Below are 144,179 nucleotides of genomic sequence, written 5' to 3'. Positions count from 1 at the left end.
CTCAGATTGTCCATTGCTTATTCACTTGCCCAGAATAGTCCTCATTACCAGGCATTAGAGATGATTACCAGGCATTAGAGATGATCGCCTAAACAACCCTACAAATACAGGCAAATGTGCCTAAGTCCCCTCCTTCAAGATACGTCAGAGTCCTACGCAAGCCCACCCTCCACTTTTGTCCATTGCTACCATACCCTTTTCTCTCTCTGTAAGGCAAAATACCACAGATTTCCACAAATATTTCTTTTATGGTATGTGTGTGTGTATTGGGAAATATAAAAACTCCCATCTCACTTCACCTGACAATTTCTTTTTGGCTGTGTATCTAGTAATTTCAGTTGGCACTTAGCTTGTAGTAAATGATTGTTGAATGATAGAATGATTTAATATTTAATTTCATCTATTCTAATGCTTATTCTCATGCCTAGAACACACAGGCATTTGTTGAAATGATAAATTAATCAAATGAGTAATTACTTGGAGTTAAAATTTATGTAGCTTTAAATACCTGCTGTAGATTATCAAAATATATGAAAATTCACACAAAGAATAAAAGATACATTACATTGCTAATTTATTCTATCCTTAACATAAAATTGCTTTGGAAATAAAGTAATTCATTTAACAAATATTTAATAGCCCCAACTGTGAACCTGCCTCTGGGCTGGGGTTGGAGGCACAGGGGTGATTGATGGTAGTGAAGTGGAGGAGGTGCCAGTTAAGGCTGGTGCAGGGGCCTCCCCCAGCATGAAGCCACAGCTGTTTTTAGGAGGATGAGTGTGATGGTGAGTATGACACAGTTTGCTTTGCTCCAGTGCCAGGAACAGATCAGAAGGAAGGATGTGGATTTCAATGGACCTGTTTAGCTGTATTCACCGAAATGGTAGAAAAACCATCCTTTGCTTAGAACGATTGAGATGCATCTTTTCTGTTTTATAGTTCTGTTTCATTGCTGATAAAAGGTATTTCAGAAGTTTCTGTTACAAATCAGGAAGTGAGAAAACAGGCAATTGCAGTTATAATGCTTAATTTGTTAAGCTATTACATTTTCACTTTAGCAGTAATTTGAGATAAAATAATGTGAAACTGTCTTATGGTTTTATTATATTGACTTTCCATCTCATTATTTACAAAATTTTTATGTCAACTAATGGCACTATTTCTTTTAAAGTAATTGCTGAGACATTCCATATGTATTTTCATCATCCTCCAAGAAACTTCTGGGAAAACTTTTTTTAAATTCCTTGTAACTGTATCAGATAAAGTCATTAGGTAGCTTTGTGTTTTAGAATATGTATTATTTAAAGACTGCTATACTGCCATCTTATAGTATTAGAATGACTGTTTTCCTTGTCATACATTTGTAGTGTTGTCCTCAAATGAGTTAGCCAGTTATTGAGATTGTTATATATTTTAGTGTCCAGCTTATATAAGCATTCTTTTTGTTCTAATTATTGTTTTGTGCTTTGAAGAAAAAATGGATGCTGAGTCAAAAGAGAATGTACAAGACACAGAGGCCCAGGTTTGTCATGATGCTGCTTATTTTAATTCCTAATGCTCTTTAGGACGCATTTTATTCTACTCATTTTAGATAGAGGTTTAAATGACTGCCTTTACTCCCGACATTAAGGAAGAACACTGACTTAGGGAGATTTCAAGTAGAGTTTTCATCTCAATTCTTTTTCCATTTAAACTCCACAAAAAGTAAAGTACCCTGAGAGAGAGGTTTTCGTATATACGTTAACTGGTGGCATGATTATGTTGAAGGTGAAGGAAACAGAGAACCCTGAATTTCAAATGTTTGTTACCTCTGTTGTGTAATCTTGGGAAGAATCACTGTATTTTAAAAAGTCTTGTAGCATATGCAAAATGGGAAGAATGGTGCTATTGCTTTGGATTATTATGAGAATTAAATGAGTTAATGTATATTAAGGTGTATTGTATAGTGTAATACTTTATACAAATATTAGTCAGTTTCATCAAGTGAAGATTTACAGTTATTCAAGGACATTTCTGTTGGGAGCACAATTTTAATAAAGAAGCCATAGAACTCACACTTGATGGAAGGCAGCTGTAGCATGGATTGAAAAGAATCCAAGAACAAATTATACCATTGTTTGTATCAAGATAGCCTACAGCAATATCAGCTACATTCATTCCCATGCACCTGCAAATAAAAACAAGTGAGGGATCCTGTGCAAGCATTCTTGCAGTGGAAAGAAAATTAGATCAGAGTCTTGGTATGGTTTGAAATGATACAGATGGATTTTGCAATGCCTATGGTATGGAAGCATGTACTACCACAGGCAATAACTCTTTTAAGTAAGTAGCAATAACCTTCTTAGAATTTAAAAAATTTTAATGACAAATATATCTGTCTTCTCTAATGCTTACAATATAATTGTAAAATAGTATTGTAATTTAATTGGTGAAATTAAATTACAATATAAGAAATTAGTGTCAGATGATCAAAGACCAGCTTAATGGGAACTGATTAAATTATTTTTACTGTTTTATTTAACAAACATTAATTGAGCATTGCTTATGTGTAAAGTGTTGTACTAAGTACTGGCCTGTGAAGCCCGGGGAAGGAAGAAGGAAGATAGAGGTGCTGTGTCCTCACTGGAGAAAGGTCCCCAAGTAAAACGGGGGCAGTAAAAGAAGTCATGTAGGAGGGAGAACCCTTCAGTGTGGAAAAACCTCAAGTCTCTGATTGAAACTTGAGAGGGGTGGTATAACTCCCCATCCTGAGATCCTTGTCACAGCATAATCACGAGGACCAATCCTAACCCTTTATATATATATATAATATATAAATTGTATTACTAATTTTACTTGCTTTAGTATTTTTTATTTGAAAATTTGTTTTTAATTATTAAAAGATTATTAAATTGTTATTAAATTATTAAATCAGTAGTAACCAGTAGAATAACTCTATTGAACACATTAAGCCTTTTCTTCATTCATTTATTTGATGAATGTATACATTGTGCCACGTAATGAACATCATTTAAGATATCACAGCAAGTGGCTATCAGCTTATATACTGATGACTGGAGAAGTGTGCCTTCAGCAAACCCCATTTAGTATCATCCCTCCCATTTCTCACTGTTCTAGAGCCCATAACACACAAATGCACTTTTTCTCTGTGTTTGTTGCTGTTATTTCCATTACACTGTTTCCCTACCTCCACTCCATTGGTTCAGTCTCTTCTTTCCACCCAGTACTTCAGAATTCTTCATGATTGCCTCACGATGGCAAGAAATAAAAGAAAGAGGGAAGGAAAGGAAAGGAAGAGAGCCTGAAGTAGAAAGTAAAAGAAAAAAAAAAATAAGGTTGATTTTCTTGACTGATAAAGAAGCAGATTCTGAATATGATTCCCAAAGGAATTCTAGAAAATATGAGCAATGTAATACAGCATAATTGGAATAAGTGTAGCACCTCCCACAGTGACTACATGGGGAAATGTTGTGATTTTTTTTTTTTTTTTTTTTTTTTTGCGGTACGCGGGCCTCTCACTGTTGTGGCCTCTCCCGTTGCGGAGCACAGGCTCCAGATGCGCAGGCACGAACCCCTGTCCCCTGCATCGGCAGGCGGACTCTCAACCACTATGCCACCAGGGAAGCCCATGTTGTGATGTTTGAAAAAACCTTGTTGCAGGAATGGATCTGTATGGCCATTGTGATACACTCTGTACGCTCTTTTGAGGACCTGTGGAATTTTATAGATTTAGAATCAGGATCAGTACTCTATTATAGAACTTAGCCTTTATCTTGTTAGAACTTCTCATGTTGAGAGGAACAGAGACACACTTGATTTCCTCAGTTAATGGAAGTTTTATGGTAAAATTGCATAGAAAAGTAAGGGGGGTAATGAGAAAGAAAAAAGTCTCAACTTCTACCCAGCCCTGCTTCATGGATATCTAGAATACTAATCATCAGACTTGTAGCTGTCTGCTCTTGGCCTGTCTCTTCTGCACGTCCCCCATGGCTATCAGCTACATGACCCTTCTTATGACCTCTGCCTATTCTCTCTCTGAGTCTTTCCACTTCTGTATTGCTCTATCCTCTTCAGACATTTCGTATTCTGACTTACTGAGAGAGAATATAAATCGTTTCTCAACATTCTCTGGTATAAAGCATCCACCCTATGCCAAGGCTATTGACAGCCTTGGTGTCAAACATAGTTAGAGCTAGGCAGGCAGTTTGTGGGACAGAACATTACCATTTGCACATGGCAGACCCCCAAGATGTGGATAGAGGCAGGCCCTGTGAGACTCCTGAGAAGGGAAGCAGTATGGTGATGACTATGGCATATAAATATGCAAACCAAAGCTTTTGAACCCTTTTGGGTAACAGCGTGATGGAGAAGGTATGTAATTCAAAGGCAAGATTTCCCTTCCTTTCGGTGCCAGTCGAAGCAGAAGAATAGCTAATAACTTTAATGTCTGCCTTTACTATGGGAAAAATTTTAGAGTGAAAAAAATGGAAGAAGAATCCCAGGATTAGTTGTCTATGAGTCACTAAAGGTTTTCCCACCTTGTCAGAGTGACACTGTCACAACTATAAATTCAAAAGTGAAAACAATCATCATCTTAATAGATTTACTTTCCCCCCAATTTTCCATGTTTCCATTTACTCTTACCCATATAACCTATATCCTAGATAATACTTTGAGTTTGATATCCCCTATACTGCCAACTTCATGGCATTTTCCATGTTCCCAGGTAATCTTTACAAAGTAGACCACGACCAGGCTGGCTGTAGGTGTGATGATACAGTAAGAAAAAGAACGAAGTATTTTCTTATTAAGCAATACAGTGGAAAATTTTTCTTACACAGAAATGGGGTTGAACCCTGAATGCTAATATGAGCTCTCTCCAAGGCAGAGTCCAGGGCTCCTCTGACTTGGCAGATTCTTTACTCTACACTGAGCACAGAACTTCAGAGACAAGTCTGGGAGGGGCCAGAAAGGCAACAGGGGACCATGTCCTCTTACTTGGGTCCTTAATTGTGTATCCATTGTACTGTTTGTTTGCCAGTTTGATACCAAAATGAAAGTAACTGAAGTTAAATCTAAGACATTTTGACCAGTCTTCAAACCCAGACCATCCTTTGTGGCTTGGCCCAGCTTACTTTATAATTATTATTTTAATGGCTTCTTTATTCTATTCAGTTATGGTACCTTAATTGACTTAACTACCCTCCATTGTAGTATATCTGCAATTTTTCCAATTATTTAACTATGTTATGCTTTTGATAAATAAAAGTACAGTGAAAGTATATCAGCATATAATATTTTTCCATATAGATCATTTTCTAAGGATAAATTTTAGGAACGAAACTTTGGGCCAGGAATATTTGGGTGTGAATATTCTTACATAAAACTGCCAGATTTCATCCCAAGAGGAAGTTATACTAACTTAAATTCTTACCAGAATTAGAGATATACCAATACCACTGTATCTTCATCAGCTTTAAGTATTATCATTATTTTCATTTGCTTGCCCACTCATATTCTGTCCATCTTTTTCACATATTTAGGACGTATAAGCTAGCCAACATACTGGTAAATGGTTTATATACAGTGATTTATATATAAATAAAACTTTATTAATTCTTTATTATTCAATAAAAATGGCTTTTAGTTCCAAACTTCTAGTGCTTTTGAAATTTACCAATGTCCATGTTTAATCATCTCAATAATTCTAAAGGTTTTATTTTTACCAGAAAATAATAGTAATTAACAAAAGATAAGAGGTGATTTTTTCTCAACTTGCCTTTATGTGACAGTCCTCTGCAGGAAAAACGTAAAACATGAAAACAGGGGAAAAGGTTTGACAATAGAAAATTATCCAAGGCCAAGATGTTCATCATGGTCTGCATACTGCAAGCTCGGGAGCCATACTTTCCTAAAATTATTCAACTACAGATACGTTAGAGTTTAAATGCTATGTTGCAGTTCAACTTATGCTTGACATAAGTTTATTTCATGTTAGTTTATTATACAGGAATTATACTAGTGAACAGAAATTACACTGTCTGAGTAGTAATGATTCAGGTTTGTAAGAGTAACTTTTTCTGGTCGCTTTGCTGATTTGAAATTTCTCATGGCTAGGGTTATTTATAAATTTATATCATCCTAGTCCTCTGATTGATTGGTGTTGTGTTTCTTTATTTTTCCTCAGACAAAAGTGAAGCTGTCCTTTCCTGGGGAGATACTCTATCCTTTTTCTAGGTACCTCTCTACCACCAGCATCAGACTATAAATGTGTAATCAGATCATAAATTCCTATGGATAAAGAACTATTAAATTTAACCCTTAGCAGTATCCATTTGGTTTTGAGGTGATAGCTTAATGATCTTGTTCAAAGAAACCACAGTCCTGCATCAGGCATTGGAGATGAAATCATGCTTCACTCACACTTCTACGTAATGAATTGATGAGTAAAGCATGTGCAGTAAACCCAGTAGAAGAATGGTAGATGTGTCACACAAATCGTAGTAAGCTGTCCCTTCCCTTCTCCAAAACCCCAGGTCTTTTACAAACTCTTTTGGGAAGGTGGCAAAGTTCTGTAGGTTTCTCAATGATTAGGATTGGAGAGATAAAATTAGAAGTTTTGTGCTATAAATACAAGTTGTATTTTCACCCATCCCCCATACATGAACCTGAAGCACTTAAATAATTTCATCATAGTAAATAAAGGAACAAAACAAAAATCATATCCTCTGTAGGAAGCAAATAATAAGTTCCTTATGGTTAATTGTGGCAAGAGCAATTGCACCACTTAGTTCCTTTGGTTATTTATTTGGTTCAAAACTCTTTAGAGATCTGATGGAGAAGTAACACCAAAAAATAGGCAGAAATAGCTCTACGTATGAACTGATTTTGGGGTGTGTGTTGAGTAGGCAAGGGAGGATTGTTCTACCTTCAAAGAAGGCTGTTAATTTCTAGATGCATTATTAAGGGAAGCACTGTGGGCTCCATGGCTGGAACAGGGAACTAATCATTTTTTTGGTCTACATATCAGGTGTTAGTCTAGTCTGCTAGTAAAAAGTAGTTTTCTCACTCTGCCAAAATGAGACCTATTTTGCCTGCTTGCATATGATTCTTCTGCTTTGTCCACTGCAGCACTATCTGCACCGCTGCCATTATTGTAATTATTTTCTGGTTTTGCTCTAGGATGTGCTCTAGCATGACTTTTTCTTATCCCAACCCACACACTGATGTCAGAGTATTTTTGTTCTTTCCCCAGAGCATTGTGTTCTTCCACCAGCAGTCACTGAGCCGGGAAGACATTAGGGTATTTTGCAATAGCACTTGGAATATACATTTTTTATTTTTTAGTTGGAATTCCTAGCGTTTATATTTTGAAGGTCATGTATGATGTCACATTCTTAGTCAATGGCTATCTACGTATTGCTGGGTATGTAACTCTGCCAGGTCCATGCCTGCAGTGCTTTCCTAAAATCAGCATGAGGATGAAGAGGAGTTAGCCTTTTATGCATATAAATATGTGTGTCCAGATGGTTAAAAGCTACATCACAGCAAGCACAGAGTCTACCAGAAAATATCCTGCTTTCCATTGTTCCAGCAAGCGATCATGCAAGGAACTTTGATAATAATCAGTGTAAATAGTAAATAGAATTTTTCAGTGAATTTTAGTGATTTGATTATTTGCAAGCATTTCCCTCCACAGCAGCCTGTCTTTTCCCTTTCTTCCCCCTCCATCCCTTTCTCCCATCATTCCCCTCCCCTCTCCCACTTTCTATCCTATTTTCTCATTTTAAGATGTACACAACCCAAAAGACTATTTGACTAGTGGGAAGTGAAGGTGGAGGATTATTGATCAGGGGATTTCTAATGCTGTTTAATGCAGCATTAAACAAATGTATGCTTCATTCATCATTCAATGAGCATTTTTCTCTATACAGAGTACTATTATGGACTAGAGGTTGAGATTTTTAGAAGGGAGACACAAAAATGACTATTCTTTGGCAAACACCTAGATAACTTGCTTTCTTTGTGCTGAGCAATTAATCTTTGTAACAAGTCTATTATTAGGGACTCTCATTTTACGGATTAGAAAACCAAGGTACAAAGAGGTTAAGTACCTTGCCCAAAGTTAAACAGTGGGTAAGTGTCAGAACTGAGATTCAAAACCATGCAGCCTGACTCTAGACCCTGTGTCCTTAACCTTTGTGCTATGCTGCCTGGGATGAGAGCTCAGGACAGTAGAAGAGGGAGTATATTCAGACAGCATAATACAGAGCTCTATGTGATAACAATACAGATGAGGAAAATGAAAAGGCTTGAGAGGAGGGAGAGAATATTTCAGACAAGTGAATGGGTGGCATCTATACTAGCCTTGAGGGCTGAGGTAGATTTTGATAGTGGAGATCAGGAGTGAGAATTTGCTTTCAGTTAGAGGAAATGGCATGAGTAGAAGATGCTGGGTCTGGAAGGTAGGTTCAGAAAATAAGTAGTCTAGTTTAGTTGGAGAAAGATTGTATACAACAGTACCGGATAAGGTAGGCTACAGCCAAATTTTGCAGGCCCCGTTTCATAGGCATTTGGAATAAGGGGGATGAGGGCTTTTGAGCAATGAGGTGGCAAGAACAATGCTCTAAAGAGCTCAACTTGATGGGGTAGTAGTTTGAAGAAAGCAATGCTAGAAGCAGGAAAAATAATTCAGAAACTGTATTTGTTTTCTATTGCTGCATAACAATGTTACCACAAACTTAGCAGCTTAAAACAACCAACATTTATGATATCAGTTTCTGTGGGTCAGGAGTCTAAGCACAGCTTAGGTATGTCCTCTGCTTAGGGTCTCACAAGGCTACAATCAAAGTGTTGACTGGGGCTGTGATTTCATCTGAGGCTCAACTAGGAAAGGATTAGCTTTTGTTAGCAGAATTCAGTAACTTTTGTATCAAGGACTCAGTTTCTTGCTAGCTGTCACAAAGGCTACCCTCAGCTCCTAAAGACTTCTCTCAGTTCTTGCCATGAGCATTCCAACACTGGCATTCCGTAACGTGGCAGCTTGCTTTTTGAAAGCCAGCAAGGGAGTGAGAGACTTCAGCTAAATAGTACTGTAATTTTAATCACATGTGTCCTGTCACTTTTGCCACATTCTGTTGGTTTCTAACCAACAAGTCAAAGGTCACCCCCACACTTAAGGGGAGAGGATAACCCATCAGGAAACATGGGTCATAGAGTGTCTACTCTAGAGTCTGCCACAGACAGATACAGTTGGTGAAGCAAACCCTCAAGAGTCTGAATTAGGGTGGTATGAATGCACATAGAGAGGAAGAGTTAGATTCAAGAAATTACGTCTAGGAAATATAACTATGATTTCTTTTGAAATTCTTTGCATACATTAACTCATATATGCCTCAAAATATCTCTTTGACGTAGGTGCCAGGAAAATCCTTATTTCACAGGTGAGGATACAGGCTTTTAAAAGTTAAGTGCCTAGATCACATACATATGAGCTTCAAATCTGGGTGTCCTAACCTAGATTTGAAAGTAGGATGGCAGTCCCAGAGCTCATAGTCGTGGCCACCCTTCTTTACTTGGACCTAAAAGTATAGAGAATTTAAAGAGAGATGGATAAGAAGATATTGAAGATAACTCCAAGATTTCAACTCCATTTCAACTAAGAGAAACGTCGTGAGAAGCACTATTAAAGTAATATTTATTGTGCGTACACTACATGCCAGGCAGTGTGCTGAGCACTCAGTACGCATAATCACATTTAATGTTGCCAACAGCCTATGAAAATAGTCCTTTCCCCTGTTTTACAGATCAGAAAACAGAACTGTGCCTGTGCCCACTAAACCATCATTTCCATAAGTGCTTTAAAGGGTTATTTTGTTCATAGCTCTATCTCTAATGTCTGACCATAAAAAAGTGTTCATTATATAAATTTTTGAATGAATGAGCTTATAAGTGGTAGAGTCATGAGTTGAACTCAGAACAGCCTCACTCTGCCTCCTGGAGTAGACAATGCATTCCATTGTAGCCATAGCAGGAAATCTAGATATGGATATTCAGCAGATATATAAATTCTATTAAATGGAGCTTGAGGAAAAGGTCAAGGCTAGGTTCCCTGTCAGGGAGCATCCATGTGGAGATCAAAAGTCCCTAAAATTAGATGAGATGATTAAGGGAGAGGGTATAAGCTCCAAACCAGAACCTTAGAGAACACCTATGTTTAGAGGCTGAGGGGAGGAAGAGGCATTTTAAAAAGCAATGAAGACATATGTATCAGAGAGTTGAGATGGATATATAGATATGAATGCAAAGGGGAAAGAGAAGGAAGGATTTCAGCAATATCAACCACCACAGGGCAATCAAAGAGCCTCAGAATTAAGGCAAGATAAGTGCATTTGGGGATTAGGAGGTCATTGATTCTGGGGTGAGCAGATTCGGAAAAAAACAGGGACTGAATAAGAATCAAGAAAGTGTCTGAGTAGGTGGGGAAATGGGCTTGTGTAGGAAAGAGTGCATAGTAAGGATATAGAGCTCACTAGTATAAACTCTTTGTAATTTCAGATGAGCTAGTAGTAGTAATATGAGAGGGATGAAAGATTTTAATAGGAGTAATTTTTTGTGTTGTAAACAGAAGGGTAGGCTCAAGTAGGAACAAACTAAAGATAGCATAAAGAGAATTGACTACTGATGGAACATGACCCCAGAGGAGACAGAAGGAGAATGAGATGTAGGACCACTAATAGGAAGGGCAGACCTTAGAAAAGGACATGTTACCATTCTAGGTAGGAGAAGAATCTGAAATAAAATATAGAAAAGTAGAGGTCCAGTAGAGAAAAATTGAGCGTATTCAAATTGAAAGTCCTCAATTGTCTTAAAGATGGAGGCAAGTTCTTCACACCCAGAAAGAGAGGGAAAGATTTCATAACTAGAGGATAGCAAGAAATATTTTAATTAATTGAGGCAGCAGTTGACAAAAAGTTTATTCAATGTCTACTCTGAAATAAGCAGAAAATTCAGTAGAGAAGACAATAAAGGATAAAAATAAGCATAATTAGGAACCCAACTGAGAAGAAATAGCATGAACTTTTAATAGAATTCAGCAGCATGGGTTCATAATTTTGCCCAGCTTCTGAAAAGCTGGTATTAAAGGAAGTTAATGGTCCCACACAGGGTTGGGAACTGAAACTGTGAGAATGACAGGCAAGCATGGAGGAATGAAAGACAGATTCTAGAGGTCAGTGAAGACAGTATTGGCATCATGGTCTAAGCAGTGATGTGAATGAATACTGAGAGAAGTGTAGAATCTAAAGATTGTAATTTGGGTGTGGAACAAGCTACCAGAAATGAAGAAATAAAGTGATTGTAATCAGAAACGGAATGCTCTAAGTTTGAGAAGTAAAACAGTAAAATTTTGAAGTAAAATAGTCCCAAATCAAGCTAATTATAATGCCCTTTCCTCAGTTTCAGAGGTTAAATAAGGAACTATGAAGCCAAGGTATCAGACAGGCCAGAAGTAGACATAAATGAATGTGGCAGAGGATGAGAGGGATGGAGAAGATGACTGACCAGGCATCAAGTCAGATGGGGTGTTATGATGGAGGTCATAAACACAGCAATAAGGACAGGGCTTAGATGTCAAGGTTCAAAAATAGAGGTTGGTAGAGAGAAAACAATAGCGTAAAAAATGACAGTAAAGGTTAAGAAACTTTTTCAGGCTGATCGTGTCTTCAGGTGCAATTCAAATTTCAATTAAGGTAAAGAATTGGAAGTTCAACTTGAGAATCAGTCTAGAACAATAGACTTTGCTTCCTAGTAGAACTAGGAAGCAAAGTCAGCAGGGAGTGACTGATAGAGAAGCAAGTACACACAGCAGGAAAGTAAAGGGTTAGTTTGAATAAGAAATAAGCATTGCTCCCTGCCCAGATTCCCCTATCACCCCTTTCCAGGTGACCCTTCTAATCCCTAAAATTACCTGTTAGGCATTATACCCCATTTAACAAATGAAAAAAGTCTGGTTCTGGAATTTGAATCTTGTCCTAACTGCAAAATCTAAAGCTTTCTACCACAACCTACTTACTCTCAGTGGTTTTAAACTGTTGCTGCAGCCTTCAAGGACTAACTGGAAATCATGTCTGACATACGAAATCGGTATGAAACGCATTTTTTTTAGGTATATTTTACATATACGACATTATATTAGTTTCAGGTGTACAACACAATAATTCAATATTTGAATATATTGGGAAATCAACACAATAAGTCTAGTTAACATCTGTCATCACACATATTTACGTTTTTTTCTTATGATAACTTTTAAGATCTACTCTCTTATGCAATACAGTATTATTAACTATAGCTACCATGCCATATATTACATCTTCATGACTCATTTATTATATAACTGGAAATTTGTACCTTTTGACCCATTTTCACCTCACATTACCCCTCACCCCTGGCAACCACCAATCTGTTCTCTGTATCTATGAGCTCTTTTTTATTTTTGTTTTTTTTAAGATTACACATATAAGTGAGATCATATGGTATTTGTATTTCTTCTGATTTATTTCACTAAGCATAATGCCCTCAAGGTCCATCCATGTTGTCTCAAATGGCAAGATTTCCATCTTTTAATGGCTGAATACTATATATATACTATATATATACACCACATTTTGCTTTATCCATTCATTCATTGATGGATACTCAGGTTGTTGCCATGTCTCAGCTATTGAAAATAATGCTGCAGTGAACATGGGAGTGCAGATATTTTTTCAAGTTAGTGTTTTTGTTTACTTCTGATAAATACCCAGAAGTAGAATTGCTGGATCGTATGGTAGTTCTATTTTTAAGTTTTTGAAGAATCTCCACACTGTTTTCCATAGTGGCTGCACCAATTTACATTCACACCAACAATGCACGAGGGTTCCCTTCTCTCCTCATCCTCACCAACACTTTTTATTTCTTGTCTTTTTTTTTTTTTTTTTTTTTGCGGTACGCGGGCCTCTCACTGTTGTGGCCTCTCCCGTTGCGGAGCACAGGCTCCGGACGCGCAGGCTCAGCGGCCATGGCTCACGGGCCTAGCTGCTCCACGGCATGTGGGATCCCCGGACCGGTGCACGAACCCGTGTCCCCTGCATTGGCAGGCGGACTCTCAACCACTGCGCCCCCAGGGAAGCCGTATTTCTTGTCTTTTTGATGATAGTCATTCTAACAGATGTTAGACGATATCTCATTGTGGTTTTGATTTGCATTTACCTGATGAATAGTGATGTTGTGCACCTTTTCATGTACTTGTTGGCCATCTGTATGTCTTATTTCAAAAAATGTCTATTCAGATCCTCTGCCCATTTTTCACTCAGATTGTTTTTTTGCTGTTGAGTTGAATGCACAATGTGTTGTTCTTGAATTATATTCAGCTCTAAAAAGTTTTATGTCAGCTTACATATCTAATCCTCCTATTTAAATTTTTTTTCAAGAGAAACATGTTGGATTCTTTTCCTTAATGAGATTAAGGAACTTCCAAATACCTTCTAGATGATCACACCGAATTTCTGCAACTATACTCTAAAACCCTAAGTTTATATTTATATTGCATTATTTTTCAGGTGTGAAAATGAAACCAAATTCAAAACAGAAGAAGTATTTTGGGCTTACAATTTCTGCCCTACTCCATACTCCTGGACTGCACTTCTGGGCCTTATTTTATATCTTGTTTTCTTCGCACCTGGTAAACAAAGGCTTTGTTGTTATTATTGTTATGTTAATTAAACTGTCTCTATTTAGAGGAGAAAAACCCTTTTAAATTACTTACTACATTTACTGAAATTCATTTTGTATTTCTCAGGAATGGGACCAATGCCTTGGACTGTGAATTCTGAAATATATCCCCTTTGGGCAAGAAGTACAGGAAATGCATGTTCATCTGGAATAAACTGGATTTTCAATGTTCTGGTTTCATTGACATTTTTACACACAGCAGAGTATCTTACATACTATGGTAAGAGAATATTTTTTCCAGCTATAGTTTCATTTTTATTTTCCTACTCTATTTTTAGATATGCTATCATTTGTGATTGAAAGATTAGATGGTTATATTTTTGCTATTATAAATTCTCTATATGGCTTTCTTATTCCCCACAGTCCTTGGCAATGTTTCTGGGAAAAGATAAGAGGAACTCTCCTTTCCTAAGCAGTATTGCTTATAGCCTTCACCCACCCACCTACACTTCAGACCCAGACATCTCCCAGCTATCTCCCCAGTTGGAAATCTTCACAGCAAGGCCTTTAGTTTAATGAAAAAACATAAACAGAGAATGGTAGAAAACTGCAGGAGTCTAGGGCTAATGCTTGAAGATGTCTCATAACAGGGATGGAGTGGTATCCAAGAGTGGAAGTAGGGTTAAAGTAGCTCCCCCAAATTCTGTGCTATGAGTTATGCCTTCCGCTCTGTCGTCTGTGCTGTTCAGGCCAAAGCATTTCAGGATCCACTGAGGCCAGTGCTTACCACTGCCAAAACTATAAATGTGGCAGAAGTGTTCAAGTGAAAATGTGTGGAGACCGTAACTCGAAGAAAACAATCTAGAGAAGTGACTGAGTTAGGAAGAAACTTTGGGAAGCTACTTCAAGTTTATCTTTGCTAAAATGAAATGATTTTGGCTTTTTAGCAAGAGGATTTCTTCACTGTATGAGTTTATAGCTGTGATTGGATTCTAAATGATGAAATAGGAGGTTTTCATTCTAATCTTCTCATGAGCCTCTGTGATTGTATATTGAATGCCTATTGCTTAGTCCATTCTCTGATCCCCTCCCCTATCACCTCATCTCACCCCATCCCATGTTCTGGCTAATTATAATTCCTTTTTGTAAGAACAGGTTTATTTGTCAGCTCCCCTACCCAAGCCCTCACTACTGGACCATAAATCCCTTGAGCTTAGGCCAGATTATGCTTTGTTCACCATTATATTCCCAGTGCCCTCCAGGGCATCCTATTCACTTAATAAGCACTCAGAAGTATTTGTCAAATGAATAATTACACGGATGAACTTTTAGATGAATGGTGAATATGAGGAAACATTATAAAAGTCTATTCCTCCTGTCTTCTGAACATGCTGAATTGATATTTACTTTTATTTAAAACTATTTATCTAATGCTTTTTTTATCTTTATAAAACTCCTCTCTCTGCTGATCACCATTAGGGACATTTAGAAATATTTATTTTCTTGGAAAGGGAATGCGCTGGCATTTTAAACTGGATATATATTTAGTATATTCAGCCTTATCCCATTTGGCAATTAAAATGTTTTACATAAATTTGTAAGCTTATCTTCCTAACAGCATAAATATGAACACAATATTTATCCATATTTTCTGATTCTTGAGAACACTTAAATATATGAAGACCTAAATATAGACTAATATCTTGAGAAAGCATTTTTTAATAGAAAGTCATAGACCAAATAATAAAAGTCTATGTGGTAAGACTTTTGATAGCAAAGCACCTCTTCCTTGAATGAATTCTGTCAGAAAAACATGAGGCAACAGAAGCAAAATTTAAATATGGCATAGCCAGGCTTCTTTCAGAAATATCTCCTTGGAAGAAGCTTTTTGCTTTGCATTAAGCCAAGCTTCTATCAGGTCAGCACACTGTCCATTAGGTCCTCACTAGTGGAACAGTATCTCAGCTCAGGTTAGATTTTCCCTATTTATTGCTCTATATTTTAATCTATAGGTTACTGATTTATGTAAGGTATATGTTTATATTCCTGATTTAACAAATATGCACCATAATGATGTATTTCTCTGGAAATATTCATGTCTTCTTTTACTTCCTTTCTTATTGTTTCATAAGACCTCAAGTTATTTTTGTTTTCCAACATCTTTATTGGAGTATAATTGCTCTACAATGGTGTGTTATCTTCTGCTGTATAACAAAGTGAATCAGCCATATGTATACACATATCCCCATATCCCCTCCCTCTCACGTCTCCCTCCCATTCTCCCTATCCCAACCCTGTAGGTGATTACAAAGCACCGAGCTGATCTCCCTGTGCTATGCAGCTGCTTCCCACCAGCCATCCATTCTACATTTGGTAGTGTATATATGTCCATGCCACTCTCTCACTTCGTCCCAGCTTACCCTTCCCCCTCCCCGTGTCCTCAAGTCCATTCTCTATGTCTCTGTCTTTATTCCTGTCCTGCCCCTAGGTTCTTTAGAACCTTTTTTTTTTTTAGATTCCATATATATGTATTAGCATGCAGTATTTGTTTTTTTCTTTCTGACTTACTAAACTCTGTTTGACAGACTGTAGGTCCATCCACCTCACTACAAATAACTCAATTACGTTTCTTTTTATGGCTGAGTAATATTCCATTGTATATATGTGCCACATCTTCTTTATCCATTCATCTGTCGATGGACACTTAGGTTGCTTCCATGTCCTGGCTATTGTAAATAGTGCTGCAATGCACATTGTGGTACATGATGTTTTTTGAATTATGGTTTTCTCAGGGTATATGCCCAGTAGTGGGATTGCTGGGTCGCGTGGTAGTTCTATTTTTAGTTTTTTAAGGAACCTCCATACTGTTCTCCATAGTGGCTGTATCAATTTACATTCCCACCAACAGTACAGGAGGGTTCCCTTTTCTCCACACCCTCTCCAGCATTTATTCTTTGTGGACTTTTTGATGACGGCCATTCTGAAGACCTCAGGTTTTGATTCCTTCCTAAACTATACTGCCTAGAAAGGTCTGCCTTGGACCCCATTCAGTAATGTTTATTACTAAAAGTTATCATTAAAATGTCACCAGTATATCACTTTATTTATAACACATGTGACTAAATAGATCCCTTGATGAGCATTATTATTAAAGTTCCTGTGTTGAAGTACTGAAATTCAATCAAACATGGTCTTTAATTCCTCATTTTATATGATTCAATTAAATATTTGTTTTAATCTGAAACTTAATATAGGATTCTAATAAGATTTATTTCCTTTAGAATAAAGATGAGGAATATCTGCACTCTTTAACAATCCTGACAGGCTTGTTACATTTTTTTCATTTTCATTCCAAGGGGGCATAATTAAGAAAGTGAGTTACATAATTGACTTGCCCATTACATGGAGCAGGTCACAGCCTCCCAGGCCTGCCTACACCTCGCCTCTGTGGCTTAACCACAGGTCTCACCAGTGAAGCCCATATACGCAATTTTGGCATTTGCCTTCTTTAGATTACTCAGATTTTTATAAAAGGAATAGAATTTCCTTAATTTGGCTTTGGGAATGTGGTTCACACACAAGAAACTTCATGGCCTTTAAGAATCTTTGTAATCCATCTAATTGTTTTTGACTGTATGAATTTAGTGCTAACAGATTTGATTTGTTACTTCTAATCATGCCACTGTACCTAAATTGTGAAAGATGATGAATATTTCTCAACATTATATTTTATAAAGCCAGACTATAGACTATATTTACTCTGTTAGATATTTTAGAGTTTAGCGTCCTGATTTGGTCTAAAATGTTTTACCCTCTGCACTTATTTTTTTTCTGTATTATCAACATGATTGCCATCCTTTCTTTGCCCCTCCCCACAGAAGATTCCGTTTCTCTTCTTATGTCCACAATTTTGCTTATCTGTATTCAGAACACAGAATTTCATCTCCTATCATTTTTTTCTCAAAATTCCACATTCTCCAAGAGCTAGCTTATCAGTATCACCCTTTAGATGAAAACATTACCAATTTATTAGGCATGCTGATCTTACTAGCAACTATTCTTCCCTAGTCATTTAGTAAAACTTAATAATGCTGTCTATCACTCTTTTGAGCAACTAACATCCAAAATTCTAATAGGAATGTAGCATACATTTTTTCTATTCTTTGCAGTTTAGCCAGGCAGAATTTATTTTCCCTGTCAGATCAGGAAACAAGGTCAAGACAATTCAAGAAACTGCTCAAGGATTCAGCGCATCACTTTGTGACTTTCAGACCTACACTGTCTACAGAGACATGGTGCCTTTCTCTCACTATAACACTCAGCTATTCATTCCAGATGACCTATTATTATTTTCTGATTATCAAGTATAAGACATAAAAATATATAAACTTGTAGTAAGTGTTTAATGTAAACCAAACTGAAATGAAGTAATTTTATTTATTTATATTTGTAAATGGAATTGTACTTTTATTAAAGAAAGGATTTGATTTATGCAGGTCCCACTCCTTAAGAATTATGTAGCTTCTGATGATTTAATCTAACAAATTATGTCTTGGTTTAGTCAACCCTTTCATATTTTTCCTAATGTCTCATAGTTTACCTCTGTTTCCCTTTTATTTTCTCATGGCTCCTCATTCCAAAGAGCAGATTCTTTGGAGTGGCCAATTCAGCAGCACTTTTCCTCTCTAGTTTTCCTTGAGTCTTCCCAAGAAATGTTTCTGTGGATAGTACTGAAATGGTTACTTATAGGCCTACTAAACTACTTTATAGGCATAAAAACTACTTTAAGAAAGTAGTTTTAGTAATGTTTTTCCACATTCTGTAATGATTCAGCAGAACTGAGAAATACTATTCAGTTCTTTAATTGCTGTACTATTTAGCTTATAGCTTGACTTTCAAATATGTCTTCATGACGTCTAGTATAGCCCTTTATTTCAGATCTGCTACCCAGTGAGTTCCATCTGGCAGTCAACAAGAGAACATTCATTCTCTAAACACTCCAATGTGTCTGCACTGTACTAGGAACCCAAAGACAAGCCATAGACTCTGTCATTGAGGAGACCACTTTTGCTGGTCTCCTCAAGCGTCTCATAACCATCTTTCCTATACCAGTCCTGATTTGGGTTGTAAAACTTAACAGAATTATAATTTAAACCATAAATTTAAATAGGAGCTGAGAAATGATTTTACTTAATGAGGAAACTGAGGTCCAGGGAGGAGGTTAAATGACTGTCTAGAAGCCACATAGCAAGACTTAAGCCAGATCTTCCAACTCCCAATCTGATATCCTTTCTCCAGCTATTTGTCTTTTAAGACCAGAGATATCCAGGAATGGTGAGAGGTGGTCATCTTTGGATTGTGATTGAAGGTAGATCCAACGGGATTTTCTAACAGAGTGGGTATTGGGTGGGAGAGTAAGAGAAAATTCAAAGTTGACTTCCAGACTTTGGGCATTGACCCATGAATTCAGCAATATCGTCATTGAATGTGGTTCTGGAAATACAAGACAAATGAGAAGGAAATTTCTCCCTCAAAGTGCCTCAAGTCTAGTAGACAAGACAGACAAATATATTTACCTAATTATAATACTTCTTGGTTGTTATATACCACTTTGCCTCAGCAGAGTTTTGTGGAAACACAATTAACTCTAACCAGGGAAGTGAGGAAAGACTTCAAAGCAGAAGTTACATCTGAGCCTGGTCTGTCATTCTTCTTGAGTGTGATTACACGACTTGAGTTTAGAAAGACAAATTGCATTATATTCACAGCATTAGAACAATTAGAATAAACGAGGCTGGAAGCAATTTTTTGGTTCCAGCTCAGACCACAGTCATGCATGATTGACCCGTTAAAATCAAGTACCGTTTCCAATGTAAACCTATACATATATATTATTTCCCATTGCAGGAGCCTTCTTCCTCTATGCTGGATTCGCTGCTGTGGGTCTCCTTTTCATCTACGGCTGTCTTCCTGAGACCAAAGGGAAAAAATTAGAGGAAATTGAATCACTCTTTGACAACAGGCTATGTACATGTGGTGCTTCAGATTCTGATGAAGGGAGATATATTGAATATATTCGGGTGAAGGGAAGTAACTATCATCTTTCTGACAATGACGCTTCTGATGTGGAATAATTGTCAGCTGCTGATATATTTAGTAATTTAAACAAACTTGGGAGAGAAGAACAGCAATTGGTGACCTCACTGCCCTGCTTTTAATCTGGTTCTTTCCACAGTCTAGTTTTGAATGACTTCATATTCTAGAATATTTGATTCCAAGGAAGATACAATCACAATGACATTTTTTTTCACAAGCAGAGATGTAAAAAAAAAAATCTACAGAGATTTTAAACTAATAGTTTTTGAGCAAATGTGTATAATTCCTTCCTGAGATAGTTTAAAATGAATATTATACCCAGTGATTTCCGTGATAATCCTTTTTTCCTAAGACTATATATAATTATTAGTGGCAATTGAGTCAGTGCTAATCTAGCCAAATCATATATGTGTGATATACTTACAGCAGAGGATTCTAAAGTATGGTCCAAGGGTATTTTCTGTCAAAGCATGGCCTGTTGGCCCTAAATTCTCCTAAGGACACGGAGCTTACCTGTGATCAGCTATTAGAAAGTAAACTCCATTTAAGCTTTCATCAACAAATTCAAAAGTGCGTCCTACAGGGGCACAGCTGTCCTTATATCCTTTGGATCCCAGATTTTGGTTTGTCTCTCCAATTCATATCTGGAAAGTTCTTCAGAAGCTGACTCTGTATAGGATCATTTGAACATTATGAAAAGCAGGGCTTTTAGGGTTTATTTTCCTACATATTTTTTGCATCAGTGAGAAGTATACATTTGCACAGATTAGCTAGCAAGTTTTGATAAGTATATTTTATTGCTAGAAAGTAAGAAAGAAAAGATTTTTATGGACCTTAAAGATTTTTAACCCTGAGTTAGTCACTTAGGTGTGCAACTGTAAACACAAAATAGCACTAGATCTTCAACTGTGTTTCAGGGTCAGTTTTTGTTCATGCCAAAATCACCAGATATTCACCATGCCTTCACTCATCCACTCTGGAGTCCTAGTATTTGTGCCTTCATTTGTGTGATATAAATAACTTCTAGCAAACTAATTTTCCCCTTCTTTTAATCAAATAATTTCTGAAACAAGAAAGGAAGGAAGAAAATCAGTGGCAGAAATAATCCTGCTGTTACTGATGTTTGTTTAATTAAGTAGTGGGACTTCTATTTTTCTTAACTTTTTATTAACTCTTCCTAAGGGAATTGTCACATTTTGTTACTTACGGTACTCGTCTTTTTTTTTCCTTTAAATTCTGAGAGCATAAACTGATCTTTATTTTGCACACCCTTTCTCATTTTACCTGACATTCTATATTAAAAGATACATAGCTTTGTCTGTGGGTTTTTCCTTTGTCTCATGCTTGGCTTGGATTTTTTTCCTCGTCTAAAAATTGGGATTTTCTACTGGAACAGATTAATGGTTCTCATGTAATATGCCTTTAAGAGATGTTGACTTACTACATTTCTACAATATCTTTTCAAAGTCTTCATTGGTTTTTATGCTCATTCATCAGTGAACTCCAATTTTCACTCGTATGTTAAGAACTATATAGTATGTACAAACTCACTCACAAAATTACTTGCTAGTTCCAGTGGAAATACGAATGACTCTTCTGTGGTCAGTTAAGAGTGCGTACATTTCATGCATTTTAAAATAGCCCTAAATATCTAATAAGGTACTCTTTGGAGTGAAAAAGTGGCTCTCTGTAAATTCAGTATGTTTCTGCCAGTCTCCAAGATGGTTTGGTCTCTCTTGCTTGTTCCACAATGATCACAGCTGAGAATGTAGCTAAGGAGGTTCATTCTCTAAACCTAAAAATCCTTCAGCCGAAAAAGAGTTTTCTCCCTTTGATAATTTCATGTAACTAAAAAAAATTAGAGAGCTTCTTTCCTTGAATTAGGCACTTTGGCAATTGATTTCTAAGGGGATATTGATTTTGATTTTCCCCAGAAAAGCAGATGTGCTTTGATAGAGAAAGTTATTATTCTATCAATATTTCTTATCCCATAAGAAATTTATTATCTGTATATTTCACACAGGTAGAGTGAAGCGGAAAATGAACTATTGTGTGGTAAAATATATCAGAATATAATGTGGAGAAAAAGTATTTAGACCCATAAAATGTTCTCTTTAGAAGTTTGTTTTCCTGATTTATCCAAATAATTGCCTCAATTCTTCTCTTTATTGTATACATAGCCTTAACTATATGCTTATACTCAGCTGAGCTGAATGCACAGTAACTTTATTAAAGGAGCACCTGGGCTCATTATTTCCTAAAGCAGAACATAGCCTGTTCTCCTTGACATAAGCAAATGGTGTTTTCAACTTTATATCCATAAATGCACATAATAACAGGGAAAAATAGCCACAGTTCTTTTCCTCTATTCTCCTCAATTCCTTCTATAAGGGACTACTTGTTATTTATATAGTGATAAAGATAATATTCCATATCTTTGAGGTATAAGAGAGGTACAGTATAAGAATTATTTATAATTTTTTAATAACTACTTGAAAAGGAACCTTATACAATTAGGGTATTATTTTTAGATTCAGTGAACATTTATAGTATATTAAAAATTAAATGTTTGAATTTTGCAGGTTTTTTAGTATTATGCACCTCTTAAGTTATCAAGCATCTTTGGCTACCGCTATCAACTTGAAAACATTCCGTTTGAAATATCATCAAATATATATTTTGTAGGACAATTTATATATGGTATGATCTGACCTACCATATTAAAACACATTAAGCATCGTGCTTTTAGCTGAAATTATATGTTTCCTTCTAAACATGCTGCAAATTTAATAGAGGTATATTGTGATTTAGGAAAATATAGGGAAGACAGTCATAACCCCTACTGAGGCTTAGCTGGATGGCTGGTGAGATCTGCACTAGACTTAAGAGAATGTAACGTTTCATCTGCATCTGAACACATAGGGCTAAATGTGATGTCAGATTTTAAAGATTTGGTATTAATATTTTTCTTAAATATAAAATTTCTTATAATTTTGATTGTTTCACCTTAGTCAATAATTGCCCAAAACATGATGTTTAATGTATATGTAAAAGATCTAAATTAAAACTAGATTTAAAGGGTAATATTTCCATTTGAAATTTTGTTCCCAGTCATATGCAGTAGTTAGTTCCCAGATGGAAAATGCTATGAGAATAATGCTATCAAGTGCTTTTCATATTTTTATTTTACCACTGAACCATTTTAATATAAAAGAGTCTAAATATTATTTCTTAAGTTATTCACTCTAAAATAGGAAATCTGTTAAAGCAGAGGTAGAAATTGTTTACTATAATTTCAAAATCAGTTATATAGAGGAAGAATTAATAGGAAAAATATAAGTTGACAACTTATCCTTTTCCTTTTATATCAGAAAGTAAAACTGAAATGTACTATAATAATCCATAGATCTTGGGGGGAGAATATTCTAGAAAATACTCTTCACATGTTATCTAAGAAAGTCTCACTAGTCTCATTAGTTTAATGACACTAATATATTTTATAAATACTGTAATACAGTAAGGGGAGTGGGAAAATTGTTTTGACTTTATTTCATCAGCACAGTAATTAAGAACAATAAATAAGATGTTTTGTTATAATCAGATTCTTTTACTATTCTCTTAGTTATAATATCTCAAATTATACTAAGTACCTAACAACTGACATTTATACAGTTGTTGTATCATGTTTTAAGTTGCCAAATTCAGACATTTTCAGTAACTACGAATAAAAGAATGATATACCATGCTGGAAGCAGAGAATTCATAATATGTGCTTTATACCAAAATGTATTGAATTGTGGGTAAAATTTACAGCTCATATGTAGCTTCTGCCTGTTAAGAGACTCAGAACTGTTCTCTGCATTAGTTTTAACATCCTGTTTTCTGTCACTTTCTATCTATTTTCTTAGCCTCATGTACAGTAATGTTAAGCTAATTTGATGAAGTGATTCAGGTTGTAGCAATGTATCAGTTTTCAGTTCTTCTGGGTGAGCAATATTGCTGCTATTTTCTAGAAATAGCAATCATTTTAAAATGCCAAACAGCTTACTGCTACCAACTTTCTTAAACATCATCTCTTAGAGAAGGAGATTTTCATGTGCCAGTAATCATCAGAGAGGTATTTTGTAAGTGTTAATGATGTTCAGAAGTACATGAAAGAATTTTATCTCATAATTTGCTTGTGAGTGTAAAACAATGTAATTCTTATAAATCTTTACTTTGTATGTATAAAACACAGTCTGTTGCACTTGAGTGATTTGGTCTATGGAATGTTAAATATCTACCTTCATTTAGCAGTAATATTCATGTTTTGATTTTAGACAGTTAAGTCCATGCATTTAATTTTATCATATCTATATAAATGGGAAAAAGAAATATAGCTTACAAGTACTAAAAATTAAAAACCACCAATATTTTGTCAAGTTTTAAAATTTTAGCAAATTTAACATTATTTCATCTCATTTGAAGGTTAAAAAAATGATACTTATCTCTAGCCAAAGTTGAAATTTATATTCTACATGTCCAAACTGGTTCCTAGCAGCTTTTGGACTATATCTCACTTGATGTTATAGTATCTTTTATTTGTAATAAATGTTCAAATTTCTATTTAAAAGCTCTAATGTACATCTAGATTAAATTAAAACACAGGTTTATGCTTTTAAAATATGTTTTCAAAAGTATATTTTAATTTCTGAGAATGCATGTTATATAGTGTTTAATACTCCACATGTCTTAGCAAATCCCATATATTTATTCCTACATATGACACATGGGATATCTCTTAAAAATTATGAATACATATCATTTCCTTCAAAGTCATTGTAGCCTATAGTTGTATCAAAAGTATTGTATATTTTATGGAGATTTAGTGATGTATATGTAAATGTTTTTTAAGTTATTTTATTGAAGTTCAATCTTTACATAAAATTTAAATCTTTTTTTAAAAAAAGTGTCAGTGCCAGAACTGTAAATGAAAATAGTCAAATAAAAGTTAAGACAATTCAATACTCATTTGTCTCCCTTGTAGTTTTGTATTTTATCCAATTCTTTTCCTTGGATTTTAGGATCTAGGTTACAAAGTAAAAGCATCTACAAAGTTTACCTACCTCTATATATTTATGCAATGCTACTCATTTTAATAATATTTTACCTCTTTTTGACCATGGTTAAACTTAACTACCTTTAAAACTATTTTATAATACCTAAAAATTATTGCAAGGAGTTATTCTAAATAGTAAATATAAAACTTTGAAATGAAGTACTCAGAAATCCTTGAAATATTGTTTCTTATTGTTGTCAGAACCAGATGTTGACATGAACCATTGTGTCAGATTGACAAAAATTGTTTATGGTTGTTGCTTTGTAAATGAAAACAAAATACCTGCTGGATGACCAGTTGACAGTTCTTTTGGAATTCTGCTGCTCTTCACTGCCATTCTGCCCCAACTGTAGCTTTTATTAGTAAGCATTATATTATTGTTTGATCTGGGCAGCCATCAGACTTATCTCCATAGTTAGGGTGTACCATCCTGAGCCCAACTATAGAACTAGTCTGAGGAGATCTTCTGAAGACACTAGATCCACTTTCACTCAAAAGCTTACAATGGAGTTGCATCTTAAGCAAGGATTCTGATGTCAGCAGGTAAGGCAAAAATCCTACAGTCAAAATGACCCTTGAAAATCCCATAAGTTATGTATAAAGTGTCCACTCATCTGAATACCTGAACTGTGCAGTTCATATCTGTATCAGTGGTCAGAAAAGTCTTCATTTAATTGTCTAATCTTGTGGGGTAAATGTTGTCATCCTTTTGTGGATACTAAAACTTAAATTCAGAACATTTTGGTGATTTGCCCAAGATCACACACTAGGAAGTGTTTACAAAATTTTTCTCTGCAGTGACTACACCACACTCTTTCTCTCTTGGTCCTCATTTGGAATGTCTTCTTGTCAGATCCAGGCAGAAAGATTAAAAAATAGACATCATGTTATTGCTGTATTATAACTTAAAGGGTGTGAAGAAAAAGAATCAGATACCTCATTTTAACCTGGACTATAGACACAAATCTTGAAAACCTTTAATTTGGGGATTCTTTTCCAAATATGAAGCAGTATACAAATGGTTTCCAACTTAAAGTGGTACAACTTAATTTTTCAACTATAAGATAATGTGAAAGTGATTCATATTTAATAGAAGCTGTACTTCGAATTTTTAATTTTTATCTTTTCCTAGGCTAGCCACATGTGGTATGATAGTCTCTCTTGTGATGCTGGGCAGGGCAGCAGCCACAGCTCCCAGTCAGACATGCTGTCACCAGGGTAAACAACTGATATGCTTATAACCATCCTATACCCACACAACCATTCTGTTTTCACTTTCAAAACAGTATTCAATAAATTACATGAGATACTCAACATTTTATTGTAATATAGGCTTTGCATTAAATGATTTTGCCCAACTGCAGGTTAATGTAAGTATTCTGAGCACATTTGAGGTAGGCTGGGCTAAGCTATGGTTTCAGTAGGTTAGTATTAAGTGTATTTTCAATTTAGGATTGGTTTGTCAGGATGTAACCCCATCAGAATGAGGAAGATCTGTATAGTACATTATTTAAGAGGTCAGACTGATACAAATTATCTAGGTTTGGATCCCAGCGTTTCCACTTACTGCTTGGTAACCTAAATCACTGAGTTACTCTTTGCCTCACCTTGTTATATATAAAATGGAGATGTTACTATCTACCTCATGTAAGTGTTGCGGCAGGGAGGGGTAACATTGGTTAGTCGTGTAAAGCACTTAGAGGAATGGCAAATAGTAAGTGCTGGATAACTGTTGGCTGTTCTTAGTATCATCGTCCATATGCTATCCCTGATGCTAAGGTCATGATGTGCATAGGGACAGGAGCACATGGGTTTCTTTGACACATCATGCAGGCTGTGTGAGTGCAACAGCCAGGCTCTCTGCTGACCAGAATGGTTTGAGCTGATCTTGCTGACTATCCTGATACCCCTCTTCCTTTCTCCACCTCTTTTCCATTAGTATCCTCCTGAATGGCACAGCAGATAAGAACACAACCTTCTCATTTTCTCCTGATTAACAGGATGTAATATATAATTTCTATTTATGTGATCTCCCAGCCATGAAAAAAATAATTTAAAAAAACCCCTCAGTTAATTATCATTTAAATTCTTTTCAGCATTTAAAAAATAATTTTGAAATCCTCTCTGAATGACAATTGACATTAACCCTTTTACCAATAGACTATATTGAAATTAAGCTCGTATTATTATAGATGCTATGAATTCAACATGAAACATTGAAGGTATTTTTTACCTCCAGTATTTCATGCACTTTTCCACTACACTTACAAAACTTAATTTCAGATGATCACCATGCATGGTAAGTAAATTTTTTACATGAAAGAAAATGTTGGCATGCTTTACTTTTATCAAATAGGTATGAAACTCACAAGACAGATCTGATAGAGCAGTGTTTCTCAAAGTGTTGTCCCCAGACTAGTAGCGCTAGCATCACCTGTGAGTTTATTACAAATGCAAATCTGTGGACTTTACCCGACCTACTGAATCAGAATCTCTGGAATTGTAGCCCAGGAAACTTTTTTTTAAATATAATTGACATATATAACACTGTGTAAGTTTAAGGTATACAATGTATTGATTTGATACATTTATATATTGCAATAGAAGCACCACCATAGAGTTAGCTAATACTTCTATCATATCATATAACATTTTTGTGGTGAGAACAATTAAGATCTAGTCTCTTAGCAGCTTTGAAGTTTATAATACAATATTGTCTATAAAGCTCATCAGGCCTTATTTGTCCACTAATTCCAAGTTTGTACCCTTAATCATCTCCCCAATTCCTCTAACCCCCAGCCTCTAGTAACCACTATTCTACTCTGTTTTTACGAGTTCAGCTCTTTTAGATCAGGAAACTGTAATTTAACAAACTCTCCAGGTGATTCTTAAGCACATGATTGTGTGAGAACCATTGCATTAGAATTTTGAAATCATCACTTTCTTTCAAATGGTAATAAGCTCATCTACTGAATATTGAACTAATTGAGCGGATTTATCTTCAAGTTACTTAGGAATTCATAAAGCTAAGTCACTAACACTTCAGGGGTGTTGCACATGGTTTTACCTTTGCCTGGTATGCTCATCACCCTATTTGTGCGTCTAATTCTTTTTTGTTATTCAAATATCAGCTCAAAATCATCTCTGAGGCCTACCTTGATTATACAACTTAATTACTCCCTTCCTCTCCATGACATTATCAGGTAACCTTGTTTTATTTTCTTCCGAGTGTTTATCACTATTTGAGAATTATTTTTCTTATTTCTTGTCTGTTTCTCCCACTAGAATATATACTGCATGAGAGCAGGGAACTTGTATTATTTAACCACTGACTCTCCAGCACCTCATACAATGCCTAGCATATAATATGTGCTCAATAAATATTTGAAGAATAAATGGATGCATGCATCACAGGTGCTCCTGTGGTCCACAAAGGAACAGTGGAAGCTTTTTCTGGGCTAAAAAATGATGACAATGACACCATGGCACCAGGCCAATATCAACAAGCATGGTTTGAAAATGAACCTCTGTATAGGAAAGCTGTTTTAATCAAACAGCAAATTCCATGTGGTATATGAATGCATGTGTTTTCACATAAACACATTTGGATGATAAATTTTGTTTTTTATGATTCTTGTTAAAAGAAGGGGAAATCTGTTTATAATAACAAAATTATTAAGTATTAGGATAGCAAGCTTGGGGTGTAATTTGCATGTTTTATAATAAATTAATCTGTTTCTATGTTTTCTTTATAGACAACAACTCATATGACAGATACTTTGTATACATCATTTTATTCTATCCTCACAAAAACCCTATACAAAAAAGACTGTTATTACCACAATTTTATGAATGAGGAAATAATTGAGTCACAGGAAGTAACGTAATATGTTCAGTAGCATAACTTGTAGAGTCTGAATTTAGACCCAGGTCAGTTTCTGTCACTTTTAACCACTTCCCTTTATTGTTGTTGTTGTTTTTTACAATGAGTTTTATCATGGAAAAATTGATACCTGCCTCTACCTGAAAATTTTTGTACTATTTTCTTCCTGCAGGGTCTCTGGTTATGGATTTAGGAACTAAAACATAACTACTGGATGAAACTGACAGTATAATTTAGAGTCAAATGTGAAAGGATTAGGATTTAGTTAAAGTCAAAAATGATCAGTAATTTCTGAAAACATGCCCAAATTTACATTTATGAATTAACCCTCAGAATCCTAATAAGTTTCCTTGCTCTAAACTGTTCTCTGTCTGAAATGAATATAGCTACTCCAGCTTCTTTTAATTAGTGTTAGCTTGGTATTTCTTTCTCCATCCCTTTACTTTTTTTTTTTTTTTTTTTTTTTTTTTTTTTTTTTTTTTGCAGTACGCGGGCCTCTCACTGCTGTGACCTCTCCCGTTGCGGAGCACAGGCTCCAGACGCGCAGGCCCAGTGGCCATGGCTCACAGGCCCAGCTGCTCTGCAGCATGCGGGCTCTTCCCGGACCGGGGCACGAACCCATGTCCCCTGCATCGGCAGACGGACTCTCAACCACTGCGCCACCAGGGAAGCCCCATCCCTTTACTTTTAATCTATATGTGTCTTTATATTTAAAGTGGGTTTCTTGAAGGCAACATATTGTTGGGTCTTGTTTTTTGATCCACTGTGACAATCCACTTTTTTTTTTTTTTTTTTTGCGGTACGCGGGCCTCTCACTGTTGTGGCCTCTCCCATTGTGGAGCACAGGCTCCGGACGCGCAGGCTCAGTGGCCATGGCTCACGGGCCTAGCCACTCTGCAGCATGTGGGATCTTCCCAGACCGGGGCATGAACCCGTGTCCCCTGCATTGGCAGGCGGACCCTCAACCACTGCACCACCAGGGAAGCCCAACAATCCACTTTTTAATTGGAGTATTTAGACCATTGACATTTAAAGTGATGTAATATCTATCATATTTGTAACTCTTTTCTATTTGTTGCCTTTGTTCTGTGTTCCTATTTTTTCTACTTTTTCTGCCCTTTGTGGTTTTAATTGAACATATTATATGATCCCATTCCTCTTTGTTCTTAGCATATAAATTATAATTTTTTCCTCACTTTTTTAAAGTGGTTGCCCTAGAGTTTGTAATATGAATGTGCAACTAATATAAGTCCATTTCAAATAACACTATACTCCTTCACGGGTGGAATAAGTACCATATAATAACAAAATATTCCTAATTTCTCATTTCTTTTCCTTTTATTTCTGCTCTCATTCATTTCACTTGTACATAAGTTATACATTGAATGCTGTGTTGTTATTATTTTGAATAAACTATTTGTTCAATCAATTATGAATAAGAAATAAAAGTTTTTAATTTACCTTCACTCATTCTTTTTGTTGTTGCCAGGTTTCTGACCTACATCATTTTCTTTTTTTTTTTCTTTTTTTTTTTTGTGGTACGCGGGCCTCTCACTGCTGTGGCCTCTCCTGTTGTGGAGCACAGGCTCCGGATGCGCAGGCCCAGCGGCCACAGCTCACAGGTCCAGCCACTCCGCAGCACATGGGATCCTCCCGGCCCGGGGCACAAACCCGCATCCCCTGCATCGGCAGGCGGATTCTCAACCACTGTGCCACCAGGGAAGCCCATTTTCTTTCTCTCTGAAGAAGTTCTTTTAACATTTCTTGCAAGTCAGGTTTTATGGCAACAAATTCTCTCAATTTTCATCTGAGAAGATCTATTTCTTCTTCACTTTTGAAGGATAATTTTACAGGATCCAGAATTCAAGGTTGGTGTTTTTTGTTTTTTTTTTTTTCTCTCAACATTTTAAATATTTCACTCCACTCTCTTCCTACTTACCTGGTTTCTGAGAAATCAAATGTTATTTTAATATTTCTCCTCCATAAGTAAGGTGTTTTTTTCCTCTGGCTTCCTTCAAGATTTTTTTCTTTATTTTTGATTTTCTGCTGTTTGAATATGACATGCCTAAGTGTAGGTTTTTTGACATTTATCTGAGCTTCCTAGATCATTGATCTGTATCCGACATAAATTTGAGGAAATTCTCAGTCATTATTGCTTCAAATATTTCTTCTATTTCTTTCTTCTCCTTCTGATATTTCCATTACATGTATGTTACACCTTTTGGAATTGTCCCACAATTCTTGGATATTCTGTTCAATTTTTTAAGTCATTTTTTCTCTTTGATTTTAGTTTTGAAAGTTCCTGTTGACATATTCTCAAGTTCAGGGATTCTTTTCTGAGCTGTTTCCAGTCTATTAATGAACCCATCAAAGTCAGTCTTCATTTCTGTCAAAATGTTTTTGATCTTTAGTGTTTCTTTTATTGAAAGAATAGATTCTTTCTTAGAACTCTCACCTCTATGCTTACATTACCCCTCTGCTCTTGCATATTGTCTACTTTTTCCATTAGAGTCTTTAGCAAATTAATCATAGTTACAACAAATTCTCAGTTTGATAATTTCAACATCATTGGCATATCTGAATCTGATTCTGATGCTGTTCTGTCTCTTCAAACTGTGTTTTTTGCCTTTTAGTATGCCTTGTAATTTTTTCTTGAAAGCTGGACTTGACATACTGGATAAAAGGAACTCCAATAAATAGGCCTTTAGTGATACAGATATAGGGTGTGGGTGGAGGAGAAGTGTTCTATAGTCCTGTGATTAAGTCTCAGTATTTTAGTGAGCCTGTGCCCCTGGGCTATGAACTTCACAAGTTCTCATTTGTTTTTTGTTTTTTTTCCCTAAGGTGGAACAAGATGACTATAGGGAACTAAAGATGGGTATTTCCCTTCCTCCAGGTCAATTAGATTCTGATAAAGAACCAGTAGGTTAGGCTGTAGTAACTGAGTTTCTGTTGACCTTGTTAAGAACAGAATGCTCTGGCCTATTTCAAAATGCTTCCTTTTTCTTCCTCCTGCCAGAAGTCTGAGAGATTTTCCCCAATCTCCACTGTCAGAACCTGGTAGAGCTCTTAGAAGTAAAGCTCAAAAAACTGTATGGAAGCCTCAGTATGACTGTGACATCCTGGAATTTTTAACTCTCACACTTCCACACTGAGCTTCCATCAATTACAATTTAGTTTTCTCACCTTGACACTGCTTCCCATAGAGGTTTCTGCTCTTGACTTTTTGCTTAAGTAAGTTGTGATTCTCTGTGTCCTCCTGTCTCCAGTTTAGGGGGCAGCAATTTGCCCTGTGACCTCACTTCTCATATGGAAGAGTTGTTGATTTTCAGTTTGTTCAGCTTTTTATTTGTTATTAGGGTGGTATAACTCCCAAGCTCCTTACATGCCAGACCAGAAACTAATAAGCTTCCTCGGCTCTATAATATACAATTAGGATTACTCCAGCTGAGGTAGACACAATATCTTTTTATACACTTTAAGAGACCTTTTTCATACCAGGAGGAGCTACTGGGCAAGTGACCAGAAGACACTGAAGCCTTTTCAGAGGTTGTCACAAGCAAGGAAGTCCCTGAGCTCCAAGACAGCTGTAACTTCAGAAAACAAAAATAATATATTACCTTATTTTTGAGGTTTAATCAGGAATCTCAGATAACCTGAAGGTGTCAACAGGGAAGCCCTCAAATTGCTAGATGTTGGAGCTCATATATCAACACACTTAATAAACATAGCGTAGGTATAACTGGCAGTTACATGACCTCTTCCTCTCTCTCAAAAAAAAAGATGTCTAACTGTGGAAAGGAACCTGAGAGAGTGGCCTTTTATAAAAGAGCATCCAGCTAAGCACAGATCAGAAAACACTGTCACTCTACCATCACTCCATACCCCAAGCACTATGAAATGAATCATGTGATAAAATTCCTCTGTCCCCAGTAATACTGATTCTCCTCAGCAAAATGGAGATATAACATTCTAATCATATTCCCCAATAAGGTGATGATCAGGCCGATTGAATTCTATTGAAATGCCTGTATGTCCCCAGGATTATAGTAGGTCCTATGTAAGGTATTCTTATAAAGGGAAGGATGTGACCCATGAGAAGCTCAAAGTCCAGTTGGAATGATAGAATAAGAGAGATGTAAATCTAATGAAAATTCTAAATGCATAAGACAAATAACTTTCCAGGGAGAACTATAGAAATGAATTTTGAAAGAACTTGAAATGCTTTCTATAAATTAAAATGTTTAAGAATGTAAAGGAGCACTTTTTTTCATGAAACAACTACTCATGTTACATTAAATTTTTTAGTTCATTCAGACAACACAAATCAGATTTCCTTTTACATGGCTTTAATTTTATTATAAAAATATCATTGAATAGCTGGATTTTAAATATTATCCCTTAGTTTGGGGGAAGCAAAAAAACAAAATTTTGAAAAGAGAAAAAATAACCTTCTTAAAAAAACAAGAAAATTGTATTTTGTTAGCAGATATAGTTGTTTCAACTCCAAATCTCACTTTCTTTCTTTTTCACTATATTACTTCTACAGCAAAATAAGGGTCTCACTGATTCCATCTGGCAATTCATATTTCTAACCACAAGTTATCCTTGCAAGTGAACCCAAGATACAAACTAAATAAAACCTTAATATTTTCACTTTTGCTTGGTGAAGTGCCCCCCACAAATCAAAAAAACTAACATGCAAACAAAAAAGGACATTAAAAATTACAACATTGTTTTAGTGAAAATGAATACCTATCTCCTATTAATTTGATACAAACATTTTGGAAAGCAATATAATTCACACATATTCTAATTCCTAATTCCACTTTCACCATAGGAAATCTGCCATAGGAATTCACCATAGGAAATAAAATTGGCAGAAAACATTTGAAGAAATTCTGGCTGAAAACTTCCCTAACCTGGGAAAGAAAAAAGAGATCCAGGTCCAGGAAGCAAAGAGAGCTTTAAACAAAATGAACCCAATGAGATCCACACCAAGAAACATAATTAAAATATTGAAAATTAAAGATAAAGGAAAAATCTAAAAGCAGCAAGAGAAAAACAACCAGTTATATACAAGGGAACCACCATAAGACTATTAGCTGATTTGTCAGCAGAAACTTTGCAGGACAAAAGACAGAAAGGAAAAGAACTCCAGTCAAGAATACTCTACACATCTAGGTTGTCATACAGAGTTGAAGAAGAGATTAGAATTTCCCAGACAAGCAAAACCTAAAAGAGTTCATCACCACTAAACCAGCCTTACAAGAAATGTTAAAGGGACTTCTCTAAGCTGAAACAAAAGGTTTTAACTAGAAATTAAAAAATATATGCAAGAAAAAATCCTCAATAGTAAAGGCAAACAAACTAAAGGTAGTGGATCAACAAGTTATAAAACTAGTATGAAGGTCAAAAACCAAAATTAGTTAAATCAACTTTAACTACAATAATTAGTTAAGAAATGCACAAAATTAAAGTTGTAAAATAAGACAATGGAAACAAAATGTGGAGGAGAAGAATAAAAATATAGCGCTTTTGAAATGTGTTCTAACAACTGTCAAAATAGACTGCTCTCTCTCTCTCATATATATATATATATACACATCTCATATACACATATATATATACACATCTCATGGTAACTACAAACATATATATATATATACACATCTCATGGTAACTATAAACCAAAAACCTGTAACAGATACACACAAAAAAATAATAGGTAAGAAATCTAAACAAAGCACTAAAGTAAGTCATCAAACCACAAGGGAAGAGAACAAGAGAAGAAAGAAACACAGAAGAGCTACAAAAATAATCAGAAAACAAGGAATAAAATGGCAATAAGTACATACCTAACAACAGTTATTTTCAATGTAAATTGACTAAATGCTCCAATCAAAAGACAAAGCGTAGCTAAATGGATAAAAAAAATAAGACCCATATATATGCTGCCTATAAGAGACTCACTACAGATAAAGACTCACAGAGACTGAAATGGAAAGGATGCAAAAAGATATACCATGAAAATGGAAACCAGAAAAAAGCTGGGGTAACAGTACTAGGCAAAATACTAGGCTTATTGGGCAAAATAGGCCTTAAAATAAAGACTCTAACAATGACAGAGAACAGCATAACATAATGATAAAGAATCAGTCCAACAAGAAGAAATAACATTTGTACATATTTATGCACCCAACATAAGAGTGCCTAAATATATATAAAGCAGATATTAACACACATAAAGGGAGAAATTCACAGCAATAATAGGGGACTTTAATACTCCATTTACATCAATGGATAGGTCTTCCAGACAAAAAGTCAATAAGAAAACACTAGTCTTAAACAACACATTAAGAGCAGATGAATTTAATAGATATATAGAGAACATTCCATCTGAAAGCATAAAAATACACATTTTTTTTCCATGTGCACATGGAACATTATCCAGGATAGATCACATGTTAGGTCATAAAACAAGTCTCAATAAATTTAAGAACATTGAAATCATAGCAAGCATCTTTTCCAACCTTAGTGATATGAAAGTACAAATCAATTACAAGAAGAAAACTTGTAAAACACAAGGAAAAACACAAACACAAACAGACTAAACAACATGCTACTGAACAACAAATTGGTAACTGAAGAAATCAAATTGAGAATCAAAAATTACCTGGAGACAAATGAAAATGGAAACACAACATTCCAAAGTCTATGGAATGCACCAAAATCAGTTCTAAGAAGGGAGATTATAGCATTACAAGCCCACCTCAAAAGACAATAAAAAATTCAAACAATCTAATCTTATACTTAAAGGAACTAGAAAAAGAAGAAGAAACAAAACCCAAAATTAGTAGAAGGAAGGAAATAATAAAGATGAGTGGAAATAAATGAAATAGAGACTAAAAACTTAGAAAATATCAATGAAACTAAGAGCTGTTTTTTAAAACAATAAACAAAACTGACAAACATTTAGCCAGACTCAGCAAGAAAAAAGTGAGATGGGCCAAATAAATAAAATTGGAAATAAAAGAGGAGACATTATAACATACCACAGAAATATAAATGATTATAAGAGACTCCTATGAACAATTATACACCAACAACTTGGACAACCAGGAAGAAATATTTAAGTTCCTAGAAATATACAATCTTCCAATTCCATGAATCATGATGAAATAGAAAATCTGAATAGACAAATTACTAGTAATGAAATTGAATCAGTAATCAAAAAATTCTCAACAAACAAATATCTAGGATTAGACAGCTTCACTGGTGAATTCTACCAAATATTCAAAGGAGATTTAATTCCTATCCTTCTCAAACTATTCAAAAAAACAGTAAGAGAGAATGCTTTCAAATTCATTTTACAAAGCCAGCATCACCCTGATACCAAAATCGAAGACACCGCACACATTAAAAAAAATTACAGGCCAATATGCCTGATAAGTACAGATGCAAAAATCCTCAACAAAATATTAGCAAACTGAATTCAACAATGCATTAAAAGGATCATACACCATGAACAAGTAGGATTTATTCCAGGGCTGCAAGGATGGTTCAACATCTGCAAATCAACCAATGTATACACCACATTAACAAAATAAAGGACAAAAATCATATAATCCTTTCAATATGTGCATAAAAATCGTTTGATAAAGTTTCATATCCATTTATGATAAAAATTCTCAACATAGTGGTATATGCATCAACATAATAAATGCCATTTATGACAAACACACAGCTATCACACTCAATGGTGAAAAGCTGAAAGCTTTTCCTCTAAAATCAGGAAAAAGACAAGATGCCCACTCTCACCACTTTCATTCAACACAGGATTTGAAATTCTAACCACATAATCAGAACCATGGTCTTAAAACAAAGGCCTCCACTCCATCTCCTCCCTCAGTCAGAGGACTGCTCACTTCCCCCTCCTACCCCAACCCCAACCCTAGGCACCAAGAGGATAAAGAAGGATCAGATCTGCAAGAACAAGAAAACTCCAAACCAAACAACTATAACAAGCCTGCGTGCTATCTCCCTGTCTGCACACCCTGGGATCAATGATCTCCATGTAACATTGGATTCCCCCACTCCTCCTATGGAATAATGACAACAGATTTTAAGAAAACGTGGATTGTAGTTTTTAAAAATTAACATTTCCATCTTAATCCTATGCAAAGAAACTTGATTAGTGAGTCTGTGCTTTGATGGAGTTCCCAGGACAACACCATGTAATGATGGGTAGAAAGAATATTTTTTACCCTAAAAGAAAAGAGATAGTAAATTTGCTCAAAATGTCACCCAGATTTTTTGAGCCCAGAGAAAATTGCTCTGGTCAGTGACTGTGCCAGACAATTAAAATCTGTATTGCTGGATTCCCTGGCAAGGTTAAAAATAAGGACAAACAGCACCCCAAAAAAACAAACAAACAAACAAACAAAAAAGACATATGCTTGCAGCAAAAACAAAAAAGAAGAAAGAAAGAAAAAAAAAGATTCTAGCCACAGCAATTAGGCAAAAAAATAATAATAAATGACACCTTTTGGAAAGGAAGAAGTAAAATTGTCACTATTTGCAGATGACATGATACTATACATAAGAAACTCTAAAGACTCCATCAAAAAGCTATTAGAACAAATAAATAAATTCAGTAAAGATAAAAGACACAAAATTAACATGTTATTACTTTTCTATACACTAATAATACACTTTCAGAAAGAAAATCTAAGAAAACAATTCCATTTGCAATCACATCAAAAAAAATAAAATACCTAGGAATAAATTTAACTAAGGAGGTGAAAAATTTGTACTACGAAAACTATAAGACATTGATGAAGAAAATTGAAGAAGAAACAAATAAATAAAAACATAAACCATGTTCTTGGATTGGAAAAATTAATATTTTCAAATGCCTCTACTACCCAAAGAAATCTATGGATTCAATATAACCCTTATCAAAATACCAATGATATTTTTCACAGAACTAAAGAAAATCCTAAAATATATATAGAAACACCAAAGACCCCAAGTAGCCAAAACAAATTGAGAAATAAGAACAAATCCAGAGGAATAATGTTCCCTGATTTCAAAATATACCACAAATATAGTGATCAAAACAGTATGGTACTGGCACAAAAATAGAGATCAATAGAGCAGAATAGAGAGCTCAGAAATAAACCTATTCTTACATGGTCAACTAATCTATGACAAAGGAAGCAAGAATATGCAACAGGGAAAAGAGATTTGTTGTCTCTTCAACAATGATGTTGAGAAAAGTGGACAGCTACATGCAAAAGAATAAAGCTGGACAATTATTTTACACCATATAAAAAATTAACTCAAAATGGATTAAAGACTTGAATGTAAGACCTGGGACCATAAATTTCCTCGAAAACATAGGCAGTAACCTCCTTGACATTGATTTGAGTGATATTTTTTTGAATCTGATTCCACAGGCAAAGGCAAAAGTGAACATTAAAAATGGGATTGTATCAAACTAACAAGCTTTTACACAGTGAAGAATAAGCATCAACAAAATGAAAAGGCTGCCTACTGAATGGGAGAAGATATTTGCAAATCATATATCTGATAAGGGGCAAACATTCAAAGTATATAAGGAACTTATGCAACTCAACATAAAAAAAAAATCCAATTAAAAATGGGCAGAGCACCTGAATAGAACTTTGTCAAAAGAAGACATATAAATGGCCAACAGGCACATGAAAAGATGCTCAGCTTCACTAGTCATCAGGGAAATGAAACCAAAACCATGATGAAATATCTCCTCACACCTGTCAAAATGGCTATTATCAAAAAGATAGTAAGTGTTGGCAAGGATGTGGAGAAAAGGAAACACTTGCAAACTGTTGGTGGGAATGTAAATTCATGCAGCCACTAAGGAAAACAGTATAAAGATTCCTCCAAAAAATTAAAAATAGAGCTTCTCTGGTGGCACAGTGGTTGAGAGCCCACCTGCCAATGCAGGGAACACGGGTTTGTGCCCTGGTCCAGGAAGATCCCACATGCCATGGAGTGGCTAGGCCCATGAGCCATGGCCGCTGAGCCTGTGCTTCTGAAGCCTGTGCTCTGCAATGGGAGAGGCCACAACAGTGAGAGGCCCGCATACTGCAAAAAAAAAAAAAAAATCCCAGCAAACAAAAGTCAAGAACCTGATGGCTTCACAGGTGAATTCTATCAAACATTTAGAGACGAGGTAACACTTAACCTGCTGAAAGTGTTCCAAAAAATTTCAAAGGAAGGAAAACTTCCAAACTCATTCTATGGGGTCACTGTCATCCTGATAAAGAACCAGAAAAAGATACCACTAAAAGAGAAAATTACAGGTCAATATCACTGATGAACATAGATACAAAAATCCTCAACAAAATAGTAGCAATTCGAATCCAACAATACATTAAAAGGATCATACAACATGATCAAGTGGGATTTATCCCAGGGATGCAAGGATTTTTCAATATCGGTAAATCAATCAGAGTGATACACCACATCAACAAATTGAAGAATAAAAACCATATGAACATCTCAATAGATGCAGAAAAAAACTTTTGACAAATTTGACACCCATTTATGATAAAAACTTTCCAGAAAGTGGGCATAGAGTGAACCTACCACAACATAATAAAGGCCATGTTCAACAAACCAACAGCTAGCATTATACTCAACAGTGAAAAGATGAAAGCATTTCCTCTAAGATCAGGAACAAGACAAGGATGCCCATGCTCACCACTTTTATTCAACAAAGTTTTGGAAGTCCTAGCCATGGCAATCAGAGAAGAAAAAGAAATAAAAGGAACCCAAATTGGAAAACAAGAAGTAAAACTGTCACTTTTGCAGATGACATGATACTATACATAGAAGATCCTAAAGACGCTACCAGAAAACTACTAGAGCTCATCAATGAATTTGGTAAAATTGAAGGATACAAAATTAATACACAGAAATCTGTTGCATTGCTATACACTGACAATGAAAGATCAGAAAGAGAAGTTCAAGAAACAACCCCATTTACCATGGCATCAAAAAGAACAAAATACCTACAAATAAACCTGCCTAAGGAGACAAAAGACCTGTACTCCAGAAAATATAAGGCACTGATGAAAGAAATTGAAGACACAAACAGACGGAAATATATACATGCTCTTGGATTGGAAGAATAAATATTGTCAAAATGACTATACTACCCAAGGCAATCTATAGATTCAATCCAATCCATATCAAATTACCAATGGCATTTTTCATAGAACTAGACGAAAAAATCTTAAAATTTGTATGGGAACACCAAAGACCCTGAGTAGCCAAAGCAATCTTGAGAAAGAGAAATGGAGCTGGAGGAATCAGGCTCCCTGACTGTAGACTATACTACAAAGCTATATTCATCAAAACAGTATGGTACTGGCACAAAAATAGAACTATAGATCAATGGAACAGGATAGAAAGCCCAGAAATAAACCCACACACCTATGGTCAGTTAATCTACGACAAAGGAGACAAGACTATACAACGGTGAAAACACAGTCTCTTCAAAAAATGATGCTGGGGAAACTGGACAGCTACATGCAAAAAATGAAATTAGATCATTCTCTAACACCATACAAAAAAGCAAGCTAAAAATGGGTTAAAGACCTAAATGTGAGACCAGACACTATAAACCTCCTAGAGGAAAACATAGGCAGAACACTCTCTGACATAAATTGCAGCAATATCTTTTCTGATCTGTCTCCCAGAATAATGGAAATAAAAACAAAAATAAACAAATGGGACCTAATTAAACTCAAAAGCTTTCTCACAGCAAAGAAAACCATAAATAGAATGACAAGACCACCTACAGACTGGGAGAAAATATCTTCAAATGATGTGACCAACAAGGGATTAGACTCCAAAATTTACAAACAACTCATGTGGCTTAATATCATCAAAATAAACAACCCAATCAAAATATGGGCAGAAGACCTAAACAGACATTTTTCCAAGGAAGACATATGGATGGCCAATGAAAATGTGTTCAATATCACTAATGATTAGAGAAATGCAGATCAAAACTGCAATGAGATATCACTTCACACCAGTCAAAATGGCTAACAGCAAAAAATCCACAAAGAATAAATGCTGGAGAGGGTGTGGAGAGAAGGGAACCCTCCTACACTGTTGGTGGGAATGGAAATTGGTACAGCCACTATGGAGAACAGAGGTTCCTTAAAAAACTAAAAATAGACCTAACATATGACCCTGCAATCCCACTTCTGGGCATATATCTGGAGAAAAACATGGTCCAAAAGGGTAAATGCACCGCATTTTTCATTGTATTCATTGTTTACAATAGCCAAGATATGGAAACAACCTAAATGTCCATCAACAGAGAAATGGATAAAGATGTGGTACATATATACAATGGAATATTACTCAGCCATAAAAAGAATGAAATCCTGCCACTTGCAGCAACATGGACAGACTTAGAGATTGTCACTGAATGAAGTAAGTCAGACAGATAAAGAGAAATGTATGATATCACATATATGCAGAATCTAAAAAGAAATGATACAAATGAACATATGTTTACAAAACAGAATAAATAAATAAATAAATAGGAAAAAAAAAACAACTAAGAACATTTATTGAAATTCCAGGTCTGGCTATCATCTTCTGTCTTTGAAAGGTTTTCTTATGTACAGTGATACATCATCTTCAGTGTATGGTCTATAGAAATATAATTGCCATAACTCATTATTAATAATTAATATTTAGTTACTTTTAAGGCTCAGTGGAATCTGGTCAACACTAATATAAATAACATGGGCACCTAACTGGCAATAAATAATTAAAACATCAAAAAAAGACATATATTAAAATATATCACCTTCATGGGTATTGAACAAATAAATCATTACTCAGAGATCTTATGAAATAATTTAGGATATGTCACTTATTTTTTTTGTGGGGGTCACTTTCTGTAAAGTCAGATGAACTTATTTTCAAGTAAAAGCAGCTCAGGAAAATAATAACACTTGGATCTGATCTTATATAAAATGAAGTATTTCCCTATTATCAATTATTAAAGATAGATTAGAATTGACTAATATGAAATGTAATAAAGTTTCAGTATAATTATGTTATGATAGGAAAAGAATATTTTTGGACTCATTGTACTTTGTTTTTTCAAACGTCACTTCTTTTTTTTTTTTTTTTGTGGTACACGGGCCTCTCACTGTTGTGGCCTCTACCGTTGCGGAGCACAGGCTCCAGATGCGCAGGCTCAGCGGCCATGGCTCACGGGCCCAGCCACTCCGCGGCATGTGGGATCTTCCCGGACCGGGGCACGAACACATGTCCCCTGCATTGGCAGGCGGACTCTCAACCACTGCGCCACCAGGGAAGCCCGTCACTTCTTTTTTGATCTACCTTCTTAAATACTCTCAAATTTTATACATTTACCTTCTCTCTAACTCATAACTAACATATCAATAAAAGTCCTTAAAACAACTGATGAGTGGAAAATACTGTTCACATACATGTTCAGTGACACCAGAAGTATTATTGAGAACCAAATAATTTGTCTGAGAACCAAATGGCCAATAGCAGGTCAAAGAATTAACTATTATGGCAACATGCAAGAGAAAAGAATAGAGTTTTAATGTGAGCAAGTGATTTCACCTTAATAAAAGAAATTTTAAATAAAAATAATTTACTGGCATATCAACAAGACTTAAAGTATCTTAACTCTAAAACTGTAAAAATTTAACATCAGAAAGAATTGCTATAACTCTTCTCTATTCATTCTTTTTTTAAAAATTAATTTTATTGGAGTATAGTTGACTAAAATGTTGTATTAGTTTCTGCTGTACATCAAAGTGAATCAGTTACACATATACATTTATCCATTCTTTTTTAGATTCTTTTCCCATATAGGTCATTGTAGAGTTCCCTGTGTTATACAGTAGGTTCTTATTAGTTATCAATTTAATACATAGTAGTGTGTATATGTCAATTACAATCTCCCAATTTATCCCTTCCCCATTTCCCCCTTGGTAACCATAAGTTTGTTTTCTACATCTCTGACTGTATTTCTGTTTTGTAAATAAATTCATTTGTACCATTTTTTTACATTCCACATTTAAGCAATGTCATGTGATATTTGTCCTTCTCTGTCTGACTTACTTCACTCAGTATGACAATCTCTAGATCTATCCATGTCACTGCAAATGGCATTATTTCGTTCTTTTTTAATGATTGAGTAATAGTCCATTGAACATGACTGAGTAATATTCCGTTGAACATATGTACCATATCTTCTTTATCTATTCCTCTGTCGATGGACATTAGGTTGCTATTGGCTATTGTAAATAGTGTGGCAATAAATATTGGGGTGCATGTATATTTTTGAATTATGATTTTCACCAGATATATGCCCAGGGGTGGGATTGCTGGATCATATTGTAGCTCTATTTTTAGTTTTTTTAAGGAACCTCCATACTGTTCTCCATAGTGGCTGTACAAATTTCCATTCCCATCAACAGTATAGGAGGGTTCACTTTTCTCCACACCCTCTCCAGCATTTATTGTTTGCAGATTTTTTGATGATGGCCATTCTGACCAGTGTGAGGTGATACCTCATTGGAGTTTTGATTTGCATTTCTCTAATAATTAGTGATGTTGAGCATCTTCTCATGTACCTCTTGCCCATCTGTATGTCTTCTTTGGAGAAATGTCTATTTAGTTCTTCTGCCCACTTTTTGATAGGGTTGTTTTTTTTTTTTAGTATTGAGCTGCATGGGTTGTTTGTATACTTTGGAGATAAATCCTTTGTCAGTTGCTTCATTTGCAAATAATTTCTCTCATTCTGTGGGTTGTCTTTTCATTTTGTTTATGGTTTCCTTTGCTGTGCAAAAGATTTTAAGTTTAATTAGTTTAATTAATTTAATTTAAACTTTAAGTTTAATCCCATTATTTTATTTTTGTTTTTATTTTCATTACTCTCAGAGGTGGATCAAAAAAGATCTTGCTGAGATTTATGTCAGAGAATGTTCTTCTTATGTTTTCCTCTAAGGGTTTTATAGTATCCAGTCTTACAATTAGGTCTTGAAGTCTTTTGCATTCCTATACAGTAACAATGAAAGATCAGAAAGAGAAATTAAGGAAACAATCCCATTTACCATCACATCAGAAAGAATAAAATACCTAGGAATAAACCTACCTAAGGAGGTCAAAGACCTGTACTCAGAAAACTATAAGATACTGATGAAAGAAATCAAAGATGTCACAAACAGATGGAGAGATATACCATGTGTTTGGATTGGACAAATAAATATTGTCAAAATGACTATACTACCCAAAGTAATCTACAGATTCAATGCAGTTCTTATCAAATTACCAATGGCATTTTTCACAGAATTAGAGCAAACAGTTTTACAATTTGCATGGAAGCACAAAAGATCCCAAATAGCAAAAGCAATCTTGAGAAAGAAAAAATGGAGCTCGAGGAATCAGACTCCCTGACTTCAGACTATACTATAAAGCTACAGTCATCAGAACATTATGGTTCTGGCACAAAAACAGATATATAGATCAAAGGAAAAGGATAGAATGTCCAGAGATAAACCCACCCACCAATGTTCACCTAATCTATGACAAATGAGGAAAGAATACACAATGGAGAAAAGACAGTCTCTGCAAAAAGTGCTGCTGAGAAAATTGGATAGCTACATGTAAAAGAATCAAATTAGAGGGAACCCTCTTGCACTGTTGGTGGGAATGTAAATTGATACAGCCACTATGGAGAACAGTATGGAATTTCCTTAAAAAACTAAAAATAGAATTTCCATATGACCCAGCAATCCCACTATTGGTCATATACCCTGAGAAAACCATAATTCAAAAAGAGTCATATACCACAATGTTCATTGCAGCACTATTTGCAATAGCCAGGGTGTGGAAGCAACCTAAGTGTCCATCAACAGATGAATGGATAAAGCAGATGTGGCAAATATATACAATGGAATATTACTCTGCTATAAAAAGAAATGACATTGAGTTATTTGTAATGAGGTGGGTGGACCTAGAGTCTGTCATAGAGCGAAGTAAGTCAGAAGGAGAAAAACAAATACTGAATGCTAACAAATATATATGGAATCTAAAAAAATATATAGTTCTGATGAACCTAGGGGCAGGACAGGAATAAAGATGCAGATGTAGAGAATGGACTTGAGGATACGGGTAAGGGGAAGGGGAAGCTGGAGTGAAGTGAGAGAGTAGCATTGACATACATACACTACCAAATGTAAAATAGATAACTAGTGGGAAGAAGCTGCACGGCACAGGGAGATCAGCCTGGTGCTTTGTGACCACCTAGAGGGTTGGGATAGGGAGGGTGGGAGGAAGATGCAAGAGGTAGGGAATATGGGGATATATGTATACATATAACTGACTCACTTTGTTATAAAGGAGAAACTAATACAATATTGTAAATCAACTATACTCAAAGATGTTTATTTTTGTTTTTTGTTTTTTTGCGGTACTCGGGCCTCTCACTGTTGTGGCCACTCCCGTTGCGGAGCACAGGCTCCGGACGCGCAGGCTCCGCGGCCATGACCCACGGGCCCAGCAGCTCCGCGGCATGTGGAATCTTCCCAGACCGGGGCACGAACCCGTGTCCCCTGTATCGACAGACAGACTCTCAACCACTGCGCCACCAGGGAAGCCCTCAAAGATGTTTTTAAAAAAAGAATAAAATTAGAATATTGTGTAACACCATACAAAAAAATAAACTCAAAATTGCTTAAAGTCCATCCATCCTTGTAGGTCTTAATTTTTTCAAGCATGGAAAATGTTCAATAGCTCCAGTGTATGTTAGATACATTTTACTTGAAGACAACACACCGTTATTCTCTGTATTACTGAAGTAAATCTTTTAAATTCTGAATTGTATGTGTATAGTTACATTTTAATAGTAGAGTCTTTCCATGGACCCCAAAACAAGTCACAGGATATAATGTAGCAACATAAAAATCAAGGGCAAATAAGACATCAGTTCTGGAAAGTGGTGGCTAAATAGCAAATCAAACAAATGTCATGGGTGAAGTTAATAAATAATGCCAAGGTCAACTACAAGAAACCTATGTAAACAACAAAACAAGGTAAAGCACAATCATAAAGAACAAAGGCTTTCAAGTCAGATAGATCTTTGATTTGAATTCTGTCTCCACTCGACTATAGTACCTTGGAAAAATCACCAATTTTAACTTAAACTTCCTTATTTATAGAATGAAGACAATAATCCTCATAATGCTGTTGCAAGGATTTAAAAAGGTAGTGTATATATTATTCTTCAGTATCTTTCACACAGTTAAGGTCAATCAACACATGATTACTGCTTGCTACTATGTGCTAGGCACTTTTCTAAGGGATACAGTGGCTCTTCACCTGTAAAACTTACATATAGCTCAATATATTTTAAGAGTTATTGTCAACATCAGGCCATGAGGCAAAAGTTAGGTTAAGGAGTCAAAGTAAGGATGAAGTAAAATAGATATTAGAGTTATGAACTAGAGCCAAAATCAGAAAGTAACTAAGGTAAAATAATAAACAAGAACAAAGACTCAAAAGGGAAACATGAAGTGATACAACTATACTGTTAGAATGAAGCTGCTTTAAAGGAGCCAAGTGCATGATGTCTGTGTTGTGCTCCAATCCATTTAAGAACACCAACTGGATTTACTGAGTGGCCACTGTACGAAGAGAACTATTTTGGGTTATATACACTAACCCTGCCAATGCAGGGGACACAGGTTCGTGCCCTGGTCCGGGAAGAGCCCACATGCCGCAGAGCGGCTGGGCCTGTGAGCCATGGCCGCTGAGCCTGTGCGTCCGGAGCCTGTGCTCCGCAACAGGAGAGGCCATGACAGTGAGAGGCCCGCGTACTGCAAAAAAAAAAAAAAAAAAAAAAAAGTGCAAAACAGTGTTCTCCCTCTCAACAGTAAATGTAATGAGTGAGAATAATATGATGTAAACACGAACTGCTCCAGTAATCTAATGTTGTGTAACAAATCACCTCAAAACTTTTACTGGCTTAAAACAACACATTTGGATCATAAATATCATAAATATTCAATCTGAGCAGGGCTAGCAAGGACAGCTTATTTCTACACATCTTTGTCTGTGGCTTCTTGAAAGCAGGGGTCTAGCTCATTTACTCACACAATCTGGTGCCTGGGCTGAGAAGACTGGAAAGGCTGGGGCTGGGAAAACTGGGCTCCTCGTGCATTTTACTGTATCTCCATATGGTCGTTCCATGTGGTCTCTCCAGTATGGAGGTTTCATGGTAGCCAGACTTCTTAAATGGCAGCTCAGGGCAACTAAGGCATGTGTCCTGAAAGATGGAAAGAGAGAGCACTAGCTGGAAATATCACTTTTTATGACATAGTCTTGGGAGTCCTGCAACATCACTTATGCCTCATTCTATTTGCTGGATGCAAGTCACTAAGGCTCACACATATCAGGGGAAGGACAATTAGACTCCACTTTTTGTGAAAGGAGAGTCAAAGAAATTGCAAGCATACCTTTGCCTCAAATTATATTCCTTCTGCATGCAAAATACACTCTCTACTTCCCAAGACAGCACCACCTGTGCAAAAGTCTCATCTATTATGGCATCATGCATAGGTTCAAAGTCCAGAATCTCATCCAAGTGTGTATCAAACTGTTCAGATGTTATTTATCAAGTGCAGCTCCTCAGCTATAGCTATTCTCAATCTGTAGACCTGGTGAACTAAAAGGACGAGTTATAGGTGTTCTGCACACCAACATACCACAGTGAAAGAGGCATGAGATAATCATTGTAGACTATTCCATTGAAAGGGAGGTAAAAAACGGCAAGAAGCAGTCACTAGTTCATACACAATTCTGAATATCAGCCAGGGACATACTGATTCCATGCAACAGGCCTGGGAATGCAGCATAACATCTCTATATGTCTAAGTTCTACTCTCTGAGTTTATGGTTCCACCCTCTTAGTCATCCTTTTCCATAAATAAAAAAAAATTCTGATGTTTGCAGATTACATAGTTTTATCAGCTTGCTTCCTGCCAGTGGAAACTTCAAAAGTCCAAAGGCTTCTTTTCACGTTGTACTATCTCTGTCCCTTTTAGTCAAACCTGGTAGTGTTTCTGCAAGTACACTTCTCTTAAAACTTCGTGGATTTCTTTTAAATAGCAGTGCGGTTCATCCCATCAGACAAGAGTCAAACGCACAAAATTCACCATGATAAGAATTTCTATATCCTTGGCTGCTTTAAGGAAAAGACCTTGGTATTCTTAAAAGCCCTATTGTTGAACAGAAACAATTTGCAATACATGCCTTTTAAACTCCTTAGAGATATTCATCTGTTTTAGATACCACCTCGAATTTTTCTGAGGTCTTTGCAAAGAGTTGTAGTGTAACAACACCCTTGATATCATATTTGTTCCTTATTTTCCTGACTGTGTCTTGGAATGATTTTTGTCCAAAAGTCTTTTCATAATTTCAGCATCATTTGCCATCTGAAGAAACTGAAATGAAAAACAGCTTTATTTTTGATTCCAGGAAGTCCTGGATCCATTATATATAAGGATCTTTCTTTCACTTAACACTCTCATCTTGCATTTTACTTATAGGCAGCTAGAAGAAGTTGGGTGGCATCTTCAACACTCTCCTTTGAAATCTCAATTTTCCACTTCTACTTCATTCTATTTCCCACATTACTTCAGGTCATAGGGCCACATAATGTACCCATTCTTCCAATTTTCAGTAACATTATCCTCAATTTCCTTTCAGCTCTCACCGACAAGCCACCAGAAGTTTCTTCAAGGGCCATTAGACTTTAATAATATTCTCAAGGTCCTTCCATCTTCAGACTGCCACTCACTACCAAAGCCACATTTTCAGTTTCTATTATGGCAGTACCTCACTTCCAGGTACTAAAATGTGTTTCATTGATCAATTATTCAAAAACAAACACCCCCAAAATAGTGGCTAAAAACATTTATTTTGTTCATGAAGCTGTGGTCTATGCAAAAGCTTGGTATAAGAAATTAAAGAAAACCTAACTAAATGGAGAGCTATAATATATTCACTGATTGTAAAACTCAATATTATGAAGATGTCAATTCCCCCAAATTACCATATTGATTCAACACTATCTGTATCAAAATCCACCTACAATTTTTTTCATGAAAATTGACAAGCTCAGGCCAAAATTTATACGGAAATACATATAAAGCCAAATTCATTGTTTAAAAAACAAGTAGTAACACTATCTGAATTTTTCAAAACTTGCTAGAACACTACATTAATCAAGACAATGTATTATTTATATAAGAAAAGATACATAGATCAATGGAATTAAACAAAGAGTTCAAACCCACACTTCATGGTCAATTTTTTTTAACATCGTTATTGGAGTATAATTGTTTAACAATGGTGTGTTAGTTTCTGCTGTATAACAAAGTGAATCAGCTATACATATACTTACATCCCCATATCTCCTCCCTCTTGCGTCTCCCTCCAACCCTCCGTATCTCACCCCTCTAGGTGGAAACAAAACACCAAGCTGATCTCCCTGTGCTATGCAGCTGCTTCCCACGAGCTATCTATTTTACATTTGGTAGTGTATATATGTCCATGCCACTCTCTCACTTCATCCAAGCTGACCCTTCCCCTCCCCGTGTCCTCAAGTCCATTCTCAATGTCTGCATCTTTATTCCTGTCCTGCCCCTAGGTTTTTCAGAACCTTTTTTTCTTTTTTAGATTCTATATATATGTGTTAGCATACGGTATTTGTCTTTCTCATACTGACTTACTTCATTCTGTATGACAGTCTCTAGGTCCATCCACCTCGCTACAAAAAACTCAATTTCGTTTCTTTTTATGGCTGAGTAATATTCCATTGTATATATGTGCCACATCTTCTTATCCATTCATCCGTCGATGGACACTTAGGTTGCTTCCATGTCCTGGCTATTGTAAATAGAGCTGCAATGAACATTGTGGTACATGACTCTTTTTGAATGATGGTTTTCTAAGGGTATATGCCCAGTAGTGGGATTGCTGGGTCATATGGTAGTTCTATTTTTAGTTTTTTAAGGAAATTCCATACTGCTCTCCAGAGTGACTGTATCAATTTACATTCCCACCAACAGTGCAAGAGTGTTCCCTTTTCTCCACACCCTCTCCAGCATTTATTGTTTGTAGATTTTTTTGATGATGGCCATTCTGACTGGTGTGAGGTGATATCTCATTGTAGTTTTGATTTGCAATTCTCTAATGATTAGTGATGTTGAGCATTCTTTCATGTGTTTGTTGGCAATCTGTATATCTTCTTTGGAGAAATGTCTATTTAGGGCTTTGCCCAATTTTGGAATGGGTTGTTTGTTTTTTTGATATTGAGCTGCATAAGCTGCTTGTATATTTTGGAGATTAATCCTTTGCCAGTTGCTTCATTTGCAAATATTTTCTCCCATTCTGAGGGTTGTCTTTTCACCTTGTATATGGTTTCCTTTGCTATGCAAAAGCTTATAAGTTTCATTAGGTCCCATTTGTTTATTTTTGTTTTTATTTCCATTTCTTTAGGAGGTGGATCAAAAAGGATCTTGCTGTAATTTCTGTCATGGAGTGTTCCGCCTATGTTTTCCTCTATGAGTTTTATAGTGTCTGGTCTTACATTTAGGTCTTTATTCTATTTTGAGTTTATTTTTGTGTATGGTGTTAGGGAGTGTTCTAATTTCATTCTTTTACATGTAGCTGTCCAGTTTTCCCAGCACCACTTATTGAAGAGGCTGTCTTTTCTCTATTCTTGCCTCCTTTATCAAAGATAATGTGACCATATGTGCGTGGGTTTATCTCTGGGCTTTCGATCCTGTTCCATTGATCTATATTTCTGTTTTTCTGCCAGCAGCATACTGTCTTGATTACTGTAGTTTTATAGTATAATCTGAAGTCAGGGAGCCTGATTCCTCTGGCTCCATTTTTCTTTGTCAAGATTGCTTTGGCTATTCGGGGTCTTTTGGGTTTCCATACAAGTTGTGAATTTTTTTGTTCTAGTTCTGTGAAAAATGCCATTAGTAGTTTCATAGGGATTGTATTGAATCTGTAGTTTGCTTTGGGTAGTATAGTCATTTTCACAATGTTGCTTATTCCAATCCAAGAACATGGTATATCTCTCCATCTGTTTGTATCATCTTTAATTTCTTTCTTCAGTGTCTTATAGTTTTCTGTATACAGGTCTTTGTCTCCTTAGGTAGGTTTATTCCTTGGTATGTTATTCTTTTTGTTGCAGTTGTAAATTGGAGTGTTTCCTTAATTTCTCTTTCAGATTTTTCATCATTAGTGTATAGGAATGCAAGAGATTTCTGTGCATTAATTTTGTATCTTGCTACTTTACCAAATTCATTGATTAGCTCTAGTATTTTTCTGGTATCATCTATAGGATTCTCTATGTATAGTATCATGTCATCTGCAAACAGTGACAACTTTACTCTTCTTCATTTCCTATTTGGATTCCTTTCTTTTTTTTTTTTTTTTTTTTTTTTTTTTTGCAGTATGCAGGCCTCTCACTGTTGTGGCCTCTCCAGTTTCGGAGCATAGGCTCCGGATGCGCAGGCTCAGCGGGCATGGATCACAGGCCCAGCCACTCCGCAGCATGTGGGATCTTCCCGGACCAGGGCACAAACCTGTGTCCCCTGCATCGGCAGGTAGACTCTCAACCACTGCCCCACCAGGGAAGCCCTGGATAACTTTTATTTCTTTTTCATCTTTGATTTCTGTGGCTAAAACTTCCAAAACAATGCTGAATAATAGTGGTGAGAGTGGGCAAACTTGTCTTGTTCCTGATGTTAGTGGAAATGGTTTCAGTTTTTCACCATTGAAGATGATGTGGGCTGTGGCTTTGTCATATATGTTCTTTATTATGTTGAGGTACGTTCATCTATGTGCTTTCTGGAGGTTGTTATCATAAATGGGTGTTGAATTTTGTCAAAAGCTTTTTCTGCATCTATTGAGATGATCATATGGTTTTTATTCTTCAGTTTGTTAATGTGGTGTATCACATTGATTGATTTGCATATACTGAAGAATCCTTGTATTCCTGGGATAAACCCCACTTGATTATGTTGTATGATCCTTTTAATATGCTGTTGGATTCTGTTTGCTAGTATTTTGTTGTGGATTTTTGCATGTATGTTCATCAGTGATATTGTCCTGTAGTTTTCTTTCTTTCATCTTTGCCTGGTTTTGGTATCAGGGTGATGGTGGTCTCGTAGAATGAGTTTGGGAGTGTTCCTCCCTCTGCTATATTTTGGAAGAGTTTGAGAAGGATAGGTGTTAGCTCTTCTCTAAATGTTTGATAGAATTCACCTCTGAAGCCATCTGGTCCTGGGCTTTTGTTTGTTGGAAGATTTTTAATCACAGTTTCAATTTCAGTGCTTGTGATTGGTCTGTTCATATTTTCTATTTCTTCATGGTTCAGTCTTGGAAGGTTGTGCTTTTCTAAGAATTTGTCCATTTCTTCCAGGTTGTCCATTTTATTGGCATGTAGTTGCTTGCAGTAATCTCTCATTATCCTTTTTATTTCTTCATGGTCAGTTGTTACTTCTCTGTTTCATTTCCAATTCTGTTGATTTGAGTCTTATCCCTCTTTTTCTTGATGAGTCTGGTTAATGGTTTATCAATGTTGTTTATCTTCTCAAAGAACCAGCTTTTAGTTTTATTGATCCTTGCTATCATTTCCTTCATTTCCTCTTCATTTACTTCTGATCTGATTTTTATGATTTCTTTCTTTCTGCTAACTTCGGGTTTTTGTTTGTTCTTTCTGTAATTGTTTTAGGTGTAATGTTAGGTTGTTTAGTTGAGATGTTTCTTGTGTCTTGAGGTAGGATTGTATTGCCATAAACTTCTGTCTTAGAACTGCTTTTGTTGCATCCCACAGGTTTTGGGTCACTGTGTTTTCATTGTCATTTGTTTCTAGGTATTATTTTTATTTCCTCTTTGATTTCTTCAGTGATCTCTTGGTTATTAAGTTGTATTGTGTAGCCTCCATGTGTTTATATTTTTTACAAATTTTTTCCTGTAATTGTTATCTAGCTTCATAGAGTTGTGGTCGGAAAAGATACTTGATATGATTTCAGTATTCTTAAATTTACCAAAGCTTGGTTTGTGACCAAGATATGTTCTATCCTGGAGAGTGTTCCACGAGCACTTGAGAAGAAAGGGTAGTCTTCTGGTTTTGGATGGAATGTCCTATAAATATCAATTAAGTCCATCTTGTTTAAGGTATCATGTAAAGCTTGTGTTTCCTTATTTATTTTTATTTTGGGTGATCTGTCCATTGGTGAAAGTGGGGTGTTAAAGTCCCCTACTATGATTGTGTTACTGTTGATCTCCCCTTTTATGGCTGTTAGCATTTGCCTTATGTATTGAGGTGCTCCTATGTTGGGTGCATAAATATTTACAATTGTTTTAACTTCTTCTGGGCTTGATCCCTTGATCATTATGTAATATCCTTCTTTGTCTCTTCTAATAGTCTTTATTTTAAAGTCTATTTTGTCTGTTATGAGAATTGCTACTCTAGCTTTCTTTTGATTTCCACTTGCATGGAATATCTTTTTCCATCCCCTCACTTTCAATCTGTATGCATCCCTAGGTCTGAAGTGGGTCTCTTGTAGACAGCATATATACAGGTCTTGTTTTTGTATCCATTCAGGCAGTTTATGTCTTTTCTTGGAGCATTTAATCCATTTACATTTAAGGTAGTTACTGATATGTATGTTCCTATTACCATTTTCTGAATTGTTTTGAGTTTGTTATTATAAGTCTTTTCCTTCTCTTGTGTTTCCTGCCTAGAGAAGTTCCTTTAGGAGTTGTTGTAGAGCTGGTGGTGGTGCGGAATTCTCTTAGCTATTGCTTATCTGTAAATGTTTTAATTTCTCCATCGAATCTGAATGAGATCCTTGCTGGTTACAGTAATCTTGGTTGTAGGTTTTTCCCTTTCATTACTTTACATATGTCCTGCCACTCCTTTCTTGCTTGCAGAATTTCTGCTGAAAGATCACCTGTTAACCTTATGGGGACTCTTTTGTATGTAATTTGTTGCTTTTCCCTTGCTGCTTCTTAATTTTTTTTCTTTGTATTTAATTTTTGATAGTTTGATTAATATGTTTCTTGGAGTGTTTCTCCTTGGATTTATCCTGTATGGGACTCATTGCTTTCCTGGACTTATTTCCTTACCCATATTAGGGAAGTTTTCAAGTATAATCTCTTCAAATATTTTCTCAGTTCTGTTTTTTTTCCTCTTCTTCTCTGGGACCCCTATAATTTGAATGTTGGTGTGTTTAATGTGGTCCCAGAGGTCTCTGAAATTGTCCTCAATTCTTTTCATTCTTTTTTCTTTATTCTGCTCTGTGGTAGTTATTTCCACTATTTTATCTTCCAGGTCACTTATCTGTTCTTCTGTCTCAGTTATTCTGCTATTGATTCCTTCTAGAGAATTTTTATTTCATTTATTGTGTTGTTCGTCATTGTTTGCTTGCTCTTTAGTTCTTCTAGGTGCTTGTTAAATGTTTCTTGTATTTTTTTCATTGTATTTCCAAAATTTGTAGCATCTTTTCTATCATTACTCTAAATTCTTTTTCAGGTAGACTGCCTATTTCCTCTTCATTTGTTTGGTCTGGTGGGTTTTTACTTGCTCCTTCATCTGCTGCATATTTCTCTGTCTTCTCGTGTTGCTTAACTTACTGTGTTTGGGGTCTCCATTTTCCTGGCTGCAGGTTTGTAATTCCCAGTTTTTCGTGTCTGCTCCAGTGGGTAAGGTTGGTTGCGTGGCTTGTGTAGGCTTCCTGGTGGAAGGGACTAGTGCCTGTGTTCTGGTAGATGAGGCTGGATCTTGTCTTTCTGGTGGGCCTGACCACATCCAGTGGTGAGTTTTGGGGTGTCTGTGAACTTACTATGATTTTAGGCAGCCTCTCTGCTAATGGGTGGGTTTGTGTTCCTGTCTTGCTAGTTGTTTGCCATAGGGTATCCAGCACTGTAGCTTGTGGTCATTGAGTGGAGCTGGGTCTTAATGTTGAGATGGAGATCGCTGGGATAGCTTTTGCTGTTTGATATTACATGGGGCCGGGAGGTCTCCAGTGGACCAATGTGCTGAACTCTGCTCTCCTACCTCAGCTGCTCAGGCCTGACACCTGGCCAGAGCACCAAGACCCTGTCAGCCAAGCAGCTCAGAAGAAAAGAGAGAAAAAGAAAAATATATATATATATAAAATAAAGTTATTAAAATTGAAAAAAATTACTAAAAATAAAAAAGTAATAAAAAAACAGAAGAACGAAAGAAGAGAGCAACCAAACAAAGAAACAAATCCTCCAATGATAACAAGCACTAAAAACTATAATAAAAAACAAAAACAAAAACCAGACAGTCAGAACCATAGGACAAATGGGAAAGGAAAAGCTATATAGACAAAATCACACAAAGAAGCATGCACATACACACTCACAAAAAGAGAAAAAGGAGAAAATAGAAAAAATATATATATATAAAATAAAAAAAGGAAGAGAGCAACCAGATCAATAAACAAATCTACCAATGATAATAAGCTCTAAATACTAAAGTATGATAAACATAAAACCAGAAACAAATTAGATGCAGAAAGCAAACCCCAAGTCTACAGTTGCTCTCAAAGTCCACCGCCTCAATTTTGGGAGGATTCATTGTCTATTCAGGTATTTCAGAGATGCAGCGTACATCAAGTTGATTGTGGAGATTCAATCCACTGCTACTGAGGCTGCTGAGAGAAATTTCCCTTTCTCTTCTCTGTTCACACAGCTCCTGGGGTTCAACTTTGTATTTGGCCCTGCCTCTGTGTGTAGGTCTCCTGAGGTCGTCTGTTCCCATCCAGACAGGTTGGGGTTAATGTAACAGCTTATTAAGGGTCTCTGGGTCACTCAAGCTGGGGGGAGGGAGGGGTACGGAATGCAGGGTGAGGCTACAGGCAGCAGAGGCTGGTGTGATGTTGAAACAGCCTTAGGTGTGCTGTGTGTTCTCCTGGGGAAGTTGTCCCTGGATCACGGGATCCTGGCAGTAGCATGCTGCACAGACTCCTGGTAGGGGCGGTGTGGATAATGACCTGTGTTTGTACACAGGCTTCTTCGTGGCTGCAACAGCAGCCTTAGTGTTTCATGCCCGTCTCTGGTGTCTGCGCTGATAGCCGTGGCTCGCGCCTGTCTCTGGAGCTCGTTTAGGCAGTGCTCTGAATCCCCTATCGTCGCACACCCCGAATTATGGTCTGTTGCCTCTTAGGCAGGTCCAGACTTTTTCCCGGACTCCCTCCCAGCTAGCTGTGGTGCACTAGCCCCCTTCAGGCTGTGTTCATGCAGCCAACCCCAGTCCTCTCCCTGAGATCTGACCTCCGAAGCCTGAGCCTCAGTTCCCAGCCCCAACCCACACTGGCAGGTGAGCAGATAAGCATCTCAGGCTGGTGAGTGCTGGTTGGCACTGATCCTCTGTGCAGGAATCTCTCCACTTTGCCCTCTGCACCCCTGTTGATGTGCTCTCCAAGGTGGCTCCAAAGCTTTCCCCCCGCCCACCCCCCATTTCCACCAGTGAAGGGGCTTCCTAGTGTGTGGAAAGTTTTCCTCCTTCACAGCTCCCTCCCCGAGGTGCAGTCCCATCCCTATTCTTTTGTCCCTGTTTTTCCGTTTTTCTTTTGCCCTACCCAGGTATGTGGGGAGTTTCTTGCCTTTTGAGAAGTCTGAGGTCTTCTGCCAGCATTCAGTAGGTGTTTTGTAGAGTTGTTCCACATGTAGATGTATTTCTGATGTATTTGTGGGGAGGAACGTGATCTCCACGTCTTACTCCTCCACCATATTGAAGGTGCCCCCTCAAGGTGATTTCGGTCAATTAATTTTTGTTTAATTTATTTTAATTTTATTTTAATTTTTGGCTGCATTGTGTCTTTGTTGCTGTATGCGGGCTTTCTCTGGTTGCGGCAAGCTGTGCCTACTCTTTGTTGCAGTGCACGGGCTTCTCATTGCAGTGGCTTCTCTTGTGGAGCACAGGCTCTAGGCACGCAGGCTCACTAGTTGTGGCACACGTGCTCTAGAGCGCAGGCTCAATAGTTGTGGCGCACATGCTCTGTTGCTCCATGCCATGTGGGACCTTTCCAGGCCAGGGCTCGAACCCTGCATTTGTAGGCAGATTCTTACACACTGCGCCACCAGGGAAGCCTCTTGGTCAAGTAATTTTTGACAAGGTTGTAAAGTCAATTCAACAGGGGAAAATTGTCTTTTGAAAAAATGCTACTGCACCAATTGAATATCTATATACAAACAACAACAACAACAAAACTCTTACAACATTACCTTATACCAAAAAATTTAGCTGGCAATGAATTATAAACGTAAATGTAAGAAATTAAAATATAAAACTTCTAGAAATAAACACAGAAGAGAATTTGTGACCATGATTTTTCGAAAAAGATAAATTAGATTTTATTAAAACTTAAAACGTTTGTCTTTCAAAAGACACCATTAAGAAAATAAAAAGACCCTTCTGTCTGGAGGAAAATAGAGTCGGTTTTACTACAACAATTGTTTTGAGAAGGCAAATTTGTTCCCATATGATATATTAGGGGACAATTTGAGAATGACATGAATTTCTTTTTTTTTCTTCCAGTTTTATGGAGATATAACTGACATACAGCACTACATAAGTTTAAGGAGTACAGCATATGATATGATTTACAGACCTCATGAAATGATTAACACAATAAGTTTAGTGAACATCCATCATCTCATACAGATACAAAATTAAAGAAATAGAAAAAAATTTCTGTGTGATGAAAGCTCTTTGGATTTACTCTCTTAACTTCCATATGTAACATACAACAGTGTTAATTATATTTATCATGCTGTATGTTACATCCCTGGTACTTTTTTTATCTTACAATTGGAGGTTTGTACCTTTTAACTGCCTTCATCCAAGTCCGTCTCCCCGCAACCTCAGTCTCTGGTAGCCATAAAGCTGATCTCTTTTCTATGAGTTTGTTTCCTGTTACATAACATAATGATTTAATATTTCTATATATTTCAAGATGATCATCATGATAAGTCAAATTACAATAGGTCACCATACAAAGATATTACATACTTATTGAATCTTCCCCATCTGTATATTTCATACATGTGACTCATATTTTGCACCTGGAATTTTCTACCTGTTAATCTCCATCACTTGTTTCTCTCCTCCCTGCACCCACTTCCCTTCTGGCAATCATGTGTTTCTTCTCTGTTGTTTTGTTACATTTGTTTTTTAGATTCCACATACAAATGAAATCATACATTATTTGTCTTTCTCTGTCTGACTTATTTCACTTAGCATAATATGCTCCAGGTCCATCTGTGCTGTCACAAATGGTGAGATTTCATTCTTTTTTATGGCTGGTAATATTCCATTGTATGTATATATCACATCTTCTATATAGATCCGTCTATTGATGGGCGCTAAGTTTGTTTTCATATCTTGGCTATTGTAAGTAATGCTGCAAAGAACATAGGTGTACATACATCTTTTCTAATTAGTGTTCTCATTTTCTTCAGCTAAATACCCAGGAGTGAAATGGCTAGATTGTATGGTAGCTCTATTTTTAATTTTTTTGAGGAATCTCAATACTATTTTCCAGAGTGGCTGCACAATTTACAGTCCCATTAATAGTGCACAAGTATTCCATTTTTTTCCCACATTTTTCCAATGCTTGCTGTTTGTTATCTACTTTATAATAGCCATTATGGCATGTTTGAGGAGATAACGTGGTTTTGATTTGCATTTCCAGGATGATTAGTGATGTCAATCATCTTTTTAAAAAATTTATTTTATTGAAGTATAGTTGATTTACAATGTGTTAATTTCTACTGTGCATCAAAGTGATTCAGTCATACATACATATATGTATATATATATTCTTTTTCATATTCTTTTCCATTATAATTTATCACAGGATACTGAATTCCCTGTGCTATACAGTAGCACCTTGTTGTTCATCCATTCTTTATATAGTAGCTTGCATCTGTGAATCCCAAACTCCCAATCCACCCCTTCTTCACCCTCCCACCCCTTTGGCAAACAGAAGTCTGTTCTCTATGTCTGTGAGTCTGTTTCCTTTTCATAGATAAGTTTATTTGTGTCATATTTTAGGTGCTACATATAAGTGATATCATATGGCATTTGTCTTTCTCTTGACTTACTTCATTTAGTATGATAATCTCTATGTCCATTTATGTTGCTGCAAATGGCATTATTTCATTCTTTTTTATGACTGAGTAGTATTCCATTGTATATATGTATCACATCTTTATCCATTCATCTGTCTATGGATATTTAGGTTGTTTCCATGTCTTGGCTATTGTAAATAGTGCTGCAATGAACATTGGGAGGCATGTATATTTTTGAATTATAGTTTTATAGTTTTCTTGGGATATATGCTGAGGAGTGGGATTGCTGGATCATATGGCAACTATATTTTTAGTTTTTTGAGGAACCTCCATACTGTTTTCCATAGTGGCTACACCAATTTACACTCCCAGCATCTGTGTAGGAGGGTTCCCTTTTCTCCACACCCTCGCCAGCATTTATTGTTTGCAGATTTTTTGATGACAGCCATTCTGGATGTCAAGGATCTTTTAATGTGTTTGTTGGCCATCTGTATGTTTCCCTTGAAAAAAATGTCTTCAGGTGCTTTGCCCATTTTTAAATTATTTTTTTCAAATAACTGTTAGGAAAATGACAGTTTAAATTTTATTTTTTTTATTGAGGTAGAGGTGATTTATAATATTTTGTTAGTTTCAAGAGTATAACAGTGATTCAAAATTTTTATAGATTACACTCCATTCATAGTTTATATATTATAAAATATTGGCTACATTCCCTGTACTATACAATGTATCCTTGTAGTTTATTTATTAAACTACGTGGTAGTTTATACCTCTTAATCCCCTGTCCCGTCTTGCCCTTCCCTCTCCCTACTAGCAACCACTAGTTTGTTCTCTATATCTGAGAGTCTGTTTCTTTTTTGTTATATTCATTAGTTATATTTTTTTAGATTCCACATATAAAATATATACAGTATTTGTCTTTTTCTATCTGACTTATTTCACTAAGCATAATACCCTCCAGTTCCATCCATGTTATTGCAAATGGCAAATTTTCATTCTTTTCTTATGGCTGAGTAGTATTCCATTGTATTGGGGTGTATATCTATCTATCTATCTATCTATCTATCTATCTATCTATCTATCTATATCTATCTATCTATCTATCTATCTCACATCTTCTTTACCCATTCACCTGTTGATGGATACTTAGGTTGCATCCATTTCTTGGCTGTTGTAAATAATGCTTCTATGAACATTGGGGTGCATATATGTTTTCAAATTAGTGTTTTCATTTTCTTCAGATATATACCCAGGAGTGAAATTGCTGGATCATATGGTAGTTCTAAGTTTTTTGAGGAACCCCCCTACTATTTTTCCACAGTGGCTGCAACAAATTTACATTCCCACCAACAGTGTATAAGGGTTCCCTTTTCTCCACATCCTCTCCAACAGTTGTTATTTGTAGACTTTCTGATGATAGCCATTCTGACAGATGTGAGGTGACATCTCATTGTGATTTTGATTTGCAATGTTGAGCATCTCTTCACATGCCTGTTGGATATCTGTATGTCTTCTTTGCAGAAATGTCTATTCAGGTCTCCTTCCCATTTTTTTGATAGTGTTGTTTGTTTTTTCGATATTGAGTTGTATAAGTTATTTTTATATTTTGGATATAATGCCTTGTCAGTCACAACATCTGCAAATATTTAGTCCCACTCCATAGGTTGTCTTTTTGTTTTGTTGATAGTTTCCTTTGCTGTTCAAAAGCTTTTAAGTTTGATTAGGTCCCATTTGTTTATTTTTGCTTTTATTTCTTTTGCCATGGGAGACCAATCTAAGAAAATACTGCTACGATTTATGTCAGAGAATATTTTGCCTACGTTCCCTTCTAGAAATTTTATGGTGTCATGTCTCATATTTATGTCTTGAAGCCACATTTAGTTTTTTTATGCATATTGTGTGAAGTTTTCTAATTTCATTGACTGACATGTAGCTTTCCAGCTTTCTGAGAACAACTTGTTAAAGAGACTGTCTTATGCATTGTATATTCTTGCCTACTTTGTTGTAGATTAATTGACCATAGGTGCGTGCATTTAACTCTGGGCTCTGTATTCTGCTTCATTGATCCATATGTCTGTCTTTGTGCCAATACCATGCTGCTTTGATTACTGAAGCTTTGTAGTATTGTCTGAAGTCTGGGAGGGTTATGCTTCCAGCTTTGTTCTTTTTCTCAGGATTGCTTTGGCAATTCTGGGTCTTTTGTGGTTCCATATAAATTTTAGGATTATTTGTCCTAGTTCTGTGAAAAATGTCATAGGGATGACATTAAATCTGTAGATTGCTTTGGGTAGTATGGCCATTTTAACAATATTCATTCTTCCAATCCAAGAGAACATGATATCTATTTCTTTTAATTATCTTCAGTTTCCTTTAACAATGTTATATAGTGCTTAGTGTATAGGACTTTCACCTCTGTTGTTAAGTTACTCCTAGGTATTTTATTTTTATTTTTTTGACGGGATTTTAAATGGAATTATTCTTTACTTTCTCTTTTTGACATTTTATTGTTAGTGAAAATAAATGGAACAGATTTATTTATATTAATCTTGTATCCTGCTACCTTGATGAATTGATTTATTCGTTTTTGTGTGGAGACTTTAGGGCTCTCTATATAGAGTACCATGTCAACTGCAAAGAGTGACAGTTTTACCCCTTCCCTTCCAATTTAGGATACCTTTTATTTCTTTTTCTTGTTAGGCTGCTGTGGATAGGATTTCCAGTACTATGTTGAATAGAAATGGTGGATATCTTAGTCTTGCTACTGAATTTAGTAGGAAGGCTATCAGCTTTTCACCATTATTATGTTCGCTGTGGTTTGCTGTAGATGGCTTTTATTATGTTGAGATATGTCCCCTCTATACCCACTTTGGTGAGAATTTTTATTATAAATGGATGTTGAATTTTATCAATTTTTTTTCTGAGTCTATTGAGATGATCATGTTTTTGTTAATGTGGTATAACACATTGATTTTTTTTATGTCAAACCATTCTTGTGACCCTGGAATGAATCCAACTTAGTCATGGTGTATGATCTTTTTTTAAGTATTCTTGGATTTGGTTTGCTAATATTTTGTTAAGAAGTTTTCCTCTATATTCATCAAAGATATTGGCCTATAATTTTTTTTGGCAGTGTCTTTTTCTGGTTTTAGTATCAGGGTGATGGTGGCTTCATAAAATGAATTTGGGATTGTTCTCTCCTCTTCAATTTTTTGGAATTGTTTGAGCAAAGTAGGCATAAGTTTTTTGTATGCTTGGTATTCCCCAGCTCTTAGCTTCATTGATCTTTTCTATTTTTTAGTCTCTATTTTATTTATTTCTGCTCTGATATTTATGATTTTTTTCCTTCTACTAACTTTAGGTTTCACTTGTTCTTCTTTTTCTAGTTCCTTTGGGTATAAAGTTAGGTTTTCTATTTGAGATTTTTTTGTTTCTTGAGGTAGGTTTTTATCACTATTTATAAATTTCCCCCTTAGAACCACCTTTGCTGTGTCCCATAGATTTTGGACCATTGTGTTTTCATTTTCATATGTCTCCCATATTCTTTTATTTCTTCTTTCATTTCTTCAGTGATCCATTGGTTTAGTAGCTTATTGTTTAGCCTCCACATGTTTGTGTTTTTTGCATTTTTTTTTCTTGTAGTTGATTTCTAGTCTCATAGTGTTGTGGTTAGAAAAGTTGCTTGATATTGTCTCAGTTTTCTTAAATTTACTGAGACTGATTTTGTGGTCTAGCATGTGATATATCCTGGAGAATTTTCAACGTGGACATGAAAAGAATGTGTAATCTGCTGCTTTTGGATGGAATGTTCTATCTATATCTATAATCTACCTATCATCTATTAAATTCATCTGGTCTTAATGGGTCATTTAAGGCCAGTGCTTCTTTGTTGATTTTCTGTGTAGATGATCTGTCCATTGATGTAAGTGAGCTGTTAAAAGTCCCTATTATTGTGTTACTGTCAATTTCTCTCTTTATGTCTGTTAATATTTGCTTTATGTATTTAGGTGGTCCTGTGTTGGGTGCATATATATTTGCAATTGTTGTATCTTCTTCTTGGATCGATCCCTTTATCGTTATGCAATGTCCTTCTTTCTCTTGTTACAGTCTTTGTTTTAAAGTCTATTTTGTCGATATAAATACTGATGCACCAGCTTTCTTTTGACTTCCATTTTCCTGGAATATCTTTTTCCATCCTTTCAACTTTTAGTCTCTGTGTAACTTTAGATCTAAATTCAGTCTCTTATAAGCAGCATATATATGGGTCTTGTTTTTGTATCCATTTGGCCAGTCTATATCTTGGGGTTTGAGCATATTGTTCATATAAATTTATAGTAATTATTGATATGTATGTACTGATTGCCATTTTGTTAATTGTTTTGGGGTTGCTTTTGTAGTTGTTTCTTGTTCTTTTGCTCTCTTCTTTCATGATTAGATGACAATCTTTAGTGTTATGTTTGGATTCCTTTCTATTTTGTGTGTATTTATCATTATAGATTTTTGGTTTGTAATTGTCATGAGGTATACATTATTATTTTAAGTTGCTGACCTCTCAAGTTCAAATGAATTTTAACAACACTGTATTTTTATCCTCCCACAACATTTGTTTTGACCTCATATTTTACATCTTTTTCTTTTGTGTATACCTTAACCAGTTATTGTGGATATATATTTGATTTGACTACATTTGTCTTTTAACCTTCTTACTAGCTTGTATGTGGTTGATTTACTGCCTTTACTATACACTGCCTTTACCAATGAGATTTTTTCTTTTGTAATTCTCCTGTTTCTAGTTGTGGCCTTTTCTTTTTCACTTAGAGAAGTCCCTTTAACATTTGTTGTAAAACTGGTTTGGTGGTGCCGAACTCTTTTAGCTTTTGCTTGTCCATGAAACTCTTTATCTATCAAATCTGAATGAAAGCCTTGCTGTGTGTGTATTCTTGGTTGTAGCTTTTTGCCTTTCATCTCATTAAATATATTGTACCAGTCACTTCTCACCTGAAGAATTTCTGCTTAAAAGTCAGCAGATAGATTTATGAGAGTTTCCTTTTATGTAACTTGCTGCTTTTCCCTTGCTGCTTTTTAATACTACCTCTTTAATTTCTAACACTTTAACTGCAATGTTTCTTGGTCTGGTACTCTTTTGCTTGATCCTGTATGGGACACTCTGTGCTTTCTTAACCTGGATGTTTGTTTTCTCTTCCAGCTTAGGGACATTTTCATCTTTTATGTCTTCAAATATGTCCTTTGCCCCTACTCTCTCTCTCCTCCTTCTGAGACTGCCCTATAATGTGAATGGTAGTAAACTGTCCTCATTTCTTTTTATTCTCTTTTCAGTTCAACTTCAGTCATTTCCACTATTCTGTCTTCCAGCTCACTGATCTGTTCCTCTGTATCATCTAATCTACTATTCCTTCCAGTGTATTTTGAAATTTCAGTTATTATTTTCTTCACGTCTGTTTGGTTCTTCTTTGTATTTTCTCTTTGTTGAAGATTTCTAACTTCTTATTCTGTTCATCCAATGTTCTCCTGAGTTTTTGCACATCTTTAGAGTCATTCCCTTGAACACTTTATTGGGTAGATTGCTTATCTCCACTTCACTTAGTTTCTCTTCTGGGTTTTACCTTGTTCCTTTTTTTTCTTGGAACTTATTCCTGTCACCTCATTTTGCCTAATTTGCTGTTTTTATATCAATGTATTTGGTAGGTTGGTTACACTTTCCAACCTTGGAGAAGGGACCTTTTGTAGGAGATGTTGTATGCTTCCCAGCAGTGCACTCCCATCTGGTTACCAGAGCTATATGCTCTGGGGTGCCCCCTATGTAGGCTGCATGTGTCCTTCTGTGGTGGTGGACTGACTACTATGGACTATCTAGCAGTTGTGGTTGGCTCCTGGTCCATTTGGTGGCCAGAACCTGTCTTGTGAAGAGGCTTCTGGCCACTGGTGAGTGGGGCCAGGTCATGAGATGGCTGGCTGTGGAGCCTCAGGGGGTTCCAGGGCTAGTGTTGACCTATTGGTAGGTGGAGTCAAGTTATGGGGTGGGTGGTTGTGAAGCTGGGGTTCCTGGATTTAGTATCAAACTGCTGGTAGGGGGGACTGGTTCCTGACATGGCTGGCTTCACAGTCCAGGGTATCCTAAAGCTGGTGTCGGCTTACTTGTGATTGGGGCTGGATCCTGGTGTGCAATGCTGAGGGTTCCAAGGTGTCTTGGAGCTGGTGTCAACCTGCTGGTAGGCAGGCCAGGGCCCAGGACATCCTGGGAGTAGTGCTGGCCCATGGGTGGGTGGACCCAGGACACTAGGTGAATGCACAAAACTGCACCCATTTGAACTGAACCATATAGGTATATACAAAATGAACACACATCCATTAAAAACTTAGCAGTTACCTTAATTCACTGTTATCTTTTAAGTTTTCATATTTGTGGATATCTATATAAACAGATAGATATAGATACCAACATTCAAAACAGATCTAAATATCTTGATTCAAAAAGGCCAAGCAGTGCATGTAAAAGTAAAGCTTTAAGTATTAAAGAGAAGTTTGAAATAATAAAGTAATTTTAAAGGAATGAGAGAACATGTGGTAGCTCCTCAGCAACAGGCATAAAGGAATATATAGAGAAACACTGAGAAGATAAATAAAGTCCATCGCTGGAACAACTTCAAGTGTTGCAAAGTCAGTAAGAAGAGGGCCTAAAAAAATAGAAGCATGGAAAAATTGTGCACATGGGTTAAAAACCAAACAGTAAAAAAATTAGAAACTTTTTCCACAAAGAGAAATCAGTACCTGTATTCAAAAAGCTTAAATATAAATTGCTGTAGCCTACAAAATTGGGTCCTTCATGCTAGTATTGGCTAGTATGGTGGTGTCAAATAGTGCTAGATGTGTAGGGCTGGAAACACAATTCTAGAGTGACTTGTTATTTTTCTATCAGGATTTGGATGGTATTTTTACAGTCTTTTGGCATTCATTATTGCTTTTAAAAATAACCTAACAGTGTTGTTGTCCTTCTAGGAAGGTCATTTTCTCTCCAGTTCCTTTCAACATCTTGTCTTTGAGGTTTGCCATTTCACTATGCTGGGTCTAGACATGGATGTCACATTATACTACTTGGAATCTGTTGGCCTCCTTGAATTGTGGATTAATGTGACTGATGAATTCTGAAAAATTCTCAGCCATTATCTCTTCAAAATCCTATTTCTCTCCTCTGCTATTGATACTTCAATTAAACATATGTTGGAGTTTCTCATTATATCCTTGTTACTGTTTAATTCACTCTCTTTCATATTTTCTATTTCTTTTTCTCTCCTGCATCTGGATAATTTATTATGATGAATATTTCATTTCACTCATTCTCTCTTCACTTGTGTCTATATGCTTCTAGTCCCATTTACTGAGTTTTCAGCAGCTGGCAGAAATAGAAAACTGGTACAAGAGAATTGTAAAACCAGAAAATTATTTATGTTAACATTTGAGTGACACCAATAAAGACAATTCATTCAGCTATTTGTCATGGTCCCTAACTTGTCAGTATGGATTACCTCAGAAGCAAATCATAAGCCAAGAATTTAAGTGCATGTAGTATGTTTGGGGTGTGATCTCAAGAAACACTGGTATGGAATTGAAGAAGTGAGATAGGAAAAGAAGGAAGCTAACAAAGGGCTTACTATCAAGCAAGTTACCATTGAAAGCAACTGAAGCATAATACTTCTGAGGAACTCTGGAAGAATAGTGTTTCTCCAAATTTAGAATGTATAAACATCACCTATTTAAGCACAGATTCTTTGGCCCCACTCCAAGAGATTTTGATACAGTAATTTTGGAGTGGATTCTAAGAATTTGCATTTCTAACCAACTCTCAAGCAATGGTGATGTTGATGTTACAAGTCAGTGGATCACACTTTAAGCAGTGGTGTAGAACACACTTCTGAGGACATTATCCTGCTCAAGAGGCAAGGGAACTGGGGTGTTTATTCACCATCTACCATCAGTCATTGCTCTAAAAAGCCCGCTTTCAGACAGTATTAATACCCTGGTACTACCTGCCTGCCTGCACATAGGCCAAACAGGTATCTGCAGCAAGGAGAAACCCCTCAGGGAATGAGTCAAATGTGCTGGCAGTTGGAAATCAGGTTGGCATGTATTGAAATGGAAAGTGCCAAGATAATGTGAACAGAGTACTGACATTTGCCATACTGCCATATATGGTGTCATGGGGAAAATAAACATGAAACAAGAAATTACACAAATAACTTACAATTACGATGTGCTGTAAAAGTAAATTACATGAGACTACCCCTAAATATAGCTTCATATTATTTCAGGTGGCAACTTTTCACAAACTGTTAAACACAAACTCCAGATCGATATTATATACAATAGCCATTATTGGATGTACAGTATTTTATTTGAAGTCACTGTGATTGACAGTTTATATTACAAATGTGTGCAGAATCATTAAGTTTTCCATTTTGTTTCATCTGGATAAAACTTAGCTAGGATTACTTTGTTCTATAAACCTTAAATTGCAAATATGGAAGAAGGCTATGTTTACCTCAGTTAATTTTTTTATTAAATTGTTTCACCAAGAGAAACTCTAAACTAGTATTTTGAGAAGTATGTTATAATCTATTCTGTTATATATGTCCTCTTTATTTTGTAAATCTGTACTCACTTTCCTATCCAAATATATTTATTTCCCTAAAGAGTTAGCAACTACAATGTTAGGGAACAGTCCATAAAAATTCAGGGGTTCCAAGAGCACCTTCAGATTTGATAATTTGTTGGAAGGACTCAGAACTCACTGAAAGCTGTTATATTCACAGTTACAGTTTACTACAAGGAAAGGAGACATTAAAATCAGCCCAGGTAAGAGGCACTTAGTACAGAGTCTAAGAAAGTAATACAGAGCTTCCAGTCTTCTACAAGTAATGGACAGTGTTATTTTCCTGGTATCAATGTGTGACAACACACAGTACTGCCAACCAGGGAAGCTCACCTGAGCCTTGGTGTCCAGAGCCTTTACTCTGGCTCTATCACAGTGGCATGACTGACAGCCCATATGGCTGATTTCAGTTTCTAGCCCCTTAGGAAGTTGAGCTGATATTGCTTGACTCAGAGTCCCATCCTAAATCACACTGTTAACTATCTGGCTTGGCCCAAGGTCCCAAGGCAAACAAAGACACTTCTATCAGCCATGACACTCCAAGAGCTTAGAGATTACCTCACAAAAGCCAAGGGTAAAAACCAGATCTCTTTTGGGGCAAATTTAAATTCTTTACTACACTGAACCTTACCCTGCTATCATTGTGTGCAGTCATTACACTAAATAGCCCCTATATTTTTCTTTACCTTGCTTATCTTAACTGCCACATTATGATATTGATAAAAATGTAACTAGGTGTGAACTTTTGTAATGAATGTGCTTTTAATAGCTGCTAGACTTTGATTTGTATTTGGGGAAAAAATCAGTTTACATGATACTTGAAACAACCCAAGATTCAAAACTCAATCTTATTCTAGTATCACCAGTATCGTCTTCTTTTCCATATATAGGTCTTCATTACTACAATATGTCATATTTTACAAAACAATGCTCAGGATAATCAATCCACTATGGAATACTTTTTATTGAATACCAGGATGAAAATCTGGCCTTTTGAAAAAAAACCAGTGTACATCAGATAATTATATTACCCTTTCATGAGATTACCCTACTTTAAGAAAATTATTTTAGAGTTCATTGTGCTCTCTCTGAGGCAGCAAAGAGAGCTTCCTAAAACTAGCTAAAAACCTAAAGATTGCTACTGTTTAAATATTAGCTATTAGTGTTTCTAAATTGTTATGTTTCAGATCACCTCTGTAAAACAAACTATTGAGTGATATGTGTACATGTAAAAATGCAGCATCTAATCATCCTTTAACAGAAAGTCCTAACAATTTTATTTTTGTTACAGTTAGATATCAGAATGCCCCCTGCTGGTCACTTTGTAATATACCCATACAAATGTCCATTTTCTAAAATGACTAGTGTGAACATTTAAAATCTTGACCAAAAACAATAATTGTTATGTTGGAAACAAAGCCCATATTTTACAAATGAGAAATTCTGATGCATTATTTATGAAAATCTTATGTAATATTAAAATTAGTAAACATAAATTATTTTCCAATGTTGATCAATTCTTTTACAAAAGCATTAAAACTTTTTTTTAATCTTGAAGAGAAAAACCATTCCTCTGAATTAATATAAGCAAAACCAAAAAATGTTCTCCAAATTAGAAAAAAATACTTTATCTAAAAATTAAGGCCAGAATTTTTAATGATGGTATAGTAGTTAAGAGAAGTAGCTAAGAAAATTCTTATAATTAAGTTATAAAACATATTTAGTATTATTTAGTATTATTTTCTGTCTTAAGCTATTGGGAGAGAACATTTTTGCCAAAAGATGCAACAGCACTAAATTTTAACATAAATGCAACAAAGAAGTAATTAAACATATTTTTAATCCATAAACAACAACATATCACAATGTAATTAATAATTACCATAAGAAAGATAGTAAATTTACATATATCTTATTTTCTAAAAAACTCTGACATACTAAAGCTATTAAAAATACCTATGGGAATCCTTCCACCTAGTTGCTTAGCTACAAAAATATTCTCATTCTTTATTATGTTAATAAAACTCTAAACGTTAAACCAAATGCAAAATCTCAGGCTGAGGTTTTAGAATATTAGTTGTTTTTAAGGATTTCCTGCCCTCCAGTGGTATCTGCCTTAATATTTTCATTGCACCTTTCAACGTTACAAAAAGAAGACACATCTTTTCTACATTTACATTTTGAAATTATATCACATTGTATGGCAGCATCTAATTTTTCTTCAATTACAGGTTCACTCTCCGTTTGTATCCATGCATCACACCTTGCAACCTGTAGAATGCAGTTATTATTGGTTACGTTTTGAAATATATGTGCTGAATTACACTGAGACTGTGGAAACTGATCTATATTACTATTCATTGAGAACTGGTTAAAATCCTCATTTTGTTTATGAAATTTGGCATTGTTTTTAATAATCCTATCACATGGAAGTTTCTCCATGCTTTCTAAATAAAACTTATTAGTTGTTTCTTTGGTTTGATGGATCTCCTATTTGAACCTTCAATTTGATCTTTATCTTCAGATGGCTAAAAGAAATTTAGTAGTTTTGCTCTTAATGATGCTTAAATTAAAAAAACAATCACTTCAAAGTAGACATTCTTTTTTTTTTTTTTTTTCGGTACGCGGGCCTCTCACTGTTGTGGCCTCTCCCATTGCGGAGCACAGGCTCCGGATGCGCAGGCTCCGCGGCCATGGCTCACGGGCCCAGCCGCTCGGTGGCATGTAGGATCTTCTCGGACCGGGGCACAAACCCGTGTCCCCTGCATCGGCCGCTGCGCCACCAGGGAAGCCCGAAAGTAGACATTCTTAAAATTCACATTATAGAAAATTTCAAAAAAAAAAAGAGACTTTGGCAGGTGGCAAATCAACCTAGATTTAGAATTTTTTTTTAATCAAGGTTATGGATTTTAAAATAGCATGAAACAATAATAATCCTTATATTAAAGATGCAAAAGCACAAAAAAGAGAAGATTTTTGTCCATTATTAGTCTTCATACTCATAGGTGACATCACCCTACTACCTTTTCACAGAGAGGAAATGAAATACAACATATACTCTTCAACTACTTAAGAAGAGTGAAGTAGAAGTATAACTTTGAAAGAAAAAGCTAACACATACAATTTGTTTTAATATTCACTCATTGAGTCATTAAGTCAAAAAATATCTATATTGTATCTTTCACGAGCTCAGTCTCAAGAAAGACTCATTAAGAATGGTATCAGCTAACAGGAAATCAAATAGACAAAAGAAAGGTTAAACAGCAATAAATATCAAAACTGTTATATAAAAAATAAAATTTTAAGAACTTTTAATAGGTCTAGATTTCAATTTAGTAGCTTGAATTTTTCAACTTCAAGAAAAATTTATCTTTTAATTACTGAACTAACCAAAATACTGTTTTAATAAAAATCTTATATAAAAGTATTGATTATTCTAGCTAAAAATAAAAAGCAAAGTTAACATAAAAAAACCTAAAATGAGATATAGACCTAAGCTGATTGGCACTAAAATAGGAAAAGTAAGCCCAAGAAACAGCATTAAACTGGCTGGGCATAAATTAGAGAAAATAGGATCAGTACATTTATTTATTCAAGAAATAAATACTCAGCACCTGCAATGTGAGTGAAGCAGACATATTTGCTGCTCTCTACAGCACACACTCTTATGTGTGGAAATGACGTTAATCAAATAATTACACACAAGCATATGTAATTACAAGTTGAACAAAGCATTATGAAGAGCAAGCATGAAGCACTTCAAGAGCATAACTAAGGAGTCTAATTTAGATTGAAAAGCCAAGGAGGGGCTTTCAAAAGAAGTGACATATTTAAGCTGCGACCTAAAGGATGAATAACAGTAATGTAAGAAACAGAATATATAAATGTGCTGAAGCAGAAAAGTGACTTAAGAAGCTAAGGAAGTGGAATGTCAGTATGCGTAAAGTGTGGTGAGAGAGGAATACTAGCAGTTGGAGATGTAGCCAGGGGCTAGACCACACATGGCCTGTCACTAATGAAAGCAGTTTAGATTCTAAAGTAAAACAGGAATCCATTGAATAAACATAGAAGTAACATCATTCAGTTTAAGTTTTCAAAAGACCATGATGACTGTTAACTAGAGAAAAAGTGGGGCAAGAGTGGAAGTAGAGAGATCTCTTGGGCAACAACCATAACAGTTCAAGAACAAGATGATGGTACCTTAGATTAGGGTACTGATACCTAGTACCCTAGGTGAGAAGTAGATAAATATGCAATTTATTTTGGAGGTAGAATTGATTGGATCAAGTGATGAAATGAATATGGTTAAGGAAGGCAGATGAGACAGAAAGAAATGCCAAACTAAAGTTTCTGGCATGAACAACTGAGTGGATAGAAAAGGGATCCACTAATATGGGAACTATCAGAAAAACTGATATGGGGAGATCAGAAGTGTTCAGTTTTTTGTGAAATATCCAAGAAGATATCCAATAAGAAATTGGACACCTAATTAAGGATCTAAGCTAAAGTCATAAAGTTGAGAATTGTCATCAACCAGGTAATAGTATAAAAAATCAATGGAGTATGTAACATCATCTAGAGTTTGGAGTGTAGGTTAAGAGAAGAATAGGCTCCTGAAGCAAACCCTAAACATTACAACATTTATATACAGGGAAAGGTGGAAGAGAAGTGGGCAAAGGCATAAAGTAGCATTCAGAGAGGTATGCAGGGAACTAAGATAGTGTGTATCACAAAAGCAAAGAGAAAAAAATGTTTCAAGAAAAGAAAATAATAATTTCTATTAATATTGTTAGAAATTCTTATAAAATAAAAACTGAAAATTGTCCAATGAATTTGGCATCGTTAGAGGTCATTGATGTCCTTCCTCAGCAAGAGCAGTTTGGACAGCAAGCTAGAGACAAAAGGTAGGTGAAACGAAGATGGAAGAATTAATGGAGAATTCCATTTAAACATGTGATTTGCGAGAAACTCACTCAGAATATAATGCCATTCCAATTATTCAGATTACAGTTCCCACTAAGCATTAAACATGTCACTCCAATTATTCAGATTATAGTATTTTATAGTTTTCTTCACGTAAGTCTGGAGACTTTCTTTTTGTGTGTATTATTGGTTGTTTTAGGTTTTCAATTATTGTGAATAGGTTCTTTTAAAAACGCTTTTAAAAGAAGAATGCATTTATCATATACACACACATACATCTCAGTAAGAGTGGGTTTTGTAAATAACAATGAACACATTCATCATCTCATAAGCATGAATGAATGATGCTCAATTACATTTTAATTTACATTCTTCTTACATTTTTAATATTTTCACATTTTTGTTTACATTTATTTTCACTATTATCTCAACTATTTTTTTCAGAATGAAAAAGTAAACGATGAGAAATACAAATCACTCTAAATTAGTATAGCATATATTAACAAGCAAAAAAAAAAAAAGAGCATAACTTACCATCTCTGAACTAGAACTGAAACAACTATCTGCTGGCCTTGGGGAGCAAATGGTAGACTGACTACTCCGTGAAGAATCAAGATCTGAAAATAAAAATTTAATTTGTGAAGAATGGTACCTATTAATATGTACATAGGCAGAAGATAGCTGCTGGTAAATAAGTTTAGCTAACATACTATAGAGCATTTTAAAAGTTAAAATTTTGGATATGTGGCAGGTTGCATTTTTGACAGGGTATTATGGATTTATTCTACATGTAAAAGATGTGTATCTACAAGTAAAATGAGGGTACCTAACGTAAGGGAAGAAAGGAGAACAGAGGAAATTGAATTGATTTTTTCCAATACAATGAACCATTTTTTATGAGCAAATAATTTAAAGTGTCAATCTGTAGGAAGGAGAAATAAGCCAAGTTAAGGTACCAGATATTTGCTAATTGAGTAAATGAAGTTTTATCACACAATCAAAACTGTATTTAACCTTTAATATGATTTCAAAACTATAGAATTTTAAAGCCATTTATGAATTCAAAATAATATAAAAAGATACATAATCTATTGAAATTTGATGGTGACTGTGACACTGTTAAATTTATTTTTTAAAAAGCTGTATGTAAAAAAACTCAAAGCATCCAGTATGTTATTCTTTCATTATCTGCCTAATGTGTTCTCTTATGATTACAAGTAAAGTTTAAAAATGGGCTTGAAAAGTAGGTCATGACTCCCTAGCACGCATAAATACTATAGATCAACAGTAGCTTCAACCATTCCTCTTCTTGTTTGTGAAAATGAATTTGCTATCCAAAAAGAAAAAGAAAAAGGTAATGGAATGTGGTGCAACAACACATGTTAAATCACATGTCCTCCCATACACAACAGACCATGACTACTATTCATACCTCAGATCAGATCTGATACCTTCTGTAACAGAATCTAGCCGTCAGTCAGCTGAGAGGTAGAGAGAACTTAGGTAAATTCAGTTACCCTTAGTTCATCATACTAGAAGGAATTTATACCCTCCCAAAGCAGGTTCTCCTCAACAGTGGAAAGCAGAGAAAAGAAAAGTAGGATTTTACTAACAACATGATCTAAGGGCATTCCCCCACAACAAGGTTCATTCAGTTCATAAGTATAGTAAACCCATAGTTATTAGTAGAGAAGACAAGTGTCCGTTAAATGAATGTCTTACCTCTAACAGTGTAAGAAAGGATATGTAGATTAAAATGTAAATTATACACTTATTGAGTAATTACCTTAAGTAAGTCACTTAGTAGTTTTTAGGAATATGTGGCCATAATGCTCAAAGTATTCAGACTCTTGAGATGGAGAAAAAGACATACATTTATTTTTTTTAAATAGTCACAAAATTAGACCCAACAGTAGAAGTCATAGAAGGTACAAAAGTGGTAGAGACCTAAGTGTGATGAGCTCTAGGGAAAAAAGGTGTAGTGAAGAGTAATAGAGAAAGCACAAGATAAAGAATGGGTTTTGGAAGATGAATAAACAATTTCCCAAAAGACAAGATGAAAAATAGCATATGGGATGGGGGAAAAGAAAGTGTAGAGGTGCACTTTAATACAAAATTAATTTTAGACTGTCTACCAAGGCATCTAATTGGGAATTAATTAAAGAAGGGTTAAACTACATGAAAGCAGATTGTTAGGAGATTAACTCAATAGTCAAGTTATGAAGTGATGAGGATCTGCAATAAAACAGTGGGACTGCATTGAAGAGGCAAGTGATTCAAATTTCAAGAAAGCTTTCAAATAGCCTCAGTTTAAAAAAAATTTTTGTCAATCTGACATAACACTAATTCCAAAATCTGAGAAAGATTACACATGCACATACACACACACATACATATTATACATAGGCCAATCTCACTTATAGGATCAATGCAAAAATTGTATATAAATATTAAAACTTTTAAATTTAAAATTAAAGAACAAAAAAATTTAAAAATTAAATAGAATAGCAAACTTAATGATAATTCATCATGACTTGGTGGGATTTGTTTTAGGAATGCTAGAATGGTCCATATCACAAAATCCATTAGCAAAATTCAGCACTTTAAAAGATCTACACCACAGTGAGATATCACCTCACACCCATTAAGATGGTTACTTATTGAGGAAAAAAAACAGAAAATAATGTGTTGGCACTGATTTGGAAGAGTTGGAACCCTGGTGCACTCTTCGTGGGAATGTAGAATGGTGTAGCTGATATGGAAAACAGTATGAATTGTTCTTCAAAAATTTAAAAACAGAACTTCCATATGATCCAGTAATCCCATTTCTAGGGATATATCCAAAAGAATTGAAAACAGAATCTTGAAGAGATATTTGCACACCCATGTTCATTGCAGAATTATAATAGCCAAGAGGTGGAAGCAACCTAAATGTCTATTGACAAAAGAATGGATACAGAAAATGTGGTTTACACATACTATGGAATATTATTCAGCATTATAAAAGAAGGAAATCCTGTTGTATGCTACAACATGGATGAACCTTGAAGACATTATGCTAAGTGAAATGTCACAAAAAGATAAATATTGTATGATTACATACAATATTTGTATATTGTATGATTACACTTATATTCAAACTCATAGAAACGGAATAGTGGTTGTCAGAGGCTAGGGGGAAGGAGAGGTATACTGTACCCTTTGAAATTGTTGGAAGGGTGAATTTTATGTGTTTTGGGGTACAAAAAAAGATATATGAGGGAAAGATAATAATCATTTCTACAGATGCCAATAATCACTCTTCCCCAAATTACTAATAGCCTCAAAATCACCTCTAAAAAAACTCTCAATAAAACAGTCAACATACACGTGCCTAAGTCCAAAATCCAGACTCTTACTTAATGTAGAAACATGGAGTGTACATTCACACTAAAGTAGCAACAAAAACAATGAAAAGTACCTACAGCTAAATCTAATAAAGGACATGCAGAATCTGCTTGAGGAAAACGTTAAAGTGCATAAAGGCGTTTTAAACAACTATTAAAGATATAAAATTAGACTGAATTAATAAAAAGCCATCCTTATTCTTATATAGGGCTACTCAACATCATTAGGATGACAATTCACACTTAATTAATGTATACATTTAGTACTTTCCCAATAAATATTGAAATATTTCCTTGGCGGGACTTCCCCAGTGGTCCAGTGGTTAAGACTCTGTGCTTCCACTGTAGGGGGCACAGGTTTGATCCCTGGTCGGGAAACTAAGATCCCACATGCCAAGCAGTGTGCCCCCCCCACCAAAAGAAACATTTCCTTGAAGTTACACAAGTTGATTTTAAAGTTTACATGTAAAATTAATCAAAAATAGCCAGAAAAATTCTTTAAAAAGTGCAAAGGGAGGTGTAACTCTTAGAAATGAAACATAGTATAAAGTAATCATAATAAAAATAATGTGATATTAGCATATGAAGATTAGGAAAGATCAATGGAATGGTAAAGAAAGCCCCAGAACAGATTGAAGTATACATGGAAAGTTGATACAGAAAAAGGCAGTATTACAAATACCTAGGGAAAAGAGGCATTTTTAAAAAACTTGAATCAGGATAAACTCCTAAAACAGGATAAACTCTAAGTGCAAAAATATAAAATCATACTAATACTAGAAGAAAATATAAGTGAATTCATTTGCAACCAGGGAGTGTAAACAGTCTTCCTAATTAAATCCAAAGGTATAAAAGAAAAGATTGATAATATTAGCTACATAAAAAATGTTAAGCCTTTTGCAAAGCAGGAGACACCATAAACAAAGTAAAAACAGATAAAACAAATCAAAAATTAATAAACTAGCAGAAAATATTTGTGACACATTACAAAGACCTAAACCTCTTTAATATTAATATATAAAGAGCTCTTAAATATCAAGAAAAAGATGTAAAACCTCAATGGGCCTAAGGACATGAATGGAGAGTTCACAGAAAAAAAATCACAAATAGCCATTACACATTTTTAAACGATGCTCGACTGCACGCATATAAAAAGAAGTGCAAACTGAAACTGCTATCTATATATCTTTATAAGATTCACAAAAATTCCTAAGTTTGACCACAATCCCTGTTGGTGAGGCTGTGGAATCAAAAGCACATTTCTGGTAGGATTACAAAATGATGCAATGGGGAATTTGGAAATTTCTATCAAAATCAAATTTTGGCAATAACTATCAAAAAAAAAAAAACCCCACAGTGTATCTCCTCTTTGATTCAGTAATCCCACTTCTAGAAATTACCCTGAAAATGTACCTCCACAATTAAGAAATATGTGCTCAAAATTGTTCACTGCACATTGTTTGTAAGAAAGATACTTGAAACAACCTAAATATCCACCAACAGGGCACTGACTGAGTAAACTATAGATCATCCACATAATGGATTACTAAATGGGCATAAATAAAGGATGAATAAATGTCCAGTACTAATATGAGGAAATCTACAGAAAATTTATTAAATAAATCCATTTAATTCATCTATAAAATATACTGTATTAAATAAAATATCCTATTTAGAGTGCAAAGAACAGGGAACTAAGACACACATATACGTGCATTTATACACATCAGGCTTTATTTAGAAAAAAAGTCCACTGGAATGATAAACAGTAAACCAACAAAAAATAGCTACTCATATGAGGCAGAAGGAAATAGGGCAGACAGGAGAGGAATAGAAACCAAATTAATGCTTTACATATTAAAAAAATTAAATTAAGTAAAAAAGGAAAAAGTCCATAAAGATTTCTAGGTATCCCAACAGACTAGATATGCTGAAGAATCATTCAACCGCAAAATATCTAAAAAATGCCAGAACGTGTTGTCAACAAAAAGACAATATAGAATAAAAAGACCACTCAAATATGAAATATCTGCTACTCAAATACGAAATATCTGCTACACAGGAGTCTACATGCAATCTGAATCTAGGATATATAAAAGGTATAAAGGACATAGATATACAAAAGACACATCCCATAAAGAAACCCAAACTTCCTAAAAGAAACATGGACAATAGACATGAAAGACGTTTCACAGATGAAATATGGGTGGCCAATGAGCCTAATCAACAATGGAAAATATAAATTGAAATTGCAATAAGATATCACATTGCCAACAATGATAAAAAGCTGATCCAGTGTTAGTGAGAATATGTAACAGCTAAGATTCTTTACCTATTGCTAGTGTTTAAACCAGGAGTTTAAACAGGCACATCTACTTTGGCAAACAATTTTGCATTACCTAGAAGAGTGCATATCATATGAACTAGCCAATTCTACTTCTAGAATTATATCCTAGAAGAAACATTTATACATGTGTGCCAGGAGAAATGTCAAAATTTGTCAAAGTAGCATTGTTTATCATAGCAAAATATTAAAAACAACTCAAATAATCTTTGTCAGAAGATGCATACATAGATTGTGTTACATTCACACAATAGAAGGCTATATAGGAGAAAACAAATGATGAACTGTATTAGAGTCACAAGTGTCAGGGTGATTGAACCTCAAAACATATTACTGGGTGAACAAAAAGTAAGTTTCAGAAAAATGTATAGAGTTTGCCTCAATTTGCTGCAGAAAGCTCAAAAGCAAGCAATTGGAAAAGTCTATATGTGCTATCACAAAAAACAAATTTAGGAAAAGAGTTACCACTAGGGGGCAGGATAGGAAATGCAATTGAGAAGATATTCAAAAGTACTGATTATGTATTATTTCTTAAACTACTATACAAACTAAGTACAAAGGTATCTGTTTATTATTCAGTAAGTTGTACATATATATTATATATCCTCATCATGTATAACATTTTATAGAAGACAAAATTAATTTTAAAGAGCCAATTGCATTATTAATATATTCTAAGATACTTATAAAATATATTTGCTGGCAAAACTCTAAAAAACCTTAAAATTTAACTAATTTCTGTTAAAATGTTGTTTTTTTAAAGAATAAAATTCACTTATAGTTATACTGACAGGTTTTCTTAGTAGATGTTATCCCACCTTTTAAAGAACACATTCCTCCTTCTTCCATCAGAATCTAGAAGAAAAACAAAATTTTAACAACTCCAAAGAATATAAAATAATACCTACTTATAGTTCCTTTTAACCACACCAATTCATCTTATAGCATTCTTCTTTCATATTACTTTAATTCAACTCAGATGATTTTAAAATCACAAAGAAAAATTTGCCTGTGATGAACAATAAAATGAAATAAAATATAAATTGGTTTAGAAACAGCAAGCAACAGAATAGACATTTACCAAGAAATAAATTATTGACAAAAAGGAAAGGCTTCAGGTAACCTTAGCAAATGTAGTTGAAAAAAGACAAAGATATAAAGCAATTTGAAGATCTATTCTGTTATTCTCTTTCTAATTTCTTAAGTTGGATATCAGTTCATTTACTTTCAGGTTTTCTAAATAATAAAAGCTCTTAGAGGTAAAAATTTTCTGTATAACACACCACTGGCTTTGATTTTCATCAATCTCTATGTAATTTGCATTTTCTTTCAATTTTTTTCTTTTTTTTCTTTTTCATTGTTAAACCCACAGTGTTTCTTAATTTCCAAGAAGGTAAGGGAGGTTAAACACCTTTTGTTGTTGCTGTTGATTACTACTTTAATGATTTTTTACTAAGGAATGTGGCTATGAATCTCTCCATAGATAAATATCTTAGAGTTTCTTTATGGCTTATTATTATATATGAATTATGTTTATAAATGTACCATGGATTCATAGAAACTAAATATTCTCTGTTGGTGGGATACAGTTTTTTAGATAGATAGGTAGTATAAAAGAGAAACTGTCTGGCTGCTCAATCAAACCTGTTTCCCCTTCCTCTTAGGCATACAGCTAAACTACATTTCCTAGCCTCCCTTGCAGCTGGTTTGAACAAGTGATTTAAGTTCTGCTCATTGGCAAATATGGTGCAGAACACTACCAGTCTTGGTCTATAAAAATTTTCTCCATAATCCTCCACTTCCTTTTCCCTCTGATATCAACATACAGTGCAAACATGGAAAGCTACCAGTTAAAAGACAGCAGAGTCCCTAGCAGCCAGGGGTCCTGAATAACTTTATAGAACAGAACCTCTTCTCTAACCCCATTATTCAACCATTTAAAAAGTATTGTATGTTCAGAGGGCAGACAGCAGAAGCAAGAAGAACTACAATCCTGCAGCATGTGGAACAAAAACCACATTCACAGAAAGATAGACAAGATTAAAAGGCAGAGGGCTATGTACCAGATGAAGGAACAAGATAAAACCCCAAAAAACAACTAAATGAAGTGGAGATAGGCAACCTTACAGAAAAAGAATTCAGAATTATGATAGTGAAGATGATCCACGAGCTCGGAAAAAGAATGAAGGCAAAGATCGAGAAGGTGAAAGAAATGTTTAACAAAGATCTAGAAGAATTAAAGAACAAACAGAGATGAACAATACAATAACTGAAATGAAAAATACACTAGAAGGAATCAAAAGCAGAATAACTGAGGCAGAAGAAGGGATAAGTGACCTGGAAGATAGAATGGTGGAATTCACTGCTGAGGAACAGAATAAAGAAAAAAGAATGAAAAGAAATGAAGACAGCCTAAGAGAACTCTGGGACAACATTAAACTCAACAACATTCATATTATAGGGGTCCCAGAAGGAGAAGAGAGAGAGAAAGGACCCGAGAAAATATTTGAAGAGATTATAGTCAAAAACTTCCCTAACATGGGAAAGGAAATAGCCAGCCAAGTCCAGGAAGTGCAGAGAGTCCCATACAGGAAAAACCCAAGGAGAAACACACCAAGACACATAGTAATCAAATTGGCAAAAATTAAAGACAATGAAAAAGTACTGAAAGCAGCAAGGGAAAAATGACAAATAACATACAAGGGAACTCCCATAAGGTTAACAGCTGATTTCTCAGCAGAAACTCTACAAGCCAGAAGGGAGTGGCATCATATACTTAAAGTGATGAAAGGAAAGAACCTACAACCAAGATTACTCTAACCGGCAAGGACCTCATTCAGATTCGATGGAGAAATCAAAAGCTTTACAGACAAGCAAAAGCTAAGAGAATTCAGCAACACCAAACCAGCTCTAAAACAAATGCTAAAGGAACTTCTCTAAGCAGAAAACACAAGAGAAGAAAAGGACCTACAAAAAGAAACCCAAAACAATTAAGAAAATGGTCATAGGAACATACATATTGATAATTACCTTAAACGTGAATGGATTAAATGCTCCAACCAAAAAACACAGGCTCACTGAATGGATACAAATACAAGAACCTCAAAACAGGTTTTGAGGTTTAGATATGCTGTCCAAAAGAGACCCACTTCAGATGTAGGGACACATTCAGACTGAAACTGAGAGGATGGAAAAAGATATTCCATGCAAATGGAAATCAAAAGAAAGCGGGAGTAGCAATACTCATATGAGACAAAATAGACTTTAAAGAATGTTACAAGAGACAAGGAAGTCACTACATGAAGATCAAGGGATCCATCCAAGAAGAAGATATAACAATTATAAATATATAGGCACCCATCATGGGACCACCTCAATACATAAGGCAACTGTTAACAGCTATGAAAGATGAAATTGACAGTAACACAATAATAGTGGGGGACTTTAACACCACATTTACACCAATGGACAGATCATCCAAAGAGAAAATTAAAAAGGAAACACAAGCTTTACATGACACAATAGACCAGATGGAGTTAATTGATATTTCTAGGACATTCCACCCCCAAACAGCAGATTACACTTTCTTCTCAAGTGTGCACAGAACATTCTACAGGATAGATCACATCTTGGGTCACAAATCAAGGCTCAGTAATTCAAGAAAATTGAAAGCATATCAAGTATCTTTTCTGACCACAATGCTATGAGATTAGAAATCAATTACAGGGAAAAAACCATAAAAAACACAAACACATGGAGGCTAAACAACACATTACTAAATAACCAAGAGATCACTGAAGAAGTCAAAGAGGAAATCAAAAAATACCCAGAGACAAATGACAATGAAAACATGACAACACAAAACCTATGGGATGCAGAAAATGGAGTTCTAACAGGGAAGTTTATAGCAATACAATCCTACCTCAATAAACAACTCAAACAATCTAACCTTACACCTAAAGGAACTAGAGAAAGAAGAACAATCAAAACCCAAAGTTAGCAGAAGGAAAGAAATCATAAAGATCAGAGCAGAAATAAATAAAATAGAAACAAAGAAAACAATAGCAAAGATCAATAAAACCAAAATGTGGTTCTTTGGGAAGATAAATTTGATAAACCATTAGCCAGACTCATCAAGAAAAAAGGGGAGAGGACTCAAATCAATAAAATTAGAAATGAAAAAGGAGAAGTTAGAACAGACACTGCAGAAATACAAAACATCCTAAGAGACTACTACAAGCAACCCTATGCCAATAAAATGGACAACCTGGAAGAAATGGACAAATTCTTAGAAAGGTATAACCTTCCAAGACTGAACCAAGAAATAGAAAATATGAACAGACCAATCACAAGTAATGAAATTGAAATGGTGATTAAAAATCTTCCAATAAACAAAAGCCCAGGAGTAGACGGCTTCACAGGTGAATTCTATCAAACATTTAGAGAAGAGCTAAGACACATCCATCTCAAACTCTTCCAAAAAATTGCAGAGGAAGGAACAGTCCCGAACTCATTCTATGAGGCCACCATCACCCTGATACCAAAACCAGACAAAGATACTACAAAAAAAAGAAAATTACAGACCAATATCATTGGTGAATATAGACTCAAAAATCTTCAAAAAATACTAGCAAACAGAATCCAACAACACATTAAAAGGATCATGCACCATGATCAAGTGGAATTTATCCCAGGGCTGCAAGAATTCTTCAATATATGCAAATCAATCAATGTGATATACCATATTAACAAATTGAAGAATAAAAACCATATGATCATCTCAGTAGATGCAGAAAAAGCTTTTGACAAAATTCAATACCCATTTATGATAAAAACTCTCCAGAAAGTGGGCCTAGAGGGAACCTACCTCAACATAATGAAGGCCATATATGACAAACTCACAGCCAACATTGTTCTCAATGGTGAAAAACTGAAACCATTTCTTCTAAGATCAGGAAAAAGACAAGGTTGCCCAGTCTCACCACTATTATTCAACATAGTTTTGGAAGTTTTAGCCACAGCAATCAGAGAAGAAAAGGAATCCAAATCAGAAAACAAACCCACAGCAAACATCATTCTCAACTGTGAAAAACTGAAAGCATTTCCTCTAAGATCAGGAACAAGACAAGGATGTCCACTCTCACCACTATTCAATATAGTTTTGGAAGTCCTAGCCATGGCAATCAGAGAAGAAAAAGAAATTAAAAGGAATACTAATTGGAAAAGAAAAAGTAAAGCTGCCACTGTTTGCAGATGACATGATACTATACATAGAGAATCCAAAAGATGCCACCAGAAAACTACTAGAGCTAATCAATGAATTTGGTAAAGTGGCAGGATACAAAATTAATGCATAGAAATCTCTTGCATTCCTATACACGAATGATGAAAAATCTGAAAGAGAAATTAAGAAAGCACTCCCATTTACCACTGCAACAAAAAGAATAAAATACCTAGGAATAAACCTACCTAGGGAGAAAAAAGACCTGTATGCAGAATACTATAAGACACTGTTGAAAGAAATTAAAGATAATACCAATAGATGGAGAGATATACCATGTTCTTGGATTGGAAGAATCAATATTGTGAAAATGACTATACTACCCAAAGCAATCTACAGATTCAATGCAATCCTTAGCAAATTACCAATGGCATTTTTTTACAGAACTAGAACAAAAAATCTTAAAATTTGTATGGAGACATAAAAGACCCCGAATAGCCAAAGAGGTCTTGAGGGAAAAAAAAGGAGCTGGAAGAATCAGACTCCCTGATTTCAGACTATACTACAAAGCTACAGTAATCAAGACAACACGGTACTGACACAAAAATAGAAATACAGATCAATGGAACAGGATAGAAAGCCCAGAGATAAACCCACCCACCTATGGTCAATTAATCTATGACAAAGGAGGCAAGGATATATAATGAAGAAAAGACAGTCTCTTCAATAGGTTGTGCTGGGAAAACTGGACAGCTACATGTAAAAGAATGAAATTAGAACACTCCCTAACACCATACACAAAAATAAACTCAAAATGGATGAGACCTAAATGTAAGACCCAACAGTATAAAACTCTTAGAGGAAAACATAGGAAGAACACTCTTTGACATAAATCACAGCAAGATCTTGATCCACCTCCTAGAGTAATGGAAATAAAAACAAAAATAAACAAATGGGACCTAATGAAACTTCAAAGCTTTTGCAATGCAAAGGAAACTAAAAACAAGACGAAAAGACAACCATCAGAATGGGAGAAAATATTTGCAAATGAATCAACAGACAAAGGATTAATCTCCAAAATATACAAACAGCTCATGCAGCTCAATATTAAAAAAAACACACAATCCAATCCAAAAATGGGCAGAAGACATAAATAGACATTTCTCCAAAGATGACATACAGATGGCCAAGAAGCACATGAAAAGCTGCTCAACATCACTAATTATTAGAGAAATGCAAATCAAAGCTACAGTGAGGTATCACCTCACATCAGTTAGAATGGGCATCATCAGAAAATCTACGAACAACAAATTCTGGAGAGGGTGTGGAGAAAAGGGAACCATCTTGCACTGTTGTTGGGAATGTAAATTGATATAGCCACTATGGAGAACAGTATGGAGGTTCCTTATGAAACTAAAAAGAGAACTACCATATGACCCAGCAATCTTACTACTGGGCATATACCCTGAGAAAACCATCACTCAAAAAGACACATGCACCCCAGTGTTCACTGCAGCACTATTTACAATAGCCAGGTCATGGAAGCAACCTAAATGCCCATCAACAGACGAATGGATAAAGAAGTAGTGGTACATATATACAATGGAATATTACTCAGCCATAAAAAGTAACGAAATTGGGTCATTTGTAGAGATGTGGATGAATCTAGAGACTGTCATACAGAGTGAAATAAGTCAGAAAGAGAAAAACAAATATTGTATATTAACGCATATATGTGGAACCTAGAAAAATGGTACAGATGAACCGGTTTGCAGGACAGAAATTTAGACACAGATGTAGAGAACAAACATATGGACCCCAAGAGGGGAAAGTGGCGGGGGGTGGGGGTGGTGGTGTGATGAATTGGGAGATTGGAATTGACATGTATACACTGATGTGTATAAAATAGATGACTAATAAGAACCTGCTGTACAAAAAAAAAAGTATTGTAGGCTCAATCCTTAAAACATTCAAGTCTCAAACTTGTACCAGGAACCCACAAACTGAGAAAGCTACATAGACCCCAAGGTAGACATATACTGCAATGCCAACTTCATATCTTTTGATAGAGAAAAACAGAAGCCCAAATAGAAAAAAATAAAACTGAATTATTCAAGGAATTTCCCCCATTCTCTAGGTTCAGCAAGCCTTCACAATGCCTGCTCAGCAGGATTTCATAATTGGTATGGATCAATAACTTTTATATCCTCTTCTTCTCTTCTCTAATGGGCATTTATTGCATTTATACTGTCCCTAATACTATATATTTTCTTTATATACATATCTTTTGCTATCTTTTTATTTTCAACCTTTATTATTATGTTCTACATGTTTCTTGAAAAATATGTAGAGATATTAGTCTCCTCAATTTGATATTCCTCTAATCTTCATAAGAAACACCAGCCCTCTAATAAAATTTAATATATTGCTAAGCAAGATTCATTCCTTACATTTTACATTTATTGTTTATGTAGAAGTGTTCTCATTTTTTCCCACCTTGATCAGGTTTCCTAGTGTGACATCCCCACCGTTTTGCATTCTGAAGTTCTTCCATGTGCCTCCATTTCTCTAGTGATTTTCCTCCCATTTTAAACAATCATATTTAAACTGTATTCCTCTACTATTTTAAAATTAAATAAGTTGCAGTTAAAGATGGCAATGTAGAGGGATCCTAAACTCACCTTCTCCCATGGACACACTGAATCTACAGCTACACACAGAACAATTTCTTCTAAAAGAACCTCCCCTCCCGCCAAAAAACCCCAACTAGCCAAGAGCCTCCCACACATTGGCCAAATTAGAAAAAACCTACATTGAAGCAGGTAGGACAGGCTGAGACTCAATCTCAGATTACGCTGAGACACCATAAACCCCACTCCAGGTGCAGCAACCCACAATCAGGAAGGAACTTACTACAAGTTTCTCCATGAAGAACTAATGGTTGGAACCTTATATTTGGTTCCTGAACTTCTAAGACCTGCAACTGAGAGATGAGCCTCCCAAACATCAAGACTTGAAAGCCAGTGAAGCCTTTGTCTATGAGATCTGCAAGACTATAGCAAACTGAGAAACAGTTCTCAAAGTGTTTGCACAAGCTCCACAAGACTACTACCCAGGGCCTAGAGCAGAGGTAGCCTACTGACATACCCAATCTTTCTGTGAAAGAAGCCTATTAGTTTATCTTCATAGATGTGACCTGAACAGAAGGCTTCTAATTAAACTCATATCTAAGAGCAGACTGTAATCCTCTCCAGAGACCTCAGAGTCTAGGCACTATCTTCATGCGCTCCCTCTGCCTTGCTCCCAGAGATGAGCCTGTACACACATCTGTGCCCCAGTTTTTGCGGTTTCCACCCCTTGTCTGCCTTGCTCTGGCAGCCAATGGGTCTTACATTTGTAGGTCCTATAGCACTATAACAAATGGAGAAAGAATTCTTAACCAGTTATTCCCCCAGGGCACAGCACAGAGGTAGCAGACTGAAACATACCCTGAATGTTTCCCTGAGAGAGGCTTATTTGCTTATCTTAAATCTTCAGCCTCAGGAACAGGCTTCTTATTTGACACAAATTTAGAGACAGACTGAAATACTTTTTAAAGACCACAGAGACCAGCAGGTGCCATCTTTGCGCTTTCCCTCTGCCTTATTCTAGGTTGTCACAAAGAATGTCACTTGTTAAATCAGTAAACAAAGGATGTTGCAGCCATCAGCTACTGCAGCCTCCCCCACCCCCAGCACCCACAGGTGCACCCTGAGGGATTCAGGATGGAGAAGACAGGATACTGACCTAGACAGTAAAGGTGCATATCAAAGGAATGATTTCAATGAGCCCAGACACTTGCAGCTTCCCGCACATAGAAAAATGCTATATTATTAACTTGAGGTGTCTGGTTTTTCTTTAATTAACAGTAATCCTTTGATGTTCTGACTATCTGTTTGTTTGTTGTTTGTTTTTGCAAAAACTCCTATATAACCTGGCTCTTACCTTACCTCTAAGGGACAGTTCCTCAGAGCTATCTGAGAGGCTGTCCCCTGGGCTTAAGTCCTCAGTATGCCTGCTGAATAAAACATAATTCTCAATTTTTAGGTTATGCATTTTTTTCAGTTGACATTGGTATCTCCCAGAAAAGAGTTTGTGCACACGTCTGAGGCCCTGACTTTTGAGGCTGCTGCCCAAAGGACACATCCCTTGATAGCCTGGCTCTGGTGGTCAGCAGCCCTTGTTTTCACAGGTTCAATGGGATGGTAGCAAACAAAGAAACAGTTCTCAACTGGCTATCACACCATGTCTCAGAGCAGAGGGAACAGAAAGAAATTCCCATCTTAAAGTTTTCTCATGGAAGAGGCATATTTGTGTACTTGTGTACTGTTGGCAGAGGGTCCAGCTTCCAATCAGACTAAATCTATGTTTTGACTGAGATATTCCCATTTAGGAACCTGGTGGTTTTGGCACACCCTCAACTGGGAGCCACTAAAAATGAACTAAGTTGCTTGGACAATCACAAAGGTTTGAGAGACAACAAAGACCTAGGGTGAGGTTGAAACACAGTGATCATCCCCTGCATGTGGCCACTCCTTCAAGACTAGGAGAGGTAGCTGTTTTCTCTAATGCATAAAAACCAACAAAGAGTATCAAGGAAAATGAAGAAACAGAAGAATATTTTCCAGATGAAAGAAAAAGATAAAGCCTCAGAAAAAGACCTTAATGAAATGGAGATAAGCAATTTAGCTTATACCTTACAAAATAACAGTCATAAAACTGCTCGCTGAGGTCAGGAGATCAGCACATGAGCTAAGTGAGAATTTCAACAAAGAAACAGAAAATATAAGAAAATACCTAACAGAAATCAGAGCTGAAGAATACAATAACTGAACCAAAAAATACAATAGAACGGTTCAACAGAAGACCAGATTAAGTTGAAGAAGTGATAAGAAGTTTCAAAATAAGGCAAAGGAATTCATCAAATCAGAGTAACAAAAAAGATAAAGGAAAGAAAAAGAGTGAAAATAGTGTAAGGGACTTATGGGACAATATCACATGGACCAATATTCACATTATAGGGGTCCAAAAATGAAGAGAAGAAGAAAAAAGGGCAGAAAACTGGTTAGAAAAAATTATGGCCAATAAATCCCCTAACTTGGGGAAGGAAACATACCTCCAGATCCAAGAAGACAATAAAGTTCCAAATAAGATGAATCCAAATAGACTCTCACCAGGACACATTATAATTAACTTATCAAAAGTTAAAAACAAGGAGACAGTCTTAAAAGCAACAAGAGAAAAACAACTTGTTAAGTATAAGGGAACCCTCATAAGATTATCAGCAGGTTTTTCAGCATAAACTTTGCAGTCCAGAAAGGAGTGGCACAATATATTCAAATTGCAGGAAGAAAAAAAAAAAACTACCAACCAACAATACTCTACCTGGCAAATTTGTTCTTCAGATTAGAAGAAGAGAGAAAGAGTTTTCCAGAAAGGCAAAAACTAAAGGAGTTTTTCACCACTAGATTGGCCTTAAAAGAAATGTTAAAAGAACTTCTTTAAGACAAAACAAAATAACAGTAATTAGCAACAGGAAAATATGTGAAGGTATAAATCTCACTGGTAAAGGTAAATATGTAAAATTTAGAATAATCTAATGTTGTAAGGGTGGTTAATCACTTATAAAACTAGTGTGAAACTTAAAGGACAAAAGTAGTAAAAATAACAACTACAGTAACTTGTTAATAGATACACAAGGTAAGAAGAAGTAAGATGTGACATCAAAAACAAAATGGGGGAGGGAAATAAAAATGTAGAGCTTTTATCTTGGGCTCAAGATGGTGAAGTAGAAGAATGTGGACTCATCCTTTCTTATGGAAACACCAAAATCACAACTAATTGCTGAACAACCATGGACAGAAAAATGCTAGAACCTACCAAAAACGATACCCTACAGCCTAAGACAAAGAAGAAGCCACAATGAGATGTTAGGAGGGGCACAATCACGATAAGATCAAACACCATACCAGCCAGGTGGGTGACCCATGGACTGGAAAGCAATTGTGCCACAGAGGCCCTCTTGCAGGAGTGAAAGTCCTGAGCTCCATGTCCATCTTCCCAGCCTGGGGGTCCAGCAATGGGAGGAGGAGCCCCCAGGGAATCTGGCTTTGAAAGCCTGTGGGGTTTGATCACAGAAAATCCATGGGAGGAAACAGAGACTCCACTCTTGAAGGGGGAACAGAAGGTTCTGTGTGGAACAGAACCCAGGGGAAAAAAAGCAGTGATCTCATAAAAGACAGGGCCAGACCTACCTGCTAATATTGGAGGGTATCCTGCAGAGGTGGGGAGTGGCTGTGGCTCACTGTGGGGACAAAGACACTGGCAGTGGCAGTTCTGGGGAGTAATCATTTAGTGTAAGCCCTCCCAGAGGCTGCCATTAGCCCCACCCAAAAGTTTTGGGTGCCCCAGGCCAAACAACAAACAGGGCAGGAACACAGCCCCACCCATCAGCAGACAGGCTGCTTAAAGTTTTCTTGAGCATGGCCCTGCCCACCAGAGGGGCAATACCAAGCTCCACTCACCAGTGGAGTCCCTTTATCAGGAAACCTGCACAACCTCTTACACACCCTTAACCACCAGGGGACAGACAGAAGCAAGAACTACAATCTTGCAGCCTGTGGAACAGAAACCACGATCACAGAAAGTTAGACAAAATGAGAAGGCAGAGGAATACCTCCCAGATGAAGGAACAAGATAAAACCCCAGAAGAACAACTAAGAGAAGTGGAGATAGGCAATATGCTGGAAAAAGAATTCAGAATACTGATAGTGAAGATGATCCAAGATGCTGGAAAAAGAATGGAGGCAAGGATTGAGAAGGTTCAAGAAATGTTTAACAAAGACTTGGAAGAATTAAGAACAAACAAACAGAGATGAACAATACAATAACTGAAGTGAAAAATAGACTAGAAGGAATCAATAGCAGAATAACTGAGGCAGAAGAACGAATAAGTGACTTGGAAGACAGAATGGTGGAAATCACTGCTGCAGAACAGAATAAAGAAAAAAGAATGAGAAGAAATGAAGACTGCCAAAGAGATCTCTGGGACAACATTAAATGCACAAACATTTGCATTACAGGGGTCCCAGAAGGAGAAGAGAGAGAGAAAGGACCCGAGAAAATATTTGAAGAGATTATAGTCAAAAACTTCATTAACGTGGGAAAGGAAATAGCCACCCAAGTCCAGGAAGCACAGAGAGTCCTGGGCAGGATAAACCCAAGGAGAAACACGCTGAGACACACAGTAATCAAATTGACAAAAATTAAAGATAAAGAAAAAATACTAAAAGCAACAAGGGAAAAGCAACACATAGAAGGGAACTCCCATAAGGTTAACACCTGATTTCTCAGCAGAAATTCTGCAGGCGAGAAGGGAGTGGCACAATATATTAAAGTGATGAAAGGGAAAAACCTACAACCAAGAATACTCTACTGAGCAAGGCTTTAATTCAGATTCAATGGAGAAATCAAAAGCTTTACAGAGAAGCAAAAGCTAAGAGAATTCAGCACCACCAGACGAGCTTTGCAACAAATGCTAAAGGAACTTCTCTAAGCAGAAAAGAAAAAGCCACAACTAAAAATGGGAAAATTACTAATGGAAAAGCTCACTGGTAAAGGCAAACAAACAGTAAATGTAGGAAATCATCCGTACAAAATATGGTATCAAAACCAGCAATTGTGAGAAGAGGAGAGCACAAATGCAGGATATTGGAAAGGCATTTGAAATGAAAAGACAAGCAACTTAAAACAATCTTGCTTATATATAGACTGCTATATCAAAACCCCATGGTAACTGCAAACTGAAAATCTACAATAGATACACACATAAAGCAGAATAAGCAATGCAAACACAACACTAAAGTTAGCCATCAAATCACAAGAGAAGAGAATGAAAGAGGAAGGGAAGAAAAAAGACCAATAAAAACAAACACAAAACAATTAAACAAATGGCAATAAATACATATATATCAATAATTACTTTAAATGTAAACAGATTAATTGCTCCATCCAAAAGACAGAGACTGGCTGAACGGATATGAAAACAAGACCCATATATCTTCTGTCTACAAGAGACCCACTTCAGATCTAGGGACACATACAGACTGAAAATTAGGGAATGGAAAAAGTGTTCCATGCAAATGAAAATCGAAAGAAAGCTGGAGTCACAATACTCATATCAGACAAAATACACTTTAAAATAAAGACTTTACAAGAGACAAAGAAAGACATTACATAATGATCAAGGGAACAATCCAAGAAGAAGATATAACAATTGTAAATATATATGCACCCAAATAAGAGCACCTCAATATATAAGACAAATATTAACAGCCATAAAGGGAGAAATCGACAGGAACACAATATTAGTGGGGGACTTTAACACCCCAATTTCATCAGTGGACAGATCATTCAGACAGAAAATCAATAAGGAAACACAGGCCTTAAATGACACATTAGACCAAGTGGACTTAAGTGATATTTACAGAGCATCCCATCCAAAAGCAGAAGAATACACATTCCTCTCAAGTGCACATGAAACATTCTCCAGAACTGATCACTGGGCCACAAAGTGAGCCTCAGGAAATTTAAGAAAATTGAAATCATATCAAGCATCTTTTCTGACCACAGCACTATGAGATTAGAAATCAACTAAAAGAAAAACACTGTAAAAAAACACAAACACATAGAGGCTAAACAATATCCTACTAAACAACCAATGGAAAGAGGAAATCAGAAAAATACCTAGAGGCAGTTTAAAGGGTCTGGAGGAAAAAGAAGTTTGGCGGTCACAGAGAGGGGGTCTGGGAAGCGCCTGGCAAGTGGTTCTCCAGATTAAAGAACTTGACTGAAGTTAAGGAACTTCTGGACAGAGAGGCTTAAAATTTGGATGCATATCATTCCTCTAAAAGGATCTTGGTTCACTAGTCAGGAGTTGGGCTGAAGCTCCTGTGATGGGAGCTCTGAGTCCAAACCACTGGACTAACAGAACCTCAGACCCCAGGGAATATTCATTGGAGTGAGGTCTCCCAGAGGTCCTCATCTCTGCACCAAGACTTAGCTCTACTCAACAGCCTACACACTCCACTGTTGGAAGCCTCAGGCCAAACAACCACTAAGATAGGAACACAATCCCACCCATAAAGAAAAAAAAAATGAGATGGCAAAAAAATATGTCACAGATGAAGGAGCAAAGTAAAAACTTACAGGACCAATAAATGAAGAGAAAATAGGGAATCTACCTGAAAAATAATTCAAAGTAATGATAGTAAAGATGATCCAGAATCTCAGAAATAGAATGGAGGCACAGATTGAGAAAACACAAAAAATGTTTAAGAAAGATCTAGAAGAACTAAAGAGCAAACAAACAGAGATGAGCAACACAATAATTGAAATGAAAAATACACTGGAAGAAATGAATAACCAAGGCAGAAGAACAAATAAGTGAGCTGGAAGACAAAATGGTGGAAATAACTGCCAAGGAGCAGAATAAGGAAAAAAGAATGAAAAGAATTGAAGACAATCTCAGAGACCTCTGGGGCAACACTAAACACACCAACATTTGAATTATAGGGGTCCCAGAAGAAGAAGAGAAAAACAAAGGGTCTGAGGAAAATATTTGAAGAGCTTATGGTGGAAAACTTCCCTAATATGGGAAAGGAAATAGTCACCCAAGTCCAGGAAGCACAGAGAGTCCCATAAAGGATACACCCTAGGGCAAACACACTAAGACACATATTAATCAATCTAACAAAAATTAAATTCAAGGAAAAAAATATTAAAAGCAGCAAGGGAAAAACAAAAAATAACATACAAAGGAGTCCCCATAAGGTTATCAGCTGATTTTTTAGCAGAAACTCTGCAGGCCAGAGGGAGTGGCAGGATATACTTAAAGTGATGAAAAAGAATAACCTACAACCAATCTTAATCTACCCAGCAAGGATCTCATTCAGATTCAATGGAGAAGTCAAAAGCTTTTAGGACAAGAAAAAGCTAATAGAATTCAGCACCACCAAACCATTTAACAACAAATGTTAAAGAAACTTCTCTAGGTGGGAAACACAAGAGAAGAAAAAGACCCACAAAAACAAACCCAAAACAATTAAGAAAATGGTAATAGGAACATACATATCAGTAATTACCTTGAATGTAAATGGATTAAATGTCCCAACCAAAAGATACAGACTGGCTGAATGGATACAAAAACAAGACCCATATATATACTGTCTTCACTTCAGAACGAGGGACACATACTGACTGAAAATGAAGGGATGGAAATAGATATTCCATGCAAATGGAAATCAAAAGAAAACTGGAGTAGCAATACTCATATCAGATAAAATAGACTTTAAAATAAAGAATGTTACAAGAGATAAGGAAGGACATTACCTAATGATCAAGAGATAAATCCAAGAAAAAGATATAACAATTATAAATGTTTATGTACCCAACAAAGGAGCACCACGATACAGAAGGCAAACGCTAACGACCATGAAAGGGGAAATCGACAGTAATACAATAATAGTAGGGGACTTTAACACCCCACTTACACCAATGGACAGATCATCCAAAGATAAAATAAATACAGAAACACAAGGTTTAAATGACAAAATAAACCAGATAGGTTTAATTATTATTTATAGAACATTCCACCCAAAAGTGGTAGAATACACTTTCTTCCCAAGTGAAAACGGAACATTTCTTGGGTCACAAATCAAGCCTCAGAAAATTTAAGAAAATTGAAATTGTATCAAGCATCTTTTCTGACCACAATGCTATGAGACTGGAAATCAATTACAGGAAAAAGACTATAAAAAACACAAATACATGGAGGCTAAACAGTGCAGTATGAAATAACCAAGATATCACTGAAAAATCAAAGAAGAAATTAAAAAATACACAGAAACAAATGAAAATGAAAACATACCCCCTAAAACCTCTGAAATGCAGCAAAAGAAGTTCTGAGAGGGAAGTTTATAGCAATTCAATTTCACCTCAAGAAACAAGAAAAATCTCAAATAAACAATCTACCCTACACCTAAAGCAACTAGAGAAAGAAGAACAAAGAACACCCAAGACAGTATAAGGAGAGAAATCATAAAGATCAGAGCAGAAATAAATGAAACAGAAACGAAGAAAATGTCAGCAAAGATCAATAAAACTAAAGCAGATTCTTTGAGAAGATAAACAAAATTGAACCCTTGGCCAGACTCATCAAGAGAAAAAGGGAGAGGTCGCAAATCAATAAAATTAGAAATGAAAAAGGAGAAATCACAACCAACACCACAAAACTACAAAGGATTATAAGAGACTACTACAAACAACTATATGCCAATAAAATGGACAGTCACAAAGAAATGGACAAATTCTTGGAAAGCTACAATTTTCCAAGACTGAACATGGAAGAATTAGAAAGTATAAACAGAAAGTATCACAAGTAATGAAATTTAAACTGTAATTAAAAATCTTCCAACAAACAGAAGTCCAGGACCAGATGGCTTCACAGGCGAATTCTATCAAACATTTAGAGAAAACGTAACACCTATCCTTCTCAAACTCTTCCAAAATATTGCAGAGGGAGGAACACCCCCAAATTCATTCTACAAAGCCACCATCACCCTGATACCAAAATCAGAAAAAGATATCACAGGGCTTCCCTGGTGGCGCAGTGGTTGAGAGTCTGCCTGCTAATGCAGGGGACACAGGTTTGTGCCCCAGTCCGGGAAGATCCCACATGCCACGGAGCAGCTAGGCCTGTGAGCCATGGCTGCTGAGCCTGCATGTCCGGAGCCTGTGTTCCATAACGGGAGAGGCCACAACAGTGAGAGGCCCGCGTACCGCAAAAAAAAAAAGATATCACACACAAAATATTATAGACCAGTATGACTGATGAACATAGATGCAAAAATCCTGAACAAAATACTAGCAAACAGAATCCAACAACATATTAATAGGATCATACACCACATCAAGTGGGATTTATCCCAGGGATTCTTCAATATATGCAAAACAACAAGTTTGATACACCATATTAACAAATTTAAAAAAACCATATGATCATCTCAATAGATGCATAAAAATCTTTTGACAAAATTCAACACCAAGTTATGATAAAAACTCTCCAGAAAGTGGGCATAGACAGAACCTATCTCAACATAATACAGGCCATACATGACAAACCCACAGCAAACATCATACTCAATGGTAAACAACTGAAAGTGTGTCCACTAAGATCAGGAACAAGACAAGGATGTCCAATATCACCATTCTTATTCAACATAGTTTTGGAAGTCCTAGCCACGGCAATCAGAGAAGAAAAAGAAATTAAAGGAATACAAATTGGAAAAGAAGAAGTAAAACTTTCACTGTTGGCAGATGATAAGATACTATACATAGAAAATCCTAAAGATGCCACCAGAAAACTACTAGAACTAATCAATGAATTTCGTAAGGTCGCAGGATACAAAATAAATGCACAGAAATCTCTTGCTTTCCTATACACTAGCAATGAAAAATCAGAAAGAGAAATTAAGGGAACAATCCCACTTAACATTGCAACAAAAAGAATCAAATACCTAGGAATAAACCTACCTAAGGGAGACTTCCCTGGTGGTACAGTGGTTAAGAATCCACCTGCCAATGCAGGGGACATAGGTTCGAGCCCTGCTCCAGGAAGATCCTACATGCCGCAGAGCAACAAAGCCTGTGAGCCACAACTACTGAGCCCATGTGCCACAACTACTGAAGCCTGTGCACCTATAGCCCATGCTCCACAACAAGAGAATCCACCATAATGAGAAGCCTGCACACCTCAACAAAGAGTAGCCCCCACTCTCTGCAACTAGAGAAAGCCCACACACAGCAACGAAGACCCAATGCATCCAAAAATCAATCAATCAATCGATTTATTAAAAAAAGAAAAACATAAAACCCTACATCAGGAGGTGAAAGACTTAGAAAACTATAAAAACTATACTCAGAAATCTATAAAACACTGATGAAAGAAATCAAAGATGACATAAACAGATGGAGAAATATACCATGTTCTTGGATTGGAAGACTCAATACTGTGAAAATGACTATACTACCCAAAGCAACCTACAGATTCAATGCAATCTCTATCAAATTATCAATGGCATTCTTCACAGAATTAGACCAAAAAATTTTACAATTCATGTGGAAACACAAAAGACCCTGAATATCCAAAGCAATCTTGAGAAAGAAAAACGAAGCTGGAGGAATTTGGCTCCCTGACTTCAAACTATATTACGAAGCTACAGTAATCAAGACAATATGGTACTGGCACAAAAACAGAAATATAGATCAATGGCAAAGGATAGAAAGACCAGAGATAAACCCATGCACATATAGTGACCTAATTTATGACAAAGGAGGCAAGAACACACAATGGAGAAAAGACAGCCTCTTCAGTTAGTTGTGTTGGGAAAACTGGACAGCTACATGTAAAAGAATGAAATTAGAACACTCCCTAACACCATACACAAAAATAAACTCAAAACAGATAGAAGACCTAAATGTAAGACCAGACACTATAAAACTCTTAGAGGAAAGCATAGGAAAAACGCTCTTTGACATAAATCACAGCAAGATCTTTTTTGACCCACCTCCTAGGGCAATGAAAATAAAAATAAACAAGTGGGACCTAATTAAACGTAAAAGCTTTTGCACAGCAAAGGAAACCATAAACAAGACAAAACAACCCTCAGAATGGGAGTAAATATTTGCAAATGAAACAACAGACAAATGATTAATCTCCAAAATATACGAACAGCTCATGGAGCTCAATATCAAAAAACAAACAAGTCTCAAATTCTTTTTAAAGACTGAAATAATATCAAGCATGTTTTCCAACTACAATGGTATTAAACTACAAATCAATTACAAGAGGAAAACTGGAAAATTCAAACATGTGGAGATTAAACAAAATGCTCCTGAACAACCATGGGTTAAAGAAGAAATCAAAAGAGAAAAAAATATCTTGAGACAAATGAAAATGGAAATAACAAGGCTTAAGGGATGTAGCAAAAACAGTTCTAAAAGGGAAATTCATGGTGATAAATGCCTACATCAATAAACAAAAGATCTCAAATAAACAAAGTAACTTTACACCTCAAGGAACTAGAATTAGAATGAACTGAGCCTACACATAGTAGATGAAATAAAATAACAAATTTCAGAGCAGAAATAAATAAAATAGAAAATAAAAAGATAATAGAAAAGATAAATAAAACTAAGAACTGCTTTCTTGAAAAGATAAAACAAAATTAACAAACTTATTTAGACACAACAACAACAAAAAAAGAGAGAACTCAAATAATAAAATCATAAATGAAAGAGGAGACACTACAACTGATACCACAGAAATACAAGTGATCATAAGACAGTACTCTGAACACCAACAAAGTGGACAACCTAGAATTTATGGAAAATTCCTAGAAACTACAACCTACAAGACTAATCCATGAAGAAATAGAAAATATGAACAGACTGATAATTAGTAAGAAGAACAAATCAGTAATCAAATACTTCCCAACAAACAAGTCTAGGACCAATGACTTCACTGATGAATTCTACCAAATATTTAAAGAAAGTTAATATAAATCTTTCTCAAACTCTTCCAAAAAACAGAAGATGAGGAAACACTTCAAAACTCCTTTTATAAAACCAGCATTACCTTGATACAAAAACCAGACAAGAACACAAGAAAAGAAAATTACAGGCCAATAACCCTGATGAACATAGATTCAAAAATCCTCAACAAAATATTAACAAACTGAATTCAACAATACATTAAAAGAATCATACAGCAACAAAATGAAGGGTAAAAAATCATATAATCATTGATATGAATGCAGAGAAAGCACTTGCAAAAATTCACATCCATCTATGTCTAAAAATTTGTAACAAAAGAGTTTAAAGAGAATGTACCTCAACATAATAAAGGCCATGTATGACAAGCTTACAGCTAATATCACATTCAATGATGAAAAGCTGAAAGCTTTTTCTCCAAGATCAGGAACAAGAGAAAGATGCCCACTCTCACCACTTTTATTCAACATAATATTGGTAATATTTGCTAGAGTCAATGGACAAGAAAAAGAAAAGAAAAAGAAAGAAAAAGCATTCTAAACTGAAAGGAACAATTAAAATTGTCTGTATCTGCTTATAACACAATATTATATATAGAAAACGCTAAAGATTCCACTGTTGCCAAAAAAACTGTACAATAAACTCGGGTAAAGGATACATAACCATATACAAAAATAAGTTGCATTTCTATACACTAATAATGAACTATCAGAATAAGAAATTAAGGAGACAATCTTATTTACAATTGTATCAAAAAGAATAAAATACCTAGAAATAAGTTTAACCAAAGAGGTGAAATACCTGTATGCTGAAAACTATAGGACATTAATAAAAGAAATTGAAGACACAAATAAATGGAAAGATAGTCCATGATAATGAATTGGAATAATTAATATTGTTAAAATGTCCATTCTAGTCAGAGTCATCTGCATATTCAATGCAATCCCTGTGAAAATTCCAATGATATTTTTCACAGAAATAGAAAAGAAAATCATAAAATTGGTATGGAATCACAACAAAACCCAAATGGCGAAGACAATATTGAGAAAAAAGAACAGAGCTGGAGGCATCATATTTCATAATCTCAAACAATATTAAAGATACAGTAATCAAAACAGTATGATGTTGACATAAAAACAGTATGATATTGACATAAAAACAGACACATAGACCAATGGAACAGAAAAGAAAGCCCAGAAATAAACCCATACATATTTGGTCAATCAGTTTATGACAAAGGAGCCAGGAATATACAATGGAGAAAGGACAGTCCTTTCAATAAACGGTGCTGGGAAAACTGAACAGCTACACACAAAAGAATGAAAAATGGACCCCTATCTTATATCATACATAAAAGTTAACTCAAAATGGATTAAAGACTTGAATATAAGACCTGAAACCAAAAAACTACTAGAAAAATACACAAGTGGCAAAATCTTTGACAACCATCTTGGCAATGATTTTCTGAATTTGACACCAAAAGCAAAGGCAACTAAAGCAAATATAAACAAGTGGGACTACATCAAACTGAAAAGCTTTTCACAGAAGAGGAAGCCATCAAAAAATTGAAAAGCTAACCTACTGAATGGAAGAAAATACTTGTAAATCATATATCTGATATATATATATCATATATCTGAAAATATTTGTAAATCATATATCTGATAAGCCAAAATATATAAATAACTCATATAACTCAGAGTGAAAAAACAACAATCCCACTAAAAAATGGGCAGACAACCTGAACAGACATTTTTCCAAAGAAGATCTACAGGCAGCCAACAGGTACAGAAAAAGATGCTTAACAAAATGAATCATCAAGGAAATTCAAATCAAAACCACATCTGTGAGAATAGCTAGCATCAAAAATATAAGCAAAAACAAGCCTTGGCAAGGATGTGGAGAAAAGGGAAGCCAGGTGCACTATTGGTGGCAATGTAAATTGTTCAGCTGCTACCGAAAAACAGAATGGGGTTTCCTCAAAAAAATTAAAAATAGGGTAAATCCTGAGTTCTCATCACAAGGAACTTTTTTGTATTTCTTTAATTTTGTATCTGTATGAGATGCCGGATGTTCACTGTACTTATTGTGCTAATAATTTCATGACGCATGTAAGTCAAATCATTATGATGTATACCTTAAACTCATACATGCTGTATGTCAATTATATCTCAATAAAACTGGAAGAAAAAGTTAAAAATAGAACTACCATATGATCGAGCAATTCCACTTCTGGTATTTTTCCGAGGAAAAGAAGACACTAACTCAAAAATATTATCCTCACCACCATGTCCACTGAAACATTATTTACAATAGCCAAGACATGGAAACAACCTACGTGTCCATCAATGGATGAATAAAGAAGATGTGGTATATATAGCTATATATACACACACAATGGAATACTATTCAGCCATAAAAAGTAAGGAAATCCTGCCAACTGCAACAACATGGATGGACCTTGAGGGCACCATGCTAAGTGAAATAAGTCAGGCAGAGAAAGAAAAATACCATATGACCTCACTTATACATGTAATCTGAAAAAAAATCATAAATAGAATAGATTAGTGGTTGCTAGAGTCGGGGGGTGGGGTATGGGCAAAATTAGCGAATGTGGTAAAAATGTAGAAACTTACAATTATAAAATAATTAAATCCTGGTGATGTACAGGATGGCAACTATAGTTAATAATACTGTATTTTATATTTGAAAGTTTCTAGAGAGTATATCTTAAAATTTCTCATCCAAAGAAAAAGAATTTGTAACTGTGTGGTGATCCATGTTAACTAGACTTATTGTGGCGATCTTTTCACAGTGGGTACACATATCAAATCACTATGTTGTACACTTTAAATAACTGTTACATTCAGTTATACCTCCATAAAAATAATAGTTTCCTTTTTGAGGGTGGCAGCAAGCACGTATAGAACACCATGAAGGCCTCGGGCACACTTCCAGAATACAAGGTGGTGGGGCACTGCCTGCTGACCCCCAAATGCGGCATGTCTCCCCTCTACTGCATGTGCATCTTTGCACCTAATCATGTTGCCAAGTCCTGTTTCTGGTACTTTGTGTCTCAGCTGAAGAAGATGAGAGTATTCAGGGGAAATTGTCTACTGCAGACAGGTGTTGGAGAAATCTCCCCTGCGGGTGAAGAACTTTGGCTTCTCGTTGCACTATGACTTCCGCAGCACTGAGAGTACCGGGACCTGACCACAGCCAGTGCGGTCAACCCAGTGCTACCAAGACATGGGCACCTGGCACTGCGCCTGGGCCCACTCGATCCAGATCACAAAAACAGAAGAGATTGCAGCCAGCAAGTGCTGTCGACCAGCAGTCAAGCAGTTCCACGACTCCAAGATCAAGTTCCCACTGCCCTACAGGGTTCTCTGTTGCCAGCATAAGCCACACCTCACCACTAAGAGGCCCAACACCTTCTTTTAGACGCAGGCCCTCCCTGTCCCCAGGTCTGCCCAAATAAAACTCATTGGGAAAACTGGAAAAAAAATTATTATATCCTCCAAGATGTTCTTCTTTCCTATTCCATTCCACATCCAACAAAAGGATCTTGGAACACCCCTAATTACCCATACCCTACTATCTTCCATCCAAGAGGAGTTTTTGTTTGGTTTGATTTTTGGGTTTGGTTTGCTTGTTTGCTATCTCTTCATTAATTCTGCCTCAGTAGGAATTACCTGTCCCAAAGTTTCCCAACCAGTAGGCAGGTATAGCTCAGCTCCTCTACTGCTCCAATCCTTTTCTTCCTCTCTTATTGTGACTCCTGCCTTGGTCTCCCTTGTAAAATTTAAGATTTTAGCCAGGGTTCCACTATGCCTTTAGCCCTGTCTAGGCATCACAAATTAAAAGCTGATGGCTGCTCTACCTAAAGAACTCATAGCACCTGATACCCTTCAGGTTCTACCAGTGAGCTTATTTTCTTTTCTGACTTGCTCTAGACACATTCAAGCTGCCATAGATGTAGAGATTGTTTTTTAAGGATTCTAACCTGCTCATGATTCGTTCTTTAAGAGGATATATCTATATTATTCTTATTTAGAAAATATGAGTTATTTAAAGGAGTAACAGGATAGCATCTAATATTACTGACCACATTCCCTTCCTTAAAAATCTCTCCCATTTTTCTTTCCTATGACACCTTTCTTTGAGTACTCCCAAATCTCTCTAGCAGCTCATTCTCTCTCTCTTTTTTGATGGTAAACAATATTTATTTTCACTGATTATCAAACAGAAGGAAAATTAATACGTAATTCAGTTTTATTCCGATTTTATTTACTGTATTAATTACTGAAATCTAACAGAATCTTGGAAAGCAATTTTTAATGGAAATATAGTTGATTTACAATATTATTTAGATTAGGTGTATAGCATAGTAATTCAGTATTTTTGCAGATTATACTCCATTATAAGTTATTACAAGATAATTGTGCTAATTACCAGTGCTATACAATACATCCTTGTTGCTTATCTATTTTATACCTAGTCGTTTGTATCTATTAACCCCACACCCCTAATTTGTTCCTCCCTGCTTTCCTATCCCCACTGGTAACCACAAGTTTGTTTGCTATATCTGTGAGTCTATTTCTGTTTTGCATATGCATTCATATGTATTATGTTTTAGATTCTACACATAAATGATATCGTACACTATTTTTCTTTCTCTGCCTGACTTATTTCAGAAAGCATAATATCTTCTAGGACCATAGGGTCATCAACATTGCTGCAAATGGCTAAGTAATATTCCATTTTGTGTGTGTGTGTGTGTGTGTGTGTGTGTGTGTGTGTGTGTTTATCTCCCACAACTTCTTTATTCATTACTTTGTTGATGGGCACTAGGGTTGCTTCCATGTCTTGGCTAGTATAAATAGTGCTGCTATAAATTTTGGGGCACATGTAACTGCAAATTAGTGTTTTCTTTTTCTCCTGATATATATACTAAAGTGGGATTGCTGGATCATATGTTAACTCTATTCTTAGTTTTTTAAAGAACTTCCATACCGTTTTCCATAGTGGCTGCACCAATTTACATTCTCACCAACAGTGTACAAGTGTTCCCTTTTCTCCACATCCTCTCCAACACTTGTTATTTGTAGACTTTTTGATGATAGCCATTCTGACAGTTGTGAGGTGATATCTCATTGTTTTGATTTGCATTTCTCTAATAATTAGTGATGTTGAGCATCTTTTCATGGGCCTGTTGGCCATCTGTATGTCTTCTCTGAAGAAAAAGTCTGTTCAGGTCTTTGATCATTTTTTGATTGGTTATTTGGTTTTTTTGATATTGAGTTGTATGAGCTGTTTATTTTTTGATATTAATCCCTTGTTGATTGCATCATTTCTAAATATTTTCTCCCATTCTGCTGGTTGGCTTTTCATTTTGCCGATGGTTTTATTTGCTGTGGAAAAGCTTTTAAATTTAATTAGGCCCCATTTATTTATTGTTGATTTTATTTCTTTTGCCTTAGGAGACAAACCCCCCAAAATATTGCTACAATTTATGTCAAAGGGTATTCTGCCTATGTTCTCTTCTAGGAGTTTTATTGTTTCATGTCTTATATTTAGGTCTTAAACCATTTTGAGTTTATTTTTGAATATGGTGTGAGGAAATGTTCTAATCTCATTATTTTATGTGTAGCTGTCTAGTTTGGCCAGCACCACTTGTTGAAGAGATTTTCTTTTCTCCATTGTATATTCTTGCCTCTTCTGTCATAGATTAATTTACCACAGTTCTGTGGGTTTCTTTCTGGGCTCTCTATTCTGTTCCATTTATCTATGTGTCTGTTTTTGTGCCAGTACCATGCTGTTTTGAATACTTCAGTTTTGTTGTATTCTCTGAAGTCTGAGAGGGTAATTCCTCTGGCTTTGTTCTTTTTCTCAAGAGTGCTTTGGCAACTCAGGGTCTTCTGTGGTTCCATATAAATTTTAGGATTATTTGGTCTAGTCCTGTGAAAAATGTCATGAGTGTTTGATAGGGATTACATGAAATCTATAGATTGCTTTGGGTGGTATGGCCATTTTAACAATATTAATTCTTCAAAGCCACAAATGTGATACCTTTCCATTTCTTTGTATCATGTTCAATTTCCTTCATCAATGTTTTATAGCTTTCAGAGTATAGGTTTCTCATCTTCTTAAGTTTATTCCTAGGTATTTTATTCTTTTTGGTGTGATTTTTAAATGGGACTTTAAAAAACTTTCTCTTGTATCCTGCTACCTTGCTGCATTCATTTATTAGTTCTAGTAGTTTTTGTGTGAGACTTTAGGGTTCTCTATATAAAGTATCATGTCATCTGCAACTAATGACCATTTTACCTCTTTCCTTCCAATTTGGATAACTTTCATTTCTTTTTCTTGTCTCATTTCTGTGGCTAGGGCTTCCAGTACTATGGTAAATCAAAGCAGCAAGAGTGAACATCCCTATCTTGTTCCTGAATTTAGTGAGATGGCTTTCAATTTTTCACCATTGAGTATGACATTGGCCATAGGTTTGTCACAAATAGACTTTATTATGTTGAAATATTTTCCCTCTATACCCACTTTGATGAGAGTTTTTACCATGAATGGATGTTGAATTTTATCAAATGCTTTTTCTGCATATATTGAGATCATGTGATTTTTATCTTTCCTTTTGCTAATGTGATATACCACACTGGTTGATTTGCAAATGTTGAACCATCCTTTTGACCCTGGAATGAATCCAACGTGTATGATCGTGTTTATATATTGTTGGATTTGGCTTGCTAATATTGTGTTGAGGATTCTGCCATCTATATTCATCAAAAATATTTGGCCTGGGCTTCCCTGGTGGCGCAGTGGTTGAGAGTCCACCTGCCGATGCAGGGGACATGGGTTTGTGCCCCGGTCCGGGAAGATCCCACATGCTGTGGAGCGGCTAGGCCCATGATCCATGGCCGCTGAGCCTGTGCATCCAGAGCCTGTGCTCCGCAATGGGAGAGGCCACAACAGTGAGAGGCCCATGTACCGCAAAAAAAAAAAATATATATATATGTATATATAAAAATATATATATATATAAATATATATATATATATATATATATATATATATATATATATTTGGCCTGTAATTTTCTTTTTCGTACTGTCTTTGTCTGGTTTTGGTATCAGTGTAATGGTGGCCTTGTAGAATGAATTGGGGAGTGTTACCTACTCTTCCATTTTTTGGAATAGTTTGAGAAGGATAAGTATTAGTTCTTCTTCATATGTTTGGTAAAATTCCCCTGTGAAGCCATCTTGCCCTGGACTTTTATTTGTAGGGAATTTTTCAAGTTAAAGATTTTATTTCACTACTAGTGATTGGTCTGTTAAAGTTGTTTCTTCTGGACTCAGTCTTGGCAGGCTGTATGTTTCTAGAAATTTGTCCTTTCTTCGAGGTTGTCCAATTTGTTGGCATATAACTGTTCAGAGAATTCTCTTATAATTTCTTTATATCTCTGTGGTATCAGTTTTTATTTCTCCTGTTTCATTTCTTATTTTATTTCAGTCTTCTCTCTTTTTTTCTTGGTGAACCCAGCTAAATGTTTATCAATTTTGTTTATCTTTTCAGAAAAATAGCTCTTAGTTTAATTGATCTTTTCCATTGTTTTTTTTTTTGTTTTTTTTTTGCGGTACGCGGGCCTCTCACTGTTGTGGCCTCTCCCATTGCGGAGCACAGGCTCTGGACGCACAGGCTCAGCGGCCATGGGTCACGGGCCCAGCTGCTCCGCGGCATGTGGGATCTTCCCAGACCAGGGCACGAACCCGTATCCCCTGCATCGGCAGGCGGACTCAACCACTGCACCACCAGGGAAGCCCTCCATTGTTTTTTATCTCTATTTCCTCTCTGATCTTTATTATTTCTTTCCTTCTGCTGACTTTGATCTCTGTTTTTCTTTTTCTAATTCTTTTAGGTGGTAGGCTGTTTGAGATTTTTGTTTCCTGAGGAAGTCCTATATCGCTATAAACTTCCTTCTTAGAACTGACTTTGCAATATCCCATGTATTTTGAAAAGTTTTGTTTCCATTTTTATTTGTCTCAAGGTACTTTCTGATTTCCTTTTTGATTTCATTGTTGATCCATTTGCTTTTCAGTAGCATGTCATTTAGTCTTCACGTGTTTGTTCTTTTCCCATTTTTCTTTCTGTAGTTGATTTCTAGTTTCATACAGTTGTGTTCTGAAAAAAATGCTTGATGCAATTTCTATCCTCTTAAATTTGCTGAGGCTTGTTTTGTGGTCTAGTATGTGATCTATCCTGGAGAATGTTCTGTGTTCAATTGAAAGGAATGTGTATTCTGTTGTTTTTGGATGTACTGTCCCATAGATATCTACTAAGTTTAACTGGTCTAGTGTGTCCTTAAGACCACTCTTCCTTTATTGATTTTCTGTATGGATAATCTGTCCATTGATGTCAGTTAGGTGTTAAAGTCCCCTACTATTATTATATTATTGTCCCTTTCTTCCTTTAAGTGTTAGTATTTGATTTATATATTTAGGTGCTCCTTTTTTGGGTACAAATATGTTAACAAGTATAATATCCTCTTCTTGTTTGATCCCTTTATCATTATATAATACCCTTCTTTGTCTTTTGTTGTATCGTTTGTTGTGAAGTCTCTTTTGTCTGATATGAGTATTGTTACTCCCACTTTCTTGTTGTTTCCATTTGCATGAAATATCATTTTCCATCCCCTCACTTTTATTCTGTACGTGTCTTTTGCCCTAAAGTCTCCTGTAAGCAGCATATTGAGGGTCTTGGTTTTTACCCAATCAGCCACCCTATGTCTTTTGATCGAACACTGACATTTAAAGTAATTATTGATAGGTATGTACTTATGGCCACTTTATCACTTGTTTTCCAGTTGTTTCTGTAGTTTTTCTCTGTTCATTTTTTCTTTTTGTTTCTAGCATTGTGGTTTCATGAGGTTCTTTAGTAATTCCTTGGTTTCCTTGCTATTTGCTTTTTGTGTAGCTATTATAGGCTTTTGACTTGTGGTTTCCACGAGGATCACATATGTTGACAGTATCTACAGTAAGTCCCCTACAGATGAATGAGTTCTGTTCTGAGAGCACGTTCTTAAGTCCAATTTGTTTGTAAGTTCAACAACGTTAGCCTGGGTACCCAATAACACAATCAGCTATATGGTACTGTACTGTAATAGGTTTATAATATTTTTCACACAAATAATACATAAAAAGCAAACAAACACAAAAGTAAAGAAAATATTTTTAAGCTTACAGTACAGTACCTTGAAAAGTACAGTAGTACAGTACAACAGCTGGCATACAGGGGCTGGCATTGAGTGAACAGGCAAGAATAATTACTGACTGGAGGAGGGAGAGGAGGTGGGAGATGGTAGAGCTGAAGGATCATCAGCAATGAGAGATGGAGGGCAAGCTGCAATTTTACACACACCTGACATTGATGACAAAAGTTCTGGTTCCTTGCTGGATTCAATTCTATCTACCCTCTTGAACAAAAGACCCAGTGATTTCTGGGGGGTAGTAGCTCTTTTTTTCTCATCATAGATGACACAGTAGCACTGGATTGCATTCTGAACGGCTGCTGCAACTTTCATGTACTAAGTTCGGGTCCTGTGCCTCAAAAACTAACAGTGCCTCCTCAAATAAAGAAAATCCCCTTACCAAATTTCCTGCATTGTGAATCTCTTTGGTTCTTCAGTTACTTCTTCTTCCTCTTTTCTCTCTTCATCCTTTCTCTGGGCTTTCAATTCTATTGTTATCAATTGGTGCTTCTTAGCAGTACCTGCTACATCACCACTGCTTTTATACTTGCTTCCAGACAGCCTGGGCTTGAAATAAAGACACTGTACTACTATACTCTATACCGTACTGTAAAGTACACAAAAGCACAACCACTTTTAGAAGACGCATACATGTAACAATGTATGCCAGACACATGAATTAATTTATGTGATTGGACATGTGAATGCATATTTGCATCTTTGAATGTTCTCAACTTGAAGGTTCATATGTAGGGGACTTACTGTACTTGTTTTAAACTGATAGTCATTTAATTTCAAACACATTTTAAAATATCTACATTTTTTACTCCCTTCTCTTTTGTGGGTTTTTTATGCTATATTTTACATCTTTGTGCTTGTTCCTTAACTGTTTATTGTTCCGTGTCCTAGTATGTGACCTATCCTAGAGAATGTCCCATGCGCTCTTGAAAAGAATGTGTATTGTTTTTTGAATGACTGAATCATACACCCTTATTATGAGCAGGAATTACAACTTAGGTAACCAGTGTTTATATATGTTTTAAATATATAACTATTTTCACCTGTAACACAATTAAACCTAAAGAAATTTTATCTTGGAATAAATTTTATAGGACTTAGAGAAAGAACGTTAAATGCATCTATATTGGTTTGACTAAAATAAGGCACATTACAGTTTCTGAAATGTTGTTAATTTTATTTCTCAATCTAAGCTATAATTTCCCCAGAGTAAAAAAATATATTAAAAAAAGTTACCCTAAAAAGAAAATTTTCAGAAAGAGCTAACCTTAAATCAAAGTAAATTTTAAATACTAAAATAAGACATGATAATACAACTTACTTAATTGGAAAGATAATGTAAGATGTACTTTACCTCACCAATTCCGAAGTCCCATGATTGCTTAGAACACAATTCTTCCAAAGGGATATTACCTCTAAGGGTTTTAAATAAGACAGTATTAGAGTGTGTTTTATTCCCTCTGAAAATTATTGTTCTAAATTATGATTCCCAAAGTTGGTTAAAGATCAGAATTATAAGAGAAGTTTTTTAAAAGATAAGGATTCATAAGCTCTATCTTAAGGAGCCTATTTATTTTGTGTAGGTCAAACTTGATATTTTGTATTTTAAAATCACCCCTTGGGCTTCCCTGGTGGCGCAGTGGTTAAGAATCCACCTGCCAATGCAGGGGACAGGAGTTCAATCCCTGGTCTGGGAAGATCCCACATGCCACAGAGCAGCTAAACCCATGCGCCACAACTACTAAGCTTGCACTTTAGAGCCCACAAGCCACAATTACTGAAGCCCTCATGCCTAGAGCCCATGCTCTGCAACAAGAGAAGCCACCACAATGAGAAGCCTGCGCACTGCAACGAAGAGAAGCCCCTGCTCACCGCAACTAGAGAAAGCCCACGTGCAGCAATGAAGACCCAATGCAGCCAAAAATAAATAATAAATAAATTTATTAGGAAAAAAAAAACCCTCAAGTGATGAGGATCTTCACACAGGTTTGGAAGCCATGTTCTAAATCACTTTCATAAAATATGTTTTAAAATTCAAGTTTTAACATCCTGTTTTTCATTCATAAGTTTCTGAATATTTGGAGGTTTGACAACAAAGAACCTAAGTTGTTGATTTTATTAAATGTGGTGAATCTATTTTTTAATTAATTTGTTGTGCCAATGCCATAAAAATGGCATCTAATAATTCTTTGTATTATAGATATTTTACATATTTCCATAAGAAAGTACTTCCAAAATAAAAATCTATTCTAATTCATGATTTTCAATTACGAAGATTTGATTAAATCATAATTATTACTGAGAAAGTTAGGTATATTCTGAAACGACAAGTTTTCTTTAATTTCCTATAATGTCAGTCCCATACATTGTTGATATGCTTGTTTATGCCATTAACATTTGAATTCTATTACTCCCTTGTTCTGATTCTATATTAACCAAGCAACCTTCCCATGGCAAGCTGTCAAAAGGTAGAAAATATTCAGTACGAAAATTATGCCAGTAAGCATTCCTATATATGTCACCTATTTCTTATTGTAAATTAATAAATTGACATTCTGGTGGGTAAATAAATTTCCTGAACACATAAGTCAGTTTTCTCAAATCTAATTAACACTATGATTCAGATAAGAAAATATTTTTGCACTGGTGAATATGAGGACCAAACTCTCAACTAGGGTGATATTACCAAGGTCTGACAATTGATTTTTGAGGCCAGTCTGCCCACCCTCAGACAGCATTATGCCTAACCTCACTTTGTATCAGTTTAATCCTTAAACATGCATTATATTAGATCCCAATTTGCATTCCCCAAATTTACCTAAAAACTTACATATGGTTCACTGAATATTTCTGATTTTTTTTCTGGGATGTCTTCTCTTGGTAATCACTTTCAAATTTTCCTTTAAAAATAAAAGTATGCATTGAAATAAAACTTTAGCATAGACGATTTCTATTTTTTAATTTGAAGCTTATTAGCATGACCCATATAGAGGGATGCCACTGGTCCACAATGTCATATAATAGAATGTCATTCTATTTTTAATTTCATGTTCCTCCAAACACACACACACACACACACACACACACACACACACGGATATTCATTAAAACTGAAAACAAACAAACAAAAAGCCCCAATAGATTATTACACTTTCCATCTATAACACCCACCTTTTTTTTCAGAGCTGGCTGGGTAACAATCCTTCTCAAAAGATGTACTAAAATTATTTCTTTCATTATTGTTGTACTCTTTCTGACAATTCTTGTTTGGTCGACACTTTTCTGGAAAACTTGATTTATTAAAAGTAGAATTACTAGAAGTCAACTCGGGATCTGTAAAAATACTTCTAATGCATCTATCAGTGAAATGGTTTTTATCAGAACTAATGACTGCACTGTCATAACGACACTTGTCAAAGGTTTTCTTTATCTTCTGTTGATCTATGTTTAATAAGTTGATCATATTTTCACTAATAAAAGAGTCACAGTTATCTGATAGAAGGTTTGGGGTTGGCTGGTTCATATTTTCATTAGAAAACTTTTTTCTATTTTCTCCCCAAATATGTTGTAATGAATTTTTTTCAGTAATGAAATCTGACTGTCTTCTTTCATCCATGCTTCCACAATATTCACCTACAACTATAGCAGGTCTCCTAGTAAGGAAATTTCTATTTTCTGGACTTCAGGATAAATAAAAACATATTTAGCAAGAAAAGCATAGAGCATTCTCATTTAGAAACATGTGAAGTTAAATCTTACAGAACATATTGAGTAGCTGCTAACATTTAAATGGACCATGTTTACATTTTTAAAATTTAAATAAATATCTTTTGAAATTTAAATAAGTATCTTAGTGAGTATAAAAATAATCTACACTTAGTTTAGTACTGCAACATGAAAAACTAGTATGTGGTTCAATTTACTGTTTTATTAACAAAACAAAATATTTATTAACAAAAACAAAACATCTAGAGAATTACCTAGGCAAACACTGTACATAAATGCCACTCCATTTAACCAGAGAAAGACACTTTGAAGACTGTTCAGAGAAAATAATTACCCTTAGTATTAAAATGTCAAATAAAATTGTTATGAGAACATTAAATCAGATATTTCTCAACCTAACAAGGAACTCAAACTAACAAACTATCTCTGAAGTTCCCAAGGAAGAGCAATATAACTACAAATGCATACGTAAGTAATAAAGCCAAGAGATAAGATGGATTAGATGAAAATGTTAGACCAGATAGCTTGCAAATTCCCTTCTAATGTATAATTATTATAAATTATTATAAATCATAATTCTAAGTTATGTCCAACTTGTATTAAAGAATCAAAGTTATCATGGAAAGTAATTAGAAATCAAGGTATTATGAATTTTGTTGCCTTTGACTATCTACAAATTTACTTGGGGTTGGTTTTGTTCCAGAGATTGGAGGTACCAAAGAAATTTAGAAAAAACACAGACTGCTGAAACTCTGATTGAGTTCCAATTTTATTTATAATTAATTTATTAAATATTTAATGAGCAAGTACACCTACTCTGTTCTAGGCAGTGCGCCATGTGTTGGGGACAGAGAGATAAAATATTTCATTTTGGTATTAAGGAGAGAGAGACGTTTTGTCCATGAATGCACACAGATCATGATCCTACATTATTTCTCAATATGGGTCTTATTGGTATTTTGGGCAGAAAAATGCTACTCTGTTATTACCAAAAGGCATAACCTATAGTATGCAATAATATACACCATTAACAGCAGAGAAATTTCTATTACTCTAAATAAGAAAATAAATTTAAAAACACTTAGTAAGTTAGAAAGCATACTACAAAATGTAAATCATCATTTTAAAAGGGTATCTTAAGCATTCAGACTCAGGATAATCACTAACTCAAAAGATGTGGGCAATACAGAAGTGTAGAGTGCACAGTCATTGCTCACAAGAAATAGCCTAGAAGAGGCAAGAAAAAATTAGAAAGTGAAAAGTGCTATCCTACAGTAAATTGTCACTATAGTACATAGAAATTCTTTTGACTGAGAAAAATCAGGCAGGTGGCATTTGAGTTGGGGACTAAATGTTGGGAAGAATTGTTACTTGTACAAATGAGAGACATGATGCTAAAAATTTTAAAGTCTTATTAAGATAAATCCATCCAGTTTAACAATTTAATTTTTCCTATAGATAAATATAAAATTCATGAAAATTATGTACAAAAATAGGGATAAATTTATTATCTAAATAAAGAGTATTCAACAGAAATTTAATGTATGCCTACTATGTGGTAAGGAGACAATACAGCTTATATTCTAGTGAACAAATATATTAAACAAATAAGATAATTAGCCATTAATAAGTGCAATAAAAGAAATAAAGAATTAAACAAATAAAGATAATTATAGTGCCTTTACAAGTGCTACAAAATCACGTGATGGAATAACATGTTGGAGGTCATGTTTCAGATAGTTTGGTCAGGAAAGTCCCTAATAAGGAAGTGATAAATAAGCTAAAAGTACAGAATGATTAGACATGTGAAGAAAGGAGTAAGCACACCCTGGGGAATGGAATAATAACAAATGCAAGGTCTGCAGCATGTTTGGGAAATGAAAAGAGGAGGAATAAAGCTAGATTAGAATCACTAAAAGAAAACTTATGACTTAAGGCTTAAAAGGTACAAAAGGGCCAAAAATCATGCAGAGCTTTATTTCTGAAAAGACCAATAAAAAAACACTGAAAGGGAAGAGATATGGGAACATATGTATATGTATAACTGATTCACTTTGTTATAAAGCAGAAACTAACACACCATTGTAAAGCAATTATACCCCAATAAAGATGTTAAAAAAAAAAAGAAAAAACACTGAAAGGTTCCAAGTACAAAAGTAAAATCGACTGCCTTCTGCCTTGGAAAATATCAGTCTGATTGCTGGGTGCATATGAATTTCAGGTCTTCTGACTACCCAAATGAAGTAAAAAGAACCAGATTTATCCTCCCAACTGACCAAATTAAAAAACTAGACAAAATACATGAGACAATAATTTTCAGACATGGGCCATCAGGTAGAACAGGATAATGATCCCTGAAAGAGAGAAAACAAATCAAATGAACCCTGTAACTGCTCCTAGCTTACTACCTTGAGAGTGTATCCAAGCCACAGAATACTTGAATACTTGGAGGGGAAACCTAGTCAGAGCCCACAGATTACCCTTCTTGAGGAAATAGGGCTGGGGGTTCAGGAAGACTACAGAAAATAGAGTTCACAGGGCAGAGTACCATGAGGAGTGTGTTTCAAAAAAAGGAAGCTCCAGAGATCTACAGAGAGTTCTCAAATCTTTAACCAAGTACTGACCAGTACATACATATGAAGCAATTAGTCAAGGCTGGGAAAAGAACCACCCAACATGAGAAGATGGAACAATTCCAGGAACTCACACAAAGATGGGAAAATTTTGTGTTCTCATCAACCAGAGTGGAAAACCTTGTAATTCAAAGGAAATTGGAGAGGACTCAGAAGAGTATAGCCTCAGCAGAGGGCAAATTAACCACAGACTGAAGGTGTATCTGGTCCTGCTTAACAAAGTTTAAAGCAACCCTCAATAAAATCATACTACTTCCAAGTAACTGAACTGTATCCCAGAACTAAGCTTAAGATGATCTATAGGATTACAAGATTTCCAGAAACCAAAAAGATAATTCACAATGTATAGAATCTAAACAAAATTCACAAGAATTCAAAGAAGCAGAAAGTTACAATCTGTAATGAGGAGGAAAATCAGTTATTAGAAATAGACTAAGAAATGACACAAAATGATATAATTTATAGACAAAGACATTAAGAGAGTTATCCTATGTTCCCTATATTCAAGAAGCTAAAGGAAAGATTGAGCATATTGAATAGATACAAGGAAAATAAAGAGTTAAATCAAATTTCTAGAGATGAAAAATACACTGAATAAATTTACCAGTATTAGATACCAAAGAAGATACAATTAGTGAATTTGGAGATCTAACAATATATATAAAATGAAAGGAGAGGAAAAAAATGGAAAATGAATAGAGCATCAGCAAACTGTTACAAAACTTCAGTTGGACTACTTTACATATTATTTGGGATCCCAAAGAAGAGAGGAGAGGAATCAGAAAAAATATTTGAAAAATTAATGACTGAATTTTTTCCAAATTTTGTAAAAACAATAAGTCCACAGATCCAAGAAGCTCAACACATCCCAAACACAAGAAATAGGAAACAAACATCCTAATCCTAATGGAGAGAAATCCACAGTAGAAAATCTGTGGTAGAGAATCCATCATGAAAAATCTTAAAAACAGAGAAAATTGTATATTATATATACACAGATATTAAGATAAGAATGACAGCAAACTTCTAGTTGGAAACAATGGTACTCAAAGACATTTTTCAAAAAGAAGAGAACAATAGAGACTTAAAAATATACGAGATGAATTAATCACCAGCAGACCCACACTATAAAAAATGTTAAAGAAAGTCTTTTAAACAGAAGGAAAATGTCACCAGATGTAAATCTAGAGCTGCACAAAATAATGAAGACCACCAAAAATGATAAATTTGAACTGAATATAAAAAATTGTTTTCTTATTTTTTAACTCTCTCTAAAACAAAAAGAACAATAATGGATTTATAACATATATATAAGTAAAATGTATGAATACAACAACACAAAGGCTAAAGGAAAGAAACAGAAGCATACCATTATAAGTCTCATATTATATTTGAATTGGCATAATATAACTTGAAGACAGTCCATGATAAATTAAATATATACTATAAAATCTAAAGCAATCACTGAAAAACAAAAAACAGAGTTATATCTAATAAGCCAACAAAAGGGATAAATTAAGTCATACAAAATACTCAAAAGGCAGAAAAAGAGGGAAGGGGAACAAAATTATATGGGACAAATAAAAAACAAATAGCAAGAGAACAGACTTAAACCCAACCATATCAATTGTCACATTAAATGTAAATGATATTCTTAACAGTAATACATTTCAATAAATTTGAAAGGATTCAAATCACATAAAGCATCTTCCTTGTCCACAATATAATTAATTTAGAAAGATAACAGAAAAGCCTTGAGGTTTCTAGGAACCAAACAACAAACTTCTAAATAATTAATGGATTGTAAATGAAATCAAAAGGAAAATTATAATTTTTTTAACTGAATGAAAATTAAAACAAAACATATCAAACTTGTAGGATATAGCAAAAGCAGTGGTTAATGGGAAACTGATAGCACTAAACACACACACACACACACACACACACACACACACACAGAAAAGAAAAAATGGTCTCAAATCAATGACCTCAGCTTTCACCTTAAGAAACCAGAAAAAAAAGAGCAAATTAAATCCAAATTAAATAGACAAATGGAAATAAAAGCAGAATTCAATGAAATGAATACTAGAAAAATAAGAAATATGTGAAATTGAAAGTTAATTCGTTTAGAAGATAAGTAAACTTGGTAAGTCCCTAATCAGAATAATCAGGAGAAAAAAAGGAGAAGATGTTATCAATGAGAGAAAAGACATCACTACAGATGTTAAAAGATGTTAAATGCATTGTAAGGGGATATTATGAATAACTTGAAGTCAATAAATTCTACAACAGATTAAATGAATACTTTTTTCATTCAATACAAATTATCAAATCTCACTAAAAATAATCTGACTAGCCTGTATCTAGTAAGAAATGAAATTTATAGTAAAAAATAAACATTCCCACAAAAAGAACTCCTCAGTGATGAACTCTGCCAGACATTTAAGGAGTAAATTATACCAAAGCTACACAAACTTTCAGAAAATTACATAGGAGGGGTTACTTCCCAACTCATTCTATGACATTGGCATTAGGCTGATATCAAAATCAGACCAAGATATTAAAATAAAAAGAAACCTAGAAAACAATATCTTTCAAAAATTCCTAACAAAATTTTAGCAAATCAAATCCAAGAATGCATAACCAGGATAGCATGCTGTGACCAAGTGGGGTTTATCTCAGGAACACAAGACTGATTTAACATTAAAAAAATTAATCTATGAGGAGCAGGACCTCTGGAATTGATAGAGAAACTTGGCAAATTCTTCCCCACTCTAAGCAACAACAGAACCAAATAACATTTGCAAAAAAAACTATTTCAGAATCTGGGGAGTGACCAAAGGTATACAATAAACTGAGAAGGAGGTAAAACTACTAAACCTTAGTAGGAAAAGTGGGAGTCTGTGGAGTTTTAGCCTTGGGCTGCTTCCCTCCATCCCCAGCTCCATGGCTGGTAGCACTACCAAGGCTAGGCAGTTTGGAGGTGGGTATGGGGGAGCCCCATGACCAGGGAATTTGTCAAAATCGATCATTATCTTGGTGGCAGACCATCGGGATAGGCTAACATTGCAGCTGCCTAAGGCTATAATACTTGGAGAAAGCAAAAAACGATCAAGAAATTTCATGGAGAGATCTAGAAAACAAATACGTTTTCATAAATTCTCAGCCATCACTGGTTGTCTGGAAAGCTGCAAACATGTATAAGGCTGTGAGCACACACAGGAGAGAGCAATCAGAAAAAATATGTAAAAAATATTTGAAAAATTAATGACTGAATTTTTTCCAAATTTTGTAAAAACAATAAGAAGTCCACAGATCCAAGATGCTCAGCACAGTCCAAATACAAGAAATAGAAAACAAACATCCTAACCCTAATGGAGAGAAAGCCACCATAAAAAATCTGTGGTAGAGAATCCACGATAAAAGAATCTTAAAAACAGAAAATTATATATTATATATACACAGATATTAAGATAAGAATGACAGCAAACTTCTAGTTGGAAACAATGCCACTCAAAGACATTTTTCAAAATGTCTTTGAAAAATAACACTCATCCTGGCTGAATGTGAGGTATCCACTCATACCTGGCTGAATGTAAGGTCTTATGCCCAGGAGGAAGTCTTATTAGCTCAAGGTGTTTAAACACAACCTTCAACTAATCATTGGTTGACCTCTAAGCACTGCTTTACAGATTTAATGTCAAATATTTAAATGAAAAATATTTAAATGTCAAAATATTTAAATGTCAAAAATTTAAATGAAAAATATCAAATCAATAAGTTAAGCTTACACCTTAAGAAACTAGAAAAAAAAGGAGGCCAAACTAAATCCAAAGTAAGTAGAAAAATAAAATGATAAACATTAGGGCAGAAATGGAATAGAAAAAAAAATAGAGAAAATTGATGAAACTCAAAACTTAGCAAATAAAATTAGCAAATCTTTAGTTATACTGACCAAGAAAAAAAGTAGAAAAGACACAGATCTGGAATTAAACAGGTTAAACAAGGATATCAACACTTACCTTATAGAAATTAAAAGGATTTCAAGGGAATACTATGAACAACTTTATGCAAACAAATTATACAACTTAGATGAAATGGATGAATTCCTATAAAAACACACATTAACACAAAGTACTCAAGAAGAAATTTTAAAATCTGATTAGACCTATAACAACTAAAAATAAAAAGAATTATTAGTTAAATGTCTTTCCACTAAGAAAAGGCCAGGTGCAAAAATACTTAAAGAAGAAATAACCAGTCCTCCACAAATTCTTCCATTAAATAGAGGAGGAAATGCTTTCCAACTTGTTCTATGAAGCCAGAAGTATTACTCTGTTACCAAAGGCAGACAAAGACATCAAAGGAAAAGAAAAATTCAGACCAATATTTCTCATGAATATAGATGTAAAAATCATTAAAAAATTAGCAAAATAAATCCAGCATTTTATGAAATGGGTTCTGTAACATAATTAAGCAGCCTTTATCGCAGGAAGGCAAGGTGGTTTAACATTTGAAAATAAGGTAATATATATATATATTAATAAAGAAAAAAAACTACATGATAATCTCAAGGGACACAGAATGAGCATTTGGCAAAAATCCATGATAAAAACTTTCAATAAACTAGGAATAGAGGGCAACCTGACAAAGGGCACCTACAAAAAACCTAAAGCTAATATCATTCTTAATAGTGAAAGGTTAAATGCTTTTCCCTAAGACTCAGAACAATGTAAACATGCTCACTCTTGCCACTGCTATTCAGCACTGTATTAGAGGTTCAAGTCACAGCAGTCAGGCAACAAAAAGAAGCAAAAGGCATTCAGATTGAAAGGGGAAAGGTAAAAATATCTATATTTATAGACAGCATAATCCAATATGGTGAAAATCCTAAAGAACTCATAAAACTACTAGTAGAGCTAATAATACAGCAAGGTCAAAGGATACAATTTCAATATACAAAATTGTATAACTATATACTAGCAATGAATAATCCAAAAATAATATTAACAAAATAATTGCAAAGATATTGGCCTGTAATTTTCTTTTCTGGTAGTGTCTTTGTCTGGTTTTGGTATCAGAGTGATGGTGATGGCTTCATAGAATGTCTTTGGGAGTGTTCCTTCCTCTTCAATCTTTTGGAAGAGTTTGAGAAGGATCAGTACAAGTTCTTTGTATGTTTGGTAGAATTCACCTGTGAAGCCATCTGGCCCTGGACTTACGTTTGTAGGGAGTTGTTTCTTGTTTTTGTATTTTTTAAAAATGTTTTTTTTTATTTTTATTTTTTGCGTTACGCAGGCCTCTCACTGTTGTGTCCTCTCCTGTTGCAGAGCACAGGCTCCGGACGCGCAGGCTCAGGGGCCATGGCTCACGGGCCCAGCCGCTCCGCGGCACGTGGGATCTTCCCGGACCGGGGCACGAACCTGCGTCCCCTGCATCGGCAGGCGGACTCTCAACCACTGCGCCACCAGGGAAGCCCCTGTTTTTGTATTTTTAATTACAGATTCTATTTCATTTCTAGTGATTGGTCTGTTCAAGTTATCATTTTCTTCTTGACTCAGTCTTGACAAGCTGTATGTTTCTAGAAAGTTGTCCATTTCTTCTAGGTTGTCAAATTTGTTGGCATATAATTGTTCATAGTAATCTCTTATGGATTTTTGTATTTCTGTGGTATCAGTTATGATTTCTCCTTTCATTTCTTATTTTCATTATTTGGGTTTTCTCTCTTTTCTTCGTGAGCCTGGCCAGAGGTTTGTCAATTTTGTTTACCCTTTCAAAGAAGCAACTCTTGGTTATACTGATTTTTTTCTACTGTTTTTAATCTCTATTTTATTTATTTCCTCTCTGATTTTTATTATCTGCTTTCTTCTGCTAACTTTAGGTTTTGTTTGTTCTTCTTTTTCTAATTCTTTTAGGTGGTGGGTTAGGTTGTTTATTTGATATTTGTCTTGTTTCTTAAAGAAGACCTGTACTGCTATGAACTTTCCTTTAAGAACTGCTTTTACTGCATCCCATATATTTTGTTTGGTTGTGTTTGCATTGTCATTTGCCTCAAGGCATTTTAAAATTTCTTCCTTGATTTCATCATTGATCCATTGGTTTTTCAGTAAAAAGAAAATTACAGGCCAATATCTTTGATGACTATAGATGCAAAAATTTTCAACAGAATATTAGCAAACCAAATCCAACACATAAAAAAGATCATACACCATGACCTAGTTGGATTCATCCCAGGGTCACAAGGATGGTTCAACATATGCAAATTAATCAATGTGATACACCACATCAACCAAAGAAAAGATAAAAACCACATGATCATCTCAATAGATTCAGAAAAAGCATCTGATAAAATTCAACATCCATTAATGATAAAAACCCTTATAAAAGTGGGTATAGAGGGAACATATCTCAACATAATAAAAGCTTTTTATGACAAACCCACAGCCAATATAATACTCAATGGTGAAAAGCTGAAAGCCTTCCCGCTAAAATGTGGAACAAGACAAGGATGCCCACGCTCATCACTTCTCTTCAACATAGTATTGGAAGTCCTAGCCACAGCAATCAGAAAAGAAAAAGAAATAAGAGGTATTCACATTGGTAGGGAAGAGGTAAAATTGTCATTATATGCAGATGACATGATATTATATATAGAAAACCCTAAAGACTCCATACAAAAACTACTAGAATTGATAAATTCAGCAAGGTAGCAGGATACAAGATTAACACACAGAAATCAATTGAGTTTCTTTATACTAACAATGAAATATCAGAAAGGGAATGTAAAAAAATGAATACCTTTTAAAATCACATAAAAAACACACAAAACTTAGGAATCAACCTCACCAAGGAGGTGAAAGACATATGTTGAGAACTACAAAACATTAATAAAGGAAATCTTAAAAATAATGCAAAGAAATGGAAAGATATCCCATGTTCTTGGAATGAAGAATTAATACTGTTAAAATGGCCACACTACTCAAAGCAATCTACAGATTTAAGGTGATCTCTATCAAATTACCCATGACATTTCTCACAGAACTAGAACAAATAATCCTAAAATTTATATGGAACCATGGGAGACCCAGAATTGCCAAAACAATCCTGAGGAAAAAGAACAGAGCAGGAGACATGACCCTCCCAGACTTCAGACAATACTACAAAGCTACAGTAATCAAAACAGTGTGGTATTGGCACAAAAACAGACATATGGATCAATGGAACAGAACAGAGAGCCCAGAAATAAACCCACACGCTTATGGACAATTAATCTTTGACAATGGAGGCAAGAATGCACAATAAAAGACAGTCTCTTCAGCAAGTAGTATTGGGAAATTTGGAGAGCCACATGTAAATAAATGAAGTTAGAACACACCCTCACACCATACACAAAAATAAACTCAAAAATGGCTTAAAGACTTAAATATAAGACAAGACACCATAAAACTCCTAGCAGAGAACATAGTTATAACATTCTCTGACATAAATTGTACCAGTGTTTTCTTAGGTCAGTCTCCCAAGGCAATAGAAATAAAAGCAAAAATAAACAAATGGGACCTAATCAAACTTGTAAGCTTTTGCACAGCAAAGGAAACCATAAGCAAAATGAAAAGACAAACTATGGATTAGGAGAAAATATTTGCAAATAATACAACTGACAAGGGCTTAATTTCCAAAATATACAAGCAGCTTCTACAATTCAGTAACAACAAAAAAATAACCCAATCAAAAAATGGGCAGAAGACCTAAATAGACAATTCTCCAAAGAAGACATACATATGGCCAATAGGCACACGAAAATATGCTCAACATTGCTAATTCTTAGTGAAATGCAAATCAAAACTACAATGAAGTATAACCTCACACCATTCAGAATGGCCATCATTAAAAAGGCTACAAATAAATGCTGGTGAGGTTGTGGATAAAAGGGAACCCTCCTACGCTCTTGGTAGGAATGTAATTTGGTACAGCCACTCTGGAAAACAGTACGGAGGTTCCTCAAAAAACCTAAAAATAGAGTTGCCATATGATCTAGCAATCCCACTTCCTGGCATATACCCAGAAAAAAATATAATTCAAAAAGATACCTGCACCCCTATATTCATAGCAGCACTACTTACAATAGCCAAGACATGGAAACAACCTAAATGTCCACTGATGGATGAATGGATTAAGATATATATGTAATGGAATATCAGTCAGCCATAAAAAAGAATAAAATAATGCCACTTGCAACAACATGGATGGACCTAGAGATTATCACACTAAGTGAAGTAAGTCAGAAAGAGAGAGACATACCATATGATATCACTTATATGTGGAATCTAAAATATGACACAAATGAACATATCTATGAAACAGAAACAGACTCACAGACATAGAGAACAGACTTGTGGTTGCCAAGGGGCTGCTGGGGGGGAGGGAAGGATTGGGAGTTTGGGATTAGTAGATGCAAACTATTATATATAGGATGGATAAACAACAAGGTCCTACTGTACAGAACAGGGAACTATATTCAATATGCTGTGATAAACCATAATGGAAAAGAATATGGAAAAGAATATATATATATGTGTGTATATATATACACATATATATGTATGTGTGTGTATAACTGAGTCACTTTGCTGTACAGCAGAAATTAACACAGTATAAATCAACTATACTTCAATAAAACTTAAAAAAAGAAAATAATTCCCATCACAACATAAAATGAATTAAATATGTAGCAATAAATTTAACAATATAACCATGAGGCTTATACATTGAAAACTACTGTAAATTACTGAGAAAAATTAAAGATTAAATAAAATAGAATATTATTCAGCCATAAAAAGAAAATCCTGGGCCTCCCTGGTGGCGCAGTGGTGGAGAGTCCACCTGCTGATGCAGGGGACACAGGTTTGTGCCCCGGTCCGGGAAGATCCCATATGCCATGGAGCAGCTGGGCCCGTGAGCCATGGCCGCGGAGCCTGTGCGTCCGGAGCCTGTGCTCCGCAACAGGAGAGGCCACAACAGTGAGAGGCCCGCATACCGCACAATAAAAAAAAAAAAGAAAATCCTTCTATTTGTGACAACATGAAAGAACATGGAGGATATTTTGCTAAGTGAAAAGTCAGACACAGAAAGATAAATACTGTATATCTTACTTATACGTAGACTCTAAAAAGCCAAACTCAAAAATGCAGAGAGTAGAATGGTGGTTGCCAGGGGCTGGGAAGTGGGAAAAATGGGAAATATTGGTCAAAGGATACAAATTTCTAGTTATAAGATGAATAAGTTCTGGGGATCTAGTGTACAGCATGGTGACTATAGTTCTTAATACTATATTTACACTGGAAATTTGTTAACAGAGTAGATCTTAAGTGGTCTTACCACACATACAATAATGGTAACTATGTGAGGTGATGGATGTGTTAATTAGCTTGATTGTGGTAATCATTTCAAAATGTGTATGTATATTAAATCATCACAGTGAACACTTTAAATATATATAATTTTTATTTGTCAGTTATGTCATTAAAGCTGGAGAGAAAGAAAATCACACTTCAAACACACTGGAAGGCTCTCTCATGTCCCTCCAAGTCCATACCTCTCAAAAGTAACCACCATTCTGATTACTGTTGCTATACATTATTTTAGCCTGTCTTTGAGCTTCATTTAAATTGAATTATACAATGGTTCTCTTTTTGTGTTGAGATTTATTCATGTTCTTGCTTGCTATTACATATATTAGCAGTCCATTCTTTTTCTTTTCCATGTACTATTCCATTACATGAATATTATATAATATTCTATTCTTAATGGACATCTGGGTTAGTTGAAGTTTGGGGCTATTAAGAATAAAGCTCCTATGACATACAGAAAAATCGATTAGGAGAAACATTTCATGCTCATGGATTGGAAGAATCACTTTGTTAAAATTGTTAAATTTGATTGTTAAAATGTTAAAATTTCTCCCAAATTGATCTATAGATTCAACACAATCCCTATAAAAATCCAATTAAACTTTTTTTTTCCCCAGAAACTGACCGGGTGATCCTAAAACTTATATGAAAATGCAAAGGGCTAAGACAACCTAAAACACTTTTGAAAAAGAAGAACAAATTGGAGGACTAATACAAGTCCCAATTTCAAAACTTATACTAAAGCTTTAGTATACGGTGTGACAAACAAAGATAGACATGATTGATAAATAAAACAGAATTGAGATTACAGGGAAAACAAAACATATTTTTGGTCAATTAATTTTCAACAAAAGTCTCAAAGCACTCAGTGGGGAGAAGTTATTCTTCTCTTTCCACAAAAGCAAATGGTGAAATTAAATCCTTACCTCACACCATACATAAAAATTAACTCAAAAATATTAGATTGAGGGGCTTCCCTGGTGGCACACTGGTTGAGAGTCTGCCTGCCAATGCAGGGGACGCGGGTTCATGTCCCGGTCCGGGAGGATTCCACATGCCATGGAGTGGCTGGGCCCGTGAGCCACGGCCGCTGAGCCTGTGCGTCCGGAGCCTGTGCTCCGCAACGGGAGAGGCCTGTGTACCGAAAAAAAAAAAAAAAAAAAAAAATTAGATTAAGGGCTTACCTGGTGGCGCAGTTGTTAAGAATCCGCATGCCAATGCAGGGGACATGGATTCAAGCCCTGGTCCAGGAAGATCCCCATATGCCACGGAGCAACTAAGCCCATGCGCCACAACTACTGAGCCTGTGCTCTAGAGCTCACAAGCCACGACTACTGAACCCATGTGCCACAGCTACTGAAGCCTGTGTGCCTAGAGCCTGTGCTCCACAACAAGAGAAGCCACCACAATGAGAAGCCTGTGCACCTCAACAAAGAGTAGCCCCCGCTCGCCGCAACTAGAGAAAGCTCGCACACAGCAATGAAGACCCAAAACAGCTAAAAATAAATAAATAAATAAAATAAATTTAAAGATAAAATAAAATAAAAAATATTAGATTGAAAACTACAAGACAGAAGAAAACATAAGAGACAATCTTCCTGGCCTTGTCTTAGGCAAAGATTTGTTAACTTTGACACCATATGCATGATTCATAAATTAAAAAATTAATAAATGTGATTTCATCAAAATTAAAACCTTTGTAAAAAAGTTTGGTGTCAAAAAGACACCATTAAGAAAACGAAAAGGGTAAGCATTTCACCAAAGATACATAAATGACTAGGAAGCACATGAAAAGATGCTAACATCATTAGTCATTAGGGAAATGCAAAATTAAAACCCCAATGAGACACCATTACATGTTGACTAGAATGGTGTAAATTTAAAAAAACTGATTGTACCAAGTGTTGTCAAGTATGTGTTGCAAATGGAACTCTCACTTATTGCTCATGGGAATGTAAAAATGACACAAATCACATACACCTACCATATGACCCAGCTATTCCACTTGTAGATATTTACCCAAAATAAATGAAAGCGTATGTCCAAACGAAGATTTCAGTATCAATGTTCATAGTAGCTTTATTTGGAATAGCCAAAACTGGGAGAAAAACATCCAAATGTCCATCAACAGATGAATAAATTGTGCTATGTCCATACAATGGAATAGTACTCAGCAATAAAAAGAAACAGACATTGATATATACAATAAACAATATAGATGAATCTCAGAATAATTATGCTGAGTGAAAAAAGCTAAACAAAAAAAAGGGAGAACATATTGTATGATGCCACTTAAAGACTAATCAATAGTGACAGAAAGCAGATCAGCAGTTGTCTTGGGATGGGAGTAAGGGATGTGAAGTGACCAGAAGAAGCGATTACAAAGGTGCCCAAGAAACTACTGGAGATGATAAATAAGTTCATTATTTTTAACACAGGTCAAAACTTATTGAAGTGCACATTTCAGATAAGTTCACTTTGTTGTACGTTGATTATACATTAATAAAGTTGTAAAAAAAATTTATCTCAGGACAAAGAGAAAACAAAAAGAACTGTTTTGTGGCTATTACAATTCTCCAGGCAAGAAGCAGTGGTTGCTTAGACTGGGATGGAACCCTTTGAGATGAAAATGTAAGTAAATAATTTTAAAGTTTATCAGAATACAGAAATGACAATACTTTGTTGGTGAAATGTATATTGGAAGATGAAGAAAAGGAAGGAATCGAGGACAACTTTTATTTTGGCTTAAGCAGCTGAGTGAATAGTGTTGCCTTTTACTACCATGAAGAAGATGGGTAGCATTACAGAGTCAAGGTTTCTCACCACAATTACCAAGAGTAATTCAAACTGGTTTGACAAGTTCAATGGATTTAAAACAAATAACTAGGGTTTATATACAGACATCTAGAAAATAAAAATAAGACACTGATCAACTATCATAAATATGAAAAAGAAATTAATATGATACGACACAGCAAAAGAAGCAAGTAATTCATGGAGATTATAAAACAGGTACAAAACACCTTGGTTCCAAATATGTTTTAAAATAAATAAATGAAAGGTAAATGTGCACATTAGAAAATAATTACTTATAAGTGTTTTAGTGAAATGCTACATTTTACTGATAGTGTTTTTTTTCTAGAAGTAATATTTAGGTCTGCTTACATTTCTAACAAAAGATATTTGTATCTATTAAAAGTCAAATTAATAATTCAAGGAAAGAATGCTACAGGTTCTTTATTACGTTCAACATCTTTGCTTACCTGTTTAATCTTTCAAGTAATGGTCCAAATTGTGCTGTTTCATATGATGGACTGAAAGTATCTTGACTTTCATTTAATTTAGAAACCAAGGAATTAGAATAATTAACACTACTGAGCTGCAAAAAGAAAGGAAGAGCCTGCCAAAGTGGTAAATGTACATATATACAAGTTAAATTATTTATCACAAATGCCATTTAAGTGAACATATATATACAAAAATGTATTATTTTAGTCTAAAATAAAGTAATTGTGTCCTAATTGAAAACAAAATAAATACTGTTATAACAATGAAAGCAATATCAGTATTTGAGTAATTATTGAAATAACAGGGTTGATACTATGGTCAGCTAAACATTTTCTCAGAGATTAAAAAAAAAATTTAAAAAATACCCAGTACACCAGGATCTTGAGTAAATAAAAGTTAAATTTCTCTGACAAAAAATACATTATCTCTCCCAAGAAAACAGCTATACTTATCTCAGTTTTTCCATTTACTGAGTAATTTTATACTGCTACTTTAATATTTCCAAATATCAATATCATTGAATACAAAATGGAGAAAGTGTTGGAAGACTATTGTGAAAAGCAGTTGAGATAATCCATTTATTAATGTGGAAAGTACCATATAAATATATTGGCCCAGCACTAATCTATCCAGCAACAATAGTTTATATCTGTAGTATATATTTATCTACAAGTCATCAAACATAGAAATGACAAGTCCAAAGACAATCAGTGACAGAAATAGGAAAAAAAGAGGGGGAGACAAGAAGAGATATTGAAAGTCTTAAAAAAAAAAAGATCTGAAGTGAGGGAGAGCTGAAAATAAAGTCTGATAATACATCTCACATCTCAGCCTCAGAGAGACAGTGACAGAGGTGCAGAGACAAAGGTGCATCCCTTGAAGTGAGAAACAAACAAACAAGTCAAAAGAGAAGGGAATATTATATATGGGCTCAAATACTACTTTTCTAGGGAAGTGAGAAGTGAGCCCCAGAACACTTTTTCTTCTAAAATGTTTTTTCAACTCAATTTCTTTTTTATCATATAATTTCATTTTAATTCTTCTCACTTTTCTTGAAATCCCTCCAAATGAACTATTAAATACTTCATTAAAAGGTCACAATGTGACAATATGCCTTGGACAGAGACATTAAACTCTCTTTTTCTCTTCTGTCATATTAAGAATAACATTATTTACCCCTCTGGAGATAATCACTAACCTGCAGTCTATAAGTAGGAGATTACAGAGCATTTCATTCTCTAGCCTATAAACTGATCTAGGATGCAAGTTTTAGTCTTATAAAATACAAACTGAATGGGTACTTGGATGTTTTTCACTGCATCTTTCAAAAATTATTGGGTGCTCAAATTAATAAGGCTAACACATATCACTGAAACATAATACTTCATTTTATCTCTTCTGAAAAACAGAAAACATACTTTAATAAAATTGAATCATGTTATATATTATATATAACTATAATATAGCATGATATATAACTATAATTTATAAATTTTTAATTATAAATTAATTTTAAAATAATAACTACATAAATATGGCATAAAATTACTGCATGCTAAAAATGGGAGAAATTCAAACTAAATATTCCTATTAATAAGACAGTGTTTATACAACCATTTTCCTATCATTATACATTAGTAATCTTTAATAATTTTATTTTTAAACTCTATATAAATTTAATAAAAAATCATTTCTTGGTATGTTCTATGGCAGATATATTTCAGAATTTTAAATTTTGGACATTTTCATATTTTTACTTTAGAGTACACAATGATTGAACAATATTTTAGCAGTACACATCTCTATATAAATATATTTGTATAATTATAATTGAAGTGCATATAACGTTGTTATCTGACAAATCATAAAAAGAATCAAGCCATCACAACTCATACTTTAACAGGCTACTATGATATCACTGAGATTATGTACTGCTATTCACAAGAGCCTTTCCATAACATGTCTACCAGGCCACCATTATATCACCAACTAGATATTTACTGTGATTACAATCATACTACTATATAACACACTGAACGATTTTCAATTTCACTATCAATTTTATAAAAAATGATTTTTTTCAAAGATTTTTAAAAAACACTTCAGTTTTTGGATTCATAATCTTCTACAGTGCAGAGAATTAAGTTTTTGACCTTTGAGGAACAATTACACTTAATTTATATCTTATTTTAGCTATAACTATAGCAATTCGCAACTAATATTTTTAAATCTATAAAAAGAGAAAGGAATATATCATAAAAATATAATAATATCAAAATGCTAAGAACTCGTGATCCAAAGATATCTGTTCATTCTGCTTCTCTTCATATGCAACTTTCTGAAGACTAGGTGCTATTCTGGGAATGAAATTTAGTTTTGTAATATTTCTATTGGAAGATAATTCAGCTGAAAAAGATGGTGGAGTGAAACTGCAGTTTTCTGTTCTGTTGAATTGAGGTTCAGACATTCTATATGAGTCCATGACTTGTGATGACTATATGAAAGAAGATACAATAATTTGGTTTGCCAAAATGTAAAAACCAGAGAAGATGAAAGTGAAAATAGAAGTGCAAAAAGATCATGGGTTGCAGAAAAAGTCCCAAGGAAAGGCAAGCCCATCAGTAATGGACAAGACTTATTAAGACAAGAGAGGTTATCAACTAAGATTATACTTAAGAGCTCCTTTTCATTTGCCTTTATCACACTTGGTCCCCTCCATCCTCAAGCCCCATTCTCCTACATGCCATCTCCTAAAGATGGGAAACCTGAGTTTCATTAACCCACATTACAGGTGAAAAGATTTCCAAGAGATTTTAGTGTCACTGTTGTTATCTTTCTCTAGTATAACTTTAGCAATTCAAAGGAAAGAAAAGGTAATGAATAATATAGCCTTAGACCTTAATATTTCAAGCTTTAATCACAATCTGTGCATTTTCTAATTGATTAAAATTTTATTTGCTAAAAGTAGTTCTAAGAGGGAAGTTTATAGTGATACAAGTTTACCTCAGGAAACAAGAAAAACCTCAAACAACCTAACCTTACACCTGAAGCAACTACAGAGAGAAGAACAAACAAAACCCAAAGTTAGTAGAAGGGAAAAAAATCATAAACATCAGAGCAGAAATAAATAGGATAGAGACCAAGAAAACAATAGAAAAGATCAATGAAATTAAAAGCTGGTCCTTTGAAAAGATAAACAAAATTGATAAACCTTTAGCCAGACTCATAAAGAAAAAGGGGAGGGCACCCAAAGCAATAAAATTAGCAATGAAAAAGAAGTTACAACCAACACCACAGAAATACAAAGGACCATAAGAGACTGCTACAAACAACTATATGCCAAGAAAATGGACAACCTAGAAGGAATGTACAAATTCTTAGACAGGTACAATCTTCCAAGACTGAACCAAGAAGAAATAGAAAATATGACAGACCAATCATAAGTACTGAAATTGAATCTGTGATTTAAAAACTCCCAACAAACAAAAGTCCAGGACCAGATGACTTAACAGGAGAATTCTGCCAAATATTTAGAGAAGAGTTAACATCTACCCTTCCGAAACTATTCCAAAAAATTGCAGAGAAAGGAACACTTCGAACTCATTCTATGAGGCCACCATCACCCTGATACAGAAACCAGACAAAGATACCTTCAAAAAAGAAAATTACAGGCCAATATCACTGATGAACTTAGATACAAAAATCCTCAACAAAATATTGGCAAATCAAAACCAACAATACATTAAAAGGATCATACACCATGATCAAGCGGGATTTATACCAGGGATGCAAGGATTTTTCAATATCCACAAATTAATCAGCATGATACACCACATTAACAAACTGAAGAATAAAAACCATATGATCATCTCAATAAATACAGAAAAAGCTTTTGATAAAATTCAACATCCCTTGATGATAAAAACTCTCCAGAAAGTGGTCATAGAGGGAACATACCTCAACATAATAATGGCCATATATGACAAACCCACAGATAACATCATACTCAACAGTGAAAAGCTGAAAGCATTTCCTCTAAGATCAGGAACAAGACAAGAATGTCCACTCTTGTGGACACAGTTTCTGTCTTTTTTTAAAAGTTCCAAACATAAGCTATATCATATGATATTTATTCAACACAGTTTTAGAAGTCCTAGCCATGGCAATCAGAGAAGAAAAAGAAATAAAAGGAATCCAGACTGGAAAACAGAAAGTAAAACTGTCACTGCACATGACATGATACTATACATAGAAAATCCTAAAGATGCTACCCAAAAACTACTAGAGCTCATCAGTGAATTCGGTAAAGTTGCAGGATACAAAATTAATATATAGAAATCTGTTCCATTTCTATATGCTAACAATGAAAGATCAGAAAGAGAAATTAAGGAAACAATCCCATGTACCATTGCATCACAAAGATTAAAATATCTAGGAATAAACCTACCTAAGAAGGCAAAAGACCTGTACTCTGAAAACTATAAGACACTGATGAAAGAAACTGAAGGTGACACAAACAGTTGGAAAGATACACTGTGTTCCTGGATTGGAAGAATTAATGTTGTTAAAATGACTGCACTGTCCAAGGCAATCTACAGATTCAATGCCAGCCCTACCAAATTACCAATGGAATTTTTCACAGAATTAGAACAAAATTTTAAAAAATTTGTATGGAAACACAAAAGACCCCAAATAGCCAAAGCAATCTTGAGAAAGAAAAACAGAGCTGGAGTAATCAGTCTCCCTGACTTCAGACTACAAAGCTACAGTATTCAAAACATATGGTACTGGTACAAAAACAGACATATAGATCAATGGAACAGGACAGAAAGCCCAGGCACCTATGGCTAATTAATCTATGATAAAGGAGGCAAGAATATACAATGGAGAAAAGACAGTTTCTTCAGTAAGTGGTGCTGGGGAACCTGGACAGCTACATGTAAAAGAATGAAATTACAACATTCTCTAATACAATGTAAAATATAAACTCAAAATGGATTAAAGACCTAAATGTAAGATTGGATACTATAAAACTCCTAGAGGAAAACATAGGCAGAACACTCTTTGACATAAATCACAGCGATTTGGATCCATCTTTTTGGATCCATCTCTTGGAATAATGGAAATAAAAACAAAAATAAACAAATGGGATCTAATTAAACTTAAATGCTTTTGCAGCAAAGGAAACCATAAAAAAATCAAAAGACAACCTACAGAATGGGAGAAAATATTTGCAAGTGATGAGACTGATAAGGGATTAATTTCCAAAATATACAAACAGCTCATACAGCTCAACAGCAAAAAAACAAATAACCTATCAAAAACTGGGTAGTAGATCTAAATAGGCATTTCTCCAAAGAAGACATACAGGTAGACAAAAGACACATGAAATGATGCTCAACATTGCTAATTATTTGAGAAATGAAAATCAAAACTACAATGAGGCATCACCCCAACACCGGTCAGAATGGCCCTTAAAAAGTCTACAAACAATAAATGCTGGAGAGGGTGTGGAGAAAAGGGAACCCTCCTACACACTGTTGGTTGGAATGTAAACTGATACAGCCACTTTGGAGAACAGTATGAAGGTTCCTTAAAAACTAAAAATAGAGCTACCATATGATCCTGCAATCCTACTCCTGGGCATATATCTGAGGAAAACCATAATCCGAAAAGATACATACACCCAAATGTTCTTTGCAGCACTATTTACAATAGCTGAGATGTGGAAGCAAACCTAAATGTCTACAAATAAATGGATAAAGAAGATGTGGTTTATAGTTACAATGGAATATTACTCATCCATAAAAAAGAATGAAATAATGTCTTTTGCAGCAACATGGACAGACCTAGAGACTACCAGACTAAGTGAAGTCAGACAGAGAGAGACAAATATCATATGATATAGCTTATATGTGGAATAAAAAAAAAAGATACAAATGAACTTATCTACAAAACAGAAATAGACCCACAGACATAGAAAACAAACTTACAGTTACCAAAGTGGAAAGGGAGGGGGGAATAAATTAAGAAGTTGGAATTAATGTATACACACTAGTATATACAGAATGGATAATCAACAAGTCCTAGTGTATAGCACAGAAAAATACACTCAATATTTTGTAATAACCTATAAGGGAAAAGAATCTGAAAGAGAATATATATATATATATATATATATATATATATATACACACATACATACATATATATATAACTGAATCACTGTGTTGTACACCTGAAACTAACATGACATGCAAATCAACTATACTTCAATTTAAAAAAATAAAAATGTTTAAATTAAAAATTATTTGCTAAAAAATAATCATTTGCAATACTTTAAAAAATAATCTTAGAAACACTGTGAATATTGAAAATCACAATTTGATGTAAAATAAAATAATCTGATCACTATGTTTGAAGAGATGAATTACTCAATGATCACATGAACCCAAAGTAGGAATCTCCTAATGAATTATCCTTTGCAGTTTGTCAGTAACAAGCAGAATCAAATGTTATGCACATGTAGGCCTAGTCTACTTTACCAGAACTCCAAATTGTTTCTCATAAGCAATCAGTTAAAATATTTTAATGTATAGGTTCCTTACATTAAAAACTTTTAAAAGAATAATTTTAAGGACTATAATTTTCTCCAGTATTTGAAAAATTTATATCATTTGGTGGCATGTCACAATAGTCAAAAAAAAAAAAAAACTCACCTGAACTAGATCAAATTCTTCCTTGCTGCTTAGTCTTTGATAGTATATACTAACGAAAATAAAATTTTAAGGTTAAAAATATAGCTGGCAATAAAATTGACCATCTTTTTATATCTATTTAAATTTCATACTGTTCTACACAAATACTTGAAAACATATGGAACTCTAAGTAACTCTCTTCATTCCAGGGTTATAATATTACTGAGTTTTCTAAAAATTATATTATTACAAGAGAGACATTTTTATGATAAAGAAAGTGAAACTGTGTACAAAAACTTAGTGTGGACATTTGGTCATTTGATAAAGGTCTTAATAGTTTAATAATATTATAACAGCCGAACAAATAAAAACTGAAGCTTAGAAGGATAAATCCTTTGTACATTTTCCAATGAATAAATGAGTGTTAATAATGACCCATTTTAAATACCTAATAATATACAACTTAGCTAAAACCTACTTGTTTTCTACATCATCAATGCAGAGGTTAGATGGTACACAGGGAGGTGACATTGGAAGCTCTATATCATGCTTTCTTAGGGGCATTTTTATGTCTCTATTCATATTCACGTGGATTGGTTTTCTCACAGTTTCTATAATGAAAAAAATTACAATTACAATTTATAAAAATCTATAAGAATAATAAAATCTTTTAAAAGCGTTGTTTGATATACTATGTTCATTAAATAAATGTACATTTTAGAAATTTACTGAAAACCACCTATATTCTATAGATATATATGCTAGAAGTCATTACAATACTATCACAGTAAGTCAAATCATCTCTTTTTCTTCATCATCTTATATATTCCTCGTGAAAGGGGCTCTACTCACTTCTACTTTTTACTTCCTCCAAGACTTCCCTGACGCCCAGACTATATCAGATGTTGTCTGATACATTCCCATAAAGCTATATAAGTTCTCTATTATAGCACTTACCATAGTTTGCAGTACTTGATTAACTCTATTTCCCTCACTAGATTTTTAAACTTTATAGAGCAGAATCCTTGTCTCTCTTTATAGAAGAAGTCTCTATTTTGTCTGTTCAGTACTTTTGACAACTCTTCTGTGAAATGCTTTTACACATGCACCAACTATGTAGTTCTAGTGGAGACTTTCTATTATAAAACCCTGCCTTTCTGGAAAAAATAATGGGTACCCATCTGACCCAAGAAGAATTAATAATTGTTCCCTCTGGTTATAAGTAATTGTTCCATGGCAGCGTGGATGGGACGGGAGCCTGGGGGAGAATGGATACATATATATGTAGGTTTGAATCGCTTTGCTGTGCACCTGAAACTGTCACAACATTGTTAATCAGCTATACTCCAGTATAAAATAAAAAGTTAAAAAAATAAGTAATTGTTCCAGTGCTGGGCCCTGGCACCAGTAGGGCAAGGCAACATCCCTCCAGTGGAATTTTTTAAAGCTCAGAACCAGAGAAACAGATCTCAGTATTTCCCTGGTAGCAAAACTAGGAGAGATGAGCAATATTAGTTTTTTAAGGTAATGTGTTTTTTTGTTTGTTTGTTTTTGCAGTATGCGGGCCTCTCACTGCTGTGGGCTCTCCCGTTGCGGAGCACAGGCTCCGGACGCACAGGCTCAGCAGCCATGGCTCACGGGCCCAGCCGCTCTGCGGCATGTGGGATCCTCCCAGACCGGGGCACGAACCCGGGTCCCCTGCATCAGCAGGCGGACTCTCAACCACTGCGCCACCAGGGAAGCCCCTAAGGTAATGTTTTAAGCCTCAATGATGAAGACGGTCTGAGAGAATGAAGCTAATATCTGAAGTGAGAAAGAATCTTGGCTGTATTCAAGTCCCTGATCCAAGCAGTCTCTGAGGCCTGGCTGCACCACAGCCCTTCCTTTTAGTTAAGTGCCTTGGTCCCTTCAAGGCTGCTGTAACAGAATACCATAGTCTGGGTGGATTATAAACAACAGAAATTTAGTTCTCAGTCTGGAGGCTGCGAAGTCCAAGATCAAGGCGCTGGCAGATGTGGTGTCTGGTGAGGGCCTGCTTCCTGTTCACAGACAGCCATCTTCTCACTGTGCCTTCAGATGGCAGAAAGGGAAAGAGAGCTCTCTGGGGTCTCTTTAATAAGGATACAATGCTATCCATGAGGGCTCCACCTTCATGACATTATCACTTCCTAAATGTCCCTCTTGAACATTAGGGATTAAGATTTCAACATATGAGTTTGGAGGGGGGGGACACAAACATTCAATTCACAACATTAAATAAGTATATATTTTTAAATGTCTGTTGTTTGCAGCCATGAGTCCTCACTAATAAAGTCTTGCTTTTGTAGGAGAGTAGAAATATCTCTATCCTCTACCTTTCTAAACTCCCAGCTGGGGCCCCTGTAACAAAACAGGGATTAACAAGAGGAAAACATTCAAATTTACTTAATATAGGTTTTACATAGAAAACTTCAAAAAGAAAATGAAGACCCAAAGAAGTGTTTAAACCTGAGCATTTTAATGCTAGGTTTGACGAACAATGGAAAGTCATAAAGAATGTGATAGGACAAAAAAAGGGTATGAGCAAAGTGTAGTAAACTGGGGGAAACAGCAGTCCCGTTCATTTAGATTCCTCTCAGTGCCCCTCTGTCTTGGAGATAAAGATGTTCCTTTCCTCCAGGTATAGGGTACCTCTCACATGAGAATCCTTCCTGCACATGCTGCTTCTCAAATTCCTTCAACTTAAAATATTCAAAATGCCAAGGTGCCATATTTTGGGGTATCATGTCCCGACCTTGTCACTTCCTATTCTATTCCCAGCATCCAACACAATACTTATGGTAGGTATTCAGTAAACATATGTTGAATGCATAAGTGAAAAGAAAGTAAGGGAGAAAGAAAATACATAAAGATATATTCATCATCAGACAGCACATGCAAGAGAACAAAACTGGAACCTTATCTTACACCATACACAAAAATCAACTCAAAATGGATTAAAGCCTTAATTATAAGACCCTAGGGACTTCCCTGGCATTCCAGTGGTTAAGACTCCACACCCCCAGTGCAGGGAGCAAGGGTTTGATCCCTGGTCTGGGAACTAAGATCCCACATGCCACATAGTGTGGCCAAAAAAAAAAAAAAAAGTAAAAATTATAAGACTCGAAACCATAAAACTCCTAGAAGAAAACATAAAGGTTAAGCTCCTTGACATCCATCTTGGCAATGATTTTTTGAATTTGACAGCAAAACAAAGACAACTAAAGCAAATATAAACAAGTGAGACTACATTAAACTAAAAAGCTACTGCACAGCAAAAGAAACCATCAACAAAATGAAAAGGCAACCTATGGAATGGGAGAAAATATTTGCAAATCATGTATCTAATAAGGGATTAATATCCACCATATATAAAGAACTCACATAAGTCATTAGCAAAAAAATAATCTAATTTAAAAATGGGCAGAGGACCTGAATAGACATTTTTCCAAAGACATACAAATGGCCAACAGGTGCTCAACATCACTAATCATCAGGGAAATGCAAATCAAAACCACAATAAGACATCTTCTCATACCTGTCAGAAGGACTATTATCAAAAAGAGAAGAGATAACAAGTGTTGACAAGAATGTGGAGAAAAGGGAACCCTTGTGCACTGTAGAATCTTAAAAAAAAATGTAGAATCACTTACATGTAGAGTCTTAAAAAAAAAATGTCAAACTCATAGAAACACAGAGTAGAAAAGTGGTTTCCAGGGGCTGGGGATTGGAGAGTAGGGGAAATAGGGAGAGGCTGGTAAAAGGGCACAAACTTTGAGCTGTATGATGATTAAGGTCTGAAGATCTAGTGTAAAATGTGGTGACTATAGTTGATAACACTGTATTATACAAGTGAAGAAAATAAAAGGTAAATTCAACAGACAGATTTACAACAAAAGCTTTTACTCCCAAAGTCCATGAATAACATATTTACTTTTACTACAGTAAAAGTTTTTTACTTGTGTAAACTGCCATCTGCGGAGGGAGAAACAAAAATGGCAGAGAAAGGAAAAGAGGGGATACTAAGAACAGTATGATCAATTTCTATCCATCATTTATGAACTCTCTTACTTCTTTAAGCTCTCATTTTAGCATTTATTTTAAAAATTAAATATCAGACACAAGTTCCCTTTAGAGAAAAAAAAATACTCTGATTAAACTTTTTATTTACTTAAAGAATCAAAGTGCATGCCAAAAGGAATTTTATTTTGAAGTATTAGACTACCATAGTTAATACCCCAGGAATGCCTACGAAATTATTCAGATTGTGAGATAGGAAACTGACAAAAATTCTTTCAGCTCTTCCTTTCAAACAAATTCTCTAAATAGTATAAGATAGTAAATACATTTATTTCCTTCTCTTTAGCTAAACTTTGATAACTATCTGCCTAGACAGAATAATGTAATAACTGAAACAGCTGCACTGTAATAAGTCTAACCATACCTTATAAAATTAATTTTATATAACACTTAACCTAAAAATAAAAGTAAATGGATTAAACAACAGATTTTAAGCAAAAATTAACAAATCTTATTTAACCAGGCAACCAAGTTTTAAAATTAGTTTACTTTCCACATCCTTTGAGTTCTAAAATTACACTTATTAGAGAACTAAGTCTTATAATCACATCAGAATCAAAACAAAATGGTATTAGAAAAACTTACTTACCAGGTGTTTCCTTCTGGCAAGATATCTGATTTACCATATACAGGTTAAGGAGGTCTAAACTGACAGCAGAATTTTTGACAGGGGATGAAACTCCCAGTAATTCCATTTTTGATTTTAACCTTTTCTTTTCAAAATATTCCTAAAGTAATTATAAATAAAAAGTTATTGCAGCAACTATATGGTTTCAGGCAGAATCATAAATAATAAAAAGCAATAATACAATCAAATAATTGACTTGATTTTTTTTTTTTTTTTTTTGCAGTATGCGGGCCTCTCACTGTTGTGGCCTGTCCCGTTGCGGAGCACAGGCTCCAGACTTGCAGGCTCAGTGGCCATGGCTCATGGGCCCAGCCGCTCCGCGGCATGTAGGATCTTCCCAGACCAGGGCACGAACCTGTGTTCCCTGCATCGGCAGGCGGACTCTCAACCACTGCGCCACCAGGGAAGCCCTTGACTTGATATTTTTATATTTTTGTGACATGCTTTATATGTTTACAAATTAAAATCAATCATGATAACTTGCAGTTTGCCTAAAGAGTCTAAATTTCACAGCCTCTTATAATCTTTCTTTTGTTAAATGTAATACTTTTAAGACAGAACTTTATAAAGACATTCACAGGTATCAAAAATTATCTGAATGTAGAAAGTTTTTAAAAATCTGATAAAACAAATCTGACAGGCTACAAATTTGTTTTTCTACAAAGTGTGCTATTCTATAGATATAAAATTCCTTAAAGATATTCTCAGCTGGGTGCCATTAAAAGTCAACTGAGATGAGAAGAGGGGGGAAAAAAAGCAGCTATGTGAGAAATAATCTGCAGCCAAAGCCAATTTAATTCCCTTTGTTATACCTCCATGACTACAATTTTTTTTAAATCAGACTTGTACATAATTATCTTTTATCGTCCAGCATTTATTCTCTTCTTGGTTGTTTGAACTTAATTATTCTTCCTTATCTTCATTCTTTTCTTTCAGATTATACCCTTAATTTACCAAGTTCAAAGGCATTTATTTGTTTAAAACTTATTTATTGAGCAACTACTATGTACTAACACTATAAGAAATTGTGAAAACATCTTCTCTTCCATTAATAATTCATAATACACTGCCATAAATGTGATTATAAATGTGAGATATCAAAAATGAGGAAGGTCCAAGATGGCAAAAAAACTAAAGAAGAAGTATTGCTTTTCCAAGAAATTAAAGCTCTTTCACATTAACCTTTCAGAATATCATTAATTATAATAGACATTTATACTGTAGACTTAGACTTAAGATTGTAAAAAACTTGTAAGAATTGTAAGAAACGTACCAGTTCTCAAGCAACAAAGTAAATGTCATGTTGTTATGCAAAATTAACCGTAGATAAACATATCTGTTTATAATTTGTTTCAGTGATTTGCAATCCCAAATTGGACTTAAATGTCTTAGAAAAGATCACACTATGGTTCAGCAATGAAATGACAGTACCTTCAGGATGTAAATATTTTTTTCCCTTGAAAAAACTGACTATGGATCTTACAATTGATGATATCTTAGAATTAAGATGCTATTTCTTAAGGCAGTATACTTTGTGATGAATAAGACTATGGTGAGAGAGACACTGACACAAATAATTACAATACCATGTGATAGGAGGTTATAGGATCTACCCCAAAAGGGTAGTCAACCTATGGGTAGGTGGTGGGAGGTCAGGCAGAGGAGGAGAGGGAAGGTTTCTTATGAAATTATTTCTAAGGTAGATGGATGAGTCAAGAGTAAACCAGAGGATAGAAATATAAGGGTCTAGGAATAAGGAAGAACAGTACAACGACTATCTACAAAGCTAGTAAGTCTTTATTTCAGGGGACACTGTGCTGAAGAGAATGGATCCTCATACTCTAGATATCATGATAGCCTCTAATCTTTGTGTTCCCAGAAAGAACAAAGATATGTGACTAATTGATTTACCTGACAAGGTTAGGCTCAATTTTTCTATCAAGTTTCATTTGGTAGAGCCAAACAGAAAATAATTAGAAAAACCTCAGGAAATAATCAATTTTTAACTTGATAATAGCTATTTAAAAGAAGCAGCTAGAGAGACAGGAATAGAATCTGGAGAATGTGTTGAAGAAAGCAAGGTAAAAGCTTGTTTTGAGATAAAGGGAGTGTACAGTTCTCCAAATGGAGACTGTCCACTTTATGAAGTGTTGAATGGTTTGTTTATATCTCACACACCTACAAAAAGAAAAGATGGAGGTAATGGTAAACTGCAGGAGATAATGACATATTAAAGTAAGTTGGACTGAAAAATATCTTGGAATTGAACAACATGAAGTTCAATTTCAGCATTAGCAAGAGCTGTATAGTGGAGTGTACTGAGAAGTGAACGGGAGGTAAGTGGGAAGGGGCATAGCAGAAAAGGGAAAGGATCCAGAGAGAGCTTTTACTTGTTTCAACAGGAGAGAATTGAGTATGTATGATATCTATGCAAAACCTCCAGTTGACCCAGAATAGCTGAAGATACAAGAAAGGGGTGAAGTAATTGATGCAGTGAGGTCCCTGAGAAAGCAGAAGTAAATGGAATCCAGATCACAGATAGAGAGACCTTGACAAAAGGAAACTACTTCCTTAGTTACAGGAAGGAAAGAGAAGATGGGTGAAGATATAAGATGGTTTATAGAACTGGTGATAGAAATTTCAGATAATTCTCATCTGATAGCTTCTATCTCCTTTGAAATATGAGACACGGTCATCTAATGAGCATGAAGGGATAAAGAACAGGGTTGGGGAAGAGAGGCTTGAGGAGACAAAGGAAGGTATGAAATTTTCAAGGAATAAGAAAATGACATGACTAGAGATCAACACTTTGGGAAAGGGCCATGAGTCTTTTTCTTTCTTATAAATATTCAAAAGAATGATCCAAATAGAGTTAGATTATTTTTTGAAAAATAGTCTGGGGACAGATGACATTCATAGGTTATTTAGTTATTGAGTGCCTATGTTACACACAATTCTAGGCACAGGAGATACAGAATGAATAAAAGTGATAAGACCCCTTTTTTATGAATATATGTTAATAGGGGGTGGGGGAAGAGAACAGAATCAACAAATTTATAAGAAAATACCAGACTTTGAAAAGAGTGATGAATAAGAGCGAGTACTGAAGAGAGAGTAACTGGAGGGTGGGGAGCTATTTGATGTAGTGATCAGAGAAAGCCAGTCTAAGATACTTTAGCTGAGACCCAAGATTGATAAGCCAGACATAAAACTATCTCAAGGGAGAATTTTCCAGAGAAAGGGAAGAAGAGTGGCAGAAGGAGGCTCAGTGTGGTTGAAATACAATGAACAATAGGGCGAGTAGTAAAAAATAAGGTCAGAGAAGCAGGCAGCATGCAGAACCTTTAGGTCCTTTTAGATATGTTTAAATCAGATTTATTCTAAAAGCAATGAAAAGTAATTGAGGCTTTTAAGCAGGGAAATGATAAATTCTGGCTTGTGTTTTTAAAAAAATCATACTAACTGCTGTGTGAAGAATAGAATACAAAAGAGTAAAAGAAAAAGCAAAAAAGTTTTTGATAAATTCAATGACATTAAAAGTAAGAACTTTCCTTCAAAGATATCATTAAGGAAGTAAAAATAAAGCTATGGAGTACACATATAACTGACAAAGAATTCCTAAATGTATAAAGACACAATAAGAAAAAGACAAAGAACCCAAAGAAAAAAAATTTTAAATACTTGGAAAAGCACCTCATGAAACAGAAAACCTGGAGACACAAGAGGGAAGAGATATGGGGATATATGTGTATGTATAGCTGATTCACTTTGTTATAAAACAGAAACTAATACACCATTGTAAAGCAATTATACTCCAATAAAGATGTTAAAAAAAAACCCAAAACAGAAAACCTGAATGAAAAAATAGTCAGCTTCATTAGTAGTCAAGAAAATACAAGTTAAACTTACAATAAGGTATAATTTCACTGAGTTAACAAAAATCCTGCTTACATCATAATCACTCCCTTGCTTTTCTTTAAATTTTACTACCTTTGAACATATTTTTACTGTTTTGGAACTTTTTGTAAATGGAATCTCACTGCTTGTATTCTTCTGTGAGTTGCTTCCCTTGCTCAACATTGTTTTTGAGATTCATCTACATTAATTACATTCAGATGATACATTTCATGGCTATACCATTACTTGGGTAGGCCACAATTTGCTTAACCATTCTACTGCTCCTGAATGTTTGGGTGCTCCCTTTTCTCTCCCCTGTACCCTGTCCTTCTTCTTCCTCTCTTTCTCCTTTCTTTTTTTTTTTTTGTTTGCTACTTAACAACAACGATTCAAACAAGCATGTACATAAAGTGCACTTGTGGAAGTTTCTCTGGGATATATACTGCTCAGTTGCAAGGCATATACATGCTCAACATTACTATGTAATACAATCAATGTAAAAATTTTAAAAAACACTAAAAAAAGTAGGAAATAGGTTATAAGGTCATTATAGTACTCTGGGCAATAAATGATAATGATGTGGATCAGGGGGCTAACAGTACAGTTAGTGAGAATTGATCAGACTTGGGATATATTGGAACTAGATGACAACAAGAATCAACATGATCCTTAACTCTCTGCCTGAGCAAAATGGGTAGCTAATTAAGCTATCTACAAGAAGGAAGAAGACTAAAGAAAGATGGTCTTCCAGTTTCACTCAGGTGAATTTATCAACCTTGGAAAAGTGCTCCAAAAGATCACTGTTCTCATAAGGCTATAAGACACAATAAAAATATTTTTTCTTTACCTTTTGCTTTCTCCTTTCCTGCTTGATCAGAACTCTGGTCCTGAAAAGGGAAGCATGATAAAACATATAATAATTAAAGAAATAGTCTCTAAAACAACTGCCATTTTAGCTGAATTGAAGACTTGGAATTAAAATCTAAAAGTGTAGTGACAACTGTGAAAATGTTCTTAAATTATCTGTAAAGTATATATACTGCTTCACAAAATTTTCCCAGATAGAAAATCCAAGAACTAATAAAAAAGACTCTAGACCTATGATGAATAATTAAGCATAAAATAAACCTGTTATGAAAAACAAGATAAGTAGAGAAATAAATGCACTGGAAAGAATGTATCACTGAAACATTCTCATCTGATAGCAATATTCTTGGTCAACACTGCTATTTTCTTTGCCTTTCCTTGTATTTCAATATTCTACTGAAATCAACATGGAATAGAGAGAAGATCAAAATCTATATAGGATCTAAGGAAATGTTAAGTTTATTATTAGAGCAACTTCAGTTACATTAATATATCAGCTATGTGTACCTGAAACCTCACGACTTCTTTAAAAAACAGCTATTCATATGGATGTGCTTCAAACCACATAATCTTTGTGCCAAAAACTGCACTGAATCCCAATGGTAATGCAGTATTTAACAGTTATAAAATATTTGCTCTATTAATAATAGCAGAACACTATAAAACATTGATAATAGAGTCAGATCTACACAATATATCTTTTGGATATACATGAAACTATACTCTCAAATTCAAGATTTGTGCAAGAATTATAAGTAAAATAACAAAATGTATTTTAGCTATGTGAGATTATGTAATAATAAAATGAAAATAAAATTGCTAAAAATGAGTACCATAAATCTTGTACCATTCTAGATACTCCAGAATCTTTACATGTATAAACTCATTTAATCTTCATAGCAAATCTATAAGGTAAGTTCTATTTTTATCCCCATTTTACTGATGAAGAAACTAAGACACAGAGAAGTTAAGTAATTTGCCCAAGGTCATACTGCTAATAAGTGGTAGAACCTGGATTCAAATCCAAGAAATCTAGCTTTAAAATTTTTAACCAGTTTCTTTTACTGCCTGCCAAGTATGCCAACTGTGAATATACAAAGCTGTTCATTTTTCCAAATGATTTTCATAAACTACATGAATGACAGTTACTGAATATCCCCAGACTCTGCCACTTTATTTTTTTTAATAAATTTATTTATTTTTGGCTGTGTTGGGTCTTCGTTGCTGTGCGCAGGCTTTTCTCTATTTGCAGTGAGCGGGGGCTACTCCACGTTGTTGTACGCAGGCTTCTCATTGCGGTGGCTTTCCTTGCATGGGCTAGAGCATGGGCTAGAGCATGGGCTAGAGCATGGGCTCTAGGGCGGGTGGGCTTCAGTAGTTGCGGCACACGGGCTCAGTAGTTGTTGCTCACGGGCTCTAGAGCACAGGCTCAGTAG

At 35.2% G+C, this 144,179-nt stretch overlaps 1 protein-coding gene, 1 long non-coding RNA gene and 1 pseudogene across 3 annotated transcripts; 2 read left to right on the top strand and 1 right to left on the bottom strand.

Moving 5' to 3' along the window:
* Positions 1–13,634: 13,634 nt before the first annotated feature.
* Positions 13,635–20,441, top strand: LOC309968454. Its single transcript, XR_014326573.1, has 3 exons — positions 13,635–13,723; positions 13,841–13,993; positions 19,621–20,441. It is a non-coding gene; the product is annotated as an uncharacterized lncRNA (long non-coding RNA).
* Positions 20,442–69,777: 49,336 nt separating this feature from the next.
* Positions 69,778–142,759, bottom strand: REDIC1 (regulator of DNA class I crossover intermediates 1; the record flags this gene model as incomplete). The annotated part of the gene is given in 12 exon segments (XM_082850889.1): positions 69,778–70,184; positions 70,187–70,232; positions 73,162–73,244; positions 79,149–79,212; positions 108,856–108,916; positions 110,332–110,401; positions 110,673–111,181; positions 126,531–126,646; positions 133,275–133,323; positions 133,732–133,864; positions 137,941–138,079; positions 142,724–142,759. Coding segments are annotated over 11 exon segments (1,644 nt in total). The 5' UTR covers positions 138,047–138,079; positions 142,724–142,759.
* Positions 101,161–101,671, top strand: LOC309969222 (large ribosomal subunit protein eL20-like; annotated as a pseudogene). Its single transcript has one exon. The product of its transcript is annotated as a large ribosomal subunit protein eL20-like (transcript).
* Positions 142,760–144,179: the final 1,420 nt, after the last annotated feature.

This window comes from Leucopleurus acutus (genome assembly GCF_964270905.1).
Source record: "Leucopleurus acutus genome assembly, chromosome: 11".
Lineage (NCBI taxonomy): Eukaryota > Metazoa > Chordata > Mammalia > Artiodactyla > Delphinidae > Leucopleurus > Leucopleurus acutus.
This window is presented reverse-complemented; position numbering and strand designations above follow the sequence as displayed.